General features: G+C 44.7%; 2 protein-coding genes across 2 annotated transcripts in view; both read right to left on the bottom strand.

The window, feature by feature from the left end:
- Window positions 1–748: 748 nt before the first annotated feature.
- On the bottom strand, window positions 749–74069 carry rbm20 (RNA binding motif protein 20). The gene is given in 15 exon segments (XM_065001357.1): window positions 749–2738; window positions 4847–4968; window positions 6037–6147; window positions 6317–7178; window positions 7281–7986; window positions 8159–8238; window positions 8367–8498; window positions 9532–9678; window positions 22013–22104; window positions 23002–23114; window positions 24844–24905; window positions 29246–29805; window positions 29808–30171; window positions 30428–30665; window positions 73537–74069. Coding segments are annotated over 15 exon segments (3792 nt in total). The 5' UTR covers window positions 73671–74069; the 3' UTR covers window positions 749–2669.
- Window positions 74070–119934: 45865 nt separating this feature from the next.
- Window positions 119935–121896, bottom strand: part of smc3 (structural maintenance of chromosomes 3) — a 26852-nt gene continuing 24890 nt past the window's right edge. The window contains exons 29-30 of the mRNA XM_065001356.1: window positions 121033–121139; window positions 119935–120835 (exon numbers count right to left, since the gene is read on the bottom strand). Coding sequence (XP_064857428.1) covers window positions 120764–120835; window positions 121033–121139 — 179 coding nt within the window. The 3' untranslated portion in view covers window positions 119935–120763. The remainder of the gene's footprint in view (window positions 120836–121032; window positions 121140–121896) is intronic.

Below are 121896 nucleotides of genomic sequence, written 5' to 3'. Positions count from 1 at the left end.
TTTACCAAATAGGGCTATCTTCTGTATACCACCCCTACCTTGTCACAACACAACTGATTGGCTCAAACGCATTAAGAAGGAAAGAAATTCCACAAATTAACTTTGAACAAGGCACACCTATTAATTGAAATGCATTCCAGGTGACTACCTCATGAAGCTGGTTGAGAGAATGCCAAGAGTGTGCAAGGCTGTCATCGAGGCAAAGGGTGGCTACCTAGAAGAATCTCAAATATAAAATATATTTTGATTTAACACTTTTTTGGTTACATGATTCCATATGTGTTATTTTATAGTTGTGATGAATTCACTATTATTCTACAATGTAGAAAATAGTAAAAATAAAGAAAAACCTTTTAATGAGTAGGTGTGTCCAAACTTTTGACTGTTACTGTAGATATTTAAGTAATACACAATTTCCCTAATCTCTACTACACTACTTTTCCCCATTTCAAAACGTATAGCATTGTGTTCTGTAAATGAGAAAAGTCCAATCGATTATACATAACAAGTTGTTACTAGGAAACTGTCCAAAGATAGATAGTTTATTGTATATTTTTTTCCCATTTGACTGTAATGTGTAATGTCAATGATCATGTCCAAGAGTGCAATTGACTTGACCAAGTCTGTGCTATCAAAAGGAATAATCCTTATACAATTAGTTTTGTCTGACAAGTGTAATATCCTACCTTAACATCTGGGGGCGCTCCCCTCAAACAGTAGAACGTCCCATGCACATGAAAGTAGCAGGTTTTCTCATCCTCAAAGATTTTATTTATGCACGTAGTCTTTTACTGTGTTTTGCTTTCCAAATTGTCTAATAAACTAAACTCATTATTTTGCATCCCATTATTCAATGGGAGAAAATAGAGAAAATTGCTGAATTGGCAACACACACACCACAGGAGGTTGGTGGCACCTTCATTGGGGAGGACGGGCTCGTGGTGATGGCTGGAGTGGAATAGGTGGAATGGCATGAAATACATCAAACGCATGTTTTCCATGTCATTCCATCTGTGCCGTTCCAGCCATTATTATGAGCCGTCCTCCCCTCAGCCTCCGCCACTGATACACAAACAGCTTTCTCTCTTAACATTTTTATTCAAATGATTTCATCAGAAAATAACCATAAGAAAAGTTCAACACAATCTTAAAGCTTGGAGCAACATTCACAGTGTAGAAAACAGAGAGAGAGAGAGCAAGTTTCAAACCCTGCCTCGACAATATATTATACTGACTTAAAATCACACTTCATTTAACTCTTAACACTTCATTTAACTCTTAAATAACACACATGGTCCAGTTGAAGTGTCTCTACAGTTTAAAGGCACTGTATAAATTATTTAGACATTTGCAAAATATTGAACCTGATTGTGACAAACTTTACAATTCACAAAGTTGTCAAAGTATTTTTTAAATGAAATCAAATACGGGACAAAACACAATAGAAGAAAACCTGAAGAAAACGTATGGCGATACTTTGGCAAAACTGTATCTCAATTTAAAGGAAAATTCCACACATAAAATATTTGTAGGTATTTGTTTCATTAGTCGATTGTTGATATCGTCCCAAAATGTTCTGCTTGTCAGAATTTCGGGACTAAAGCATTTACAGCACTTAACCTTTCAAGATATGTAACTTTCAAAATGGATGCAAAATGCATCATCACAGGGATGATTTCTGTATTTTGAAAGTTCCATATCTTTCAGACTGATATGACTGACATTTTGTCTCAATGAACAGACACAGTAGGTATAACAAGCCTTCATGTCCTCCAGTTATACACAGAAACACTGTGAAAAATACATTCAAAGTTCAAATATCCAAATTAAACCAACCTGAGGATTACTTCTAAACTGCTACATCTAACAATGGCAGACATGTTCCAAGGCACTTTGCATCTAAAAATGTCATATCCCTAACACTCTACAGACTCAAATGAAATGTTAAACCAAATGATTATATTACTATTTGGAGTACAGCTACATGGAACATCATGGAACCAGAACCAGGGCAAATACTAATATGGATGACTTTCAGTTCACTATATCACAGAGTCTGACTTTTACAATAATGACTAGAAAGAAGGCTGTGTTTATTCCCGCGATGAAAAACAAACACATTTATTCTCTACTGCAAATAAATCAAAGGGTGAAAGATAGATAAATATCTTTTTAACACAAATCTTTGGTGACCGGTTTTCATTTTCACAAACGTAGTACATTAACACTGGAACCTTTTTAAACTACAGTATTGTTTATACTATGTACAAAATCAAACATAGATTGTATATAGCCTCGTTATTGTTATTTTGTTGCGTTACTATTTTCTTTAGCAAATATTTGTCTTTGTTTTTAACTCTGCATGGTTGGGAATGGGCTCGTAAGTCAGCATTTCACGGTAATATGTATTACTGTATATGGTGCATGTGACCAATAACATTTCATTTGATTTGTAGCAATGAGTTTTAGTCCAAGCAATCCTCAGAGAATCGCTCTTCTCTCCGGGTCCAGTGCATTTCACCGTGTGACTTCCATCCGATATGTCATTTATTCATGTCTCTTTCGTTGAGTAGTCCTTGGCAAGCTCAGATCACTCAGTCTGTAGCACACACGTAACGCTGTCCACCATCTCAACTTGACAGTACCGAATGATGAGTATAGGTCAGAGGTCACTCTGTAGCTGAGGGGTCAGTTAGTGCACCAAGTAGACTCTCCTCTGCCAGCTGAGACAGGTACTTCTGTGAAGGGCACAAATATAAAAGTTAGCTTTGTGTACGTAGTTGTAGAGTTCCCCTTTAAGTGGGATATTCAACTGCCTTCAAATACTTAGACGATAACACGGCTATCTGCGTTTCACCCTTATTTCGCTTCCCACTATGATACACTATAACTCCATCCGATTTCCTGTGAATTTTAAAACAAGGAGACCCGATTTATCTGTATTGAGTTTCTTATGCATATTCCACTATAGAAACTCCTCAGCCAGAGCGACTGCTGTTTGACACAATAGTGAAGGAGGGAGACCTCAGAGAGTGGAATGTTCTGAGAGAGAGGCAGGTGCTTCCTGAACAGACACAATAGTGAAGGAGGGAGACCTCAGAGAGTGGAATGTTCTGAGAGAGAGGCAGGTGCTTCCTGAACAGACACAATAGTGAAGGAGGGAGACCTCAGAGAGTGGAATGTTCTGAGAGAGGCAGGTGCTTCCTGAACAGACACAATAGTGAAGGAGGAGACCTCAGAGAGTGGAATGTTCTGAGAGAGAGGCAGGTGCTTCCTGAACAGACACAATAGTGAAGGAGGAGACCTCAGAGAGTGGAATGTTCTGAGAGAGAGGCAGGTGCTTCCTGAACAGACACAATAGTGAAGGAGGGAGACCTCAGAGAGTGGAATGTTCTGAGAGAGAGGCAGGTGCTTCCTGAACAGACACAATAGTGAAGGAGGGAGACCTCAGAGAGTGGAATGTTCTGAGAGAGAGGCAGGTGCTTCCTGAACAGACACAATAGTGAAGGAGGGAGACCTCAGAGAGTGGAATGTTCTGAGAGAGAGGCAGGTGCTTCCTGAACAGACACAATAGTGAAGGAGGGAGACCTCAGAGAGAGGAATGTTCTGAGAGAGAGGCAGGTGCTTCCTGAACAGACATTAACCTGTCTAGTTTCTACATTTACTGTATTTCCCCTGTCCTGTTAAAGGCCAAAACCATTAGCAGCAGCCAGCTCTCGGCTAAGCGGGTAGCAGCAGGGAGCCCCCACACACACAATCACACACACAAAACCCCTCGGCTTTTGACGGACAGCGCAACTGTTCTTGAGGTTTTTTACCCTCGCAATGTAATCCATCAAATGTGAAGGAATCTTTTCCCCTTCTGGCTGCTTTCAGCTGTGCAGCTTTGCATGTGTGTGGGGTGTTAGCGTGCGAGTGTGTGTGTGTGTGTGTGTGTGTGTGGATGGGCATTGGGCACTAATAGGTAACCTAATACAACTCCCAGTACTCAACACTGTGAGGGGGCCTTCCTGTAGTCAATGGGCTGCCCCTTCCACTGCCTGTTCACAGCCACACAGAAATACCCTGGTCTGCTGAACCAACCAGCCTATTGGGAAGGAACCTTCAGAATGTTATTACTTTACTTGAAGAGCACAATGGGTCTAACAAATGTAGGACTTTCTATCCGCTAGTTAGTCTACACGTTGCCTGTGCACAAAGGAGGTCCCCAGGAAGGACTAGAGCAGCTGGGCCCATTGGAAGGGAGCCTTTAGGAAGTAAAGTCATGGATAGACTCCCATGGGTGCCACACTAACACCCTCTACTCTACTCACTCATCGAAACCACCACCCGCGGTGGAGAGGGGAAAAAGCTTTGGATTGAAGCTGCCAGTTTTGACGTGTGTGTGTGTGTAATAGAGATAGTGAGTGACTGATCTCTGTATCTTGTGTTCTGTCCCATGGCTGGGTAACATGTGCCACACTGTAACTCAACTCTAAAGACATTTTTCTGAACTTTGGTCTCACAATGATGTCACTGAGTTTCCAAGCTTTCCCTGTAATAACTAATACATGTCACACATGTGTTCATGACTCTTCTGCAAGGGGTAGTGTAAGTTAACGATGGAAAGGGTTAGTGTTTCCTGCTATCAAAATCATCATCATCATGATCATCATCGTTCATCCCCTTCCTTCTTTCTCTTCCTCCTCTTTCTTCTCCTCCTCCTCTTCTTCCTAACCCGGGCGACGCTAGGCCAATTGTGCATCGCCCCACGGACCTCCCGGTCGCGGCCGGTTACGAGAGAGCTGGCGCTGCGCCACCCGGGAGGCCTGAATGACCTATGTTAATAGTAAATGTGTTGCTGTACCTGAAGGTTCCTGTAGTGGACAGTACTACGACAGTGAGAGGTCTTGGCTGTCTCCTCGCTGGTGTAGAACAGGCTACACAGCTTACAGTAGAACCCCGTACTGGGCACGATGAACTCCACCCCTAGAACAACAACACACCAATCAGAAAACTGCTAATACACCTCTAGAACAGCGCAAACCAATCAGAGAACAGAACATGTACCCCTACAGCAGCCGCAGACCAATTAGAGAAGAGAATCCCCCGACCATACAACAGCCTCAGACCAATCAGAACACAGCCCATGTACCTCTAAAACTCATATTAAAAGTTGTTACAAATCTGATTAGATTGTTACTGCACAAGGACTAGAGTAACATAATGTAGTGTTACCAATGTAACTGATTGGCTAGAGAGGTTACCCAGGGCCAACTCCCAGGTCTGAAACAGACACGTTTTCAAAGGCAGCTAGGAGGATAGTCAGCGGGGCAGCATGGCCCCTCTCCCCCTCATAAGTAGCCTCGTTGTCAGTGTGACAGAGTGAAGTTGTTAACTCTTCAAGCTGATCTAGATCAGCTGCACTGTCACTGTCTCTCTCATTGGAGAACACAACACAACACTGCAGCCAGACACTACTCAATTGTGAATCTATCTGAGCCATGCTATCAATGACCATAGCATTTGGCTGTGAAACACACACACACACACACACATGGTGCACATACACTGACACACACACACACACACACACACACACACACACACACACACACACACACACACACACACACACACACACACACACACACACACACACACACACACACACACACACACACACAGTGCACATACACACACACACTCGAAGGCCATCATAGTCCACTCATGTGTAGTGTTCACCAACGAGGCACTGTAGGTCATGTGTTGTGTGTGCCTATGTCATGCAAGGCCTAAATAAACACATCTCAGGGGTGCGTTTAAAACCTTGCTCTCAACAAGTGGCCAGCTGAAGCTACCACATGCGCTCTTTCACTCCAGGCACAGATAGCATTGGTATAACAGGTTGTTGATTAATAATCATATTATATTCAATAAGCTTTATTTGGCCAAGGGGCAATTTTTACTGGGCTTAAAATGACATTGCAGATCGCATACATACAACAAAAAAACAACAACAATACTTCATGTAAATAAAAGTCATTTGGTCCTTACCCAGAGGGATGCTGTGTTCACTGATAATCTTCTCCTGCCCTCTAGAAGGTGAGGGAGCCCCTATGTCTATCAGGTTTATAGGACGTGGGACATGTGTTGAATTCTGGATGACTGTAAATGAGAAGTGAACATAAGTTACCTAGAAAATCTAGAAGAATAACATCTGTACAATAATAAACAGGAAACATGGATGACGATTCAGAATCCCGATACTGGTTTATTTGATCAGGAAGTCAAATTCTGGACATATTATTTCATAGTGAGAGCAAATGTTCTGTACCTCTAGGAGTCTCAGCCTTGTGCTGCTGTATGTCTGGCTTCATGACCGTCACTTCCCTCCCCACGTCCTCCATTTTGTGTATTACATCCTGGGTCTTGCTACTTTCACACGCGCCAGCGTGATTGGTTAGCGCCAGCTCCTGCGTCGGCGCTCCACTCTTCAGTATTTCAGCTTCCAAACACGTCTCTTCCAGGGCTGCCTTGAACTCCGGGTTGGGGAAATCATCCAGATCTGAACTGAGCTGTTCTGAGGCTACTGGGATGGGTGGCTGTGGCTGTGGCTGTGACTGTGGCTGTGGCTGTGACTGTGGCTGTGGCTGTGACTGTGGCAGTGGCTGTGGCAGTGACTGTGACTGTGACTGTGGCTGTGGCTGTGGCTGTGGCTGTGACTGTGGCTGTGGCTGTGACTGTGGCAGTGACTGGTCTGTGGGGCTGGGGTTTGTGCTAATCTCCCCATTTTTCTGCTCTGTAGGTATAGGATCCAACACCCCACCTCCTCTACCCAACTCGGTATCCTCTCTCTGGGCTAACTCCTTCTCAGAGCAGGGCCTGGGACTGGGGGTGGAGGTTGATCGTGGAGCCTCTCCCTCCTCCTCCTCCGTAGGATCCTTTTGGAGGTCTGAGGCTGACACATCCTCGTCATCCTGCAGCTCAGGGAGGTCCGGTTCGATGATGGAGTCGTCCTCTCCTACCTCGTCTACTGTGACCAGCTCCTCCATGTTCTTGGGGTACCAGCACTCACCCTCTGTGTCGTCCCCACTCTCCCACTCCTCCGCCTCGCTGTCTTTTTCTCTCTCATGCTTGCCACTTCGTTGAGGAGAAACAGACTTCTCTTTGGATCGCTGATCCTCAGCGGTTTCTCCCTGTAATGATACGGCATTTGTTTGTAGATAAGATATACTGTCAATGTCCAACTTCTGATTTACGTATTAATCTTACTTACTTTTAAAAATCCTATCACTTACGTTATTTTCAGTCATCTCTATTTCCGGTTTCTCCTGGTGTCTCATGGTGGGTTTCTTGCTCCTTCCCCACGTCGGGGAGCCTCCTCTCTGTCTTCTGTCTTCTCCTGTCCTGGTGGGTAGAGACTCCTCTCCCAGCTCTGACTCTGAGTGTCTGGATCTGTGGTAGTCCCCTCCATCCCTCCTCTTTGACTTGACTCTCCCCTCCTCATGTCTCTGGTACTGTGGCCTCAGGGGCTTCTCTGGCTTATACAGGTGCTGTGTTTTGTAGGAGTCCTCATCCATGTTCCTGTATGAAGGGAAGGGGGGCATCCCCTGAGGGCTACACCGCGGGTGGGGGTACCAGTCTCCCCCCCTCATCCCCTCCCCTCTTCCTCCTCCTCTTTGGTCCGCTGATCTGGGACTGATCCGCTCGGAGGGTTTCAGGTACGGCTTGTTCCGTCGATCCTGATTCCTCCCGTTCAGCCTGTCGTCATCCACTGTACCTCCGTTCCTCCATGGCACCTCGTCCCTTTCCCTCTCTCGTTCTCTGTCCTCGTCCCCCTTTCTCATGTGTTTGGCGGTCCAGGAGCCCCGTTCCGGGCCTCTTCGGCAGGGTGCCCCCTGCGGGCTGTGGGCTGAACTACAGGAGGTAAAGCTGGGGCTGTGGGAGCGAGGGCTCAGAGAGCGGCTGATGGGACTACGGGACCGCGCTCTCTCTGGCATGTAGCTGGGAGGAAATAATATCATTAACATGCAGTTTGTAGTCAGGAAGTAGTGTTGGATCATTTCATCCATTATTTGTCGTTTTGTAGATCGATCGTACATAGACAATCGCATATTACAACAAAAGATTGCCGCTAAGAAAATGTACAAGGAAAGAATGAAACAAGTGGCCTTACTGATCAGTCTCCTGCATCTCGTCCCTTTCCCTCAGAGAGTTGATATCCTGGATGATTGAATCAACGTCTTTCCCTGGTTTCTGTATGAACAGAGCGTTTCACACCACAACGTGATACTGTACTGTAGATTCAGTACACAGTTGGTGTGAGCTAAATAAAAACTGTAATAACCATTTCAACACCACATTGTCAACCCAATACAACTCACCTTGAGCTGAAGCTCCTTGTATCTCTTGGACATCCTGATCAGTAGTTTCTGATCGTTGATCGTGGCTGGAGTCAGCTGGTAGTATTGAACCATAGCCTGGGCCGCCTCAATGTACGCCATCTCCACAAACGCCTGTGGGGTGAAGAGGAAGAGGAGGAGGAGGAGGAAGAACTTTATTGATCCATTTTCCCTTAGAGTCCAAGATAATGTGTCTTACATTTGACCCCAAGCCCTTCTAAAGGCATGCAAACACAGGGTATTCACAGTGCAGGCTGACACACCCCATGCAGATTTTAGGGCTTAAGTGCCTTGCTCAAGGGCACAACGGCAGTTGAGTGGAGTGAGAGAAAGACACCAATGTTAGACATCTGTTTGTGACAGTTTAATGTCCTTTTTTTCAAATAACATTTTTGCAATAACATATGTCAAACAAGGTGCGAGCAAATCTTCTATATCCCAGCTAGGTGTCATATTTCATTGGCATCATAAATCAAAAAGACAGTTACAATCTGCTCAGATACATTTCTGGGTAACCAACACCCATGATTTTAGTGTAGTCGAGCCCCTTGACTGTGATGTGGGTGACATTAACGAGTCATTTTAATACAGTGTCTGATAAATGAAATTCTAGAGACTGAGTGAGACATCATGTTCTGTGATAAAATGGTTGGATGGACCGTAGGGGAAAAAAGACATCATTATCACATTACAATAGAAAATGGTCCATGAAACTGAAGGAAAAGGCATCTTATCATATTACAAGATAATATGAAGTGGAAACAATTCATCTGGTCTATAGCAACACAGGGGTATTGGTCATAGCAACACAGGGGTACTGGTCCATAGCAACACAGGGGTACTGGTCCATAGCAACACAGGGGTATTGGTCCATAGCAACACAGGGGTATTGTGTACTTGTGTTTGGAGTTGTGTGGTTGTGTTTGGAGTTGTGTGGTTGTGTTTGGAGTTGTGTGGTTGTGTTTGGAGTTGTGTACTTGTGTTTGGAGTTGTGTGGTTGTGTTTGGAGTTGTGTGGTTGTGTTTGGAGTTGTGTACTTGTGTTTGGAGTTGTGTACTTGTGTTTGGAGTTGTGTGGTTGTGTTTGGAGTTGTGTGGTTGTGTTTGGAGTTACACTCATGTTTTAAGAGAATAACATTGTACTGTACCTGGTGGGTAGAGCGCATGAGGATGTAGTTGGTGACTTTCCCGAAGGGCAGTCCCAGGTTGATGACATCATTCTCTGTGCAGCTGCCCTCGGGGAGGTTGCAGATGTGGACCACCCGTCCTGTGATTGATTTCCTGGGTGGAAATACCTAAAATAAAGAGAAATAAGAAAAATGCATCAGTATGTTTATTACTGTTAAAACATCATACGATTTGTGTAATATTTCACTATACTTCATGTATTATTTACACTAGTAAAAGTCTGATTAAAATAATCAATTACAGGTATGCTCTTATCTAAAATTACAAATATGAAAAAACATGTCCGCTTTTAAGAAAACAGCACAATGATCTGAGAAATGATCAAACAGAAATGCAGTCCATTCTAGGCTGCTGCTGTCTTCTTCCCTCTTTTTGGAAGACTTTTAAGGTCAATGAAAATATTTGACCCTACTTCAGCCACAGACTGTAGACCTGGACTAGACTGTGGGGAACTATTTCCTCTCTAATGTCAAAGCACTTCAACATTATCACTCACACTCAGCGACAGAATGTGATGTATCCCTCCACTCTTAGAGCGTATCCCTCCACCTCAGTGGCTCTGCTATAAATAGATCCCTGGTGAAGCGACACAGTCGCCGTGACAGCGTGACAATGATAATGAGAGCTTTCTCGCTTGGATTTGGGAACATGTCAGCTGACCAGGTACAGACATACATAGCACACACACACACAAAGACCCAGACATCCCAGTCATCTTTGTCACTAATCCCTCTGGATTGCCAAGTATAGCAACCCCCGGTGCTCCTCTCCCCCCACCTCCTCCCTGCCCCCCCTCTCCCTCTCAGAGTGGTGTGACTTACACCCAGGGGCAGCACTCAGCTCTGAGGTAAAAACCATTGGCCTCTCGGCTGACTGACAAATGGCCAACAAAGTAAGTGAATGAAGAGGGCGTCAACACTGTTCCCTAATAGCTACGACACCAGATGTAATGGAAATCAGCATCATGGGTCAACCTATGGAATATATCAACCACTGTGTTGTTCAGTTGATACAGCACTGGATATACAGTAGCATATGGTACTGTACACTACTCAGACATTTAATGTTCACTTATGGGAAGACATTCAACATATCTTTCTTTTTTATGGATCTGTAAACTTTAATTCTGCATTGTTGGAAGAGGACCCGTAACTAAGTATTTCGCTGTTAGACTACACCTGTTGTTTACAAAGAATGTGACAAATACGATTTGATTGGATTTGTATTTGGAAATTCCAGGCCAAACCGGGATCGTTCCTAACCCTAACTTTCACCTTCAGATCACTTCAAAGCAAAATGTGTTTATGTGTCACATAAAACAGTACTGACAGACAGTCCCTGACAGCCGGGGGTTTGGGTGACCATGACATTACCCAGGACGGTCATAAGTCCCTCCATGTTCTCCCCTAACCTCTGTCCTCTCGACTGTACAATATGTCAGTTAGTGCTGGATTTCTTCAGATCAGACTTATAAGAAGAACAACACTGCAGCCTATCAGACCTGATCTGTCCTTAACCATGACGTTACCCCAGAGACGGGCTGCCCAGCTAGCCTGACAGACCTGATCTGTCCTTAACCATGACGTTACCCCAGAGACGGGCTGCCCAGCAAGCCTGACAGACCTGATCTGTCCTTAACCATGACGTTACCCCAGAGACGGGCTGCCCAGCTAGCCTGACAGACCTGATCTGTCCTTAACCATGACGTTACCCCAGAGACGGGTTGCCCAGCTAGCCTGACAGACCTGATCTGTCCTTAACCATGACGTTACCCCAGAGACGGGCTGCCCAGCTAGCCTGACAGACCTGATCTGTCCTTAACCATGACGTTACCCCAGAGACGGGCTGCCCAGCTAGCCTGACAGACCTGATCTGTCCTTAACCATGACGTTACCCCAGAGACGGGCTGCCCAGCTAGCCTGACAGACCTGATCTGTCCTTAACCATGACGTTACCCCAGAGACGGGCTGCCCAGCTAGCCTGACAGACCTGATCTGTCCTTAACCATGACGTTACCCCAGAGACGGGCTGCCCAGCTAGCCTGACAGACCTGATCTGTCCTTAACCATGACGTTACCCCAGAGACGGGCTGCCCAGCTAGCCTGACAGACCTGATCTGTCCTTAACCATGACGTTACCCCAGAGACGGGCTGCCCAGCTAGCCTGACAGACAGTCCCCCTCTTACCTCTACCCTTTGTCCTCTCTGCCTTCTGTAAAATGTCCGGTAGTGATGGATTTCTTGCGAAAAGATTCCCTTTACAGGTAAGAACAACACTGTAGCCTGACTAGGGTTGCAAAGGGAGGGTATATTAGTGGTAACTTTCTAAGTTTACCAGTACACTACAACATGCTAAATATAAATCATTAACTTAGTGAACACCATTGGTGTTACATATGAGCGTTTCAGCATGAAGTATCCTTTATTTATACACACAGTTGTTTATTTTACGAAGCCAATATGTCTTTGTTGTAAATGTTTTAGCGCCAAACTAGTGGCAGTTGTGAAAAAAGTCAATAGTTGGAAGAGTTGTAGAGTTAATTGAAAATAATGCCATTGTTGATTAGAAGCTTTTTTCATTAATTAGGCTATTTTCTCTTGAAACTGGACAATATGGATACATATATGAAAAATGACTACTTTAAGAAATAGTTATTAAAGTATAAATTGCCAAAGTTACCATAGATTGCCACAGATTACCTGTTAATTACCAAGATTACTGAAAGTTCTGTTTGCAACCCAAGCCTGACGGGCCTAAACTGTCCTTAATCATGATACTACCCAGAGAACCATGATTCTACCCCAGGGACGGGCCGCCCAGCCTGCTTGACAGACAGGCACACATGTGGGACAGTCTGGGATCTGATTCTCCTGGGTCTGGGCCTGAGTCAGTAACAGTAGCCAGGGCCAGCGATGGTGTTGTTGTTATAAGGAACTTGTACAGAGGAAATCTAGCACCAACAGATGTTTTACAAGTGGTAGAGAGGACAGGGGGACGGGGATATTGAAGTACTGATGTTGCTCTGTTTTTAAAGTTTCCTTTCGCTGCCACCCCCCGTAACGTCCCTGATGCGAGTTTGAGTAATGCCCATCGACCTTCTGTAAACTAACTTGATTGTCTTTTTAAAAAATCAAACGTGCATTGTGCTTGATGGTCCCTATACACCCCAGGTCACAGGCTAAAATGGGGGAACAGTTACCAGCGTATCTGTATAGCTACCTATTTCCAATAAGGAACACTGCTACATTTGATAGTAGACAGAAAACTATACTATACTAGTAGATGTGATGAGTTGGGAAAGTTGTGCCAAAAGAACATTGCTACTATGCTGCTACCCTATAATCCTCCCCTCAACCCAAGATTAGAACCAAGATGTTACACCCCAAGATTAGAACCAAAATGGTGCACCCCAAGATTAGAACCAAGATGTTTACACCCCAAGATTAGAACCAAGATGTTACACCACAAAATTACAAACAAGATGGTACACCCCAACATTAGAACCAAGATGTTACACACCAAGATTAGAACCAAGATGTTACACCACAAAATTACAACCAAAATGGTACACCCCAACATTAGAACCAAGATGTTACACACCAAGATTAGAACCAAGATGTTACACCCCAAGATTAGAAGCAAAATGTTACACCCCAAGATTAGTAGGTAGTTTATGTGAAGAACATTGCTACTGTGCTGCTATACCCTAGACTAATCCGCTATCCCCAATGTTAATCTATTCAAAGCCCTGATTGCCTACAGGGTTAAATAACTGTCGTTTAACTGCCCCTGGCCTGCCACCTGATTTTAACGGTTTCAGATGCGAGAGTGATAATTCTATTAGCGGCTCTGTGCCAACTACCACTAAGCTAAGCTAGCTATCTAGCTAGCGCACACATACACACACACACACACACACACACACACACACGAAAGGTCACCGCAGCCCAGTCAGTAAACAGCTACAAAAATAGACAGCAACAGGCTGTTAATGTCCTTGAGGTGAACGAGGGAAGAAGAGTCTTGCCACCGGCCCGGCCGGTCGTCGGGGTTGTATCAGTCAGAGTGTTTGCCTTGTAAATATGTGGTCCAGCGATCTGGACACTTGTTCATGCTTTTACATCCTTTGGATCCATAAATTGAGGGTCAAACAGTGTCTGTTTCTGGGCTTGGGGAAGATGTTGACGCTTCTAAATCACAGATCTTGGATCAGATTACCCTAGTCATAAACCATTAGGAGGATGAATGTCTGACCTTGTATCACTGGTTAAGGGCTAGACCTCTTCATACAGCCTGAGCCTTACCCCTGACTTGAGGGTCATACAGTGTAAATGTTCTTGGGCTGTGGAAAGATGTCAGCGCTTCTTAAACACAGCTCTAGGATTTTTTTTATTTAATGAGGCAAGTCAGTTAAGAACAAATTCTTATTTTCAATGATGGCCTAGGAACAGTGGGTTAACTGTCTTGTTCAGGTTGCAGAAAGACAGATTTTTGTCCTTGTCAGCTCGGGGATTCGATCTAGCAACCTTTCGGTTACTGGCCCAGCGCTCTAACCACTAGGCTACCTACAGCAGCAGTGACATTACCCCTTGCTTCAATTTGAACTATTTAGAATGGTGTAACAAAAAATAAGCTAAAGACAATTTCTTTACTATAAATCTATGTATTGTAGTGTATTGCAGACCAAAAGGAACCACTGGTCCTTACGTTGACATGGGACATTGTTAGTGTGTATATGACTAATTTAGCTGATCTACAACAGCTGTGGATGGACTGGAGTGTTGCTGTTGATTAGTGTGTGGAGGCTGACAACGGCAGATGATTTATACATCTCGTAAACGTGATTGGGTTTACTGGGGTACAGAGAGCTGCATTTCTGTTGGGAGATTGTATTACAAATCACACACTATCTGACCTTCAGATCTGGGTTCAAATACTGTTTCTAATACTTTATCTGGGCTTACTTGAGCTTCACCGAGCGCGATGGAACCAATAGAATAGTTGTAAAAGTGCAATCCCCGAACATCTGGCGCTCAAGGTAGACTAGAGCAAACTGTTAGTATTTGAAAGATTTCAAATAGTATTTGAACTGTGGTCTGGTGACCTATTCATCAGGAAATGAAGTGAAGTTACAATTGAAATACATGAGGCAGTTAGTTAAGTTACCGGAACGGCCTGGCAAATGTCATTGCGGCTAGTAAACCACATTTGAAAAGTGTGACTGGAATGATATGACATTGTGATGGTCTTTGATGTCACTGTTCAATTGATATTGACTTTGCAATCAATTACAAGAAAGACAGATGAAAAAAAAGAGAGATCAAGAGAGAGAGAGATGTTTTCGTGCACCAGTGAATGTTTTGATACTGCTACCAAGAGTCAATCAAACATGCTTGCAAATTCCCACTTTCACTCTCAGCAGTCTCAGCAGTAGTTCCGCCCCATAGACAAAACACAAAACCCACAGCCCTTTACACCCATACCCATATACGGGTTAAAAGTGGCAGATTTGGACACTAATAAGCTCTTAAATTGGAGAGCAGTGGCTGTACAGTAACATGCTATACATGACGTCAGAGCTCAGGCTTTGCGCTTCACAGCTATGAATGGGTTTTGACTGACAACCATTCTGAACATGAGCACCACGAGTGACAAGAAGTTGCTTCCCCCCCTCACGCTAATTGGGCAACTTTTAGCAAATGTTTGGTTGTCTGAGTGAGGTCAATTCTGTAAATTACAAGGACTCTATGTATTTTGAAAGATGAGACGATGAGGATTATTATAAATATCGCTTCAATGTCATTCATACAAGCCAAACACCTGTCAGTCCAGATGTGCACTTCACATGTCCATATCATGTTTGATGTCCAGTTACAAGATGACATGGTGTTATAACCTGGGTTGTCCTGATCAGAATGAGTCTGTTTGTTGTATTGTGAAGACAATGTGAGGACCACACATCTGAATGCTCGGATGACTCTATTCCATGCGCACCAAATGTACGATCTGCTTCTCTGAATTGCCTTGTGAAAGCCTTACACTGTAAGATCCTATTTTATAACTCATGTTTGCAATAGACCAAGCATTTAAATGATGCTTACCAGACCCTGACTGCGATTTAATGGACCACTTTACACTCTCAACCAAACGTTTAATTTTGAACTATACACTTTACACTCTCAACCAAACGTTTAATTTTGAACTATGCACTTTACACTCTCAACCAAACGTTTAATTTTGAACTATGCACTTTACACTCTCAACCAAACGTTTAATTTTGAACTATGCACTTTACACTCTCAACCAAATGTTTAATTTTGAACTATACACTTTACATTCTCAACGTTTAATTTTGAACTATACACTTTACATTCTCAACCAAACGTTTAATTTTGAACTATACACTTTACATTCTCAACGTTTAATTTTGAACTCTACACTTTACACTCTCAACCAAACGTTTAATTTTGAACTATACACTTTACACTCTCAATGTTTAATTTTGAACTATACACTTTAAACTCTCAACGTTTAATTTTGAACTATACACTTTACACTCAACCAAACGTTTAATTTTGAACTATACACTTTACACTCTCAACGTTTAATTTTGAACTATACACTTTACACTCTCAACGTTTAATTTTGAACTATACACTTCACAGTCTCAACGTTTATTTTTGAACTATACACTTTACACTCTCAACGTTTATTTTTGAACTATACACTTTACACTCTCAACGTTTAATTTTGAACTATACACTTTACACTCTCAACGTTTAATTTTGAACTATACACTTTACACTCTCAACGTTTAATTTTGAACTATACACTTTACACTCTCAACGTTTAATTTTGAACTATACACTTCACACTCTCAACGTTTAATTTTGAACTATACACTTTACACTCTCAACGTTTAATTTTGAACTATACACTTCACAGTCTCAATGTTTATTTTTGAACTGTGTAAAGTGTATACTTTACACTCTCAACCAAACGTTATGACTAACAGCGTGCTGTTCCCCTCGAGAGACATTCCTGTTTGTTTATCCAACGTTGGATGAACGTTAGATCCTTGTCGTTGTACGACCAGGATGCTGACCACAGTTTCTCCCGGCGTTCCTAAAACAGAGGGCCCGGCCACGCCTTGGATCGCCGTGGAGTCCCCTTGGTTTAAAACTCAACCTCTCTGCACCGCCAAGCCCTCCTGTGGATCTGTGTGTGGGCTTGAGGTCTCGATTCTGTTTCAGTTATTTCATTTGGCCGTTAAATGAAAGACACTTTTGCATATTGTTTTCATGTATAATGCATTGTAGTTAAGCCCTATATTTAATTGGACTCTGCATATCAATACTACTACTAAAGATAAATGAAGATATCCGCAGTGCTTGTATCAGGTACTTTGAGTTTGAGAAAAACTAATGGCAAAGACCTAGGCTATGAATACAAATCATTATGTTATAATAATTTGGAACTTGATATTCAAGTGTGCTACGACAAAATCACAAAAGTCTCAAACCATACCATAGACTAGTTGACAGTTTAGCTGATAGAGTGTCTGTTGACTATTATATATTTTTTAACAGACCACCAAAGTCATTTTTCTATAGGCTACCCTGCAAGGCTTGTATTTTGCTGGGAACAACACCACCTCCATCTGTTGGGTTGTTGGTAGGGACAGGTGTAGTGTTTACAGGGCTAACATTAGCACACCACTGACATGAATAAAGGCCTCGTAAATCAAAGGGGGTCAAACAGATACATAGGTTTCTGTGGAAGCCTTTCTAGCCTGGTCCCACATCTGTTTGTGCTTGCCAACTTGGTAAGACCGAACAGACAGGTTGGGAACCAGGCTAGTTTTTTGTAGGAGTTCCACAATTCACATCAAATGTTTTTAAATCTCCAATTAAAGGTGTTGCCTAACAACAGTTGACAATGTTAAAAGGTGTTGCCTAACAACAGTTGACAATGATAAAAGGTGTTGCCTAACAACAGTTAACAATGATAAAAGGTGTTGCCTAACAACAATTGACAATGATAAAATGTGTTGCCTAACAACAGTTGACAATGATAAAAGGTGTTGCCTAACAACAGTTGACAATGTTAAAAGGTGTTTCCTAACAACAGCTGATGATGTTGAAAGGTGTTGCCTAACAACAGTTGACAATGATAAAAGGTGTTGCCTAACAACAGTTGACAATGATAAAAGGTGTTGCCTAACAACAATTGACAATGATAAAAGGTGTTGCCTAACAACAGTTGACAATGTTAAAAGGTGTTTCCTAACAACAATTGACAATGATAAAAGGTGTTGCCTAACAACAATTGACAATGTTAAAAGGTGTTGCCTAACAACAATTGACAATGATAAAATGTGTTGCCTAACAACAGTTGACAATGATAAAAGGTGTTGCCTAACAACAGTTGACAATGTTAAAAGGTGTTTCCTAACAACAATTGACAATGTTAAAAGGTGTTGCCTAACAACAATTGACAATGATAAAAGGTGTTGCCTAACAACAATTGACAATGTTAAAAGGTGTTGCCTAACAACAATTGACAATGATAAAAGGTGTTGCCTAACAACAGTTGACAAGGAAGAAATGTGAACATGTTCATAGTGGAAAGGGACGGAGGCCTATTCCAAGTCAAAATAGGGATAAAGCAGCCACACAACACAAAAACATGATGGGATTTGAGCCCCATATTTTCTCGCTATAGATGACTATCACTCAGTCAAATCCTCAATTCAACGACTTAAAAATACTTAACCTCGGACAAGAAATAGCTCCAAAAGTTTCCTCAATTAATTACACAGATAAAATGGCCACCTATAAATGCCACGCTGAAATAGCCCGACAAGCCGTCATGGGGATACTCTACACCTCAAGTAAACCCAAGTAAGACCTCACATCAAAAAGTATGCTGCCAGACACACACACACACAGATGCGCACAGACACACACACATACGGATGCAGGCACACACGTCACCCCTCTCCTCACCACCTCTCCTGATGGAGAGGGTGTCATGGCCACGTGGCACCTCCAAGCCAAGCTGACCTGTCATATGGTTTAAACGGGGTGTAACAACTGTTTCTTACATATACCACATGGCACAAATACTATAATATAACATAATAAAATAGAATGGATCATTGGTGAAAAAGGATGAATCTATCATTTAAAAAAAGCTATAGTGAAAATGTCACGACTTCCACTGAAGTCGGTTCCTCTCCTTGTTCGGCCGTCGACGTCACCGGTCTTCTAGCCATCGCCCATCCACCTTTCATTTTCCATTTGTTTTGTCTTGTTTTCCCACACACCTTGTTTACATTTCCCTCATTACTTGTCGTGTATTTAACCCTCTGTTCCCCCCCATGTCTGTGTGTGAAATTGTTTATTGTCAAGGCTGGCACGCTTCCGGCTGTTTTGCACCGGGTTTTGTTTTGTGACGCGGTTGCGTTCTGTGCAAATGGTTGCCTAAGTAAAGTGCTTTGTCCACTCATCTCTGCTCTCCTGCGCCTGACTTCCATGCACCAGCTACACTCACCGCTTGACAGAAAATGAAATAACACACGTAAAAAGATCTATTCATACTCCAAGTAAATGAATACCAACAATTCAACAGTTACATGTATAAACCGTTATTATCTGGCCAAAGCCTACGGGGGTTTTGTAGCTGTGTAACTACATCTTCGCATACGGTTGCGATTGAATCAGTTAGACCCCTTTCATCACTAAAGAGAAAGCTGAAATCTGTGTTTACAAGCCAGGCATTTAATTACATAGTTTGTAGTCGGATATATCAGTTAGAAATCAAATCAACACACAACATCAACAAATAGTATAAAAAGCAACAAAAATGAACCGTGATTATGAAAATCCATCTCGCCACAGCCAATGTCTTTTTTTGCCACTTTGCACTGTAGAGTCCTCGCATATGGTTGTGATAAAGTCCATTAGACCCATTTTATCACTAAAGAGAGAGCTTAAATCTGTTCATTTCACACACGCGTTTTCAAGCCAGGCATTTAATTACATAGTTTGCCGGAGATATCAGTTTAAATGGAGTTAAGTTGTCTAGCAAAGACAAAAGCTTCTCTCTGGATCCACAGCTGTCAACAAGGCCTTTCGCTGGTCCGTTATTTTCCACTGACACAACACACAACCCCATCCGCCACCACAGCTTAGATATCCTAATAGCTGAAACACAGTTGAAGTGCGTACGCTCAAAACCAGAGAGATGTGGAGGGAAGCCAGTGGTCAAACTAAAACAAGAGTGCACATCTCAGTCAAAATGGCTCTTTAGTTCTTGAAATAAAAAAATATACTGTATTTAAAAATACATCAAATAAGTAGAACTGACTGGAGAAACTGCCATACAACATGAAAAATACACCTTGGCACAAATACATAGCCTACTATGTGCCCCCATGTTGGGCCCCCGTGTTGAGCCCTTCCTCTGCCATGCTCTCTCTAGGCACAGAGGCAAGCCGGGATAGACACATTCAATTATATTAATAACTTTAAGAGCAGAGACTGTGCGCCAAAGATGGTGGTTAAAGTAAAATACTTCACTCAGGCCATTTACTATTGAAAAAAAATAGTTGGTTCCTGTCTACTTAAGCTGTGATAGCATGGGTCTGGTCTACTTAGTTCATTGACTTCCATTGAAACAGAAGAAACGAGGGAGTGGGATGTCTCTCTTCCTCTTCCAGTCTCTGCTGTGCGCAAAGTAGAGAATCCCACACATGTGAAGAAGCTTCAGACCTTTAGCTGTCGGGAAGAGGGTTCCAGAAAACATGGATCTGCAGCCACTCCGTAACTTGAATTAAAAAGCCATACTAAATTCTTTTTAGTGTTTTATAAATGATTGTAATGCATATAATGCTTAGAATTTGCAATGCTTATACATGTTTATAAATGCACTATTACTACTCATTTATTGGGAGTGTATTTACTACGTATAAATAGTTGATGCATGTTGACTAGTTAAATTAAAGTAATATTTTATATTATAAAGTCATTATAAAGTGTTACCATAAAATCAATCTGTCCTTCAGCCCAAATGTACTATATGTATTTCACAAAAGCATGTATTCACTAATCTGGATATACAAGATCCAAAACATTGACCTTTAAATGGTTTAATCATGCTTATTAATGAAAGTTATTGTAAAGCGTTACCCCAAACTACAGTCCTTATATCTCATTCAGTAGGGCATTTACAGTTTATGTTTCACAGCAGCATTGTATCGGATCTGGATAAGAGAAAGCCAAACGTTTATCTGACCTTTTACCAGTTTAAGTAACCCAACCTGTACAATCTGTCGTATTTAGCCTGCACGAATTTACATCCACACACAGCAGGAGCACATATCCCCTAATCTGGATAAGAGAAAGCCAAACGTTTATCTGACCTTTTACCAGTTTAAGTAGCCCAACCTGTACAATCTGTCGTATTTAGCCTGCACGAATTTACATCCACACACAGCAGGAGCACATATCCCCTAATCTGGATAAGAGAAAGCCAAACGTTTATCTGACCTTTTACCAGTTTAAGTAACCCAACCTGTACAATCTGTCGTATTTAGCCTGCACGAATTTACATCCACACACAGCAGGAGCACATATCCCCTAATCTGGATAAGAGAAAGCCAAACGTTTATCTGACCTTTTACCAGTTTAAGTAACCCAACCTGTACAATCTGTCGTATTTAGCCTGCACGAATTTACATCCACACACAGCAGGAGCACATATCCCCTAATCTGGATAAGAGAAAGCCAAACGTTTATCTGACCTTTTACCAGTTTAAGTAACCCAACCTGTACAATCTGTCGTATTTAGCCTGCACGAATTTACATCCACACACAGCAGGAGCACATATCCCCTAATCTGGATAAGAGAAAGCCAAACGTTTATCTGACCTTTTACCAGTTTAAGTAACCCAACCTGTACAATCTGTCGTATTTAGCCTGCACGAATTTACATCCACACACAGCAGGAGCACATATCCCCTAATCTGGATAAGAGAAAGCCAAACGTTTATCTGACCTTTTACCAGTTTAAGTAACCCAACCTGTACAATCTGTCGTATTTAGCCTGCACGAATTTACATCCACACACAGCAGGAGCACATATCCCTAATCTGGATAAGAGAAAGCCAAACGTTTATCTGACCTTTGACCAGTTTAAGTAACCCAACCTGTACAATCTGTCGTATTTAGCCTGCACGAATTTACATCCACACACAGCAGGAGCACATATCCCCTAATCTGGATAAGAGAAAGCCAAACGTTTATCTGACCTTTTACCAGTTTAAGTAACCCAACCTGTACAATCTGTCGTATTTAGCCTGCACGAATTTACATCCACACACAGCAGGAGCACATATCCCCTAATCTGGATAAGCGAAAGCCAAAACATTTGTCTGACCTTTGACCCAGGTGGGAGTTGGGTAAATCCAGCCCCTGACATGGGATAGGTTCTCATTACTCCAGCTGGTAGGTTAGCTCCGGATGATACATCTGGAGAAATGTGGAGGAAACAGGAACGACAGGACCATGAAACACATGGGATCGAGGGAAGTTTATGTTGTGTTAATTCTTGACTGTGAAGAAACCGGAAAATCACAATGACCGATGTTAAAATGTTGTCATGCTATCCTAGTTTTGCTTGTTATGTTTGTATCATGGCTGTTCTTGAAATTAAAGGACCAGTCTACTTCACAAGCTCACCTTAAAAATGTTAAATATTGGCTCCGATAAGAAAATACCACATTTCTATTATTTTATTATTATTATTATTTTATTTCATCTTTATTTAACTAGGCAAGCCAGTTAAGAACAAATTCTTATTTACAATGACGGCCTACCCCGGCCAAACCCGGACGACGCTGGGCCAATTGTGCACCGTCCTATGGGACTCCCAATCACGGCCGGATGTGATACAGCCTGGAATCGAACCAGGGACTGTAGGGACGCCTCTTGCACTGAGATGCAGTGCCTTAGACCGCTGCGACACTCGGGAGCCCAAAAATAAGTTGTACTCTCAAAATACTGTAATCTTTACTGAAAAAAAACGATAAACCCCAGACAAATAGTGTAAAAATACAAGTTGCACAATTAGTAATAGTAATTTACATCGATATTACAAGTTTTATTTGTGTTTTATAAGTACTATATTGAGATAATATCAACACATGCACGATCAAGTTAGCCCGATCTGCTCCCTACTCCCTAGATCGAAAAATCCAAAATGAGACCCATGCCATGCACCCTGCAGTCTAAAAATAGCAGCAGTTCCACCCCCATCTACCGCATATCTACCACATATCACATATTTCCCCTCTTAAAAACACCACAACACTGACCTTCAACCTCCAACCCGAAGTCTTTGAGACACAGACACACACTCCAACCTACCTTGATTGGCGGTGGAAGAGTAAGCCATGGAGTTATTCACTCCGCCGTTGTTCAGGCATCCTTCAGACGACCCGGCGGGACCGTAGTAGACGGCTCCGGCTGTGATTGTAGCACTGCGGACAGAACCGGACGCCACGAGAGGCTTGTTTTAGTTTCCTGACTAACTGATTGAGTGATCTGACTACCTGCAGTGCTCTGTCCTCCCTGGCTAGTCTATCTGGCTGACTAACTGATTGAGTGATCTGACTACCTGCACTGCTCTGTCCTCCCTGGCTAGTCTATCTGGCTGACTAACTGATTGAGTGATCTGACTACCTGCAGTGCTCTGTCCTCCCTGGCTAGTCTATCTGGCTGACTAACTGATTGAGTGATCTGACTACCTGCAGTGCTCTGTCCTCCCTGGCTAGTCTATCTGGCTGACTAACTGATTGAGTGATCTGACTACCTGCACTGCTCTGTCCTCCCTGGCTAGTCTATCTGGCTGACTAACTGATTGAGTGATCTGACTACCTGCAGTGCTCTGTCCTCCCTGGCTAGTCTATCTGGCTGACTAACTGATTGAGTGATCTGACTACCTGCACTGCTCTGTCCTCCCTGGCTAGTCTATCTGGCTGACTAACTGATTGAGTGATCTGTCTACCTGCACTGCTCTGTCCTCCCTGGCTAGTCTATCTGGCTGACTAACTGATTGAGTGATCTGTCTACCTGCACTGCTCTGTCCTCCCTGGCTAGTCTATCTGGCTGACTAACTGATTGAGTGATCTGTCTACCTGCACTGCTCTGTCCTCCCTGGCTAGTCTATCTGTCTGACTAACGGAAAAGTAAACGAATGAAAGAAAATTAAATAAAGAATGTTGCACACTCTATATACAGTATATCCCAATGATTTAATGGGTATTAATTACACCAATGTTTTGGGCATTATGCCCCTTCTGCAGGGACGCTACCGGAGACTAGTTTTAGATTTCTGACAGACTGACTACCCTCCCCTCGACTGTCCATGCCTGGCTGTTGCTATATCTTGTGACTGGGGTCCTCAAGTCTCATATTCAAAAGCCATTAAGGCTGTATATGGAACACAAGTGTAAAAATCTAATGCCTCGGCTGTCCGGGAATATTTACTTTGGGAATAACGGAGGAGATCAGAATAAGGTGAAGACATGACTTAATGGTCACAAGAGTATGACGATTAAACGTACAACATAAGGACACAAACTAATACATGAAGTAACTTATAAAGCATGTATAAACAGGTATAATGGCTTAATCATTAAAGTTATTACAATTTTGTAGCCTATATCTGACTGAAAAGTACCCTAAGAACAAACTTTCAGTGAAGCACATGCAACTCAACTGCTACGCAACACAAAAATGTACTACATTTAGGAAACGTTTTTGATAATACTTTGCAATAAGGTACACTTTCTAAAGCGTTTCTAATTATGTTATTCATGATTTATAATGCATTTACAAATGATTAAATAACCATTAATGTAGTTATAAACCCTTTAAACTCTATATGAATGGTACCCTATTGTAAAGGGTTTTTTCCTTATATCTGACTGAAAATACTTCTCAAACCCACAAAATGTCAAAACAAGATCAAAACAGAACACATTTAAGAAATAGTTTTAGCCTATACTGTATCTATCTGAAAGGCACCCTCAATACTGTACTTCACAACCCACGGTATGAGTGGAGCACGTCACACATGAGTCATTTGTTGTCAGTCACTCCCTATTCCTAGACAGGAAGAAGAAAGCCGTTTCTAGATCACACAGAAGCATATCAACGTGCTGTCTAATCTATTTGACCTCCATATAACTCATCCCTATAACTCACCCTTCAGAGTACAGCAAGCGGTTCTGCAGGTGTAGTTTACCTTTCACGTGCTGGTCCCAGTCCTGAAAACACACATCCAACCAAACCCAGTCAGATAGATAGACCCTGACTCGCTGAACGCTATCCCCTACCTCAGTGCAACCCCTTTGAGCACAGTGACACTCCCCCCTGTGTGTCTGGCCCTGATCATGGGTGGCTGGACTATAATTAAAGGGGCAACGACTTGGAGCGGAGAGCAACTGCTTCTGGAGCAGCTACAGTTAGCCTGGTCTCAGATCTGTTTGTGCTGTAGAGCCAACTTGTCATGCCAATGGGATATATGAGACCCAAAGGAGTTGGCTAGACCACACAAACAGATCTGGGACCAGGCTAACTGTAGTTGGCTCTGTTGGGTAATGATGTTACAACCTGCACACCACAGTAAAACTAAACTGTTCCTCACACCCCTGTTCAAGGAACAGGCCATTTACAGTTCAGTTCACACACACACTAATGAACTTGTAGTTGTTGAGCAAAGGATCTATTACAGAGCTTAACATTAGAAAGAGCAAGATGCTAAAGGGATTGAGTTCAATATTTACACCATAGAATCTACATGAACCTTCTTATGATGGGATAAAGGTCAGCCATTTTGGTCAGGAAGCAAACCATGGTTTGACAGTGTTGTGATATTGTGTAAAATAATGAATTTGAAGAATTTATCTGCGCTGTGTTTGTCAGCTAGCTAGCCAGACAGTTTTAGAGGAATGATTCCAATAATTATTCAAATAAACTGCCAATATGCCAACATTCCATTCAAACAATGCAGTCAACCCACAGCCAGGCACTGGCTGTAATCAGTTGATGATAGGACTTAGACAAGTTGTAAATGCAACAAGTACTGATTGTATCATATAATAGCACTCACATCATTCAAAGAAAACTAAAATAGAGACATTAATGGTCTGTTTACATGTATTTTTGTCACGCCCTGATCTGTTTCACCTGTCCTCATGCCTGTCTCCACCCCCTCCAGGTGTCGCCCCACTTCCCAATTATGTGCTTTATATTTATATATATATGTTCTCTGTCTGTTTGTTGCCAGTTCGTCTTGTTCGTTCAAGCTAACCAGCGTTTTCCTGTCAGCTCCTATCATTTCCCAGCCTCTCTTTCCTCGTCCTCCTGGTTTTTGATCTCTGCTTGTCCTGACCCTGTACCCGCCTGCCTGACCTCTCTGCCTGTCCCTGACCCTGAGTCCGCCTGCCATCCTGTACCTTGGCCTTACCCTGTTTCTTCGACCCCTGCCTGCCTTGACCTGTCTTTGCCTGCCATTGTTGCGGCAATAAACATTGTTACCTCGACAGTCTGCGCCTGGGTCTTACCTTGATCCGGGATAGTACGAACTGGCCATGACTGACCCAGCAGACCTGGACCATCTCCGCCACGCCATCTCCTCCCAAGGATCCGCCATTGGTGGGCACGAGGAGTTGCTTTGCGGTATGGTGGAGGGGTTCCAGGTTACAGCCGAATGTCACGACCAACCATTGGACATTTTGCTGGAGCAAGTCCGTGGGTTGCCTACTAGGCAGCCAATCATGATGGTAACCTCCCAGCCCCTCTGTAACCCGGCTGGCAGCAGCACCGTCACCCCAGTTTCCCGGGAACCCCACTTACCTCCACCAGAGCGCTATGATGGAGATTCCGGAACCTGCCGGGCCTTTCTCTCCCAGTGCTCCCTCGTTTTCGAGCTGCAGCCTTCTTCGTTCCCCTCGAAGAGTGCTGATGTTCGGGAGGGCACTCGTCTGGGCCACAGCGGTGTTGGAGCAATAATCTGCTATCTGCCTCAGTCTGGAGGTATTTGTGGCGGAGGTGAAAAAAGGTGTTCGTTGCTCCGATGTCCGGGAGAAAGGCTGCCCAGAAGTTACTCCAGCTTTGGCAGGACACCCTCAGTGTGGCAGACTATGCGGTGGAGTTCCGCACGCTATCAGCGGAGGGTACCTGGAACCCGGAAGCGCTGTTCGACACATTCCTGCATGGATTATTGAAGGTAATAAAGGATGAGCTGGCAGCCGGAGAACTACCAACGGATCTCGACTCACTCATCGCTTTAACCATCCAGATCGATGGTTGGCTACGGGAACGTAGGAGGCAGAAGAGTTTCGATTGCAGTCCCAATCGCTCACTCAGGGATCCCACCTTGCAGCTGATAAACTCCGGAAGTCCCCGAAAGGATCCGTGCTTACCCGAGTCTCTCCAACAGCCCCCGGAGACTGCCGATTCACCTCTTCCCGAGCCGACGCAGCTCGATAGGACTAGGCTGTCTCCAGCCGAGCGTGTACGCAGACTTGCGACCCAGAGGTGTCTGTATTGCGGTACTGCTAGTAATTTTGTGTCTACTTGTCCCTTCAGGAGACCTAGTTCATTCGTTGGAGTGAGCCACTGGTGGGTCTGAGAGATAATTGTTCTTCTCCCGTTACTCGCCTCCCTCTCTATGCCACCCTGCTGTGGGGCGATCAGTCCATGTCTCTCCAGGTGCTCATCGACTCGGGGGCCGATTTGAGTCTCATGGACAATACCCTGGCGTCCGAGCTGGGCATCCTCACACAACCCCTCTCCATTCCCATGGGTGTTAGAGTGCTGAATGGGCACTCTATAGGCTGGGTCACCCACCAGACCACCCCGTCAACCTACGAGTGTCGGGAACCACAGCGAGGCTATCCAATTCCTGCTGGTTGAGTCTCTGCAGGTTCCCATGGTATTGGGATTCTATTGGCTTCAGCGACACAATCCCTCCATTGACTGGGCTACTGGTGCCATTGTGGGATGGAGCCTGTCCTGCCACACTCGTTGCCTCAAGTCAGCTCTGCCTGCATCTTCCTGGGGGCTTGGAAATATCCCCGGACCTCTCCGCAAGCTCCACAGAGTACCAGGACCTCCGGAAGGGGTTCTGTAAGGCCCGGGCCACTGCGCTTCTGCAGCATCGACCAGTATCCAAGGAAGTCAAGTCTGAGGCACGGGCACGTCGCTTTAGGGCAGCAGCTACACCCCCGGAAGCCGAGACCTGTCTCCCCCGCTCCAAGATCACTAGCCCCTCTGCTGTTTGTCCTCTGTTACCCTGTACCCTCCGTATTTTTCCTACCTTTTCGGTGTCTAGAGTCAAAACCATGTCTGACTGCCCCTTGGCTTCTGTTTCTAAGCCCATCCCTCCCCTGTGTCATCGATGGCCAGCCAGCGTACACGGTGAGAGGCCTCCTGAGGGTTCAACCACGGGGCAGGGGTTTCCAGTACCTGGTTGACTGGGAGGGTTATGGCCCGGAGGAGAGGTGCTGGGTTCCCGCTAAAGACATCTTGGACCCGGCCCTCATCACCAACTTTCACCGCCGGCACCCCGGTCAACGAGGTATACACCCAGGTGGAACGCCAGGTGGCGTCCCTAGAAGTGGGGTGGTACTGTCACGCCCTGATCTGTTTCACCTGTCCTCGTACTTGTCTCCACCCACCTCCAGGTGTCACCCCTCTTCCCAATTATGTCCTGTGTATTTATACCTGTGTTCTCTGTCTGTTTGTTGCCAGTTCGTCTTGTTCGTTCAAGCTAACCAGCGTTTTCCTGTCAGCTCCTATCGTTTCCCAGCCTCTCTTTCCTCGTCCTCCTGGTTTTTGATCTCTGCTTGTCCTGACCCTGTACCCGCCTGCCTGACCTCTCTGCCTGTCCCTGACCCTGAGTCCGCCTGCCATCCTGTACCTTGGCCTTACCCTGTTTCTTCGACTCCTGCCTGCCTTGACCTGTCTTTGTCTGCCACTGTTGCGACAATAAACATTGTTACCTCGACAGCCTGCGCCTGGGTCTTACCTTGATTCCTGATCATTTTAGAGGCTATTTATACAGACAATTGGTATAAAACCTGTATAAACTGTATATATAATTATATGATAATATTTTAAGTTGACAATAATTATATTACACAATTTCCGATATATCACACCCCTTACTTTTATTTTCCTGCATAATTAAAATCAGGATTATGCCTCTGCTGCCATTCATTCCAATCAGACTGGTTTGGATTTCTCCCTGACCAATATGGCTGCAATTTTCACTCCATTCTGGAACTTTGAGGGTTTATGTCATAGCCCCTCTAGTAATTTAATAGGATCTCTATGGTTCACACACTACACAGTACATGAAAATTGAAACGGATTGATGATATATGTTCACTAGAATAAAACCATATGTTATCCCACATCGTCTATGCCTGCATCTCAGTTTCAAAGAGCAATACATTCTAATAGGAGTGTCACCAAGCTTGTTCAATGTAATTAAGTATTTCTCTAGTCTAGACTTTACAGGAAGTACATATTTCTCCACAGGAAGTGACATACTGTCCAAGGGAAATGATATAATCCCCGTCCAGTGAGCTCCACCCACCTTGAGGTTATAGACCTTCTTCTCACAGATGGTGCACTGGTGGGGCAGGTGGGATGGCGTCACGGCGTGGAAGTCATTCAGCTGGTGAGGTTGGAGTTCTATGGAACCACCTGTAGACAGGATCTCCTCTCCCCCCTGCAGGGGCTGCTTGTGGTATCCCACAAACCCCTTGGTGCCACCCATGCCTTCTCCGAACGAGGAAGTAATTTCCCCACCGCCGGAATTTAACTTGGGGTCAGAGGTTGGCTCCTCTGGATTGTACAGATCCTCTCTGGCACGGACTGGCTGCCCAGTCCCCATCCATACTGTGGCAGTATTGGAAACCATGTCCAACCCTTTTCCCGCGTGGCTCATGTTACCTGGGCTTTTCCACTGCTGCTCATTAAAAGCGTTCTTGTTCTGATAGTTTTGATTCCCAACACCGAACCCAGCCGGTTGTTGTTGACTCTGACCATAGAAGTCAATCTGAAAGCCTTGGTTTGTACTCTTTGCCTGAGTCATGATTGGCACGTACTGTCCTTGTCCCTCTCCGGGTTCACTCAACGCCACCGACGTCCCCCTGTGAAGCCATACTGGAGACGCCTATCCATATCTGAAGGGTATGTTGAGCCAGCTTTCTTGCCGTAGTCTGATCCACCATGCTGGTTGGCCTGTTGCTGTTGCTGTTGGTTCCCAGAAACACCCCCACCTCCGTAATGGTTCAGCCTCAGATTACCATGATTCTGGTTGAATCTGGCCCCTACCAAAGTCCCCAGGGCAGAGTTGGGGGGTGGCGGGGGTGGCGGGGGTGGCGGCGGTGGTGGAGGCAGTTGGAAGGCTAGGGCACTGGAGTGGAAACCACCACCAACTGCTTGGGGATTACTGACCATGGCCGAGGCGCGGAGCTGGTTGAAGAGGGGCTGGGACATGGCCACATTGGCAAGGACCTGATTGAGGGAGAAGATTAAAAAACATTAGTCTCGAAAACAGACAAAAAGTGTGAACACTTGAAACACTTGAAAAGTGTGTGAAAACAAGAGTTTGCATCTCAGAATAAAATTCCAAGATATGTAAATATAAGAAAACCAACCAGCCCTGTTACAGACCTGATTGAGGAAATAAAAGTAATATTGAGAAAATAAAAGCTTGCATTCCAAAGTACCAAAAGAAAATACAGGCAAACCAATAAATACTGTAACAGACCTGATTGAGGATGCTGGCTGCGTTTGCAGAGTTTGCGTTGCCCCCCAAAGCACTCTGGGCCAGTTTAAGGCGGTGGAAGGTGAGCTGGGCCTGGAGCTGGGCTAGCTGGATACTGGCGGGTGTCAAGAGGAGCTGTGTGTTCTGGTGGTTCTGGTGGGTCCCACCCCCACCACTCAGCTGGCCCTGGACACCACCCACTGGCTGGGGCTTGTTATCATTGCCGTCGGACACGCTGGTGCTAGAAACAAACAGGGAAAAGATGGATGAGAAAATGTAAACAACCGTAGCTATAAAACACAGCTTTTAATCAGAGATGTGGGTCCCACTGTTTAAAACGAATAAATAAATACATTATGTAGCCTTAACATTTAGCTTATTGCATTATAGAGGAACCGGTAGCAGTAACAGCTTGTTTCACACCAACCATGGTTAAACGAGACAACAAAGTTTTGCAACCAGCTGTAGACATGAACACTTATCCACATACCCACATACCCACATACCCACCACACAACCCCAGACCCTTCCCGGATGCAAACGCTTTTGACTGGGCCCTGTCCTTTCGTGTTCTGATGAATGTGCTCACATGCTGGCTAAATTTAGTATCTTGCACTATCAATCAAATCATATATAGAACCCCATGACTTGACACAGCCCAACCCGACCAACCATCAGCCCCGATCCAACACTCTAGAACTAGAAGGCGAGAGACCAATTGGATTAGGGGTGGGCAAGGTCCCAAGAGAAAGTTGTTTTAGACATTGATGGACACAGCAGCCATGTTGTTTTCTCACACACATGAAGGTCTATAGCGCCACATAAGGGGCATTTTGTTTGTGAAACGTAACAAAACAGCTTCTTCACAGGGTTAGCGTCTGCTGGGTTCAAATTGTGAAATATGGACAAGAGACTAATGTAGATATTTAGATCCTTGTGGTTTCGTTCGGAACATTGAGAAGCAACTGAATCTTTGTGAGGATTAGCACCTCTTGGTTTGTGGTGCTACTGGCTTGTAGAGTTGTCATATGGTCTTACGAAGAGGTACGTTTCCACACCATAAAGTCATCACGTCAGTGCTGTCGCTAAATTAGACATCAGTTATATTATAGACCACGGAGTGGATTTTGTTATTGACAATTCACCATTTTCACAACCGATCACATTTGAACGATCGTATGCCATCACCATTCCATAGATTATTCAAATAATATTTATTCCATAGTATTAGGCTACTCTTTATTTCACAAAATTGATATTAGCATACTGTATTACACACTTCTGATAGTACACATGTCCCCCTGTGACTTAATTCAAACTTGGACAATTAACCGCTTTGACTTAACGGTCACAAGATGACCTCATATTGACATCCTCATACAGTATTACTGTGTATATCATATCACTATGACTTTGGTCTTACATGGTACATGCTACTGTATAACATCATCATACTTTGTTTGCACCGTGGCACCAGAGCTTCGTGTTAAATGACATACTAGCTTGTACTGAGGCTAAGACTTTAGGACCCCACAGCAGCTGCCCTTTTAATTGCCTGTCTGTCTTTTCATCCTGGCAACACCACCACACGCTGTAGTAGTATACGTAGCCATCTTTAACAGTCCTGCTCTACGGCCTGCACGCTGTAGTAGTATACGTAGCCATCTTTAACAGTCCTGCTTTACGGCCTGCACGCTGTAGTAGTATACGTAGCCATCTTTAACAGTCCTGCTCTACGGCCTGCACGCTGTAGTAGTATACGTAGCCATCTTTAACAGTCCTGCTTTACGGCCTGCACGCTGTAGTAGTATACGTAGCCATCTTTAACAGTCCTGCTCTACGGCCTGCACGCTGTAGTAGTATACGTAGCCATCTTTAACAGTCCTGCTTTACGGCCTGCACGCTGTAGTAGTATACGTAGCCATCTTTAACAGTCCTGCTTTACGGCCTGCACGCTGTAGTAGTATACGTAGCCATCTTTAACAGTCCTGCTTTACGGCCTGCGCGCTGTAGTAGTATACGTAGCCATTTTTAACAATCCTGCTTTACGGCCTGCGCGCTGTAGTAGTATACGTAGCCATCTTTAACAGTCCTGCTTTACGGCCTGCGCGCTGTAGTAGTATACGTAGCCATCTTTAACAGTCCTGCTCTACGGCCTGCACGCTGTAGTAGTATACGTAGCCATCTTTAACAGTCCTGCTCTACGGCCTGCACGCTGTAGTAGTATACGTAGCCATCTTTAACAGTCCTGCTTTACGGCCTGCACGCTGTAGTAGTATACGTAGCCATCTTTAACAGTCCTGCTTTACGGCCTGCACGCTGTAGTAGTATACGTAGCCATCTTTAACAGTCCTGCCATCTTTACAGGCCTGCACGCTGTAGTAGTATACGTAGCCATCTTTAACAGTCCTGCTTTACGGCCTGCACGCTGTAGTAGTATACGTAGCCATCTTTAACAGTCCTGCTTTACGGCCTGCACGCTGTAGTAGTATACGTAGCCATCTTTAACAGTCCTGCTTTACGGCCTGCACGCTGTAGTAGTATACGTAGCCATCTTTAACAGTCCTGCTTTACGGCCTGCACGCTGTAGTAGTATACGTAGCCATCTTTAACAGTCCTGCTATACGGCCTGCACGCTGTAGTAGTATACGTAGCCATCTTTAACAGTCCTGCTATACGGCCTGCACGCTGTTAAACCACACAAACAACAACTGCCCCGGTTGCCCCTCGTTGTCCTTCTGTTAGCTGAGATTGAAGTGCCAGTAATGTCACAATGATACCCTCTGTCTCAGTCAGAACAGACCAGACTATAGGCCTAGCTGCCCAGATCAGATGAAGCTGTTTATGTCATGTCACCCAGTAAACGGATAAAGACTGTGATTGTCACGGTATAGGTGGATAAGCAGGGTGACTTGTGCTAGAGCATAAGACAATATGAGAGGTGATTTATAAATACAGGTTTATAAAGGAAGCAAGGAAGCAAAAAGATTGAATAACTTAAAATACTTTCCACAAGATGCTTTGAGCACCAATACCAATATGTACTTTATTTAAAAGCTACGTAAGTAAGTGTTGAACTAGATCTCTTGGACACTTGACAGGGTGGTCAGCCCCCTGTGCTGCATGTTGTACACACTCTTATCAGTACAAGCACGCTGATGGATCATATAAACACTGCCGCAGCCGATGACTCGCTGCTAAAAATACTAGTCTCTCATCTGTTCTGACACACAGCCCTTAATAGACAAATATGGCCTCGGCTCTTTACTGAGGCATCTGGCTCTGAGTAGAGCAGACCTGGGTCCAAATTGTATTTGGTTCTTTCAAATAGTTTAGCTGCTCTTGATTGAGCTGGCGTAATGGGACCAATGCAATAGTCCCAAAAGTTCAAACCCTGCCCACCTGGCATTCAGGGCCAAGCTCAATCAAACAGCCAAAGTATTTTAAAGACAGAAAGTACTATTTGAACTGAGGTCTGGCTCGCTGAGTGCTGCTGGCCAGGCCACTTCAGACCTGTCCAGATCTTGTAATACGAAACCGATTTAGTAGTAGAGGTACAGATCCATGGATGCATCTCAAATTGCACTTTATTTTCTATATACTACTACTTTTTACAATGGGCCCTCTTAAAAGTAGCTTTCTACATTTATTTTATTTTATTTAACCTTTATTTAACTAGGCAAGTCAGTTAAGAACAAATTCTTATTTACAATGAGGGCCTACCCATAGGGAATAGGGTGCCATTTAAGACTCAGGTTTCAAGTCGTCCCGGACAATAATTTATTCATTCAAATCAGGTGGTGGGATATTGGAGCGTAATATGATAAGCCATCATTAGATGCCCCCTGAAGAATGTGTGTGTGTGTCTGCCTGTCATACAATCGTTAATAAATTCAAACCAGGTGGTAGGGTTATTGGAGTGTGATCTGATAATAGATCATTAGATGTGCTCTAAAGGATCGGGGGCCTTTACACCAATCAGAGATGGATACAGTGTATATTACACTGACTGATGACAATATGAATGTCACACTGAATTTCTCTGGAGCGATCCTCAGCTGAAGATGACTCTACATATGGTAAGTTGCTCTTATACCTGTGTATTAACTAAAGCAACAACGCTGTATTAAATAGTACCTAAGTAATTGCATTATAATTGAGTTAAACATGTTTTTTTATTACAGAGGAATAAACTGTTGCTTTAAAAAAAACACGGAGTCCCCTGTTGTTTTGCTAATGACCTTGTAACTGACTAGACTATTAGGCCCAAATGCTTGTCTGAGGTCCTATTGTGTGTCTGCTGTCTGCTGGGAATCTCTTACCATGTCATAAATGCCGGGCCCAGTCTCCTATACGCCAGAAAAAGACTCTCGCACACACAGGGTGACGTCATTGCTGCCTTAGCTTATGTCGCCACGGTTCAACAAGCTCAACCTTGAGTGCATAGTTGAAGGTGTTCGGTTTTAGAAACACAATTACGATGTAGGAGGTGAGCTATTATAGAATGAATATCTCATAAATCACTATATCAGAGACAACATGAACGTGAATAAATATAATACAGAAATACATCCCAAATACAAATGATTAGTCAGCCATAACAATATTAGCAATATTCTTCTCCTATACATATAATTCAATCAAATCAGACTAGTTTTAACTGTGATATTTGTCATGTTCTCGTGTGAAACTATTTCATGCTCCTGTTTTTAATGGTGTAACAATGTGGACGGGACGGTGTTGTGCTGTGGGTATGGTCACATGCTTCATCATTAACTAGTAGTAGTTATTATAAGCAGGGAAGGGCGGAGAGCTCCCTGGCATTGTTATGCTGCATACAGGTGTTGGATCTTAATTTCACCAGTATTGTTAAAGCAAAATAATCCTGCAGCAAAACAATTTGAACATTTAGTCCATAATGTTGCTTGATCGTTGGTTAGCTGGCCAAAATTAGGCTACATGAAAACTGCAATACTGTTAGTGAAACCAACCATGTGTTAGTGCGGGTTTTCAGTGAATTCATGAAGCTCATCTGCATTTCCCGAGGTGCATGAAAATTCTCATCAACAAAAGAGTGATCAAATGAATATCCTACATCTGTACGTATATGGTAACATGTGATCATATGTTAAACGTTGGAAATGTAGTTCATATAACAGTCATTTAAAGAAACAGCACACTAATAATGTTAATGATGTCAAATTGCCATAAAGTGTATGTGTTCAAAAACAACAATATAGTCACTATTTTGTTATTCATTTGAATTGGGTTGTTTCTCTCAACATGCTGAGAGACCATATTGCCGTCTAACTTTTACTAACAGAAAACAATTAAGCTAATAATAATTTATTAGATAATTTTCCGTTTACAATTTTATTCATAGAAAATGTGCAGTAATTTAAATAAATTAAAAATAGACATATTTGTATTTGTGCTGCTGCGAGGACACAAATATTATACATTTTATAAAGTTTATATAAAAGTATATTTTTTTATTATGTATTTTATTTAAGTATATGTCCACATTTGTTAACATATACTTAAGTTATATGTATTTAACTTATACTTACTGTATACACTGTGTGTTTCAAAACATTAGGAACATCTGCTTTTTCCATGTTCCCTGTGGAACGTTTTGGACACCTTGTAGAGTCCATGCTCGGACAAATTGAGGCTGGTCTGAGCGCAAAATGAATGGGGTGCAACTTAATATTAGGAATGTGTTCTTAATGTTTTCTACACAGTGTATGTTATAAGTATAATTATAATAGTATATGTTTTGGATAAAAACATGCTAGGAACATTCAAATTGGTTGATTATTATTGTTTCCCAACATACTGTTGGGTTCTACTTCATTCAAAAACTTACATTTACACAAGGAACAGTTTATGTATTATGAAACATTAATTATTTTAATGTATTTATTTATTATGAAACACTAATTATTTGAATGTATTTATTTATTATGAAACACTAATTATTTGTTCGAACAACGCTTCAAGCAAATGTGTTACTAGCCAAATTGCATATTGTTGTGTAAAAGATACTGTATACAAAAATGCTACTCACAAATTCAAACAAATTCTTAATGAATCATTCTAAATGAACAAAAACAAACACAATCCAGCAAAAGTAAGTCCCTCTATCTAGGCTCCCGACTTTCCTTCTCTCTCTCCCTTGTTCCCTCTTTCCTCTCATGCAACACAAGACACTATTTGGAGCAGCTGGTTCCCTCTCCTCTGTGTGTATAACCAATTTGTCATGATCAGACTTCTCACCAACATTCAAACACACAGTCCCCCTCTCCGCTGCAGCCTGATAGATGACTGTACTAACCATTACCACCCTTTTCTGTTATGTGACTGTCTCAAAGCCCAATGAGTGTTGACTCCATAACAAATGAAGACAGAGTAGCTTCGCCGTGTAGCATGTCTCCATAATGGACTCTGTAACTTACACTACGTGCATATATGGTACATTGCTAGTAAATACAGTATATGTGTAAGGCTATATGTATGGAGTGTGTGCATGTATGGCGCATTACAAGAACGTACTATACGTAGCCTGCATGTTGGGGATTGCTTTTCTAGGAACATAGTATGGATATAGCACATATATATTTTAAATGAATAGAAACAGTATATATTAATTAGCTCAATATATTATTGACACTATATTTTAGTCTCACGCTGAAAGATTTTGTCTTTAAGCCAAGTGTTCCTGCTGAAAATATTAACACGCACTTGAACTTGAATGAATATGTAAGAACTGAAATAGTCAATTGAACAGACTTAGGGAGAAGGAGATATGATATGAATTAATCATGTGTCCAAACAAATAAAATAATTGTCTTATATTAGTAGTGCAATAAAAAATGCCAGGGATACAGCTTCATGTTGATTCATTGAATAATTAAAAAGGACACCAATTACATAATTTGATAAATAAATCTGAACTAAATCATTTGAACACATTATTTGTGGACAAAAGTCAAACTAGCAAAATAAAGTCGAAACCTATCTGAAACATACTCAAAATCACTCCCACTTTCCAACAAATCCCAAAACCCCCAGTGTCTACCAGTAAGTCTTCAGACATAGTAAACCAAGTCCAATATTCGGATATAAGTCCATATTGTTTGGACATAAGCAGGGTTACTCAACCAGTCCCATTCAAGTAGAGATCCATTGTTCCTTCCACACAACACTTAGAACCTAGAAGACTTCTGAAGACATCAAAGAGAACCCTTCATCATTAAGTTCTACACACCAAATAGGCCAAGTCCCGCTAGCTTTATGAGAGGAAATATACTACTTAACTGGACCCTAAGGTGCCGAGTGAGTGAAGCAATTTAGGGAGCACAGTTCAAAAGTGAAAAGTGTGTGGAACAAGACGGCCCATGCTTTCTCCAACCAATTCAAATCAAATGTATTTATAAAGCCCTTTTTACAACAGCAGATGTGTCAAAATGCTTATACAGAAACCCAGCCTAAAACCCCAAAGACCAAGCAATGCAGAGCAGATGTAGAACCACTGCCCAAACACAACAAGCCTACAGAGAGATATCAATTCAATTTTTGGATTTGATGTTTTAAGATCCTCATTAGCTGACGCCAATGGCTCTATAGGTGGCTGGGCGCTACAACCCACCACTACACACCCCTGCACAACACAGAGCGCTATCAATCTGTGCAACACAACGAGCCTACAGAGAGCTATCAATCTGTACAACACAGAGCGCTATCAATCTGTACAACACAGCGAGCCTACAGAGAGCTATCAATCTGTACAACACAGAGCGCTATCAATCTGTACAACACAGCGAGACTACAGAGAGCTATCAATCTGTACAACACAGCGAGCCTACAGAGAGCTATCAATCTGTACAACACAGAGCGCTATCAATCTGTACAACACAGCGAGCCTACAGAGAGCTATCAATCTGTACAACGCAACAAGCCTACAGAGAGCTATCAATCTGTACAACACAGCAAGCCTACAGAGAACTATCAATCTGTACAACACAGCAAGCCTACAGAGAGCTATCAATCTGTACAACACAGCCTTGACCCTATACTCCTATACTCATATACTCCTATACTCAACAGAGCCATCTCCAGTCTCAGAAACACCCCCGGAGGAACAGAAAAGTCACACCAACCTGGAGCAGCGGTTGCACTGTAGGAGTCCCCTCTATGTTATACACCCCACTAGCAGCTACTGTAGTTACGTTGTGACCTACGTCTAGTGGCTGAGGAGGCATGAGACTTGCTTACTGCCCGTCTCTCTACTAGCACTATGACTAACTGTACACCAACTCCACCACCCCAACCCTTTCCTATGTAGTTAAAGTTAACTCCACCACTACACCCCTGCCCTTGAGAGTGCACTAACTCTATTGTCCAACACACTGCCCTGTGAGTCCCTGTATGAGAGTGCACTGACTCTATAGTCTAACACACTGCCCTGTGAGTCCCTGTATGAGAGTGCACTGACTCTATAGTCTAACACACTGCCCTGTGAGTCCCTGTATGAGAGTGCAATGACACTATAGTCTAACACACTGCCCTGTGAGTCCCTGTATGTGAGTGCCCCTTTCCCTACGTAAGTCCAATGTTGTTAACGCTAAGTTGACCACTATACCACTACCCTCAGCCCTTCCCTGAGCTGGTCCCCCAGTCCACCTGGTTTTTATTTACCACCAGATGTATTGGGAGAGATGGGGGCCATTTTGAGGGTCAACTCTACTAGGATTCCACTATGACAAAAAAATACAGTATTTAGAAAATATGTATATTTTATAGGTTTAAAATAAATTATATTTAAATTACTTGGCTGTTGCAAGGTAATATAATGTGAATGATAAGACATCTAAATAGATAAAACAAAAACAAAAATGTCTTCTAAAACACAACAGATATTTTAGATAGAAGCTGGAATATGGGGTCGGTTAAATATAGTATTTTTAAAGGTGCATTATCTTTATAACATATATGAAAATAATTATTAGGTGATATGTTCAACTCGGCTTTCTCATACTGCCCGTAACACGGCTTAAATCACATTTCATCCACATCTATTCGCCTAGGTAGGCGCGCGCACACACACACACGCACACTGACAATTATATTGAGAATTATATTAATATTTTACCCTAAGGTACATTTATAATAGGAAACATTTAGCAACAGGTTTAACAACACAAAGCCTATCCTAAATGGATATATCAACACACGCCAATGACCGTAATGAGAGATTTCTTTCCCATAACGTTTTCTTTGCACACACATTAAAAACAGCTGCAGGTATGCCCATAATTTGCTTGAATAAATCGTTTCTTTCTATTCTTCTACCTATTATTGTTATTATTATTTTTTACAAAGAACCCATTTCATTAACAAAATATTTCGAACGGCTTTATGAATTATTAGGTGTTAAAACTATATGTTTACTGACAATGTACTAATGATTTTGTAACAACTACATAGGCCTACTTCATCTATCTATTTTTGCACCCAAAAAAGAATGTTCACAACATCGTATAGATAGTGTTTTTGAATTTGACATCGAAGGAATACTATGGCATCTTCAAATGTGTTTAATGAAGATATTTTGTTTAATCAATTTTCCTAGGCTTATCAGAATCAGATAAATGTCCACAAGCAAATTAATGAAAGTAAATGAATAGGCCAACATTAACTTTAATTACGTTGTAAAGTTTCATAGCATGTTTGGATAATGTTTGATATAGTCTGTTGTGTAAAATGCATAGCCTATGCTATTATAACAAAGAAGAAGACTAAACATAATTAATAAGAAGCCTACGACACAGACTTAACAACGTTAGCAAATGCGGACAATATAGGCTATTTAAATCAATTAACTTTTCTCCAACTTTTTCATCTATTTGAAGAAAAAATGTACAATTTGTTTTCTGCCTTTTAGTCACCAGATAGCATCATTCTACCTCATGTTTGTCAACACTGTAATTCTCAAAACTCAACATAAAGATCTAAATCAAATTGGACCGATATTTGAAACACTTCGGACGACTAGGTCTAATATCCTGTAAATATATCCTTATTATGCATTAATATCAATTATGGTTGGGCCAAACCTCGAATCAATCAACTGTAGGCCTACTTTATTTACATGCGGATAGTTCATTTGGTGACGTCTCGCCACTTTTGCGCATTGGTTTCCAGCTCTCATAAAGATAAGCATTTTACCTAAACTCCCAGGCATCCTATTCCCTGTGAGGTGCCAATGCAACATATTTACATCCCCTCCATCTGTTGCAGTTTAGCTCGGGGCGGCCCATCCGGGGGAGAGAGAGAACAAACTGCTTTTAGTGAGCCTATCTCCAATTTATTTTAAAAGTCCGGAACAGGACATGACTGGGCCAAAATGTTCGGCCCTAAATTCAGTGCACCGTGCAACACGGTTCTTTCCACCGAGTTTCTCTCAGGACAGCAGCCTACAAGGTGACTCCTGTGACCTACAGGTCAACTCCCCACCTCGCTCACCGTAAATATCATTCAGGGAGCATCCATTTGATTGCGCAATATAAAACTTTTATATTGAGTTACCAAGAAATGTGCCTGCAGAGGATGAACGTTTGCCTAAAAAGTACAACATTAATATCACAATAATCATCATTAATATATCATCATTAATATAAAAAAGTGACAAGCAATATTGACAAGCATAATTAATGCATTATGACCTACAAACCTGTTCACTTTAAAATAAATGAAATTGACAGATGATCAATTAAGCCCCTTAATCAAAGCAACCCCCCCATACCATCACCTCTGTATGAATACAATCTTTAATTAACCTAGTCTAATTTAATCCCACTAGATGGCACTAAATGGCTCCAGGAGTCCCTGTGGAGATAGGATTTAACCATATGAGGGCACCATTCTCTTTCTGATGAATCTATAAACCTGGGGTCTCCAAGCCTTTTCCCAGAAAGTTACCCTCCTGCAGGTTTTCACTACAACCCCAGTTGTAACTAACCTGATTCAGTTTATCAACCAGCTAATAATTAGAATCAGGTGTGCTATATTAGGGCTGGATCGAAAACCTACAGGAAGGTAAGCTCTCCAGGAACAGGGTTGGAGATCTCTGATCTAAACTGTCATGTCTGTCTATCATGTCTCTGTCATGTCTCTGTCGTGTCTGTCTATCATGTCTCTGTCGTGTCTGTCTATCATGTCTCTGTCTATCATGTCTCTGTCATGTCTCTGTCATGTCTGTCTATCATGTCTCTGTCGTGTCTCTGTCATGTCTGTCTATCATGTCTCTGTCATGTCTGTCTATCATGTCTCTGTCGTGTCTCTGTCATGTCTGTCTATCATGTCTCTGTCATGTCTCTGTCATGTCTGTCTATCATGTCTCTGTCATGTCTGTCTATCATGTCTCTGTCATGTCTGTCTATCATGTCTCTGTCGTGTCTCTGTCATGTCTGTCTATCATGTCTCTGTCATGTCTGTCTATCATGTCTCTGTCGTGTCTCTGTCATGTCTGTCTATCATGTCTCTGTCACGTCTCTGTCATGTCTGTCTATCATGTCTCTGTCGTGTCTCTGTCATGTCTGTCTATCATGTCTCTGTCGTGTCTCTGTCATGTCTGTCTATCATGTCTCTGTCTATCATGTCTCTGTCTTGTGGTGTGCTATATTAGGGCTGGATCGAAAACCTACAGGAAGGTAGCTCTCCAGGAACTGTCATGTCTGTCTATCATGTCTCTGTCCTAAATAAAGGTCAAATGAACGTAGCATTAGAATGCAAGAAAAAGCAAAGAGTACGTGATAAAATGGTCCCTTGTGGCTCAGTTAGTAGAGCATGGTGCTTGCAATGTCAGGGTTGTGGGTTTGATTCCCACAGGGGACCAGGATGAAAATGTATCCACTCACTACTGTAAGTCGCTCTGGATAAGAATGTCTGCTAAATGACTAACATGTAAATAAAATCACCTGCCTTTTGATAATTAATATAATAAAGAATAACGCATTTAGGATGATGACCATCTCTCTGACACGGCTGTACGCCGCTACGCTGTCTTTGTCTCACCCCAACGCACAGGAGGCTGCTGAGGGGAGGACGGCTTATAATAATGTCTGGAAATTAGCGAATGGAAACCATGTATTTCATACCAATCCACCTATTCCACTCCAGCCATTACCACGAGCCTGTCCTCCCCAATGAAGGTGCCGACAACCTCCTGCGACGCACCCACCCAAACCCCCAATCTCACGAAGAAGACACAGATCAGGTTGTCAAGTCCATCAACCCTAACCGTGCCCCTTGACTTTTCCCAATACGGAACAACCAGTCAATCACATTCCACAACCCTAATGAAAGTTTTCAACAGATCCATCACATAACGCTCGACTGCTTACTCATCACGTGGTTGTCATGTTCACTGAGGTGAGGGAGGGTGAGTTATGGATGGATGGGTCAGCTAGATTACTCATCATGTGGTCTACATGTTTGTTAGGGTGGGGGGGGGGTAAAGTATGTATGGACGAGTCCGGGGGGTCTGGGTCAGCTAGATTGAGCCTGAGTTTGCAGCTCCAGGGGATGAAATACATGGTATATGGCACAGCTGAGGGAGCCTCTGATTTATAGCTGCCCAGGAACGGGTGAGGAATACTGGCCACAGACACATGGGGATGAGGACTGGAGCTCCATGAGGCTGATGGGTGGTAGCTGTGGTAGTGTGTGTGTGTGGTCTAAGTATAATGGCAGTGATTGGCACATTCCACCTGACGTTTTTAAAAGGTGGAAAGGTATGTTACAGGTTAAATGTGGGTTTTTATTAAGGAATACAGTTACTTTAGGGTAACACACACTACAAGCATCACGTCCCCTCTGTCCTCTGTCAAATACATGTTGAGTCACATGGTAGCAAACACAAATTCTCTCTCTCTCTCTCTCTCTCTCTCTCTCTCTCACTCTCTCTCACTCTCTCACTCACACTCACACTCACACACGCACCATAGCTCTTATTTCAGCCACCAGCTATTAGGAAGGTGTAACATAGGATATCAGGGTCACAGAGAAACACACAGGTCAAATGGAATCTTCTGGTCGAAGACAGCTGGACCATAACTGTGTTTCAGCACTAAGAGCATTCCTGCTAAAATGATCATACGTGTGTGTGTGTGCGTGTGTGTGTGTGTTCATTCCTGCTGTTCGGTGTGTGTGTGTGTGTGTTCATTCCTGCTGTTCGGTGTGTGTGTGTGTTCATTCCTGCTGTTCGGTGTGTGTGTGTGTGTGTTCATTCCTGCTGTTCGTGTGTGTGTGTGTGTGTGTGCCTTCCTTGCTGTTCGGTGTGTGTGTGTGCCTTCCTTGCTGTTCGGTGTGTGTGTGTGTGCCTTCCTTGCTGTTCGGTGTGTGTGTGCCTTCCTGCTGTTCGGCGTGTGTGTGTGTGTACCTTCCTGCTGTTCGGTGTGTGTGTGTGTGTGTGTGTGTGCCTCCCTGCTGTTCGGTGTGTGTGTGTGTGTGTGTGCCTTCCTGCTGTTCGGTGTGTGTGTGTGCCTTCCTGCTGTTCGGTGTGTGTGTGTGTGCCTTCCTGCTAAAACACACAGTGGAATAACCTAAATGAGTGTTTGACACTGACTACCAGTGGAATAACCTAAATGAGTGTTTGACACTGAATACCAGTGGAAGTGAGGAATTGTTCCCAAGAGTACTATGGAAATACACTGACACCTGTTGCAATAATGAAGTAAAACATTGATTTAAACAGGAAGTTAAGGTTATAAACAATGGATTTACCTTCATCTATACCCATCATTGCCTTCATTAGAACTATCAATCATTGTAACCACACAGTAGTAAGTAGCAAGCTCACTTTAACGGCAATTTAAGAGAAAAATAGTCTGATTTCAACCAGACAAAATATCAACCAAAACAGAAAAACGACTAATTGATTGATTCTCAATGGACCAACACTTACAACTGTAATGCATGAATACAACACTTACAACTGTAATGCATGAATACAACACTTACAACTGTAATGCATGAATACAACACATTCCTACGGCTAATGTTTTTCAGTTTCTAGATAATGTCTCTGAGTAGAGCGTTGTTTCTTCAGCTGGTGTTTCCGAGCACGAAGCTAGCTCATAATACAGCTAATCTTTTTCAGTTTCTAGATAATGTCTCTGAGTAGAGCGTTATTTCTTCAGCTGGTGTTTCCGAGCACGAAGCTAGCTCATAATACAGCTAATGTTTTTGAAACGGTTCGTCAGTACTTATCCACTGTATCGAATGCTCCTCTGCGGTTTGCATTGTGAGGTGTGCATTGAGCTCTGCCTGTGTGTGTCTAAGGTGGTTGGACCTTCTGCAGGCTGACACAGGAGCCCCCTAGGAACTAGATGGGAGACGAGAGACAGAGAATGTCTCAAACTAACTAACAGACGTTACTTATAGTGGGTGGCCTTAGGGATCGCTTCCAGGTCAATAGGTCAATTCTTCGCTCCACTATCAGGTCGACGACACTACAGCCCTGCCCAAAAACAAAACCTAACCCCTTCCTCCTGGATTTAGCACTAGATCAGAAAGCATTGTGTAGATCAGAAAGCATTGGACAGGTATAAGCAGTATTATTGCAGATCCAACTTGGCTTCTGTTAGGATAGTTCTGATTTAGGTATTTGCTCATACCTCTCCAATGCTTTCAGATCTACACCCGGAGAATCTTTGGCAGACAGTGAATTGTTTTGGCTATAATATAAAGGGAGAATTGCTATAACAGCTGTCTGACAAGCAATTTTCCTGTTCTGTTGTAAAATATATTTATAGCTTTACTAGTGTACCCTTGTGGAGAATCAATTCTCCATTTTCATTGGCTGAGCTGTTCCTGTGACAGATTAAAAAGCCATCTTTTTTTTCTGATGAAATTCCACAGTCAAAACAACAGTGAAATCCAATGTTCCACTGACATTTTGGACAAATTGAAGAATGAAGTGCCGCTCCGTGCCACTCAGGAGTCTTCCCTCTCTGCAGACAGCAACACAGGAGCTTTTTTTGGAGTACAGGGTGACGTATTCGTATCTCCCCCTCTGTCCCTCTCTCTCCTTCTCTCCCTCATCCCTCTTTCTCCCTCTCTTTCCCTCGCTCTCCTTCTCCCTCTCCCTCCCTCGTCCCTCTATCCAAAGCAAGCGTAGCATTTAACCATCTGTCAGCGCCATCAGCCAGCGACTGCCAATCACACCCTGTCACACCCTGGCAACGTGTGCCTCATCAGCCAATCGGAACGCAGTTTCCCCTCCACCTGCTCACCCCCCCCCCTCCCAACCCTGACCCCTACCACCCCTGCTGTCCACACATGAAAAACTATGGCCACTCACAACAGGAGGTGCGAGGTAAGGCCTCTCCAGCCTCTCTCCCTGGCCTGCCTGCCTGCCTGCAAACCTCTCTGTGCTCTCATTGCTAAAGACGAGATGCCCTCCTTGAAAGCGATAGTGCCCTGTGCACAGATGAGTAGGATCCCTTTGCCATGGCAGTCCGTGTATATCAGTTCAGAGCAGAGGAAGAGAGAGAAAGGAGAGGGGGAAGAAAAAGTAGAGTATGGGAGAGGATGAAGTAAAAGAGAGAGAGAGAGAGAGAGAGAGAGAGAGAGAGAGGGAGAGAGAAGAGAGAGAGAGAGAGAGAGAGAGAGAGAGAGGGAGAGAGAAGGAGAGAGAGAGAGAGAGAGAGAGAGAGAGAGAGAGAAGGAGAGGGGGAAGAAAAAGTAGAGTATGGAGAGGATGAAGTAAAGAGAGAGAGGGAAAAGGCTTGTCTGTCTACCCAGACTCTTTGCTCCGGCCAAACGCCACGCCCACTGATAAAGGTTTTTTCTCCGCAATGAGTCTGGATCTGAATACCTCCCAGACGATTTATAGAATGGAAATCCATTCCAGACAGTCTGATTGGTCCCAGAAACCAATGGGTTGGGCCAGAGCAGAGTCAGAACACACGTGGGTACAGAGGCGTTTGAAAATGTGTCATTGTCTTGTACAACACCCCTCATTTTGACATCACCACAAATGACTTCAACGATGGCAGTCTCAGACTGAAGGAACATAGATCAGTGGAAGAATTCAGTTTGAGGAGAGAGAGAGAGAGAGAGAGAGAGAGAGAGAGAGAGAGAGAGAGAGAGAGAGAGAGAGAGAGAGCCTAAACATCTTTAGATCTCTCACTCGACCCTGTGGGACATTTCTTTCCACATCTCATTCGTATCCACCCTGACAGGGAGTGTTGAGCCTACTTGAGTTAAGTTACGTTGTAAGATAAGCTCTCTCCTTCCATCTCTGTCAGATGGATTAGACACAGCCGTTCTCCACAGGAGTGGTTCAATTCATGACTCATATTTCTAAGATGGATTTGACTCCAACTCTATTGGATTCCTTCTGCTGTGAGGTAGCCTGGTACCAGATGTCTTTGTGATGTCTTTCTGTCTTGCCAACACACTATGATCACAGGAGTTGGCCAAACAGACAGACCAAACTACCCCTGCCTTGCTGTAAGGTAAACAAGTCTACTCAATGTAAGGGCTTTATTGGCATGGGAAACACGTTTACATTTCCAAAACAAGTGAAGTAGATAATAAACCAAAGTGAAATCAACAATGCAAATTGACAGTACACATTACACTTACAAAAGTTCTAAAGGAATAAAGACTGTCTTCTCTTGAGAGCCAGGTCTGCCTACGGCGGCCTTTCTCAATAGCAAGACTATGCTCACTGAGTCTGTACATAGTCAAAGCTTTGGGTCAGTCACAGTGGTCTTCTCAAGTACTCTTTCTCTCTCACCAGTAAGAGTGGATTGATGGGGTGTCTAATGTGTGAAAGACAAAGCTATTGAAATATGTCCAGTACAGGAGAAATACAGGGGAAATGGAGATCGATTAAGCTTTCTAGTTAAGACAGAGGAAACAGTTTAGGGAAAACCTTGCATAACACACACACACACACACACAACACACACACACACACACACACACACACACACACACACACACACACACACACACACACACACACACGTGATTCTGACAGCCAAGCCATGTGGTCCCATATGTCTCCTTCCCAGAAGCCATTGGGATCATTTTCAGGCCACATAAATAGCCAAATAGCCATTAGCACAAATGAACGTAAACAATGAGAAGAAGGAAGCGATCTCGCTAACAGCTGCCATGGATCTTCAACAGAAGAGAAAGCCAGCTCAGTGAAAGCCAGCTCAGTGAAAGCCAGTGGACAGAACACGTTGTATTTGCCCTGACATAATCACCATCTAGCGCTGGATATCAAGACCTGGGTTTAAATAGTATTTGCATTCTTTCAAATAATTTAGCTGCTGCTTCATTGAGCTTGCCTGGCGCAATGGAAACAAATGAAATAGTCCCAATAGTCCAAACTCCGTTCCTCTCACACTCCAGGCAGTCTCAATTAAACGCTGAAACGATTTAAAAGAAAACAAAATACTATTTGAACCCAGTTGGATATCAAAGCCATGCAGGTCCAAAGGTAGTGTGATGATCCGTCATTCACTACACTGCACGGACGTTTGAGGAAATCAGAGCGCTTTGTGGATGAAGACATGCAAACTTGTCAAAGTCCAAAGAAAAATGGCAACCAAGGCCAAGTCTCAGAGTAGTGCTGATCTAGGAACAGTTCCCCCCTTGTCCATATAATCTTATTCATTGTGATCCAAAAGGCAAAACTGGATCCCAAATCAGAACGGGCCCAGCTATATTGACAGGAGGGCATGCCACTGTCACTGTGGTAGCTGGTGCTTCGCCCTCTCTCCCTCCCCCCTTCTCCCTCCCCCTCCTACTCTCCTGTCACTGTGGTTGCTGGTGCTTCGACCTCTCTCCCTCTCTCTCTCTCTTTCTCCCCCCTCTCCCTCCTCTCTCCCTCCCCCCTTCTCCCTCCCCTCCTACTCTCCTGTCACTGTGGTAGCTGGTGCTTCGCCCCTCTCCCTCTCCCTCTCTCTCTCTTTCTCCCCCTCCCTCCTACTCTCATGTCACTGTGGTAGCTGGTGCTTCACTCTCTCTCTCTCTTTCTCTCTCTCCTACTCTCCTATCACTGTGGTAGCTGGTGCTTCGCCCCTCTCCCTCTCTCTCTCTTTCTCCCCCCTCCCTCCTACTCTCATGTCACTGTGGTAGCTGGTGCTTCGCCCCTCTCCCTCTCTCTCTCTTTCTCCCCCCTCCCTCCTACTCTCATGTCACTGTGGTAGCTGGTGCTTCACTCTCTCTCTCTCTCTCTTTCTCTCTCTCTCTCTCTCTCTCTCTCTCTCTCTCTCTCTCCTACTCTCCTGTCACTGTGGTAGCTGGTGCTATGCTTATTGATGGTGCTACCAGAATGGATCTTGGCTGCTGTTTTGAAGGGATGATGAGTGAGGAATTGTCACGTTCCATGTAAGACAATATACTGTCAGAAATGATCAGATATATTTCACAGGTACTTGATCCTCATGCCAGAGGGGATCCTGTGTACGATTTTTTTTTAACTGTCACTGATGTTTTTCACCAAAGGTTGCCAAGACATTGTTATCGGAAAAGATTCCAAAGTTGCCAAGATATAACCAGAAATATTTCCCAGGTGTGTGCAGGCCAGGCCTACAGTCTGTGTGGCTTAAAGCCATAGGTGATGAGAGGGCAACAAGACAGGCCAAGAGCTTGATATCTATTCAGTAACCTACAGATCACCTATGCAGGTATGCTGGTCTGGATAGTAAAGAATAAAGAACTGACCCACCTTGGATGTAGTTGAACATCTCAAACTAAAGCAACGTGGGTTTACTATCTTCAGTTAACAACCTGGAATGAGGGGCTGGCTAGCCTGGAAGCCGCAGGAGGGGACAAAACATTACGGCCACCTCTCTCTCTCTCTCCTCACACACACACAATCAAACTTGTCAAGTTGGCATCTCTGTCTTGCAGAGCGAGAATACATTCACAACTAGGGTCCAATTACTTAATAGCAGCTATCATCAGGTCTCCATCAGCTATCATCGGGTCTCCATCAGCTATCATCAGGTCTCCATCAGCTATCATCAGGTCTCCATCAGCTACCTCCCCCAGTCCCTTCACTGGACTCCTCTCCCTTTGGGCCCAATGATTAGCTAAGAGTTAATAAGCAGGAGACTCTTTAGCTGGAGTCACGACCTTGTACTGACAGACCAACATTTTCCAGGCCCTCACTGTTGTCCTATATGGGTGTTGTGGGGTAGGCCATTAACATGCCTGATGTTAAATGAGTGCAGCCAACAATGCACTCTCTCTGTCACGCTCTGTCGTTCTGTCTCTGTCTCTGTGTATATCTGTCGCTCTTTCTCTCTCTCTTTCTCTCTCTCTTTCTCTCTCTCTCTCGCTCTCTCTCGCTCTCTCTCTCTCTCGCTCTCTTTCGCTCTCTCTCGCTCTCTCTCGCTCTCCCCCTCTCTCTCCCTCTCTCTCCCTCTCTCCCCATCCTCCCTCTCTCTCTATCGTTCTGTCTCTCCCTCTCACCACGTATGTCCCTGACACTCATCTGTCTATGTTAGCAGATAGCTGTAGAGGAAGGGGTGATAGCAGTGGTCCGGAATAGCGTTCTGAGGTCCGGGGAGTTTTTTCCAGAGCCAGGTGCCGTGATTAGAGCCAAGGGGAGGAGGACACTTCATAAAAGGATACCTCATTAAGCCCTTGCTTAAGGGACGCACAGTGACACCACCGGTTGCAGAGCAGTTGGTCTAAGCTGAGAATGATTCATGATGTCATACTGTATGTTCTGTAATGAAGGTATCCTATGGTTTGTGTGTGTGTGTGCCTGCGTGTGTGTGCGAGAGCGTGTGGTGTGTGCATGTGTGTTGTGTGGTGTGTGTGTGTGTGCGTGCGTGTGTGGTGTGTGTGTGTTATGCAAAGTGTAGGAGTATAGACGGTCAGTGAGTTAACATTGTAGTACCTAAGTGTGTGTGTGTGTGTGTGTGTGTGTGTGTGTGTTGTGTGGAGTGTGTGTGTGTGTTATGCAAAGTGTAGGAGTATAGACGGTCAGTCAGTAGTACCAAAATGTGTGTGCGGTTTGTGTGTGTGTGTGCCTGCGTGCGTATCCGAGCGTGGTGTGTGTGTGTGTGTGTTATGCAAGGTGTAGGAGTATAGACGGTCAGTCGTGACTCACTCAGACCCACCAACCAACCTGTCATATGAGTCACTAGAGACTCAGGTCTCTAACACTGTTCCACACCAGCTATCTGCCGTTTCCAGACCCACGCATGCTATTTCAAACGGTACACATTAAATAAATAAATGAAATTAAGACATATTTAAAGACATTAATGAAGCCACAAAAATATCAAGTGTTATTTGCACTTGACTTTGCACCTGCCGTGATCAAACTCTCGCCAACGGGAGGAAAAATCAGGAACAATCGTCAACGTCTGACTTAATGAATAGTTTGAAGGTAGTGTAGGCACATCCAGGGACTTGCAGGGGCTCAGTTATTAATAACCTCCCGTGAAGAGGAAGAAAGCAACATTTGATTAGAAATGTCTCCATGTCAGGGGAAATAATAATGTATGTAATTAACTGTATGAGCAATCATATTATATTTATCGTCTTCACGTGTTCCGGTCATGACTAATGATGATTCATGTGTTAAAAAGTTGTGGGATTTAAACACCCAAAGTGTAATGGGGTGGTGAATAGAACTAACCAGAGAGCTGGGCCAACTTTTAGAATGGACGCCATGTTAGCGCCTTTGAGCATTCTATTTATCCATTCATGACGAGAATTTGAACTATTGTACATAGCATTGTTTAAAATGTAGAAAATTCTGTGAACTGCTATTGGTCAATATTGCCCATGTGGAGCTAACATGGCTGCCATGGAATGTAGCGTCAGGTAAATCCACCATAATGCAGAAACCTCAATGTCTTAACTCTCTATATTCACTACATGACCAAAAGTATGTGGACACCTGCCTGTCAAACATCTTATTCCAAAATCATGGGCATTAATAAGGAGTTGGTCCCCCTTTGCTGCTATAACAGCCTCCACTCTTCTGTGAAGGCTTTCCACTAGATGTTGGAACATTGCTGCGGGGACTTGCTTCCATTCAGCCACAAGAGCACTAGTGAGTTTTGGCACTGATGTAAGGCGATTAGGCCTGGCTCGCAGTCTGCGTTCCAATTCATCCCAAAAGTGTTCGATGGGGTTGAGGTCAGGGCTCTGGATAGACCAGTCTAGTTCTTCCACACGGATTTCTACAAACCATTTCTACATGGACCTCGTTTTGTGCAAGGGGGCATTGTTATGCTGAAACAGGAAAGGGCCTTCTCCAAACTGTTGCCAAAACATTGGAAGCACATAATAGTCTAGAATGTTATTGTATGCTGAAGCGTTAAGATTTCCCTTCACTGGAACTAAGGGGCCCAGCCCGACTCGTCCGTCCGACTATCAGATGGTGAAGCGTGATTCATCACACCAGAGAATGCATTTCCACTGATTCAAAGGCCAATGGCGGCGACCATTACATCACTCTAGCCAACGCTTGTTATTGCGCATAATGATGTTAGACTTGTGTGCAGATGGTCGGCCATGGAAACCCATTTCATGAAGCTCCCAACAAACAGATCTTGTGCTGACGTTGCTTCCAGAGGCAGTTTGGAACTCAGTAGGGAGTGTTGCAACCAAGGACAACGCTTCAGCACTCGGCGGTCCCCTTCTGTGAGCTTGTGTGGCCTACCACTTCACAGCTGAGCCGTTGTTGCTCCTGGATGTTTCCTATAACAGCACTTACAGTTGACCGTAGCAGCTCTAGCAGGGTAGAAATTTGACAAAAGGACTTGTTGGAAAGGTGGCGGTGCCATGATGAAAGTCACTGAGCTCTTCAGTAAGGCCATTCTACTACCAATGTTTTCCTATGGAGATTGCATGGCTGTGTGCTCAATTTTATACAACTGTCAGCAACGGTGTGGCTGAAATAGCTGAATCCACTAATTTGTATATAGAGTGTTTATGGCTCTGGGTCTAACAGTATGTCACATCTGCACCCACTTAGATAGACTGAAAAATCACAAATGCAACTGTTCCACAGTGAAATGACTTCCGTTTATGGTTTCTGTGAAAACAAAATCCATGTGTGGGCCATTAATTAAATAGCTAATATGGTGTAGAGCAGGGGAGGAGAGTTTGGCCAAGCCTCTGATTACATGGAAAGATAATACGGCTAGGGCCTGGCCGGTGCCGGTGACAGGCTGACCAGCCGGAGTCAGATTTCCGGAGCTGGGCCAGAGTCAATTTTCCCGACCCTCAGTATCCATTGGACAGCGTGAATGTTTCTGTTACCACTCGGGCTTGTCCCATTTCCTTTCCATCTTTCATCCCAGCTCCTTTGGGAGAAATCCCATGTTGGTTCCCATTTGTGTTGAATCAGGTGTCAAAAAGGGACTGAAGCCAGAGAGGGGGGAGACTGAGAGGACATGGGATGATTATTCTCTCTCTCTCTCTCTCTCGCTCTCAATTCAATTTCAAATCAATTTAAGGGGCTTTATTGGCATGGGAAACATATGTTTACATTGCCAAAGAAAGTGAAATCGATAATAAACAAAAGAGAACTCTCTCTCTCTCACGCCCTCTCTCTCTCTCTCCCCCTCTCTCTCCCCCCCCCCTCTCTCTCCCTCTCTCTCTCTCACCCTCTCTCTCACCCCTCTCTCTCTCTCTCTTGATATACGGTAGCAGCTTTATCTTTAGCAGCTAGTTCCTCCCATGTGATCCTAATTGTTCTAATTCTACTCCTGTGGTTTCCTCTGTGTGAGAATACGGACTCCAGTATAACTGGTTCACGTAGACCTCCATGCAAGGCCTCCTCTTCTCATGAACTCATCTAATGCTCTGTGTGAGAATACGGACTCCAGTATAACTGGTTCACGTAGACCTCCATGCAAGGCCTCCTCTTCTCATGAACTCATCTAATGCTCTGTGTGAGAATGCCAGTATAACTGGTTCACGTAGACCTCCATGCAAGGCCTCCTCTTCTCATGAACTCATCTAATGCTCTGTGTGAGAATACGGACTCCAGTATAACTCTCCAGTATCTAATGCTCTGGTATAACTGGTTCACGTAGACCTCCATGCAAGGCCTCCTCTTCTCATGAACTCATCTAATGCTCTGTGTGAGAATACGGACTCCAGTATAACTGGTTCACGTAGACCTCCATGCAAGGCCTCCTCTTCTCATGAACTCATCTAATGCTCTGTGTGAGAATACGGACTACAGTATAACTGGTTCACGTAGACCTCCATGCAAGGCCTCCTCTTCTCATGAACTCATCTAATGCTCCATGAATATGCTGTAACATTCACTGAAATCCACGAGCTTTGATTCTACATGGATTTAACATCTGCTGGCAATAAGAAACAGAAAGGTATCATAAATCAAATTAAAAATAGATTTTTCTGTTTGTTACGTTTATCTAACCCTGTTTTGTGAGGCTCTAAGATGTCCTGTCAAAGCAGCCAAGCCAAACTAAATGTACTGTATTTCTTCTTGATAGTAAGAGTTATTTTTCAAAAGATGAATTATATCGCCTATCAGCAGTAGAATTAGAGTCCCCCGAGTGCCGAAATGAGCGGATTACAGAATATTAGTATTGCCATGCTAAACCCTTCTTATTTATTTAACATAATGCACAGTAGGTGTTGGCCGTTAGACACCTTGGCACAAGACGAATGGTGACCTGTTTTCAACTGTCAACAAGTCCCACAAAACGTCACCGGGGCCTTGATCCTCGCTCAACCCCCATTGGCTGAGCACCACCCGCACGTACCTCATTGGCCGAGACGGGTCTTATGACACTCCGGGGAGAGTTCTGTGGCGAATAGCACACATTGTTCATTTATGATGCGGTGGTGGGTATCATATCTAAAATAACCAAATGGTGAGGTGTAACATTTTCTATTACCCCCCCCCTTCTAACACACCTGCTGGCCAATCTGATCAGGCGCACAGTGGAGGGGACAGGGGGTGAGGGGGGAGGATTCGGGGGGTGAGGGGGAGGATTCGGGGGGTGTTGGTGTGACAGATCATTTATACACATCCCATCTGGTGTTATACTCAGACAGGCCGGACCTGGGTTCAAATACTATTCGAAACCATTTCAAATACTTCAGCTGTTCTCGATTGAGCTTGCCTGCCACAATGGACCCAATAGCAGAAAAAGTACAAAAGTGAAGAAAAGTGGAAACCCAGCATCCAGGCAAGCTAAAGCAAACACTGAACGTATTTGAACCCGGGTCTGGGTCTGGGACAGGCTGTCTATAGGCCCAGACATTAGACATTATTCAGGCCCCAACCGATCTCCTTGTAGTGTGTCGTTGGTGTAGCTTAATACGTCACAAATCACTGTCACTGGTGTCATTGGTGTCAGGTAAAAACATGCAGTAAATGTGCTTAGGTATGCATCAGCACCTCCCTGGGAGACATAGGTCTGGGTAGATGGGATACATGTAGGCTACAGGGACTACTTTCAAACATTATGCATCAGCACCTCCCTGGGAGACATAGGTCTGGGTAGATGGGATACATGTAGGCTACAGGGACTACTTTCAAACATTATGCATCAGCACCTCCCTGGGAGACATAGGTCTGGGTAGATGGGATACATGTAGGCTACAGGGACTACTTTCAAACATTAAGCATCAGCACCTCCCTGGGAGACATAGGTCTGGGTAGATGGGATACATGTAGGCTACAGGGACTACTTTCAAACATTATGCATCAGCACCTCCCTGGGAGACATAGGTCTGGGTAGATGGGATACATGTAGGCTCAGCAGGGACTAGGTCTAGATTCAAACATTATGCATCAGCACCTCCCTGGGAGACATAGGTCTGGGTAGATGGACTACTTTCAAACATTATGCATCAGCACCTCCCTGGGAGACATAGGTCTGGGTAGATGGGATACATGTAGGCTACAGGGACATGTAGGCTACAGGGACTACTTTCAAACATTAAGCATCAGCACCTCCCTGGGAGACATAGGTCTGGGTAGATGGGATACATGTAGGCTACAGGGACTACTTTCAAACATTAAGCATCTGGACCCATCGCCAGAGACACTTACCCACCTACGATCCAAAATACAAAACACAAACTGACATGGCTCAGAAATGACACCTCCCTGTCCAATGAACACAATGATGATCAACTTCATTCCATGGTTACCAACGTGATTACATGATCACCAAGTTGTCAAACACACTTACTGCATGTGGTTCTTCAGAGAGACACACAGCACTTGCTATACAGACCCTTCCCCTCCTCCCCTATCTCCTGCCATTGTCCTCCCCCTCTCATTCTCTCTCCATTGACACTGAGCGACAGGCATATTGGTCTGCTGACAGGGCGATGGTCGTGTCATACAGGGCTCTCTGATTTCACTAGTTTTCAAAGGCTAGGCCATAGGAATGCTCTACACACTCCTCCGTTTTACCCCTCCCCCATTCCACCCTCCCTCCCTTCCTCCCTCCCTCCCTCCCTCCCTCCCTTCCACCCACTTTCCCCTCGTGATCAGGCTCCACATGTGAATTTTCGATATCGCTTACACACCACCAGGTGTTTTGTGGGTCTCTATCTCTCTCTCTCTCCGAAGCTGTGCCGGAGCCGGTTTTCCCAACCCTCAGCGTCCATTGGACAGCAGGAATGTTTCTGTTGCCACCTGGCTTTCCCCACTTAATTCCCATCCTCCATACCAACTCCTTTGGGAGAAATCCCATGTTGGTTCCCAGTTGTGGGACTGAAGCCAGAGAAGAGTAGACTGAGAGAACATGGGATGATTTTCTCTCTCTCTCTCTCTCTCTCACTCTCACTCACTCACTCACTCACTCACTCACTCACTCACTCACTCACTCACTCACTTATAACCCTAATGTTACCCCAATGTCATCTATAACCCTAATGTTACCTGTTACCATAATGTTACCTATAACCCTAATGTTACCATAATGTTACCTATAACCCTAATGTTACCATAATGTTACCCATAACCCTAGTGTTACCATAATGTTACCTCTAACCCTAATGTTACCATAATGTTACATATAACCCTAATGTTACCTGTTACTATAATGTTACCTATAACCCTAATGTTACCATAATGTTACCTATAACCCTAATGTTACCATAATGTTACCTATAACCCTAATGTTACCTGTTACTATAATGTTACCTATAACCCTAATGTTACCATAATGTTACCTATAACTCTAATGTTACCATAATGTTACCTATAACCCTAATGTTACCATAATGTTACCTATAACCCTAATGTTACCATAATGTTACCTATAACCCTAATGTTACCATAATGTTACCTATAACCCTAATGTTACCATAATGTTACCTATAACCCTAATGTTACCATAATGTTACCTATAACCCTAATGTTACCATAATGTTACCTATAACTCTAATGTTACCATAATGTTACCTATAACCCTAATGTTACCATAATGTTACCTATAACCCTAATGTTACTATAATGTTACCTATAACCCTAATGTTACCATAATGTTACCTATAACCCTAGTGTTACCATAATGTTACCGATAACCCTAATGTTACCATAATGTTACCATAATGTTACCTATAACCCTAATGTTACCATAATGTTACCTCTAACCCTAATGTTACCATAATGTTACCTCTAACCCTAATGTTACCATAATGTTACCTATAACCCTAATGTTACCATAATGTTACCTATAACCCTAATGTTACCATAATGTTACCTATAACCCTAATGTTACCATAATGTTACCTATAACCCTAATGTTACCATAATGTTACCTATAACCCTAATGTTACCATAATGTTACCTATAACCCTAATGTTACTATAATGTTACCTATAACCCTAATGTTACTATAATGTTACCTAAAACCCTAATGTTACCATAATGTTACCTATAACCCTAATGTTACCATAATGTTACCTAAAACCCTAATGTTACCATAATGTTACCTAAAACCCTAATGTTACCATAATGTTACCTAAACCCTAATGTTACCATAATGTTACCTATAACCCTAACACGGAACCCAAACCGGCTGCGAGCGTGCGTCATCGGGCATACATTTATTTTGTCCCCCTACAGCAAACCCGTCGCACACCAATCCATAAAACATGAACATAATAAACAACCTCTGACAGGACATGATGGGAAACAGAGGGTTAAATACACAATTCATGAATGGGATTGGAACCAGGTGTGTAAGAAAACCAGACAAAACCAATGGAAAATTAAACATAGATCAATGATCGCTAGAAGACCGGTGACGTCGATGGCCGAGAACCGCCCGAACAAGGAGAGGCATCGACTTCGGTAGAAGAGGTCGAAAAGCATTAAACATTTATGGCAATTTAGCTAGTTAGCTTTGAGTTGAGTTGTTATTTTACCTGAAATGCCTAATGTTACCTATAACCCTAATGTTACCATCATGTTACCTATAACCCTAATGTTACCTATAACTATATCCTATTCTTATCTTTTATTATTTATTACTGTTGTTGCATTGTCGAGAAGGAACCTGCATGTAAGGATTTCTTTGGACGATTTCGTTGGACGATTTATACAAAGTGTATCCTGTACATACGACTAATACAACTTGAATCTTGAATCTTCAGGGTAGAACTGTAACGTTCATCTTCAGGGTAGAACTGTAACTTTCATCTTCAGGTTAGAACTGTAACTTTCATCTTCAGGGTAGAACTGTAACGTTCATCTTCAGGTTAGAACTGTAACGTTCATCTTCAGGGTAGAACTGTAACTTTCATCTTCAGGGTAGAACTGTAACGTTCATCTTCAGGTTAGAACTGTAACGTTCATCTTCAGGGTAGAACTGTAACGTTCATCTTCAGGGTAGAACTGTAACGTTCATCTTCAGGGTAGAACTGTAACGTTCATCTTCAGGGTAGAACTGTAACTTTAATATTTACGGTAGAACTGTAACGTTCATCTTCAGGGTAGAACTGTAACTTTCATCTTCAGGTTAGAACTGTAACGTTCATCTTCAGGGTAGAACTGTAACTTTCATCTTCAGGGTAGAACTGTAACGTTCATCTTCAGGGTAGAACTGTAACGTTCATCTTCAGGGTAGAACTGTAACGTTCATCTTCAGGGTAGAACTGTAACGTTCATCTTCAGGGTAGAACTGTAATGTTCATCTTCAGGGTAGAACTGTAACGTTCATCTTCAGGGTAGAACTGTAACGTTCATCTTCAGGGTAGAACTGTAACTTGAATATTCAGGGTAGAACTGTAACGTTCATCTTCAGGGTAGAACTGTAACGTTCATCTTCAGGGTAGAACTGTAACTTGAATATTCAAGGTATAACTGTAAACCTTTCAGCCCTTTGGGTTCTACACTTACATCTGAACTGTTGTTATAGCCGTTAACCTTGTAGTTTGACCATCACACGTTGCCCTGTTAGCCTCTGGTCAAATACCAGTATTGTATCAGCCTTCATCTTTCCTCAAACATAACGTGGCATGTATTTGTATATGTATATGTGTATTAAAAGAGAAGAAAGTCATGTAATTGTACTGAAACATGATGAAATATGAACAAGATAATCAAAGGACAGGAAGGACTTTATTTAAACATGTCTGTCTGCTTTGTTGAGGTAGCCTAATCTGTCAAAAATCTCAAGGGGTCAAAACTGCTTTTCGGCCACAGGAAGGTACATTTAAGGGCTGGGTCATCTTACAGCTTGCATTTATTGGGTTGGGGCATTCCAGAACCTTCAGAGGAGGAAGGAACCCCAACTCAAAACACATAACGCCATCACTGAAAGCATCCCAGATCTTAATAACACTGCTTCATACAGTTATGAGGTTGCGTATAGTTTAAACATTCAATAAAGCTATACCTGATCCACAGGACATTTTATCTACCATATCAAGGCACGAGGGTAGCTTATAGAAGCCATACTTGCTCACACACGCCCGCCCGCCCACACACACACACACACACACACACACACACACACACGACAGGCTAATATCAAATTATGACATTACGTCCATCTAGAATCTAGAGACGTACATCTCGAATCTAGAGACATACATCTAGAATCTAGAGACGTAAATCTAGACATCTATTGACGTCAGGAGTATGAGTCTGTCATTTTTCTGGTGGATTACTAATAATTAACCAGCTCATTAACACGCCGTCTTTAGCTCCCCATGGAGTCTAAACATCCACGCACCCTCCTCAGTAATCTTCTACACGGCCAAGAAGTCTGAACCCAGTGTCGCTGCCAGCAGGGGTGGCTTTAGATAGCAGAGAGGATGAGGGCACCACACCACGGCTCTGACCGTGATACAATTGAATCCTTAATTCTGTCATCTTCAAAACACAAAACCTCTTTTGTTACGTAATCTACTAACAGCACAACTTTGAAACACTAAAACACTGTAACGTTGACTCAAAGGTGTTATGTCTGCATTGTCAAGTGTGAGATATCCAGTTTCATCTGCCTCCCCATTGGCTTCTCTAACGCGGCTGTTTTTGAAAATAGAATGTGGTATTAACAGGGGGTTAGCGCTAGACAATAACACACAGTCATTATAAGTAATAGCGTGTGCCAGATGAGCGCGGGGCCAGGCTATATTCTGCTCTGGGCTCTCACACTGTGAGAAACACTACCCCCACCAATGGAAGCTCTCAGGGGGTAGGTCCATCTAAAGGAGGTAGCCTAAACACGGTAAGGACATCTAAGATGATGTAACTAAATTAGAATGGGCTGCTATTAATATTCGTATGTAGAGGGGGACTGCATTTACATTAACATGATATGATGTTTTGCACATTATTTTGACCAGCTTCCTGAAGTCAGCTATGGCTGTTTATTCCAGCTATAGACCTACATGTTCACTATACAGTCCAAACTGTTGCCACGAATGGGAATTTGACCCATTTGAGCAGACCAATCAAATACGTGTAGAAGAAAGAAGTGTGTAGGACTTGTGTCTGCACCCCACTTCCAGTCCTGCAGTTCACATTCGTCAATGAACAACTAGTTGAAGTATTAGCCTGCTAGCATTAGCCTGCTGCCATTGTGAAATGTGTGAGGGTTTATATTTGATTTCCTGTATTCTGTTCCCATGTAGATGAAAGCAGAGGGATGCCTTTGGGGTGAGCACACGTGCTGCACACTCTACCAGTCCCTCAGCTGTTCACACACAAACAGACGCATGCGCACACACTCACACACAGACGTGCATGCACGCGCACACAAACACACACGCGTACACACACACGCACAGCATGGCTCTGGACTTCATACAGGGTGGTTATTATCTTCTTTTAAACAGGCTATCCTGTTAGGCTAACCCCTGCTAGTAGGACCCCCATTGGGTAGACCTGGGCAGCAACATGCATACAGTACATTCTCTACATTGGAACACACAGGGATGTCCTCAGCATTTCACACACGTGGTTGGGTGCAGACCTGGGTTCAAATACTATTTTGAAATCCTTTCAAATACATTGTCTGTGCTTGATTGATCTTGCCTGTTGCAATCAATAGAGTAGTCACAAAAGTGTTAACCCTGCCCATCTGGCACTCCAGGAAGGCTAATGTTTGAACCCAGGTCTGGTGGTTGGTACGTATTTGAGGAAGAGAAGGCAGCGAGAGACGGAGAGAGAGAGGAAGACAGAGAGAGAGACGGAGAGAGAGAGAGACGGAGAGAGAGAGAGAGAGACGGAGAGAGAGACACGGAGAGAGAGACACTGAGAGAGACAGAGAGAGAGAGAGAGAGAGACGGAGAGAGAGCAAGTCAATAGGCATTACTTCGTTGAAGCCCTGATCTCGTTGTCACTAATAATAACCAAATGAATTTTGGTGACATGCTCAGTCGATAGAAACCCTTTCTTTTTTGATGTGCCTACGCAACCTGACGACCTCTGATATAAACCATGGATTAATGGATTGTCCACACACGCACGCACGCACGCACGCACGCACGCACGCACGCACGCACGCACGCACGCACGCACGCACACACACACACACACACACACACACACACACACACACACACACACACACACGCACACGTACACTCTGAATGTAAAACTCTTATATAAAGAGTCCACGTGTTTTCCGTGTTACCACGTGTTATATGTTACCCATGGTACACTGCGTCTTTTCACAGTCAAATAAAGGCTATGTATGATTTTCTATAAAGTTGACAGCCTGTCCCACATTCACCATGACCATTCCTAGTGTGATCTACATGAACAGCTCTTTAATTTTAGATACTGTTTCACACTGACTGGGACGTTTACATGTTGCCAGATTGGCCTTCTAAATTACAGTACAAGACAAAGACCTACCAGTAAATGGGCCCATTATGGTGACATATGATCTAATACCTTAAATGAGTACTTTAAAGGAGATAGGCTATTTAGTTAGATTTCCAGCTGCAAATTGCACTAAATGTCCACTGTATATCTGTAGTAGTAAAGGAATAGAATTCCCAGAGAGGAGCCTTCCACAACAAAGGCTGAAAATGTGATGATCTGTGGAAATGAATACAGTATATCTCTCTGATTCCCACCTCTGTGTGTGAAAAGCTCTTGGCTGTGTAAGAAACAACAAGCCGAGGGACAATCTTTCATTGAGCGCTTATCTAAAGTCGGCTAAACTCTCGCCTGTCAAACTTGAGTTATCAAACAGGCGTTTAAACCCCTTAAAATCCTCTCGTTCTGAACAAAGTTCCAGATGCTTAGTACTGTTAAATCGACACACTCCACACCTCTACTCTGATTTCGTTTTACCATTGGGTCATTATTCAGCCCTCCTGTTCATAAGATGCTTTCGATAAAAATGCTCTGGATTTCCTAGCCTGGTCGCAGATCATTTTGTGGTGTCTTTTGTCAACTCCTCTGATCATTGGCAACAGCACAAACAGTTTTGGGACCAGGCCACAAATTCTCTTGAAGCCGTAAAGGGGAAAAAAACTCTTTCATATCCAACAAAAATCTCTCTTAATCTCTGATGTCTACGGATGTAGGAGGCCGTTTGCTACAGCAGGGAAATAATCCTGCAATAACAGGAAATGTGAATTATTATGTGGATTATAATTCATGGACATTTTTTGTAGACTTTTCATAAGAGGAAAATCAAGTCTGAAATTAAAAACTTTAGAAGCCTTTTTAAACCTCAAATACACTACAGGTTTGCATTTACTGCTGTGCAGTAGAATTCTCAGCAACAGAAGGGTGATCAAATTACGATCCTACATCTGTGCCTTGTAGGGTAGCTCTGGTGTCATAGGGGTCACAAACAGTATCCATAGGAGAATATATGATCAATGGTGTAATTAATGGTTATGTTTAATCTGGCTGCTTTAAGGCTCTTTCAGTCCTATAGTACAGCTAGAAGGATTTTGATAGGGAAACTGAGTAAGGCATCAATAATTGGGCACAAGCACCTGTGAGAGAGATCCCTGCTAGATTGGGATCACCAGCCTTAATTCTTCTGAACACTGATATTTTGTGACTTTGCAACGTTTCTATGACATCACATACCTTGTACTTAACCAATCAAATCATACAGTTTTGTAACTTAAGTTACAATGATTTATCTGATGTGACAAAGATTCCTGAGAAGCACAGATGTTCTTTTACAGACGCAGGCACACTTGCTAGATTTGAGGGTTTCGTTTGAACAAAAGAGAGAAGCTGACTTTGGTCTTCCACATGTATCAACTATCAACCAAAATATCTGAGTACCTTCCTTTTCAATATCAGTTTCTTATTTCTCTAAAGGAAGAAAGACTTTGTGAAACAACACAGTAGATCGTCAGACAGGTGTCAAAGACCTCAGAAACCTCAACCTCACAGCCGGGCACCTTCTCCTAATTCCACTGGGTGACACTATGCAAACATTAGAAAGGTTGACCTGGGTAAGCCTACCTTTCCGATATCAACATATTTTCGCTTGACATTACTTTTCTAAAAAAGCTGTTGAAGCAACATCAATCTGTAAATATGACCATGTGGTATTCGAGTCAGGAGTTAGGAGCACTGACTCACCTGTCTGCCACCTAACCTTCTAGCTTTCCAATATCTGTTCATTTCCCCTTGATAAAAGTTTCCTAATGCCTGGTGCCCACAACACTATTCAAACACAACCTGCTCTAAACACATTTTTGTGAAATCACATGGTAGTGAGTCAGGTCAAGAGCACTAACTGAAGCATCCTGGTCAAAGAGCTCTGTGCTGCTTTCTTAGTGCCACGGACCTGTCAGACATTTATCATACAGATTAGCCCAGTTGCTGCCAGGTGTCAACACAGCAATGAACACATGCTCAGGGTCCAGGGTTAAATGGGAGGTGGAGAGGAAGAAGGAGGAAGGTGAGGGAAGAGGGGGAAGAGGAGGAGGTGTTGCTCCAAATACACAACTTCTGTAGCAAGGGAGGAATTAAATGATCCCTATCCAGATCAGTTTGTGCCTGCCAGCTGACCATAGGAATGGGCAAGACTGGACAAACAGATCTGGGACCATGATAGAATAAAATCACCTATCTACAAATAGGCCTTAGTCGGTGGTCTCTGTGTGTTGCAGCTGTGGCCTACTGTGGCCTACTGTGGTTGGGCAGAGCAAATAAGATCTGTCCCCTGGCACCAAGGCAGTTAGCGTGTCATGCTAATGTTGCTAACGTCCTTCTAATGGTATTTTCTAAATCCATTTTATAAGAAGCAACAGCCACACGGAGTATTGTTTTTATATCGCTCTCCTTACTGCCATGCCCCGGCTTGACTCGGTAAACTGTTTATTTTCACAGAGGCACGAGGATTAGGACAAGCCACCTGTCGTCCGGGTTTAGCCGGGGTTAGCCGTCATTGTAAATAAGAATTTGTTCTTAACTGACTTGCCTAGTTAAATAAAGGTTATGTAAATAAAAATACAAATAAACCTGCCTTTCCCTGAATAAACAAATACAAAGTGGGGTAATGCTATTTCAACTTGATGTCCCCCTACTGTTAGTCTACTATCCCAGAGCTGTTCATCTAGCCACTACTCAATCATCTAGCCACTAATTAATGTCAAGGCTGACATTATTATTGCCTGGCAGGGGGTACTATGCCGTGCCGGACCTGGGAAAACACATTAGAGAGCTTTGGTTAATGTCCCCCTATCTGTCTGGTCAGTGTGACAGAACTACTGACACCTTCTTTCTCATCAACTCTAGCACTTTACTTCACTTTATAGCACTTTACTGCAGCATTTAACATTCATGGTCCTTATGGTGTTTATGATTATTGTATTATTTTGTTCAAATACTTGTGTAATAACAATATAACTACTATGGTAACAATGTTGTAATAACATGCTGTAATAGCATATTAATGTAGTCGAGTGCTTTTTGCAAGAGAACATGAATGTCGCACCTTCAACCATTTGTCTTCCTGAGACCTTCAGCGGGATCACCAGCATCAATGGTGAGCTATTGTCCTCTACACCATCGTGGCTTTCAGAACATGTTCTCCATGTTTTCCACAGGTCTTTACCTGTCATCAGCCACACCCCAGGACCATATCCTGCATGCTACACTCTGGTTCCAAAAGGGTTCTTCGGCTGTCCCCATAACAGAACCATTTCTGGTTCTTGGTACAACCCTTTTTCTTTCTTTTTTTTAAACTCTGTTTATTAAGTTTTACACACACACACACACACACACACACACACACACACACACACACACACACACACACACACACACACACACACACACACACACACACACACACACACACACACACACACAGACAAGACAACATACACACACACACACATATAAATAATACACATAGACAAGACTAGAATATAAATAAAATCAACTAGAAATAAAAATACAAATAAAAAACAAATAAAAAATATCTTTAAAGATCCCATACTTTAGACAAGTTAAACACACCAGGCAGAAGGCTACAGAGGTTAAAGGGCAATCTATAGTAACAGGGACAGAGCAAACACCTCACCATTGTTCCTGTAAACAGTCAAGGGATAAGGGTGGAGAAATGCAACCACTCACAGAGAGTCATGGCCACAGACCGACCATCCACTGGACAGGTTTTTTTTTTACAATGCTTTAAAATAAAAAAATAAAATGATTATTCATGTAGGCGTGAACCAAGTGTCAAAATAACTGGGAAAAACAAGCTCACACTTCAGTCTCTGCCCGAGCAAGATGAACAAGGCATCTGCGGATCACAATCAATAAGCACATGGACCTTAATGCCCCCTCCAGCAAAAACACAGAGAGAGGCTCCTCCAACCCTTAAGTCAGACTTATTTTAGTATTAATTGGAATGCCATCAGAGGATGGACTGTTTAAAGTAAGACCGGAATGGAGCCCAAGCCTCATTAAACAGTTTGGGGTTCCCACGTGAATTGAAATAGATTTTTTCTAGTTTCAGAGAGCACAACACATCCCTCACCCAATATTTATAAGATGGGGGAGCTGCCATCTTCCAGTTCTGTAGTATTAGCCGTCTAGCTAAAAGAGTTGTATAAGCAACAGTGTCCGACTGGATTCTTGATAGGGGGGTACCTATGGGCAGTACTCCAAAAAGGGCTGTAAGGGGAGACGGATCTATAACAGTGTCATATATATCAGAGAAACATTTAAATATTAATTCCCAGAAACCTGACAGTTTATGACAGCCCCAAAACATATGCAACAGTGTGGCTGGTTCCACTCTACATCTCACACAGGTAGGATCAAAATCAGAGAATATTCTTCCAAGTTTGGCCCCCGACCAGTGGATACGGTGAACCACCTTGAATTGAATGAGGATGTGTCTAGTGCTAAAAGAGGACGAGTGCACCCTGTGCAGCACAGATTCCCAGGCGTCCTCCCCAAGTTCCTCCCCCAAATCCTTTTCCCATCGAGTCTTTAAAGGTACCAAAGAAGGGTTCTGTAAGTCATGAATGATTGCATATACATCTGAAATTGCGCCCCTAGGAAGCTTGTTCAGCCCCAAGATGCTCTCTATAGCTGTATTCGCAGGCCTATTGGGAAATCCAGGTGTGTTAGCCCTGACAACGTTTCTAGTCTGGAGATAGCGGAAAAAGTGGGATTGGGGGAGATTGAACTTTTCCTGCAGCTGAGAAAAAGAGGCAAATGTATCATCAAAGAATAATTGGGCTAGCGAGGAGAGGCCTAGTGAGTGCCAAATGCCAAAAGCCCCATCATTCAAAGATGGAGGAAATCAAATGTTCTGATTGATTGGACCTGATAGAGAAAAGCCTCAGAGGTTAAAGGCTAAACGGAACTGATTCCAAATTTTAAGAGACTGCTTTACGGTACAACCCTTTTTAGTTCCAGGTACAACCCTTTTGGGTTGTACACAAAAGTGTTCTACTTGGAACCAAAAGGGTTTTACCTGGAACCAAAAACGGTTCTTCAAAAGGTTCTCCTACGAGGACAGTCGAAATACCCTTTAAGGTTCTAGAAAGCACCGTTTCTTCTAAGAGTGCATTAACAGCACTATGAACCTTTAACAGAGAAATAAAAATGTTTACAGTTATTCTTTGGAGACAGATATCCCCTCGTTAGGCTAAACCATAAGTCCTACTACAGTATGAACAGCTATCCCCTCGTTAGGCTAAACCATAAGTCCTACTACAGTATGAACAACTATCCCCTCGCTAGGCTAAACCATAAGTCCTACTACAGTATGGACAGCTATCCCCTCGTTAGGCTAAACCATAAGTCCTACTACAGTATGGACAGCTATCCCCTCGTTAGGCTAAACCATAAGTCCTACTACAGTATGAACAGCTATCCCCTCGCTAGGCTAAACCATAAGTCCTACTACAGTATGGACAGCTATCCCCTCGCTAGGCTAAACCATAAGTCCTACTACAGTATGGACAGCTATCCCCCCTAAACCGCTATGGGCTAAACCATAAGTCCTACTACAGTATGGACAGATATCCCCTCGCTAGGCTAAACCATAAGTCCTACTACAGTATGGACAGCTATCCCCTCGCTAGGCTAAACCATAAGTCCTACTACAGTATGGACAGCTATCCCCTCGCTAGGCTAAACCATAAGTCATACTACAGTATGGACAGATATCCCCTAAACCATAAGTTATGGACAGCTAAACCATAAGTCCTACTACAGTATGGACAGCTATCCCCTCGCTAGGCTAAACCATAAGTCCTACTACAGTATGGACAGCTATCCCCTCGCTAGGCTAAACCATAAGTCCTACTACAGTATGGACAGCTATCCCCTCGCTAGGCTAAACCATAAGTCATACTACAGTAGGGACAGATATCCCCTCGCTAGGCTAAACCATAAGTCCTACTACAGTATGGACAGCTATCCCCTCGCTAGGCTAAACCATAAGTCCTACTACAGTATGGACAGATATCCCCTTGTTAGGTTAAACCATAAGTCCTACTACAGTACGGACAGCTATCCCCTCGCTAGGCTAAACCATAAGTCCTACTACAGTATGGACAGCTATCCCCTCGCTAGGCTAAACCATTAGTCCTGAAGTCCTACTACAGTACGGACAGCTATCCCCTCGCTAGGCTAAACCATAAGTCCTACTACAGTATGGACAGCTATCCCCTCGCTAGGCTAAACCATTAGTCCTGAAGTCCTACTACAGTACGGACAGCTATCCCCTCGCTAGGCTAAACCATAAGTCCTACTACAGTATGGACAGCTATCCCCTCGCTAGGCTTAACCATAAGTCCTACTACAGTATGGACAGATATCCCCTCGTTAGGCTAAACCATAAGTCCTACTACAGTATGGACAGATATCCCTCTCGCTAGGCTAAACCATTAGTCCTGAAGTCCTACTACAGTATGGACAGATATCCCCTCGCTAGGCTAAACCATAAGTCCTACTACAGTATGGACATACTGTGTCTGCAATAGGAGTCATCACAACAAGAGAAGAATGGAAAACAACAACATCCATAAAAATAACAACAGCTAGAGAAGAATAGATAAACAACAACAACATCCATAACAACAACAGCTAGAGAAGAATAGAAAGAAAACAACAACAACAACATCCATAACAATAACAACAGCTAGAGAAGAATAGAAAGAAAACAACAACATCCATAACAACAATAACAACAGCTAGAGAAGAATAGCTAAACAACAACAACATTCATAACAACAATAACAACAGCTAGAGAAGAATAGAAAGAAAACAACAACGTCCACAACAATAAAATGTTCTACAGCCTCAGAGGAACATTCACTGAGGAGGCAGGCTTTCTGTAGGGGCTGCAGATGAGAGAGAGGGGGGGAAGTGAGAGTGAAAGAGATATAGAGATTACTAAATGGCAGAAAAAAACAGCCCTGCACTTCAGGCTGCAGATGAGTTGTGGGCCTTGAATGGTGTCTGGGGCGCTAATCAGTGCTGCCTAAGAAGAGGGGTTAGAGGCAACTTCCCCTTCTCTGACAAACTGGGCAGGGTGATATAAAGCACACAGCTGGGGAAAGAGAGGGATGAGAGAAAGAGAGAGAGTGAGAAAGGGGAGAGAGAGAGAAAGGGGGAGAGAGAGAGAAAGGGGAGAGTGTGTAAGACAGAGGTATAAATGAAGCACTGTGTAAGGCGATAGATAAACTTCCCTACTGTACTATGTTATGGCTAGTTGGGTGTAAAACCTTAACATGTGGTTCCTGGTTCCTGGTTCAGGAACAGCTAAGAGAGGAACTGCCTGGTATTGCCGTAATGTATAGAACCTGCGGTAGTAGTAATGTATAGAACCTGCGGTAGTAGTAATGTATAGAACCTGCGGTAGTAGTAATGTATAGTACATAAACTACAGTACTGGGCTATGTTATGATATGGTTACTTGTGTGAAGCCTTAACATATGTTAAGATGCCTCAGGAACTGGTATTCCCACTACGCTAAGATAGAAAACCTGTGTCCTGTAAAAGTATAACTCACACAGGCGTGACAGGTGCTCTAAAGCTGGGCTGAGACTAGGTTACATCAAAACTTAACTGACTCAACAAAGAGTAGTGAGAGAGAGAGAGCACATAAGGGTCTACTGCTTAACTTTATACAAACAAGTAGCGTATATTGATGTGTAAAAGTAATTCCATCAGTGTCTATACCTAGACACATTTCTCCAGATAAATCCAACAAATTAATGGAGTATTTTTTGGGGGACAAAGACCGCGACTGAAGACTTCTCCTTTTAACAAAAGACATTTGATCTATAATCCGAATAATCAGTTATCTCCACATCTGTCCACAGTTAAAGCAGGTTCTCTACATGAAACAATGATTTATTTACAATTCACTGGTTGAGGTCATGTTTTTATTGAATTAGCTACTAAAGTGGTTCCTATGTAGTTACATGTAATTACACACATTTCAAGAAATGGATAGTTCAACCAAATTTCAAATGTACATTTTTGTTTTCTCATCTTTAAAGCAGTTTATGGTCAAGGAGAGACTACAAATGTCTACATTTGTAACAGCCTGAACTTTCCCTTTAAGTGTACTGTGACCCAAAATGAATGTGTATTATTAGTTAGGACTGGTGAGTAGGCTATAAATCATGTGTAGAGAGGTTAATCATTCTATGTTCTTCTAATTGATGGACGGCTATAAACCATGTTGTGTGTCAGGTGAGGGGTCTGCATATATAGAAATTGTTGCTGTTTTAAAATAGAATGAGTGGGCAGGCAAGCCATATAAGGACTGCTCTAACATTTCACTTTCTAGCTCAGCAACACACAAACATGGCCGCTTGAACCTACGCCTCTCTGCACACACACGCGTGCATACACGTGCGCAAATGCACACACAAACACACACGGGTGTGCACACACACTAACACACACATTTAACTCTTTTCCGTTCCATCCCCAGTCAAATCCTTACTCGTTTCCTTATCGTTACTCAGAGGGCTTGTAAAACAGGGGTGTAAATTGCACATATTTACTCTACTATTTACTGTCTCAATCTCAAACACATAAGGCCTAGTTCATAGACTCATATTATATTCTGTGACGACGATCAAACATCGAAGCGTCAAGAAAAATCGCCTACCTGTGCTGTTTCACTGGGCTATAATTCTAAAAAATATAGATTTTGGTTGCAGTAACGGTAATAAATGTACATTTGTTAGTAAAAGGACATTTAAAAAGTGATTTAGAAACAGACATCAAGAACCCGTGCCGTGCCGTGCCGTGCAGTGCCGTGCCGTGCTGCATTCGCTTGTCTTGATCGAGCAGATCGTTTCTCTCACGACTTTTATACCGAATGACTTCTTATATATTTTAAGCCGCGAGACATGTAATCTGACATGTTCCTTATGATCTCTCCCCTTTTCTAGTTACTTCATCATGATAAGTCCCCATAAAGTCCCTTTAAACTGTGACATTTTCCTCCTTCAAACAGCATACTTTACAATGGCTCACTGGTTTACATGGTCAAATGTGGGGTTTTCTATGGTCAAATTGTACATATTAGTGCACTAAAATACTGCTTGTACACTTTTTCATGTACACTAGGTGTACAAAGACATGGACAGTACAGCGGCTTCACGCCAGTAAACAGTTGGGCCAACTTTATTATTACAAGTAGTAGCAAAAACAAAGGCTGACTTTATTATTGTAAAAGTTAACACTGAAAGTCAATGTTATATAAGAGTCAACATTGAGAAGTTAACATTGATAATCTATTATAAACCAGACTAAATCCAGTATAAACTACCCTTGCATAAGTATTTACACCTATGTTGAATTAAATTTGAATACAGTCAATAATTACAGCTTTCTTAATATACATTCACAAAATTATATTTAATCAGTGGAAAATATGTCAATGATTAGCAAATAAGATAATACCTGTTTCTTTTCAACATGTAAGGTTGCATAATACAAGATAGATAATCAGTTATATTACACTGGTAAACGTTACACACCTGAAAATAATCATGGTTTAGGAAATTCGCGCTGGTAAACTTTACACACCTGAAAATAATCATGGTTTAGGAAATTCACGCTGGTAAACTTTACACACCTGAAAATAATCATGGTTTAGGAAATTCACGCTGGTAAATTTTACACACCTGAAAATAATCATGGTTTAGGAAATTCACGCTGGTAAATTTTACACACCTGAAAATAATCATGGTTTAGGAAATTCACGCTGGTAAATTTTACACACCTGAAAATAATCATGGTTTAGGAAATTCACGCTGGTAAACTTTACACACCTGAAAATAATCATGGTTTGGGAAATTCCGTATGTGTCGTTACTGTAATATTGTATCAAATGTACTTTTTGAAGAAGACACCAAAGGCAATTGATTGCATTGTACATATAAGATTATTTATTACATATTATTATTTTACATAAGATTACAAAGTTAAATGTTGAACCTGATATCAAATAATGATTTATTGTTGCTATGGCATTTGTTCTACTGACAATGTAAGCATAAGATGGGACATTATAATAAAATGAAGTGGATATCTAACTTCACTGTAGGGGGATTAGATTAAATTGTCAGTTTACTTTTCATAGAATGAGATAGTCTTCAATAAACCCAATTCATCTCTTCATTATCGATAATACATATTGTAGTATTTTAAACTAGTGAAATAAATCAAATATGTATTTACTACAACTTGTGTAATGTGTTTGAATGGCAAGTTCATTTGGCCTAGGAGAAGCTAAAGGCTATAAGAAAAGTGGTAAACATTGTATTTGTGATTTCTCTTAAAAACAAATATATTTGATTTATTCTACACTATATTGAGAACAGAATATTCCATAACGTTATAGTTATATAAATAACAATAAAGTTGTTGTCACAAGGTCTCCATCCAACTTCTCATATATTAGGGTTGATACAAGTTGTTAATGAAAGGTCTCGTATTTAGCTCACGTTCATTTAGAAAGTCAGGGTTTTCACTGGCGTCTGTAGAATCTCTTGGGCTGTTTATTGCTTATTTATTGCTTATTTATTTAACTAAAACAATGATGTATTCATTATTTAAGAGGAAGATTTAACACTCATTTACTTCTAAAGTTCCTCAACTCATATAAGCACGGGTTTCAGTCTAACCCAATGGAATTTTGTGCTAATATTCTCTAAAGAAGAAATACTAAAAAACTAACAAATAAAAGTATAATAACATCAAAACAAAGGGAATGTTTTAGGAAACACAAATATAAGGAGAAACGACTAATACATTATTCAACATACTAAAGTTCTATATAACTATGACGAGCAAATGTATTTTAATTTCAACAAAATTAAAACGTCAATCTACTATTTTCAGTTTTGCCTTTAGTACGTCCTGCCTACTTTACTTTGAGCACAGTACAGCTTGTGTTTCAATATAAGACCTTACTGTCTGTTATAAACATATATGGTGCGTGTGTTTGAGGCGGAGTGAGACAGATCTTTGTTCTAATATTCTCGGTTTTCTCTCTTCCTGACTGTTTCCATGGTAGGACTGCCTGTAAAACTCTGTTTGAGACCGTGCTACTCCGCCGGGAGAATGAACACTAGTGAGCCACAGTGAAATAAATGACTGTTTATTGTAGGCCATTGAGCCCACCCCTTCCACCTCATCCATCTTACTCACAGGGATGACATTGAGGAGTTTTGGGAAGTGTTTTTTTCCTCTTTCCACAGCCTTTCTGAAACGTATATACCCTACCACTCATCTTCCACCATCCGACTACAGTATTCCTTGGAACTGTTGTTCAGAAGTTTGAATTCCATCATCCATAGCTAGTTAGAGAAAGATATATTCATGAATACCAGCCTGCCAAATCTTCCGTCAACATCCCTATTCCTCGGAAGTTGGAATTCCCTCAATGCCGCTAAGGAGACATTTATTAATTGATATATTCCTCCTAAATCCCCCTTGGAACTAATTCATTTTCATACATACCTTTGGGATAACAGTCATGGCATGTATTTAATATGACATATATATATATATATATATATATATATATATATATATGTCTTCCCATAGCCTGTCTATGGCACATAGCATACGTGCGTATATGTGCGTATATTTGCAGCAATATTTCCCTTACCTCTGGAAGTGTTCGTTGGACGTCTTGGTTCCCATATATCCTCCTTGGCTTTTCCCCGACATTTCACCAGTTTGGCCGTTCTTGACACCTTCGATGTGAGCCTCAAAGAGAGCCTTATCCCAGGCCTGTTGCATGGCCAAACAAAATCACTAACTAGTCCTTTATCTCCACTAACCAACCACACACACTCCTCAGAAAAGTTGTTACTGACTGTTGCCGTTGGAGGGGCTATAAATAAAAAAATCCTTTGGTGTAACTCTCTCCCTCTCTCTCTCCCTCTCTCTCTCTCTCCCTCTCTCTCTCTCCCTCTCCCTCTCCCTCTCTCTCGCCCTTGCGATGGCCGACTGATAGCCTAGGGAAGCTGTTGAATACTGTACACGCGGTCCTGTGGACTACTTTAACTCAGCAGGAACTTTTCCTCTCTCTTCCCTCTCTCTCGCTTTCTCCCCAGTGCTTCTCCTGACAGACAGCGACAATGGCAGCCAGCAAAGCCCCTGGCCTTAGCTCCCTCTCTCCCTCTCTCTCTCTCTCTCTCTCTCTCTCTCTCCTCTCTCTCTCTCTCTCTCTCTCCCTCTCTCTCTCCCTCTCCCTCTGTCTCTCTGTCTCTCTGTCTCTCTCTCTCTCTCTCTCTCTCTCTCTCTCTCTCTCTCTCTCTCCCTCTCTCCGCTCTCTCTCTTCTCCCCAGTGACAGAAAGTAAAACCCCAGGGGAGGTGGCTGTTCAAAGGTAAACGACGACAGTTGAATGAAGAGTTTGAGGAAATGACAGAGGTGGGGAGGTTTGGAGGGATAGGGAGGGAGGGAGGGGGTGGTAAGTTAAAAGGCTCTTGACCAAATTGGGAGTCCCTGCCTGCTGGCCCTGTGGCGGTAGTGTGTGCATCATATTCGGACGGTGTGTGTAACAACAGGGGATGAGTCCTCCTTACGCCACGCTGTTGATTATCACCTCATGCTCACATACACACACACAGACACACACACGCATGCAAGCAGGCACACACGTGTGTGTATGTGTGACTGTGTGTTTGTGTGCAGGCGTGTGTGCGTGTGCATGCGTGTGTGTAGGGGCTGCTCCCAGTCCCTAATTCCCTAGGACACAGTGTCAGAATATTCACATTTTGTGGTTGCCTGTCTGTCTGGGGTTAGACTTCTGTGCCTGAGCCAAAAGTCCTAGGACCCCTTTCAATCATAAATCACTACTGGAGAAGAAAAGTACTGAGTGGAAGATTTAGCAACTACCCTCTCTACCAGTTCACTTTACAGAGTCAGCTACCACCCTCTCTACCAGTTCACTTTACAGAGTCAGCTACCACCCTCTCTACCAGTTCACTTTACAGAGTCAGCTACTACCCTCTCTACCGGTTCAAAGAGTCAGCTACTACCCTCTCTACCAGTTCACTTTACAGAGTCAGCTACTACCCTCTCTACCGGTTCAAAGAGTCAGCTACCACCCTCTCTACCGGTTCACTTTACAGAGTCAGCTACTACCCTCTCTACCAGTTCACTTTACAGAGTCAGCTACTACCCTCTCTACCGGTTCACTTTACAGAGTCAGCTACTACCCTCTCTACCGGTTCACTTTACAGAGTCAGCTACTACCCTCTCTACCAGTTCACTTTACAGAGTCAGCTACTACCCTCTCTACCAGTTCAAAGAGTCAGCTACTACCCTCTCTACCAGTTCACTTTACAGAGTCAGCTACCACCCTCTCTACCGGTTCACTTTACAGAGTCAGCTACTACCCTCTCTACCAGTTCACTTTACAGAGTCAGCTACCACCCTCTCTACCAGTTCACTTTACAGAGTCAGCTACTACCCTCTCTACCAGTTCACTTTACAGAGTCAGCTACTACCCCTCTACCAGTTCACTTTACAGAGTCAGCTCACCCTCTTACCAGTTACAGAGTCAGCTACTACCCTCTCTACCAGTTCACTTTACAGAGTCAGCTACTACCCTCTCTACCGGTTCACTTTACAGAGTCAGCTACTACCCTCTCTACCAGTTCACTTTACAGAGTCAGCTACTACCCTCTCTACCAGTTCACTTTACAGAGTCAGCTACTACCCTCTCTACCGGTTCACTTTACAGAGTCAGCTACTACCCTCTCTACCAGTTCACTTTACAGAGTCAGCTACTACCCTCTCTACCAGTTCACTTTACAGAGTCAGCTACTACCCTCTCTACCAGTTCACTTTACAGAGTCAGCTACTACCCTCTCTACCGGTTCAAAGAGTCAGCTACTACCCTCTCTACCGGTTCACTTTACAGAGTCAGCTACTACCCTCTCTACCAGTTCACTTTACAAAGTCAGCTACTACCCTCTCTACCAGTTCACTTTACAGAGTCAGCTACTACCCTCTCTACCAGTTCACTTTACAGAGTCAGCTACTACCCTCTCTACCGGTTCAAAGAGTCAGCTACTACCCTCTCTACCAGTTCACTTTACAGAGTCAGCTACTACCCTCTCTACCAGTTCACTTTACAGAGTCAGCTACTACCCTCTCTACCAGTTCACTTTACAGAGTCAGCTACTACCCTCTCTACCGGTTCAAAGAGTCAGCTACTACCCTCTACCAGTTCTACAGAGTCAGCCAGTTCACTTTACAGAGTCAGCTACTACCCTCTCTACCAGTTCACTTTACAGAGTCAGCTACTACCCTCTCTACCGGTTCAAAGAGTCAGCTACTACCCTCTCTACCAGTTCACTTTACAGAGTCAGCTACTACCCTCTCTACCAGTTCACTTTACAGAGTCAGCTACTACCCTCTCTACCGGTTCAAAGAGTCAGCTACTACCCTCTCTACCAGTTCACTTTACAGAGTCAGCTACTACCCTCTCTACCGGTTTCACTACCCTTTACAGAGTCAGCTACTACCCTCTCTACCAGTTCACTTTACAGAGTCAGCTACTCACCGGTTCAAAGAGTCAGCTACTACCCTCTCTACCGGTTCACTTTACAGAGTCAGCTACTACCCTCTCTACCAGTTCACTTTACAGAGTCAGCTACTACCCTCTCTACCGGTTCACTTTACAGAGTCAGCTACTACCCTCTCTACCAGTTCACTTTACAGAGTCAGCTACTACCCTCTCTACCAGTTCACTTTACAGAGTCAGCTACTACCCTCTCTACCAGTTCAAAGAGTCAGCTACTACCCTCTCTACCAGTTCACTTTACAGAGTCAGCTACCACCCTCTCTACCGGTTCACTTTACAGAGTCAGCTACTACCCTCTCTACCAGTTCACTTTACAGAGTCAGCTACCACCCTCTCTACCAGTTCACTTTACAGAGTCAGCTACTACCCTCTCTACCAGTTCACTTTACAGAGTCAGCTACTACCCTCTCTACCAGTTCACTTTACAGAGTCAGCTACCACCCTCTCTACCAGTTCACTTTACAGAGTCAGCTACTACCCTCTCTACCGGTTCACTTTACAGAGTCAGCTACTACCCTCTCTACCAGTTCACTTTACAGAGTCAGCTACTACCCTCTCTACCGGTTCACTTTACAGAGTCAGCTACTACCCTCTCTACCAGTTCACTTTACAGAGTCAGCTACCACCCTCTCTACCAGTTCACTTTACAGAGTCAGCTACTACCCTCTCTACCGGTTCACTTTACAGAGTCACCGGTCTCACCAGTTCACTTTACAGAGTCAGCTACTACCCTCTCTACCAGTTCACTTTACAGAGTCAGCTACTACCCTCTCTACCAGTTCACTTTACAGAGTCAGCTACTACCCTCTCTACCGGTTCACTTTACAGAGTCAGCTACTACCCTCTCTACCAGTTCACTTTACAGAGTCAGCTACTACCCTCTCTACCAGTTCACTTTACAGAGTCAGCTACTACCCTCTCTACCAGTTCACTTTACAGAGTCAGCTACTACCCTCTCTACCAGTTCACTTTACAGAGTCAGCTACTACCCTCTCTACCGGTTCACTTTACAGAGTCAGCTACTACCCTCTCTACCAGTTCACTTTACAGAGTCAGCTACTACCCTCTCTACCAGTTCACTTTACAGAGTCAGCTACTACCCTCTCTACCAGTTCAAAGAGTCAGCTACTACCCTCTCTACCGGTTCAAAGAGTCAGCTACTACCCTCTCTACCGGTTCAAAGAGTCAGCTACTACCCTCTCTACCGGTTCACTTTACAGAGTCAGCTACTACCCTCTCTACCAGTTCACTTTACAGAGTCAGCTACTACCCTCTCTACCAGTTCACTTTACAGAGTCAGCTACTACCCTCTCTACCAGTTCACTTTACAGAGTCAGCTACTACCCTCTCTACCGTTCAGTTCACTTTACAGAGTCAGCTACTACCCTCTCTACCAGTTCACTTTACAGAGTCAGCTACTACCAGTTCCCTACTCTCTACCAGTTCACTTTACAGAGTCAGCTACTACCCTCTCTACCAGTTCTCAGCTACTACCCTCTCTACCGGTTCACTTTACAGAGTCAGCTACTACCCTCTCTACCAGTTCACTTTACAGAGTCAGCTACTACCCTCTCTACCGGTTCAAAGAGTCAGCTACTACCCTCTCTACCAGTTCACTTTACAGAGTCAGCTACTACCCTCTCTACCGGTTCACTTTACAGAGTCAGCTACTACCCTCTCTACCAGTTCACTTTACAGAGTCAGCTACTACCCTCTCTACCAGTTCACTTTACAGTGGGGGTGGGGGCAGACTGTGGTATCACTGCCTGAAGGGACAGGGTGGTTCACTTTACAGATCAGCTACTACCCTCTCTACCAGTTCACTTTACAGAGTCAGCTACCACCCTCTCTACCGGTGAGTCACTGTGGTTCAGAGTCAGGGACAGGGTGGTGGGGGACTTTCAGAGTCAGCTATCCCTGCCTGAAGGTTCACACAGAGTGGTACCAGTTGAGTCAGCTACTCAGACCAGTTCACTTTACAGAGTCAGTATCCCTGCCTGTTCAAGGGACAGGGTGGTGGTGGGACCAGACTGTGGTATCACTGCCTGACCAGGGACAGGGTCAGGTGGTATCCCTGCCACAGGGTGGTGGACTGTGGTATCACTGCCTGAAGGGACAGGTGGTGGTGGTGATCAGACTGGTATCACTGCCTGAAGGACTCAGAGTGCCTGAAGGGACTGGTGGGATCAGTGGTATCACTGCCTGGTCAATCACTGCCTGAAGGGACAGGGGGTGGTGGTGGGATCAGTTCACTGTGAAGGGACAGAGTCATCACTGCCTGAAGGGACAGGGTGGTGGTGAGTGCAGACTGTGGTATCACTGCCTGGGATCAGAGTGGAATCACTGCCCAGACTGTGGTATCACTGCCTGAAGGGACAGCTATCACTGCCCTGGTGGTGGGACAGATCAGTTCACTGCAGTATCACTGCCTGAAGGGACAGGGTGGTGCAGACTGGAACTGCCTGGGACAGGGTGGTGGTGGATCAGACTGTGGTATCACTGCCTGAAGGGACAGGGTGGTGGTGGTGATCAGACTGTGGTATCACTGCCTCACTGTATCACCTGAAGGGACAGGGTGGTGGTGGGATCAGACTGTGGTATCACTGCCTGAAGGGACAGGGTGGTGGTGGTGGTATCACTGCCTGGACAGGGTGGTGGTGGATCAGACTGTGGTATCACTGCCTGAAGGGACAGGGTGGTGGTGGGTGGAATCAAGGGACAGGGTGGTGGTGGGATCAGACTGTATCACCTGAAGGCACAGGGTGGTGGTGAGTGCAGTATCACTGCCTGAAGGGACAGGGTGGTGGTGGGATCAGACTGTGGTATCACTGCCTGAAGGGGTATCACTGCCTGAAGGGACAGGGTGGTGGTGAGTGCACAGGGTGGACTGCCTGAAGTATCACTGCCTGAAGGGACAGGGTGGTGGTGAGTGCAGACTGTGGTATCACTGCCTGAAGGGACAGTATCACTGCCTGAAGGGGACAGGGTGGTGGGGTGGTGGTTGGATCAGTATCACTGTGGTATCACTGCCTGAAGGGACAGGGTGGTGGTGGGGATCAGACTGTGGAATCACTGCCTGAAGGGACAGGGTGGTGGTGGTATCACTGCCTGAAGGGATGGGATCAGACTGTGGTATCACTGCCAAGGGACAGGGTGGTGGTGGATGCAGACTGTGGTATCACTGCCTGAAGGGACAGGGTGGTGGTGGGATCAGACTGTGGTATCTGCCTGTGGTATCACTGCCTGAAGGGACAGGGTGGTGGTGGGAGTGCAGACTGTGGTATCACTGCCTGAAGGGACAGGGTGGTGGTGGTGGATCAGACTGTGGAATCACTGACTGTGGTATCACTGCCTGAAGGGACAGGTCAGTGGTGGTGAGTGCAGACTGTGGTATCACTGCCTGAAGGGACAGGGTGGTGGTGGGATCAGACTGTGGTATCACTGCCTGAAGGGACAGGGTGGTGGTGAGTGCAGACTGTGGTATCACTGCCTGAAGGGACAGGGTGGTGGTGGGATCAGACTGTGGTATCACTGCCTGAAGGGACAGGGTGGTGGTGAGTGCAGACTGTGGTATCACTGCCTGAAGGGACAGGGTGGTGGTGAGTGCAGACTGTGGTATCACTGCCTGAAGGGACAGGGTGGTGGTGGGATCAGACTGTGGAATCACTGCCTGAAGGGACAGGGTGGTGGTGGGATCAGACTGTGGTATCACTGCCTGAAGGGACAGGGTGGTGGTGGGATCAGACTGTGGTATCACTGCCTGAAGGGACAGGGTGGTGGTGAGTGCAGACTGTGGTATCACTGCCTGAAGGGACAGGGTGGTGGTGGGATCAGACTGTGGTATCACTGCCTGAAGGGACAGGGTGGTGGTGGGATCAGACTGTGGTATCACTGCCTGAAGGGACAGGGTGGTGGTGGGATCAGACTGTGGTATCACTGCCTGAAGGGACAGGGTGGTGGTGGGATCAGACTGTGGTATCACTGCCTGAAGGGACAGGGTGGTGGTGAGTGCAGACTGTGGTATCACTGCCTGAAGGGACAGGGTGGTGGTGGGTTCAGACTGTGGAATCACTGCCTGAAGGGACAGGGTGGTGGTGAGGGCAGACTGTGGAATCACTGCCTGAAGGGACAGGGTGGTGGTGAGAGCAAACTGTGGAATAATGCACGTTAAACAGAGGAGTTGATTCAAGAAACGGTTACTCGGGGGCATAATATTATGTCTGGCAACCAACCCTAGGCTTATTTCCACAGGACAAGAGTAGAGGATTGTCTAAGCTGGGATTTCCTCTCTCTTCTCGTTGTCAGATATAGTATAAAAGCACAACAGTTTTCTTTGATAGTCCTGAATGGCTGGCTTGATGATATAACCACATCATTCAGACAGAATAAAAACACACCTTATGTAATAGTGGCCTACCAATGGAACATAACGGACAATTTCACGTATGACTCCGCATGACCCGTCTAATGTATCCCCTGTCTCAAACTAGTTGTGGCCACTGTTTCATCAATGGATGTTTTTCTCCCTGAAAAGCTGGTTTCTATCATTCAGTTGTAACCTAACCCTACTGATGGAACATAATGGACTTCACAATTTCACATGTATAACACTTCGTTAAATGTGTCATCTCCCACTGGGCACAGACGTCAATTGAACGTCTATTCAACGTTGGATCCACGTCATTTCATTGAAAAGACGTGGAGACAACGTTGATTCAACCAGTGTGTACTCAGCGGCGTCACGTTCATAACAACATCTGTATCCCTGAAAACATGTACGTCTCTTAATCAAACCATAATGCTTTTGACTGTGTGAAGACAGGTCAGCCTCCCCAATGTGCTAGAACCACGGACAGGGAGATAAATGTCTTCTGACTAGATAGACAAATAAATCATGATAATGCAGAGAGAACAGGCCGCTCAGGGCCCAGTGTCCTGGACAGGAGACATCAACTCTACATCTACACTTCATCTGTTTTGATGATTGATGGCAAAGCTGATAGATTTCTTGTTGACAACCCCCGGTGACTCTGGGGGAGCATGCAGGCATGTACATACTCAACCGTGTGAGCACACACACACGCGTGTATTTTTGGCCCGCGAGAGGGATACTACCACTGTACTGAGCCTGTGACAGAAGGAAGAAAGGTGCTTTTTGTCCCCTGCGATGAAATCGGGGAGGGGACTGTGGATCTGTCTCTGTGTGTTCGTACATCCCACGCGGTATCTCAGACACCATTGGTCCAATTTTTACGAAACTTGAGTGAATGGTGCATCTTGCCATAGAAATCTGGCATTTACGAAATTACACTGATTGTCGAGATGGTGGCGCTATAACAAGAGATTGAACATGAAAACGTTGAAAAGTCATGGCCCTCACCCCGTTCAACCGAGACTCGTGACATTCGTTACATAGGTCCCTCATCATTCGTGGGGGACGACATGTTTACTGTTGACTTGTTCCTTGATGAATAGAGTAATGAAACTTTCAAAAAGAATGTTCAGTGTTTGAAAGTTTAATTTCGGAATGTTCAGTGGTTGAGAGTTCAATTCCAGGTGAAGCTGGTTGAGAGAATGCCAAAAGTGTGCAAAGCTGTCATCAAGGCAAAGAGTGGCTACTTTGAAGAATCTAAATATATGTTGATTTGTTTAACACTTTTTTACTACAGTATTCCATATGTGTTATTTCATTGTTTTGATATCTTCACTATTATTCTACAATGAGCTCTTTGGTCTTGGCCATGGTGGAGAGTTTGGAATCTGATTGATTGATTGCTTCTGTGGACAGGTGTCTTTTATACAGGTAACAAACTGAGATTAGGAGCACTCCCTTTAAGAGTGTGCTCCTAATCTTAGCTCGTTAACTGTATAAAAGACACCTGGAAGGCAGAAGTCTTTCTGATTGAGAGGGGGTCAAATACTTATTTCCCTCATTAAAATGCCAATCAATTTATAAAATTTTTGACATGCATTTTTCTGGATTTCTTTGGTGTTATTCTGTCTCTCACTGTTCAAATAAACCTACCATTAAAATTATAGACTAATCATGTCTTTGTCAGTGGGCAAACGTACAAAATCAGCAGGGGATCAAATACTTTTCCCCCTCACTGTACATCTTCCACCTGTATTGTAATCGTGTATTGTATTTTACTGTACTTGTGTTTTGTAGTGGTCCTGTACGTGGCTCAGTTCATAAGAGCATGGCACTAGAGTTGTGGGTTCAATTCCCACTGGGGTCACATACCAAAATGTGTGGACTGTTGGCACTTTACATCAGTGTCTGCTACGTAAATGGTATATATTACAGTATTACAGTACTGTATTGGCCAATGTAATTTTAGTAAAGCAGTGTGACCCCACCACCACCAATCAAAAAGACCCCAGAAACTTCCTTTTGGATTCATGTTTACTGTATAAGGGATGCATTTCGTTCTTGTTTTGGACTTTCTGGATTATTTGCATATTGAATTGATATTGTATTACTGCACCGTAGAGCTAGAAACACAATTATTTTGCTGCACCTGCTGTAACATGTTAAAACCTTATTGGCCGCGCATTTTATTTTATTTGTTGCATAAAGTACATCTCTGACCTTGTCAATATCAGATTTGTAAAAAACTGACTGTGAAGTAAAACCATAATAGTTATCATCATAGTGGTACGTTTGAGTTACAGTTGCCTTCGGAATGTATTCAGACTTTTTCCACATTTTGTTACGTTGCAACCTTATTCTAAAATGTATTAAATTGTTTTTTCCCCTCATCAATCTACACACAATAGTCCATAATGACAAAGCAAAAAAATATTTTTCGAAATGTTTGCTAATTTATTTAAAAAAATAAAACACTGAAATATCACACTTACATAAGTATTGAGACCCTTTACTCAGTACTTTGTTGAAGCACCTTTGGCAGCGATTACAGCATTGAGTCTTCTTGGGTATGATGCTATACGCTTGACACACCTGTATTTCTCCCATTCTTCTCTGCAGATCCTCTCAATCTCTGTCAGGTTGGATGGGGAGCATTGCTGCACAGCTATTTTCAGATCTGTCCAGAGAAGTTCAATCGGGTTCAACTCCGAGCTCTGGCTGGGCCACTCAAGAACATTCAGAGACTTGTCCCAAAGCCTTCAGTCTGGCAACTACAATAAAGGCCTGATTGGTGGAGTGCTGCAGAGATGGTTGTCCTTCTGGAAGATTCTCCCATCTCCACAGAGGAACTCTAGAGCTCTGTGAGAGTGAGCATCGGGTTCTTGGTCACCTCCCTGACCAAGGCCCTTCTCCCTCTATGGATCAGTTTGCCATGTCCAATCAATTTAATTTACCACAGGTGGACTCCAATGAAGTTGTAGAAACATCTCAAGGATGGTTAATGGAAACAGGATGCACCTGAGCTCAATTTCGAGTTTCATAGAAAAGGGTCTGAATACTTATGTAAATAACTTATTTCTGTTTTTTACTTGTTATAAATTTGCTAACATTTATAAAAACCTGTTCTCGTTTTGTCATTATTGTGTATTGTGTGTAGATTGATGAGGATTTTATTTATTTCATCCATTTTAGAATAAGGCTGTAACGTAACAAAATGTGGAAAAGGTCAAGAGGTCTGAATACTTTCCGAATGCCCTGTATATCATAAGCTTTATGTTTCTACTTTACAGACATACATAATCATTATGTAGTTCTCAGAATCCGTAGTAGACAAACCAATTGACATGTAAAATGTACAGGTTTACCAAACATTTAAGTGATCATCATTTAAGAGCAATTCGATTAAGTAAGAGTCAAATGTCTTCCAGCAAAAGAGAAGAGAATCATATTAAAAGTAACGTGCGCGTTGCAAAGGCAATTACTTTATATGAACATATATTGCAATGCGAAACGTGTATTTTAGATGAAACACTGATTAGGTTTGGTGAAAAAGTGACTGATTTTGTGTGTTGTACTTAGTCGATTGAAAATGTGTTTAGAGTTATTAAACAACTGGCTTATTGATTGTGTTTTGAGTTTTGTACTAAAGAGTTGTGAAAATGTACCACAAAATTGCACCAAAGCGATAAGAAATGGCATTGAAATATGCCGTAGCACTGACAGATGCCAATCATTTTTAATAAACTGAGAGTTGCCCATCTTTATTAAATAAACACATTTTCCAGTTTTTTTTCAACACGTGTGTTTTTGGTTTTAACAGTAGATTTTAATCCTGTGGATTAGAACCATTTTTGACAAACAATAAATGAAAGTGAAACAAAAAGCTCTGTGTGTCCGTGTCGGACTATGGTTTAGTCTCATCACTTCGTCACAATAATTCACCAAAACACAGACAACCATAACAATCCACCCGGGCCTGCCTGGTTAAGAGCAGCTCCCTTCCCTTTCCATACGATCAGTTTTCCAGAACAGAAACGGAACAGCAGGGCATTCCAGAACACGGCAGCAGGGCATTCCCATGAAGGCGTTGGGGATGTTTATTTTGCGGGGGATTTAACCAGATGTGAGAAGTCATTATCTAGGCTTAGCTTTATAATGAAAACCATTTGAATATGCTACCTTTATGACTCATTACCAAATCAAATCAAATGTTATTTATCACATGCACCGAATAGACCTTACAGGGAAATGCTTACTTACGAGCCCCTAACCAACAACGCTTTAAGAAGTACAAAAAAAAGTGTTAAGTAAAAAATAGATAAGTAGAATTTAAAAGTAACAAATAATTAAACAGCAGCAGTAAAATAACAAGCGAGGCCATGTACAGGGGGTACCAGTACAAAGTCAATGTGGAGGCTACATACAGAGGGTACCAGTACAGAGTCTATGTGGAGGCTACATACAGAGGGTACCAGTACAGAGTCAATGTGGAGGCTATATACAGGGGGTACCAGTACAGAGTCTATGTGGAGGCTATATACAGGGGGTACCAGTACAGAGTCAATGTGGAGGCTATATACAGGGGGTACCAGTACAGAGTCTATGTGGAGGCTACATACAGAGGGTACCAGTACAGAGTCAATGTGGAGGCTATATACAGGGGGTACCAGTACAGAGTCTATGTGGAGGCTACATACAGAGGGTACCAGTACAGAGTCAATGTGGAGGCTATATACAGGGGGTACCAGTACAGAGTCTATGTGGAGGCTACATACAGAGGGTACCAGTACAGAGTCAATGTGGAGGCTATATACAGGGGGTACCGGTACAGAGTCAATGTGGAGGCTATATACAGGGGGTACCGGTACAGAGTCAATGTGGAGGCTATATACAGAGGGTACCAGTACAGAGTCAATGTGGAGGCTATATACAGGGGGTACCGGTACAGAGTCAATGTGGAGGCTATATACAGGGGGTACCGGTACAGAGTCAATGTGGAGGCTATATACAGAGGGTACCAGTACAGAGTCAATGTGGAGGCTATATACAGGGGTTACCAGTACAGAGTCAATGTGGAGGCTACATACAGGGGGTACCGGTACAGAGTCAATGTGGAGGCTATATACAGGGGGTACCGGTACAGAGTCAATGTGGAGGTTATATACAGGGGGTACCGGTACAGAGTCAATGTGGAGGCTATATACAGGGGTACCGGTACAGAGTCAATGTGGAGGCTATATACAGGGGGTACCGGTACAGAGTCAATGTGGAGGCTATATACAGGGGTTACCAGTACAGAGTCAATGTGGAGGCTACATACAGGGGGTACCGGTACAGAGTCAATGTGGAGGCTATATACAGGGGTACCGGTACAGAGTCAATGTGGAGGTTATATACAGGGGGTACCGGTACAGAGTCAATGTGGAGGCTATATACAGGGGGTACCGGTACAGAGTCAATGTGGAGGTTATATACAGGGGGTACCGGTACAGAGTCAATGTGGAGGCTATATACAGGGGGTACCGGTACAGAGTCAATGTGGAGGCTATATACAGGGGGTACCGGTACAGAGTCAATGTGGAGGTTATATACAGGGGGTACCGGTACAGAGTCAATGTGGAGGCTATATACAGGGGGTACCGGTACAGAGTCAATGTGGAGGCTATATACAGGGGGTACGGTACAGAGTCAATGTGGAGGTTATATACAGGGGTACCGGTACAGAGTCAATGTGGAGGCTATATACAGGGGGTACCGGTACAGAGTCAATGTGGAGGCTATATACAGGGGGTACCGGTACAGAGTCAATGTGGAGGCTATATACAGGGGGTACCGGTACAGAGTCAATGTGGAGGTTATATACAGGGGGTACCGGTACAGAGTCAATGTGGAGGCTATATACAGGGGGTACCGGTACAGAGTCAATGTGGAGGCTATATACAGGGGTACCGGTACAGAGTCAATGTGGAGGTTATATACAGGGGTACCGGTACAGAGTCAATGTGGAGGCTATATACAGGGGTACCGGTACAGAGTCAATGTGGAGGCTATATACAGGGGGTACCGGTACAGAGTCAATGTGGAGGCTATATACAGGGTTACCAGTACAGAGTCAATGTGGAGGCTACATACAGGGGTACCGGTACAGAGTCAATGTGGAGGCTATATACAGGGGGTACCGGTACAGAGTCAATGTGGAGGTTATATACAGGGGGTACCGGTACAGAGTCAATGTGGAGGCTATATACAGGGGGTACCGGTACAGAGTCAATGTGGAGGTTATATACAGGGGGTACCGTACAGAGTCAATGTGGAGGCTATATACAGGGGTACCGGTACAGAGTCAATGTGGAGGCTATATACAGGGGGTACCGGTACAGAGTCAATGTGGAGGTTATATACAGGGGTACCGTACAGAGTCAATGTGGAGGCTATATACAGGGGGTACCGGTACAGAGTCAATGTGGAGGCTATATACAGGGGGTACCGGTACAGAGTCAATGTGGAGGCTATATACAGGGGTACCGGTACAGAGTCAATGTGGAGGCTATATACAGGGGGTACCGGTACAGAGTCAATGTGGAGGTTATATACAGGGGTACCGGTACAGAGTCAATGTGGAGGCTATATACAGGGGGTACCGGTACAGAGTCAATGTGGAGGTTATATACAGGGGGTACCGGTACAGAGTCAATGTGGAGGTTATATACAGGGGGTACCGGTACAGAGTCAATGTGGAGGCTATATACAGGGGGTACCGGTATAGAGTCAATGTGGAGGTTATATACAGGGGGTACCGGTACAGAGTCAATGTGGAGGTTATATACAGGGGGTACCGGTACAGAGTCAATGTGGAGGTTATATACAGGGGGTACCGGTACAGAGTCAATGTGGAGGTTATATACAGGGGTACCGGTACAGAGTCAATGTGGAGGCTATATACAGGGGGTACCGGTACAGAGTCAATGTGGAGGTTATATACAGGGGTACCGGTACAGAGTCAATGTGGAGGTTATATACAGGGGTACCGGTACAGAGTCAATGTGGAGGCTATATACAGGGGGTACCGGTACAGAGTCAATGTGGAGACTATATACAGGGGGTACCAGTACAGAGTCAATGTGGAGGCTACATACAGGGGGTACCGGTACAGAGTCTATGTGGAGGCTATATACAGGGGTACCGGTACAGAGTCAATGTGGAGGTTATATACAGGGGGTACCGGTACAGAGTCAATGTGGAGGTTATATACAGGGGGTACCGGTACAGAGTCAATGTGGAGGCTATATACAGGGGGTACCGGTACAGAGTCAATGTGGAGGTTATATACAGGGGGTACCGGTACAGAGTCAATGTGGAGGTTATATACAGGGGGTACTGGTACAGAGTCAATGTGGAGGCTATATACAGGGGGTACCGGTACAGAGTCAATGTGGAGGTTATATACAGGGGGTACCGGTACAGAGTCAATGTGGAGGTTATATACAGGGGGTACCAGTACAGAGTCTATGTGGAGGTTATATACAGGGGGTACTGGTACAGAGTCAATGTGGAGGCTATATACAGGGGGTACCAGTACAGAGTCAATGTGGAGGCTATATACAGGGGGTACCAGTACAGAGTCTATGTGGAGGCTACATACAGAGGGTACCAGTACAGAGTCAATGTGGAGGCTATATACAGGGGGTACCAGTACAGAGTCTATGTGGAGGCTACATACAGAGGGTACCAGTACAGAGTCAATGTGGAGGCTATATACAGGGGGTACCAGTACAGAGTCTATGTGGAGGCTACATACAGAGGGTACCAGTACAGAGTCAATGTGGAGGCTATATACAGGGGGTACCGGTACAGAGTCAATGTGGAGGCTATATACAGGGGGTACCGGTACAGAGTCAATGTGGAGGCTATATACAGAGGGTACCAGTACAGAGTCAATGTGGAGGCTATATACAGGGGTACCGGTACAGAGTCAATGTGGAGGCTATATACAGGGGGTACCGGTACAGAGTCAATGTGGAGGCTATATACAGGGGTACCGGTACAGAGTCAATGTGGAGGCTATATACAGAGGGTACCAGTACAGAGTCAATGTGGAGGCTATATACAGGGGTTACCAGTACAGAGTCAATGTGGAGGCTACATACAGGGGGTACCGGTACAGAGTCAATGTGGAGGCTATATACAGGGGGTACCGGTACAGAGTCAATGTGGAGGTTATATACAGGGGGTACCGGTACAGAGTCAATGTGGAGGCTATATACAGGGGTACCGGTACAGAGTCAATGTGGAGGCTATATACAGGGGGTACCGGTACAGAGTCAATGTGGAGGCTATATACAGGGGTTACCAGTACAGAGTCAATGTGGAGGCTACATACAGGGGGTACCGGTACAGAGTCAATGTGGAGGCTATATACAGGGGGTACCGGTACAGAGTCAATGTGGAGGTTATATACAGGGGGTACCGGTACAGAGTCAATGTGGAGGCTATATACAGGGGGTACCGGTACAGAGTCAATGTGGAGGTTATATACAGGGGTACCGGTACAGAGTCAATGTGGAGGCTATATACAGGGGGTACCGGTACAGAGTCAATGTGGAGGCTATATACAGGGGGTACCGGTACAGAGTCAATGTGGAGGTTATATACAGGGGGTACCGGTACAGAGTCAATGTGGAGGCTATATACAGGGGGTACCGGTACAGAGTCAATGTGGAGGCTATATACAGGGGGTACCGGTACAGAGTCAATGTGGAGGTTATATACAGGGGGTACCGGTACAGAGTCAATGTGGAGGCTATATACAGGGGGTACCGGTACAGAGTCAATGTGGAGGCTATATACAGGGGGTACCGGTACAGAGTCAATGTGGAGGCTATATACAGGGGTTACCAGTACAGAGTCAATGTGGAGGCTACATACAGGGGGTACCGGTACAGAGTCAATGTGGAGGCTATATACAGGGGTACCGGTACAGAGTCAATGTGGAGGTTATATACAGGGGTACCGGTACAGAGTCAATGTGGAGGCTATATACAGGGGGTACCGGTACAGAGTCAATGTGGAGGTTATATACAGGGGGTACCGGTACAGAGTCAATGTGGAGGCTATATACAGGGGGTACCGGTACAGAGTCAATGTGGAGGCTATATACAGGGGTACCGGTACAGAGTCAATGTGGAGGTTATATACAGGGGGTACCGGTACAGAGTCAATGTGGAGGCTATATACAGGGGGTACCGGTACAGAGTCAATGTGGAGGCTATATACAGGGGGTACCGGTACAGAGTCAATGTGGAGGCTATATACAGGGGTTACCAGTACAGAGTCAATGTGGAGGCTACATACAGGGGGTACCGGTACAGAGTCAATGTGGAGGCTATATACAGGGGGTACCGGTACAGAGTCAATGTGGAGGTTATATACAGGGGGTACCGGTACAGAGTCAATGTGGAGGCTATATACAGGGGGTACCGGTACAGAGTCAATGTGGAGGTTATATACAGGGGGTACCGGTACAGAGTCAATGTGGAGGCTATATACAGGGGTACCGGTACAGAGTCAATGTGGAGGCTATATACAGGGGTACCGGTACAGAGTCAATGTGGAGGTTATATACAGGGGGTACCGGTACAGAGTCAATGTGGAGGCTATATACAGGGGGTACCGGTACAGAGTCAATGTGGAGGCTATATACAGGGGGTACCGGTACAGAGTCAATGTGGAGGCTATATACAGGGGGTACCGGTACAGAGTCAATGTGGAGGCTATATACAGGGGTACCGGTACAGAGTCAATGTGGAGGTTATATACAGGGGGTACCGGTACAGAGTCAATGTGGAGGCTATATACAGGGGGTACCGGTACAGAGTCAATGTGGAGGTTATATACAGGGGTACCGGTACAGAGTCAATGTGGAGGTTATATACAGGGGGTACCGGTACAGAGTCAATGTGGAGGCTATATACAGGGGGTACCGGTATAGAGTCAATGTGGAGGTTATATACAGGGGGTACCGGTACAGAGTCAATGTGGAGGTTATATACAGGGGGTACCGGTACAGAGTCAATGTGGAGGTTATATACAGGGGGTACCGGTACAGAGTCAATGTGGAGGTTATATACAGGGGGTACCGGTACAGAGTCAATGTGGAGGCTATATACAGGGGGTACCGGTACAGAGTCAATGTGGAGGTTATATACAGGGGGTACCGGTACAGAGTCAATGTGGAGGTTATATACAGGGGGTACCGGTACAGAGTCAATGTGGAGGCTATATACAGGGGGTACCGGTACAGAGTCAATGTGGAGACTATATACAGGGGGTACCAGTACAGAGTCAATGTGGAGGCTACATACAGGGGGTACCGGTACAGAGTCTATGTGGAGGCTATATACAGGGGGTACCGGTACAGAGTCAATGTGGAGGTTATATACAGGGGGTACCGGTACAGAGTCAATGTGGAGGTTATATACAGGGGGTACCGGTACAGAGTCAATGTGGAGGCTATATACAGGGGGTACCGGTACAGAGTCAATGTGGAGGTTATATACAGGGGTACCGGTACAGAGTCAATGTGGAGGTTATATACAGGGGTACTGGTACAGAGTCAATGTGGAGGCTATATACAGGGGGTACCGGTACAGAGTCAATGTGGAGGTTATATACAGGGGGTACCGGTACAGAGTCAATGTGGAGGTTATATACAGGGGGTACCAGTACAGAGTCTATGTGGAGGTTATATACAGGGGGTACTGGTACAGAGTCAATGTGGAGGCTATATACAGGGGGTACCGGTACAGAGTCAATGTGGAGGCTATATACAGGGGTACCGGTACAGAGTCAATGTGGAGGCTATATACAGGGGTACCAGTACAGAGTCAATGTGGAGGCTATATACAGGGGGTACCAGTACAGAGTCAATGTGGAGGCTATATACAGGGGGTACCAGTACAGAGTCAATGTGGAGGCTATATACAGAGGGTACTGGTACAGAGTCAATGTGGAGGCTATATACAGGGGGTACCAGTACAGAGTCAATGTGGAGGCTATATACAGGGGGTACCAGTACAGAGTCAATGTGGAGGCTATATACAGGGGTACCGGTACAGAGTCAATGTGGAGGCTATATACAGGGGGTACCGGTACAGAGTCAATGTGGAGGCTATATACAGGGGTACCGGTACAGAGTCAATGTGGAGGCTATATACAGGGTGTACCAGTACAGAGTCTATGTGGAGGCTATATACAGGGGGTACCGGTACAGAGTCAATGTGGAGGCTATATACAGGGGGTACCAGTACAGAGTCAATGTGGAGGCTATATACAGGGGGTACCAGTACAGAGTCAATGTGGAGGCTATATACAGGGGGTACCAGTACAGAGTCAATGTGGAGGCTATATACAGGGGGTACCAGTACAGAGTCAATGTGGAGGCTATATACAGAGGGTACTGGTACAGAGTCAATGTGGAGGCTATATACAGGGGGTACCAGTACAGAGTCAATGTGGAGGCTATATACAGGGGGTACCAGTACAGAGTCAATGTGGAGGCTATATACAGGGGGTACCGGTACAGAGTCAATGTGGAGGCTATATACAGGGGGTACCGGTACAGAGTCAATGTGGAGGCTATATACAGGGGGTACCGGTACAGAGTCAATGTGGAGGCTATATACAGGGTGTACCAGTACAGAGTCTATGTGGAGGCTATATACAGGGGGTACCGGTACAGAGTCAATGTGGAGGCTATATACAGGGGGTACCAGTACAGAGTCAATGTGGAGGCTATATACAGGGGGTACCAGTACAGAGTCAATGTGGAGGCTATATACAGGGGGTACCAGTACAGAGTCAATGTGGAGGTTATATACAGGGGGTACCAGTACAGAGTCAATGTGGAGGCTATATACAGGGGTTACCGGTACAGAGTCAATGTGGAGGCTATATACAGGGGGTACCAGTACAGAGTCAATGTGGAGGTTATATACAGGGGGTACCAGTACAGAGTCAATGTGGAGGCTATATACAGGGGGTACCAGTACAGAGTCAATGTGGAGGTTATATACAGGGGGTACCAGTACAGAGTCAATGTGGAGGCTACATACAGAGGGTACCAGTACAGAGTCAATGTGGAGGCTATATACAGGGGGTACCAGTACAGAGTCAATGTGGAGGTTATATACAGGGGGTACCAGTACAGAGTCAATGTGGAGGCTACATACAGAGGGTACCAGTACAGAGTCAATGTGGAGGCTATATACAGGGGGTACCAGTACAGAGTCAATGTGGAGGCTATATACAGGGGGTACCGGTACAGAGTCAATGTGGAGGTTATATACAGGGGGTACCAGTACAGAGTCAATGTGGAGACTATATACAGGGGGTACCAGTACAGAGTCAATGTGGAGGCTATATACAGGGGGTACCAGTACAGAGTCAATGTGGAGACTATGTACAGGGGGTACCGGTACAGAGTCAATGTGGAGGCTATATACAGAGGGTACCGGTACAGAGTCAATGTGGAGGCTATATACAGGGGTTACCGGTACAGAGTCTATGTGGAGGCTATATACAGGGGGTACCAGTACAGAGTCAATGTGGAGGTTATATACAGGGGGTACCAGTACAGAGTCAATGTGGAGGCTACATACAGAGGGTACCAGTACAGAGTCAATGTGGAGGCTATATACAGGGGGTACCAGTACAGAGTCAATGTGGAGGTTATATACAGGGGGTACCAGTACAGAGTCAATGTGGAGGCTACATACAGAGGGTACCAGTACAGAGTCAATGTGGAGGCTATATACAGGGGGTACCAGTACAGAGTCAATGTGGAGGCTATATACAGGGGGTACCGGTACAGAGTCAATGTGGAGGTTATATACAGGGGGTACCAGTACAGAGTCAATGTGGAGACTATATACAGGGGGTACCAGTACAGAGTCAATGTGGAGGCTATATACAGGGGGTACCAGTACAGAGTCAATGTGGAGACTATGTACAGGGGGTATTGTACAGAGTCAATGTGGAGGCTATATACAGAGGGTACCGGTACAGAGTCAATGTGGAGGCTATATACAGGGGTTACCGGTACAGAGTCTATGTGGAGGCTATATACAGGGGGTACCAGTACAGAGTCAATGTGGAGGCTATATACAGGGGTTACCGGTACAGAGTCTATGTGGAGGCTATATACAGGGGGTACCGGGACAGAGTCAATGTGGAGGCTATATACAGGGGTTACCGGTACAGAGTCAATGTGGAGGCTATATACAGGGGGTACCGGTACAGAGTCAATGTGGAGGCTATATACAGGGGGTACCGGTACAGAGTCAATGTGGAGGTTATATACAGGGGGTACCGGTACAGAGTCAATGTGGAGGCTATATACAGGGGTTACCGGTACAGAGTCTATGTGGAGGCTATATACAGGGGTACCGGTACAGAGTCAATGTGGAGGTTATATACAGGGGGTACCGGTACAGAGTCAATGTGGAGGTTATATACAGGGGTACCGGTACAGAGTCAATGTGGAGGCTATATACAGGGTGTACTGGTACAGAGTCAATGTGGAGGCTATATACAGGGGGTACCGGTACAGAGTCAATGTGGAGGCTATATACAGGGGGTACCGGTACAGAGTCAATGTGGAGGTTATATACAGGGTGTACTGGTACAGAGTCAATGTGGAGGCTATATACAGGGGTACCGGTACAGAGTCAATGTGGAGGCTATATACAGGGGGTACGGTACAGAGTCAATGTGGAGGCTATATACAGGGGTACTGGTACAGAGTCAATGTGGAGGCTATATACAGGGGGTACTGGTACAGAGTCAATGTGGAGGCTATATACAGGGGGTACTGGTACAGAGTCAATGTGGAGGCTATATACAGGGGGTACCGGTACAGAGTCAATGTGGAGGCTATATACAGGGGGTACTGGTACAGAGTCAATGTGGAGGCTATATACAGGGGGTACCGGTACAGAGTCAATGTGGAGGTTATATACAGGGGGTACCGGTACAGAGTCAATGTGGAGGTTATATACAGGGGGTACCGGTACAGAGTCAATGTGGAGGCTATATACAGGGTGTACTGGTACAGAGTCAATGTGGAGGCTATATACAGGGGGTACCGGTACAGAGTCAATGTGGAGGCTATATACAGGGGGTACCGGTACAGAGTCAATGTGGAGGTTATATACAGGGGGGGGTACCGGTACAGAGTCAATGTGGAGGCTATATACAGGGTGTACTGGTACAGAGTCAATGTGGAGGCTATATACAGGGGTACCGGTACAGAGTCAATGTGGAGGCTATATACAGGGGGTACCGGTACAGAGTCAATGTGGAGGTTATATACAGGGGGTACCGGTACAGAGTCAATGTGGAGGCTATATACAGGGGTTACCGGTACAGAGTCAATGTGGAGGCTATATACAGGGGGTACCGGTACAGAGTCAATGTGGAGGCTATATACAGGGGGTACCGGTACAGAGTCAATGTGGAGGTTATATACAGGGGGTACCGGTACAGAGTCAATGTGGAGGCTATATACAGGGTGTACCAGTACAGAGTCAATGTGGAGGCTATATACAGGGGTTACCAGTACAGAGTCAATGTGGAGGCTATATACAGGGGTTACCAGTACAGAGTCAATGTGGAGGCTATATACAGGGGGTACCGGTACAGAGTCAATGTGGAGGCTATATACAGGGGGTACCGGTACAGAGTCAATGTGGAGGTTATATACAGGGGGTACCGGTACAGAGTCAATGTGGAGGTTATATACAGGGGGTACCGGTACAGAGTCAATGTGGAGGCTATATACAGGGTGTACTGGTACAGAGTCAATGTGGAGGCTATATACAGGGGGTACCGGTACAGAGTCAATGTGGAGGCTATATACAGGGGGTACCGGTACAGAGTCAATGTGGAGGTTATATACAGGGGGTACCGGTACAGAGTCAATGTGGAGGCTATATACAGGGTGTACTGGTACAGAGTCAATGTGGAGGCTATATACAGGGGGTACCGGTACAGAGTCAATGTGGAGGCTATATACAGGGGGTACCGGTACAGAGTCAATGTGGAGGTTATATACAGGGGGTACCGGTACAGAGTCAATGTGGAGGCTATATACAGGGGTTACCGGTACAGAGTCAATGTGGAGGCTATATACAGGGGGTACCGGTACAGAGTCAATGTGGAGGCTATATACAGGGGGTACCGGTACAGAGTCAATGTGGAGGTTATATACAGGGGTACCGGTACAGAGTCAATGTGGAGGCTATATACAGGGGGTACCGGTACAGAGTCAATGTGGAGGTTATATACAGGGGGTACCGGTACAGAGTCAATGTGGAGGCTATATACAGGGGGTACCGGTACAGAGTCAATGTGGAGGCTATATACAGGGGTTACCGGTACAGAGTCAATGTGGAGGCTATATACAGGGGGTACCGGTACAGAGTCAATGTGGAGGCTATATACAGGGGTTACCGGTACAGAGTCAATGTGGAGGCTATATACAGGGGGTACCGGTACAGAGTCAATGTGGAGGCTATATACAGGGGGTACCAGTACAGAGTCAATGTGGAGGCTACATACAGAGGGTACCAGTACAGAGTCAATGTGGAGGCTATATACAGGGGGTACCAGTACAGAGTCAATGTGGAGGTTATATACAGGGGGTACCAGTACAGAGTCAATGTGGAGGCTACATACAGAGGGTACCAGTACAGAGTCAATGTGGAGGCTATATACAGGGGGTACCAGTACAGAGTCAATGTGGAGGCTATATACAGGGGTACCGGTACAGAGTCAATGTGGAGGTTATATACAGGGGGTACCAGTACAGAGTCAATGTGGAGACTATATAAAGGGGTACCAGTACAGAGTCAATGTGGAGGCTATATACAGGGGGTACCAGTACAGAGTCAATGTGGAGACTATGTACAGGGGGTACCGGTACAGAGTCAATGTGGAGGCTATATACAGAGGGTACCGGTACAGAGTCAATGTGGAGGCTATATACAGGGGTTACCGGTACAGAGTCTATGTGGAGGCTATATACAGGGGGTACCAGTACAGAGTCAATGTGGAGGTTATATACAGGGGGTACCAGTACAGAGTCAATGTGGAGGCTACATACAGAGGGTACCAGTACAGAGTCAATGTGGAGGCTATATACAGGGGGTACCAGTACAGAGTCAATGTGGAGGTTATATACAGGGGTACCAGTACAGAGTCAATGTGGAGGCTATATACAGAGGGTACCAGTACAGAGTCAATGTGGAGGCTATATACAGGGGGTACCAGTACAGAGTCAATGTGGAGGCTATATACAGGGGGTACCGGTACAGAGTCAATGTGGAGGTTATATACAGGGGGTACCAGTACAGAGTCAATGTGGAGACTATATACAGGGGGTACCAGTACAGAGTCAATGTGGAGGCTATATACAGGGGTACCAGTACAGAGTCAATGTGGAGACTATGTACAGGGGGTACCGTACAGAGTCAATGTGGAGGCTATATACAGAGGGTACCGGTACAGAGTCAATGTGGAGGCTATATACAGGGGTTACCGGTACAGAGTCTATGTGGAGGCTATATACAGGGGGTACCAGTACAGAGTCAATGTGGAGGCTATATACAGGGGTTACCGGTACAGAGTCTATGTGGAGGCTATATACAGGGGGTACCGGGACAGAGTCAATGTGGAGGCTATATACAGGGGTTACCAGTACAGAGTCAATGTGGAGGCTATATACAGGGGGTACCGGGTACAGAGTCAATGTGGAGGCTATATACAGGGGTACCGGTACAGAGTCAATGTGGAGGCTATATACAGGGGGTACCAGTACAGAGTCAATGTGGAGGCTATATACAGGGGGTACCAGTACAGAGTCAATGTGGAGGCTATATACAGGGGGTACCAGTACAGAGTCAATGTGGAGGTTATATACAGGGGTACCAGTACAGAGTCAATGTGGAGGCTATATACAGGGGTTACCGGTACAGAGTCAATGTGGAGGCTATATACAGGGGGTACCAGTACAGAGTCAATGTGGAGGTTATATACAGGGGGTACCAGTACAGAGTCAATGTGGAGGCTATATACAGGGGGTACCAGTACAGAGTCAATGTGGAGGTTATATACAGGGGTACCAGTACAGAGTCAATGTGGAGGCTACATACAGAGGGTACCAGTACAGAGTCAATGTGGAGGCTATATACAGGGGGTACCAGTACAGAGTCAATGTGGAGGTTATATACAGGGGGTACCAGTACAGAGTCAATGTGGAGGCTACATACAGAGGGTACCAGTACAGAGTCAATGTGGAGGCTATATACAGGGGGTACCTGTACAGAGTCAATGTGGAGGCTATATACAGGGGGTACCGGTACAGAGTCAATGTGGAGGTTATATACAGGGGGTACCAGTACAGAGTCAATGTGGAGACTATATACAGGGGGTACCAGTACAGAGTCAATGTGGAGGCTATATACAGGGGGTACCAGTACAGAGTCAATGTGGAGACTATGTACAGGGGGTACGGTACAGAGTCAATGTGGAGGCTATATACAGAGGGTACCGGTACAGAGTCAATGTGGAGGCTATATACAGGGGTTACCGGTACAGAGTCTATGTGGAGGCTATATACAGGGGGTACCAGTACAGAGTCAATGTGGAGGTTATATACAGGGGGTACCAGTACAGAGTCAATGTGGAGGCTACATACAGAGGGTACCAGTACAGAGTCAATGTGGAGGCTATATACAGGGGGTACCAGTACAGAGTCAATGTGGAGGTTATATACAGGGGTACCAGTACAGAGTCAATGTGGAGGCTACATACAGAGGGTACCAGTACAGAGTCAATGTGGAGGCTATATACAGGGGGTACCAGTACAGAGTCAATGTGGAGGCTATATACAGGGGGTACCGGTACAGAGTCAATGTGGAGGTTATATACAGGGGGTACCAGTACAGAGTCAATGTGGAGACTATATACAGGGGTACCAGTACAGAGTCAATGTGGAGGCTATATACAGGGGTACCAGTACAGAGTCAATGTGGAGACTATGTACAGGGGTACCGGTACAGAGTCAATGTGAGGCTATATACAGAGGGTACCGGTACAGAGTCAATGTGGAGGCTATATACAGGGGTTACCGGTACAGAGTCTATGTGGAGGCTATATACAGGGGGTACCAGTACAGAGTCAATGTGGAGGCTATATACAGGGGTTACCGGTACAGAGTCTATGTGGAGGCTATATACAGGGGGTACCGGGACAGAGTCAATGTGGAGGCTATATACAGGGGTTACCGGTACAGAGTCAATGTGGAGGCTATATACAGGGGGTACCGGTACAGAGTCAATGTGGAGGCTATATACAGGGGGTACCGGTACAGAGTCAATGTGGAGGTTATATACAGGGGGTACCGGTACAGAGTCAATGTGGAGGCTATATACAGGGGTTACCGGTACAGAGTCTATGTGGAGGCTATATACAGGGGGTACCGGTACAGAGTCAATGTGGAGGTTATATACAGGGGGTACCGGTACAGAGTCAATGTGGAGGTTATATACAGGGGGTACCGGTACAGAGTCAATGTGGAGGCTATATACAGGGTGTACTGGTACAGAGTCAATGTGGAGGCTATATACAGGGGGTACCGGTACAGAGTCAATGTGGAGGCTATATACAGGGGGTACCGGTACAGAGTCAATGTGGAGGTTATACAGGGGTACTGGTACAGAGTCAATGTGGAGGCTATATACAGGGGGTACCGGTACAGAGTCAATGTGGAGGCTATATACAGGGGGTACCGGTACAGAGTCAATGTGGAGGCTATATACAGGGGGTACTGGTACAGAGTCAATGTGGAGGCTATATACAGGGGGTACTGGTACAGAGTCAATGTGGAGGCTATATACAGGGGGTACTGGTACAGAGTCAATGTGGAGGCTATATACAGGGGGTACCAGTACAGAGTCAATGTGGAGGCTATATACAGGGGGTACTGGTACAGAGTCAATGTGGAGGCTATATACAGGGGGTACCGGTACAGAGTCAATGTGGAGGTTATATACAGGGGGTACCGGTACAGAGTCAATGTGGAGGTTATATACAGGGGGTACCGGTACAGAGTCAATGTGGAGGCTATATACAGGGTGTACTGGTACAGAGTCAATGTGGAGGCTATATACAGGGGGTACCGGTACAGAGTCAATGTGGAGGCTATATACAGGGGGTACCGGTACAGAGTCAATGTGGAGGTTATATACAGGGGGTACCGGTACAGAGTCAATGTGGAGGCTATATACAGGGTGTACTGGTACAGAGTCAATGTGGAGGCTATATACAGGGGGTACCGGTACAGAGTCAATGTGGAGGCTATATACAGGGGGTACCGGTACAGAGTCAATGTGGAGGTTATATACAGGGGGTACCGGTACAGAGTCAATGTGGAGGCTATATACAGGGGTTACCGGTACAGAGTCAATGTGGAGGCTATATACAGGGGGTACCGGTACAGAGTCAATGTGGAGGCTATATACAGGGGGTACCGGTACAGAGTCAATGTGGAGGTTATATACAGGGGGTACCGGTACAGAGTCAATGTGGAGGCTATATACAGGGTGTACCAGTACAGAGTCAATGTGGAGGCTATATACAGGGGTTACCAGTACAGAGTCAATGTGGAGGCTATATACAGGGGTTACCAGTACAGAGTCAATGTGGAGGCTATATACAGGGGGTACCGGTACAGAGTCAATGTGGAGGCTATATACAGGGGGTACCGGTACAGAGTCAATGTGGAGGTTATATACAGGGGGTACCGGTACAGAGTCAATGTGGAGGTTATATACAGGGGTACCGGTACAGAGTCAATGTGGAGGCTATATACAGGGTGTACTGGTACAGAGTCAATGTGGAGGCTATATACAGGGGGTACCGGTACAGAGTCAATGTGGAGGCTATATACAGGGGGTACCGGTACAGAGTCAATGTGGAGGTTATATACAGGGGGTACCGGTACAGAGTCAATGTGGAGGCTATATACAGGGTGTACTGGTACAGAGTCAATGTGGAGGCTATATACAGGGGGTACCGGTACAGAGTCAATGTGGAGGCTATATACAGGGGGTACCGGTACAGAGTCAATGTGGAGGTTATATACAGGGGGTACCGGTACAGAGTCAATGTGGAGGCTATATACAGGGGTTACCGGTACAGAGTCAATGTGGAGGCTATATACAGGGGGTACCGGTACAGAGTCAATGTGGAGGCTATATACAGGGGGTACCGGTACAGAGTCAATGTGGAGGTTATATACAGGGGGTACCGGTACAGAGTCAATGTGGAGGCTATATACAGGGGGTACCGGTACAGAGTCAATGTGGAGGTTATATACAGGGGGGTACCGGTACAGAGTCAATGTGGAGGCTATATACAGGGGGTACCGGTACAGAGTCAATGTGGAGGCTATATACAGGGGTTACCGGTACAGAGTCAATGTGGAGGCTATATACAGGGGGTACCGGTACAGAGTCAATGTGGAGGCTATATACAGGGGTTACCGGTACAGAGTCAATGTGGAGGCTATATACAGGGGGTACCGGTACAGAGTCAATGTGGAGGCTATATACAGGGGGTACCAGTACAGAGTCAATGTGGAGGCTACATACAGGGGTACCAGTACAGAGTCAATGTGGAGGCTATATACAGGGGGTACCAGTACAGAGTCAATGTGGAGGTTATATACAGGGGTACCAGTACAGAGTCAATGTGGAGGCTACATACAGAGGGTACCAGTACAGAGTCAATGTGGAGGCTATATACAGGGGTACCAGTACAGAGTCAATGTGGAGGCTATATACAGGGGTACCGGTACAGAGTCAATGTGGAGGTTATATACAGGGGGGTACCAGTACAGAGTCAATGTGGAGACTATATACAGGGGTACCAGTACAGAGTCAATGTGGAGGCTATATACAGGGGGTACCAGTACAGAGTCAATGTGGAGACTATGTACAGGGGGTACGGGCACAGAGTCAATGTGGAGGCTATATACAGAGGGTACCGGTACAGAGTCAATGTGGAGGCTATATACAGGGGTTACCGGTACAGAGTCTATGTGGAGGCTATATACAGGGGGTACCAGTACAGAGTCAATGTGGAGGTTATATACAGGGGGTACCAGTACAGAGTCAATGTGGAGGCTACATACAGAGGGTACCAGTACAGAGTCAATGTGGAGGCTATATACAGAGGGTACCAGTACAGAGTCAATGTGGAGGCTATATACAGGGGGTACCAGTACAGAGTCAATGTGGAGGTTATATACAGGGGGTACCAGTACAGAGTCAATGTGGAGGCTACATACAGAGGGTACCAGTACAGAGTCAATGTGGAGGCTATATACAGGGGGTACCAGTACAGAGTCAATGTGGAGGCTATATACAGGGGGTACCGGTACAGAGTCAATGTGGAGGTTATATACAGGGGGTACCAGTACAGAGTCAATGTGGAGACTATATACAGGGGGTACCAGTACAGAGTCAATGTGGAGGCTATATACAGGGGGTACCAGTACAGAGTCAATGTGGAGACTATGTACAGGGGTACCGGTACAGAGTCAATGTGGAGGCTATATACAGAGGGTACCGGTACAGAGTCAATGTGGAGGCTATATACAGGGGTTACCGGTACAGAGTCTATGTGGAGGCTATATACAGGGGTACCAGTACAGAGTCAATGTGGAGGCTATATACAGGGGTTACCGGTACAGAGTCTATGTGGAGGCTATATACAGGGGGTACCGGGACAGAGTCAATGTGGAGGCTATATACAGGGGTTACCGGTACAGAGTCAATGTGGAGGCTATATACAGGGGTACCGGTACAGAGTCAATGTGGAGGCTATATACAGGGGGTACCGGTACAGAGTCAATGTGGAGGTTATATACAGGGGGTACCGGTACAGAGTCAATGTGGAGGCTATATACAGGGGTTACCGGTACAGAGTCTATGTGGAGGCTATATACAGGGGGTACCGGTACAGAGTCAATGTGGAGGTTATATACAGGGGTACCGGTACAGAGTCAATGTGGAGGTTATATACAGGGGGTACCGGTACAGAGTCAATGTGGAGGCTATATACAGGGTGTACTGGTACAGAGTCAATGTGGAGGCTATATACAGGGGGTACCGGTACAGAGTCAATGTGGAGGTTATATACAGGGTGTACTGGTACAGAGTCAATGTGGAGGCTATATACAGGGGGTACCGGTACAGAGTCAATGTGGAGGCTATATACAAGGGGTACCGGTACAGAGTCAATGTGGAGGCTATATACAGGGGGTACTGGTACAGAGTCAATGTGGAGGCTATATACAGAGGGTACCAGTACAGAGTCAATGTGGAGGCTATATACAGGGGGTACCAGTACAGAGTCAATGTGGAGGTTATATACAGGGGGTACCAGTACAGAGTCAATGTGGAGGCTACATACAGAGGGTACCAGTACAGAGTCAATGTGGAGGCTATATACAGGGGGTACCAGTACAGAGTCAATGTGGAGGCTATATACAGGGGGTACCGGTACAGAGTCAATGTGGAGGTTATATACAGGGGGTACCAGTACAGAGTCAATGTGGAGACTATATACAGGGGGTACCAGTACAGAGTCAATGTGGAGGCTATATACAGGGGGTACCAGTACAGAGTCAATGTGGAGACTATGTACAGGGGGTACCGGTACAGAGTCAATGTGGAGGCTATATACAGAGGGTACCGGTACAGAGTCAATGTGGAGGCTATATACAGGGGTTACCGGTACAGAGTCTATGTGGAGGCTATATACAGGGGGTACCAGTACAGAGTCAATGTGGAGGCTATATACAGGGGTTACCGGTACAGAGTCTATGTGGAGGCTATATACAGGGGGTACCGGGACAGAGTCAATGTGGAGGCTATATACAGGGGTTACCGGTACAGAGTCAATGTGGAGGCTATATACAGGGGGTACCGGTACAGAGTCAATGTGGAGGCTATATACAGGGGGTACCGGTACAGAGTCAATGTGGAGGTTATATACAGGGGGTACCGGTACAGAGTCAATGTGGAGGCTATATACAGGGGTTACCGGTACAGAGTCTATGTGGAGGCTATATACAGGGGGTACCGGTACAGAGTCAATGTGGAGGTTATATACAGGGGGTACCGGTACAGAGTCAATGTGGAGGTTATATACAGGGGGTACCGGTACAGAGTCAATGTGGAGGCTATATACAGGGTGTACTGGTACAGAGTCAATGTGGAGGCTATATACAGGGGGTACCGGTACAGAGTCAATGTGGAGGTTATATACAGGGTGTACTGGTACAGAGTCAATGTGGAGGCTATATACAGGGGGTACCGGTACAGAGTCAATGTGGAGGCTATATACAAGGGGTACCGGTACAGAGTCAATGTGGAGGCTATATACAGGGGGTACTGGTACAGAGTCAATGTGGAGGCTATATACAGGGGGTACTGGTACAGAGTCAATGTGGAGGCTATATACAGGGGGTACTGGTACAGAGTCAATGTGGAGGCTATATACAGGGGGTACCGGTACAGAGTCAATGTGGAGGCTATATACAGGGGTACTGGTACAGAGTCAATGTGGAGGCTATATACAGGGGTACCGGTACAGAGTCAATGTGGAGGTTATATACAGGGGTACCGGTACAGAGTCAATGTGGAGGTTATATACAGGGGTACCGGTACAGAGTCAATGTGGAGGCTATATACAGGGTGTACTGGTACAGAGTCAATGTGGAGGCTATATACAGGGGGGTACCGGTACAGAGTCAATGTGGAGGCTATATACAGGGGTACCGGTACAGAGTCAATGTGGAGGTTATATACAGGGGGTACCGGTACAGAGTCAATGTGGAGGCTATATACAGGGTGTACTGGTACAGAGTCAATGTGGAGGCTATATACAGGGGGTACCGGTACAGAGTCAATGTGGAGGCTATATACAGGGGGTACCGGTACAGAGTCAATGTGGAGGTTATATACAGGGGGTACCGGTACAGAGTCAATGTGGAGGCTATATACAGGGGTTACCGGTACAGAGTCAATGTGGAGGCTATATACAGGGGGTACCGGTACAGAGTCAATGTGGAGGCTATATACAGGGGGTACCGGTACAGAGTCAATGTGGAGGTTATATACAGGGGGTACCGGTACAGAGTCAATGTGGAGGCTATATACAGGGTGTACCAGTACAGAGTCAATGTGGAGGCTATATACAGGGGTTACCAGTACAGAGTCAATGTGGAGGCTATATACAGGGGTTACCAGTACAGAGTCAATGTGGAGGCTATATACAGGGGTACCGGTACAGAGTCAATGTGGAGGCTATATACAGGGGGTACCGGTACAGAGTCAATGTGGAGGTTATATACAGGGGTACCGGTACAGAGTCAATGTGGAGGTTATATACAGGGGGTACCGGTACAGAGTCAATGTGGAGGCTATATACAGGGTGTACTGGTACAGAGTCAATGTGGAGGCTATATACAGGGGGTACCGGTACAGAGTCAATGTGGAGGCTATATACAGGGGGTACCGGTACAGAGTCAATGTGGAGGTTATATACAGGGGTACCGGTACAGAGTCAATGTGGAGGCTATATACAGGGTGTACTGGTACAGAGTCAATGTGGAGGCTATATACAGGGGTACCGGTACAGAGTCAATGTGGAGGCTATATACAGGGGGTACCGGTACAGAGTCAATGTGGAGGTTATATACAGGGGGTACCGGTACAGAGTCAATGTGGAGGCTATATACAGGGGTTACCGGTACAGAGTCAATGTGGAGGCTATATACAGGGGTACCGGTACAGAGTCAATGTGGAGGCTATATACAGGGGGTACCGGTACAGAGTCAATGTGGAGGTTATATACAGGGGGTACCGGTACAGAGTCAATGTGGAGGCTATATACAGGGGGTACCGGTACAGAGTCAATGTGGAGGTTATATACAGGGGGTACCGGTACAGAGTCAATGTGGAGGCTATATACAGGGGGTACCGGTACAGAGTCAATGTGGAGGCTATATACAGGGGTTACCGGTACAGAGTCAATGTGGAGGCTATATACAGGGGTACCGGTACAGAGTCAATGTGGAGGCTATATACAGGGGTTACCGGTACAGAGTCAATGTGGAGGCTATATACAGGGGGTACCGGTACAGAGTCAATGTGGAGGCTATATACAGGGGGTACCAGTACAGAGTCAATGTGGAGGCTATATACAGGGGGTACCAGTACAGAGTCAATGTGGAGGTTATATACAGGGGGTACTGGTACAGAGTCAATGTGGAGGCTATATACAGGGTGTACCGGTACAGAGTCAATGTGGAGGCTATATACAGGGGTACCGGTACAGAGTCAATGTGGAGGCTATATACAGGGTGTACCGGTACAGAGTCAATGTGGAGGCTATATACAGGGGTTACCGGTACAGAGTCAATGTGGAGGCTATATACAGGGGGTACCGGTACAGAGTCAATGTGGAGGCTATATACAGGGGGTACCGGTACAGAGTCAATGTGGAGGTTATATACAGGGGTACCGGTACAGAGTCAATGTGGAGGCTATATACAGGGGTACCGGTACAGAGTCAATGTGGAGGTTATATACAGGGGGTACCGGTACAGAGTCAATGTGGAGGCTATATACAGGGGGTACCGGTACAGAGTCAATGTGGAGGCTATATACAGGGGTTACCGGTACAGAGTCAATGTGGAGGCTATATACAGGGGTTACCGGTACAGAGTCAATGTGGAGGCTATATACAGGGGGTACCGGTACAGAGTCAATGTGGAGGCTATATACAGGGGTACCGGTACAGAGTCAATGTGGAGGCTATATACAGGGGGTACCGGTACAGAGTCAATGTGGAGGCTATATACAGGGGGTACCGGTACAGAGTCAATGTGGAGGCTATATACAGGGGTACCGGTACAGAGTCAATGTGGAGGCTATATACAGGGGGTACCAGTACAGAGTCAATGTGGAGGCTATATACAGGGGTACCGGTACAGAGTCAATGTGGAGGCTATATACAGGGGGGTACTGGTACAGAGTCAATGTGGAGGCTATATACAGGGGGTACTGGTACAGAGTCAATGTGGAGGCTATATACAGGGGGTACTGGTACAGAGTCAATGTGGAGGCTATATACAGGGGGTACCGGTACAGAGTCAATGTGGAGGCTATATACAGGGGGTACTGGTACAGAGTCAATGTGGAGGCTATATACAGGGGGTACCGGTACAGAGTCAATGTGGAGGCTATATACAGGGGGTACCGGTACAGAGTCAATGTGGAGGTTATATACAGGGGGTACCGGTACAGAGTCAATGTGGAGGCTATATACAGGGTGTACTGGTACAGAGTCAATGTGGAGGCTATATACAGGGGTACCGGTACAGAGTCAATGTGGAGGCTATATACAGGGGGTACCGGTACAGAGTCAATGTGGAGGTTATATACAGGGTGTACTGGTACAGAGTCAATGTGGAGGCTATATACAGGGGGTACTGGTACAGAGTCAATGTGGAGACTATATACAGGGGTACCGGTACAGAGTCAATGTGGAGGCTATATACAGGGGGTACTGGTACAGAGTCAATGTGGAGACTATATACAGGGGTACTGGTACAGAGTCAATGTGGAGGCTATATACAGGGGTACTGGTACAGAGTCAATGTGGAGGCTATATACAGGGGGTACCGGTACAGAGTCAATGTGGAGGCTATATACAGGGGGTACTGGTACAGAGTCAATGTGGAGGCTATATACAGGGGGTACCGGTACAGAGTCAATGTGGAGGTTATATACAGGGGGTACCGGTACAGAGTCAATGTGGAGGTTATATACAGGGGGTACCGGTACAGAGTCAATGTGGAGGCTATATACAGGGTGTACTGGTACAGAGTCAATGTGGAGGCTATATACAGGGGGTACCGGTACAGAGTCAATGTGGAGGCTATATACAGGGGGTACCGGTACAGAGTCAATGTGGAGGTTATATACAGGGGGTACCGGTACAGAGTCAATGTGGAGGCTATATACAGGGTGTACTGGTACAGAGTCAATGTGGAGGCTATATACAGGGGGTACCGGTACAGAGTCAATGTGGAGGCTATATACAGGGGTACCGGTACAGAGTCAATGTGGAGGTTATATACAGGGGTACCGGTACAGAGTCAATGTGGAGGCTATATACAGGGGGTACCGGTACAGAGTCAATGTGGAGGCTATATACAGGGGGTACCGGTACAGAGTCAATGTGGAGGTTATATACAGGGGTACCGGTACAGAGTCAATGTGGAGGCTATATACAGGGGTACCGGTACAGAGTCAATGTGGAGGTTATATACAGGGGGTACCGGTACAGAGTCAATGTGGAGGCTATATACAGGGGGTACCGGTACAGAGTCAATGTGGAGGCTATATACAGGGGTTACCGGTACAGAGTCAATGTGGAGGCTATATACAGGGGGTACCGGTACAGAGTCAATGTGGAGGCTATATACAGGGGTTACCAGTACAGAGTCAATGTGGAGGCTATATACAGGGGGTACCGGTACAGAGTCAATGTGGAGGCTATATACAGGGGGTACCAGTACAGAGTCAATGTGGAGGCTATATACAGGGGGTACCAGTACAGAGTCAATGTGGAGGTTATATACAGGGGGTACTGGTACAGAGTCAATGTGGAGGCTATATACAGGGTGTACCGGTACAGAGTCAATGTGGAGGCTATATACAGGGGGTACCGGTACAGAGTCAATGTGGAGGCTATATACAGGGTGTACCGGTACAGAGTCAATGTGGAGGCTATATACAGGGGTTACCGGTACAGAGTCAATGTGGAGGCTATATACAGGGGGTACCGGTACAGAGTCAATGTGGAGGCTATATACAGGGGGTACCGGTACAGAGTCAATGTGGAGGCTATATACAGGGGGTACCGGTACAGAGTCAATGTGGAGGCTATATACAGGGGGTACCGGTACAGAGTCAATGTGGAGGTTATATACAGGGGGTACCGGTACAGAGTCAATGTGGAGGCTATATACAGGGGGTACCAGTACAGAGTCAATGTGGAGGCTATATACAGGGGTTACCGGTACAGAGTCAATGTGGAGGCTATATACAGGGGGTACCGGTACAGAGTCAATGTGGAGGCTATATACAGGGGTTACCGGTACAGAGTCAATGTGGAGGCTATATACAGGGGTACCGGTACAGAGTCAATGTGGAGGCTATATACAGGGGGTACCAGTACAGAGTCAATGTGGAGGCTATATACAGGGGGTACCAGTACAGAGTCAATGTGGAGGTTATATACAGGGGGTACTGGTACAGAGTCAATGTGGAGGCTATATACAGGGTGTACCGGTACAGAGTCAATGTGGAGGCTATATACAGGGGGTACCAGTACAGAGTCAATGTGGAGGCTATATACAGGGTGTACCAGAGTCAATGGAGGTTATATACAGAGTCAATGTGGAGGCTATATACAGGGGGTACCGGTACAGAGTCAATGTGGAGGCTATATACAGGGGGTACCGGTACAGAGTCAATGTGGAGGTTATATACAGGGGGTACCGGTACAGAGTCAATGTGGAGGTTATATACAGGGGGTACCGGTACAGAGTCAATGTGGAGGCTATATACAGGGGGTACCGGTACAGAGTCAATGTGGAGGTTATATACAGGGGGTACCGGTACAGAGTCAATGTGGAGGCTATATACAGGGGGTACCGGTACAGAGTCAATGTGGAGGCTATATACAGGGGGTACCGGTACAGAGTCAATGTGGAGGCTATATACAGGGGGTACCGGTACAGAGTCAATGTGGAGGCTATATACAGGGGTTACCGGTACAGAGTCAATGTGGAGGCTATATACAGGGGGTACCGGTACAGAGTCAATGTGGAGGCTATATACAGGGGGTACCGGTACAGAGTCAATGTGGAGGCTATATACAGGGGTACCGGTACAGAGTCAATGTGGAGGCTATATACAGGGGGTACCGGTACAGAGTCAATGTGGAGGCTATATACAGGGGGTACCGGTACAGAGTCAATGTGGAGGCTATATACAGGGGGTACCGGTACAGAGTCAATGTGGAGGCTATATACAGGGGGTACCGGTACAGAGTCAATGTGGAGGCTATATACAGGGTGTACCGGTACAGAGTCAATGTGGAGGCTATATACAGGGGGTACCGGTACAGAGTCAATGTGGAGGCTATATACAGGGGGTACCGGTACAGAGTCAATGTGGAGGCTATATACAGGGGTACCGGTACAGAGTCAATGTGGAGGTTATATACAGGGGGTACCGGTACAGAGTCAATGTGGAGGCTATATACAGGGTGTACTGGTACAGAGTCAATGTGGAGGCTATATACAGGGGGTACCGGTACAGAGTCAATGTGGAGGCTATATACAGGGGGTACCGGTACAGAGTCAATGTGGAGGTTATATACAGGGGGTACCGGTACAGAGTCAATGTGGAGGCTATATACAGGGGGTACCGGTACAGAGTCAATGTGGAGGCTATATACAGGGGGTACCGGTACAGAGTCAATGTGGAGGCTATATACAGGGGGTACCGGTACAGAGTCAATGTGGAGGCTATATACAGGGGGTACCGGTACAGAGTCAATGTGGAGGCTATATACAGGGGGTACCGGTACAGAGTCAATGTGGAGGCTATATACAGGGGGTACCGGTACAGAGTCAATGTGGAGGCTATATACAGGGGTTACCGGTACAGAGTCAATGTGGAGGCTATATACAGGGGTACCGGTACAGAGTCAATGTGGAGGCTATATACAGGGGTTACCGGTACAGAGTCAATGTGGAGGCTATATACAGGGGGTACAGAGTCAATGTGGAGGCTATATACAGGGGGTACCAGTACAGAGTCAATGTGGAGGCTATATACAGGGGGTACCAGTACAGAGTCAATGTGGAGGCTATATACAGGGGGTACTGGTACAGAGTCAATGTGGAGGCTATATACAGGGTGTACCGGTACAGAGTCAATGTGGAGGCTATATACAGGGGTACCGGTACAGAGTCAATGTGGAGGCTATATACAGGGTGTACCGGTACAGAGTCAATGTGGAGGCTATATACAGGGGTTACCGGTACAGAGTCAATGTGGAGGCTATATACAGGGGTACCGGTACAGAGTCAATGTGGAGGCTATATACAGGGGGTACCGGTACAGAGTCAATGTGGAGGTTATATACAGGGGTACCGGTACAGAGTCAATGTGGAGGCTATATACAGGGGTACCGGTACAGAGTCAATGTGGAGGTTATATACAGGGGGTACCGGTACAGAGTCAATGTGGAGGCTATATACAGGGGGTACCGGTACAGAGTCAATGTGGAGGCTATATACAGGGGTTACCGGTACAGAGTCAATGTGGAGGCTATATACAGGGGGTACCGGTACAGAGTCAATGTGGAGGCTATATACAGGGGTTACCGGTACAGAGTCAATGTGGAGGCTATATACAGGGGTACCGGTACAGAGTCAATGTGGAGGCTATATACAGGGGTACCAGTACAGAGTCAATGTGGAGGCTATATACAGGGGGTACCGGTACAGAGTCAATGTGGAGGTTATATACAGGGGGTACTGGTACAGAGTCAATGTGGAGGCTATATACAGGGTGGTACCGGTACAGAGTCAATGTGGAGGCTATATACAGGGGGTACCGGTACAGAGTCAATGTGGAGGCTATATACAGGGTGTACCGGTACAGAGTCAATGTGGAGGCTATATACAGGGGGTACCGGTACAGAGTCAATGTGGAGGTTATATACAGGGGGTACCGGTACAGAGTCAATGTGGAGGTTATATACAGGGGGTACCGGTACAGAGTCAATGTGGAGGCTATATACAGGGGTACCGGTACAGAGTCAATGTGGAGGCTATATACAGGGGGTACTGGTACAGAGTCAATGTGGAGGTTATATACAGGGGGTACCGGTACAGAGTCAATGTGGAGGCTATATACAGGGGGTACCGGTACAGAGTCAATGTGGAGGCTATATACAGGGGGTACCAGTACAGAGTCAATGTGGAGGCTATATACAGGGGGTACCGGTACAGAGTCAATGTGGAGGCTATATACAGGGGTTACCAGTACAGAGTCAATGTGGAGGCTATATACAGGGGGTACCAGTACAGAGTCAATGTGGAGGCTATATACAGGGGGTACCGGTACAGAGTCAATGTGGAGGCTATATACAGGGGGTACCGGTACAGAGTCAATGTGGAGGCTATATACAGGGGGTACCGGTACAGAGTCAATGTGGAGGCTATATACAGGGGGTACCGGTACAGAGTCAATGTGGAGGCTATATACAGGGGGTACCGGTACAGAGTCAATGTGGAGGCTATATACAGGGGGTACCGGTACAGAGTCAATGTGGAGGCTATATACAGGGTGTACCGGTACAGAGTCAATGTGGAGGCTATATACAGGGGTACCGGTACAGAGTCAATGTGGAGGCTATATACAGGGGGTACCGGTACAGAGTCAATGTGGAGGCTATATACAGGGGGTACCGGTACAGAGTCAATGTGGAGGTTATATACAGGGGTACCGGTACAGAGTCAATGTGGAGGCTATATACAGGGGGTACCGGTACAGAGTCAATGTGGAGGCTATATACAGGGGTACCGGTACAGAGTCAATGTGGAGGCTATATACAGGGGGTACCGGTACAGAGTCAATGTGGAGGCTATATACAGGGGCTACCGGTACAGAGTCAATGTGGAGGCTATATACAGGGGTACCGGTACAGAGTCAATGTGGAGGCTATATACAGGGGTACCGGTACAGAGTCAATGTGGAGGCTATATACAGGGGCTACCGGTACAGAGTCAATGTGGAGGCTATATACAGGGGGTACCGGTACAGAGTCAATGTGGAGGCTATATACAGGGGCTACCGGTACAGAGTCAATGTGGAGGCTATATACAGGGGGTACCGGTACAGAGTCAATGTGGAGGCTATATACAGGGGGTACCGGTACAGAGTCAATGTGGAGGCTATATACAGGGGGTACCGGTACAGAGTCAATGTGGAGGCTATATACAGGGGGTACCGGTACAGAGTCAATGTGGAGGCTATATACAGGGGGTACCGGTACAGAGTCAATGTGGAGGCTATATACAGGGGGTACCGGTACAGAGTCAATGTGGAGGTTATATACAGGGGGTACCGGTACAGAGTCAATGTGGAGGCTATATACAGGGGGTACCGGTACAGAGTCAATGTGGAGGCTATATACAGGGGGTACCGGTACAGAGTCAATGTGGAGGCTATATACAGGGTGTACTGGTACAGAGTCAATGTGGAGGCTATATACAGGGGGTACCGGTACAGAGTCAATGTGGAGGCTATATACAGGGGGTACCGGTACAGAGTCAATGTGGAGGCTATATACAGTGCCTTGCGAAAGTATTCGGCCCCCTTGAACTTTGCGACCTTTTGCCACATTTCAGGCTTCAAACATAAAGATATAAAACTGTATTTTTTTGTGAAGAATCAACAACAAGTGGGACACAATCATGAAGTGGAACGACATTTATTGGATATTTCAAACTTTTTTAACAAATCAAAAACTGAAAAATTGGGCGTGCAAAATTATTCAGCCCCCTTAAGTTAATACTTTGTAGCGCCACCTTTTGCTGCGATTACAGCTGTAAGTTGCTTGGGGTATGTCTCTATCAGTTTTGCACATCGAGAGACTGAAATTTTTTCCCATTCCTCCTTGCAAAACAGCTCGAGCTCAGTGAGGTTGGATGGAGAGCATTTGTGAACAGCAGTTTTCAGTTCTTTCCACAGATTCTCGATTGGATTCAGGTCTGGACTTTGACTTTGCCATTCTAACACCTGGATATGTTTATTTTTGAACCATTCCATTGTAGATTTTGCTTTATGTTTTGGATCATTGTCTTGTTGGAAGACAAATCTCCGTCCCAGTCTCAGGTCTTTTGCAGACTCCATCAGGTTTTCTTCCAGAATGGTCCTGTATTTGGCTCCATCCATCTTCCCATCCATTTTAACCATCTTCCCTGTCCCTGCTGAAGAAAAGCAGGCCCAATCCATGATGCTGCCACCACCATGTTTGACAGTGGGGATGGTGTGTTCAGGGTGATGAGCTGTGTTGCTTTTACGCCAAACATACCGTTTTGCATTGTTGCCAAAAAGTTCAATTTTGGTTTCATCTGACCAGAGAACCTTCTTCCACATGTTTGGTGTGTCTCCCAGGTGGCTTGTGGCAAACTTTAAACAACACTTTTTATGGATATCTTTAAGAAATGGCTTTCTTCTTGCCACTCTTCCATAAAGGCCAGATTTGTGCAATATACAACTGATTGTTGTCCTATGGACAGAGTCTCCCACCTCAGCTGTAGATCTCTGCAGTTCATCCAGAGTGATCATGGGCCTCTTGGCTGCATCTCTGATCAGTCTTCTCCTTGTATGAGCTGAAAGTTTAGAGGGACGGCCAGGTCTTGGTAGATTTGCAGTGGTCTGATACTCCTTCCATTTCAATATTATCGCTTGCACAGTGCTCCTTGGGATGTTTAAAGCTTGGGAAATATTTTTGTATCCAAATCCGGCTTTAAACTTCTTCACAACAGTATCTCGGACCTGCCTGGTGTGTTCCTTGTTCTTCATGATGCTCTCTGCGCTTTTAACGGACCTCTGAGACTATCACAGTGCAGGTGCATTTATACGGAGACTTGATTACACACAGGTGGATTGTATTTATCATCATTAGTCATTTAGGTCAACATTGGATCATTCAGAGATCCTCACTGAACTTCTGGAGAGAGTTTGCTGCACTGAAAGTAAAGGGGCTGAATAATTTTGCACGCCCAATTTTTGAGTTTTTGATTTGTTAAAAAAGTTTGAAATATCCAATAAATGTCGTTCCACTTCATGATTGTGTCCCACTTGTTGTTGATTCTTCACAAAAAAATACAGTTTTATATCTTTATGTTTGAAGCCTGAAATGTGGCAAAAGGTCGCAAAGTTCAAGGGGGCCGAATACTTTCGCAAGGCACTGTACAGGGGGTACCGGTACAGAGTCAATGTGGAGGCTATATACAGGGTGTACTGGTACAGAGTCAATGTGGAGGCTATATACAGGGGGTACCGGTACAGAGTCAATGTGGAGGCTATATACAGGGTGTACTAGTACAGAGTCAATGTGGAGGCTATATAAAGGGTGTACTGGTACAGAGTCAATGTGGAGGCTATATACAGGGGGTACCGGTACAGAGTCAATGTGGAGGCTATATACAGGGGGTACCGGTACAGAGTCAATGTGGAGGCTATATACAGGGTGTACTGGTACAGAGTCAATGTGGAGGCTATATACAGGGGGTACTGGTACAGAGTCAATGTGGAGGCCATATACAGGGTGTACTAGTACAGAGTCAATGTGGAGGCTATATACAGGGGGTACCGGTACAGAGTCAATGTGGAGGCTATATACAGGGTGTACTGGTACAGAGTCAATGTGGAGGCTATATACAGGGGGTACTGGTACAGAGTCAATGTGGAGGCCATATACAGGGTGTACTAGTACAGAGTCAATGTGGAGGCTATATACAGGGGGTACCGGTACAGAGTCAATGTGGAGGCTATATACAGGGTGTACTAGTACAGAGTCAATGTGGAGGCTATATACAGGGTGTACTAGTACAGAGTCAATGTGGAGGCTATATACAGGGGGTACCGGTACAGAGTCAATGTGCAGGGGAGTCGAGGATTATGCTAAACCCTCTGTATTTGGACTCGAGGGCGGTTATTTGACGTATGCATACACACACACACACACACACACACACACACACACACACACACACACACACACACACAGGTCAGCTGTGGCTAAGGCCATGGCGTGAGAAGAAGGTATCTATTTCGCCATGTCTGTTCTCTCATTATCTTGCTCTTTCATTCTCTCTCCCTCTCATGCTCACTCTAACCCTACTGGGGCCTGGGGCTCTAAGTCGTTTATGCCTGGAGCCGGCCCCCCAATCCACAGAGGACGTTGGTCCCTGTTGCTACCTCCATATCTATGTGGAGAACGCCTGACCTCATAAAATAGGCTTAAAAAAGGAATGAAGGCACCGGCCGTCGCCGATGACAACAGCTCGTAAATTCCATTGTTCACACGGGTATGGCAGATGCAGTTTTTCTATGGAGAACTAAAATGACATAGTGACAGAGCATGGCGCTGACCATGGCACTGGGTTCAGGTACGCTGTGTCTCCTGTGTTATATTAGTGGGGGTTTAGGTTTGAGGAAGAGGTACAAAGACGACTGTTTTAAATGGTTGTGAAAAAAGACTTTGTAAACACTTCGGAACCTTTTATGGAATTGAACAGCACTCACACACCAACACTTAGTTAACACTAGGTGTTAGGATTGTAAAAGCACAGGATGAAACAAGCCTAGTGTCGCTAACCAAAAGATTGAAGCAAAACAAATGTCATGTACATTCTAATGACTTTCGATGCTGAGTAAAGAGATAAGGTTGAGGCTAAAGTTTGGGTCGAACCGGGATGTGGACATGAAGCTAGGGTTAGGTTGTGGTTGAGGGTTAGGGTGTACAGGCTAGGATTGGTTTGTGGTTGAGGGTTAGGGTGTACAGGCTAGGGTTAGGTTGTGGTTGAGGGTTAGGGTGTACAGGCTAGGGTTAGGTTGTGGTTGAGGGTTAGGGTGTACAGGCTAGGGTTAGGTTGTGGTTGAGGGTTAGGGTGTACAGGCTAGGGTTAGGTTGTGGTTGAGGGTTAGGGTGTACAGGCTAGGGTTGGGTTGTGGTTGAGGGGGGTGTACAGGCTAGGGTTAGGTTGTGGTTGAGGGTTAGGGTGTACAGGCTAGGGTTAGGTTGTGGTTGAGGGTTAGGGTGTACAGGCTAGGGTTGGGTTGTGGTTGAGGGTTAGGGTGTACAGGCTGTAGGGTAACAGCTGTTAACAACTACGAACTGTGGATGTTGTGTATTCCCATATACATACTGTAGGTCATTGGCTATGATTTAAAATTATATTACCACATTTCCAACTACGGCCAAACTGAATCCAACAACATTCACTCAACGCATTTATTAAAGATCCATTATTAAACTGAATTTAATCCAACAACATTCACTCAACACATGTATTAAAGATCCATTATTAAACTGAATTTAATCCAACAACATTCACTCAACACATGTATTAAAGAACCATTATTAAACTGAATTTAATCCAACAACATTCACTCAACACATGTATTAAAGAACCATTATTAAACTGTAGTTTGATTTATTGTATCTTTATTTTATGTCTCACTCTCTAAGGGCTACAATGAAACCAACACCATTTAGTTCTGGGTAGTTAGTTACCAAACAAACACTAGTTTAATACTAGTCCCATCAAATAAAGTGCTACTGATATAATATTACAGTAATTGAATTAGAGGGTAAATCCATCTCATCTCCATTGGGACCCCGGCGCCATGGTGTCTGAACCACTAAACTGGCCTCCTGCGAGGGTAAACGGGGGGAGGGAGGGCAGCCCCAGTCCTCCAGCCCCACACAGACAACCATAGCCCTGGGTTCATTAGGCACCAAACGGAACTAAACTGACTTAACAGGGAGGGATCGCTATCTGCTCATTTGCATTTTCTGTTGCAATTACAAAACGTAAAAAGCATTTTCTGTTGCCTGCCCTAATGAACATGACCCTGGTGTTGCACATGAGGTGCCCTTGTGAACATGACTCTCATCTAGTAGCCTGCCTAACAACTGTTGTCTCATCTCCCTGACGTCTCCTCTCCCCCATGACATGTTTATTGGATGTGTGACACTGTACAGATCCTGTCAGACCAGACCACCGCAGTGCAAGGACAGGGCATCCAGTGTTAATAACTGGTCCCTCACCACCACAGTCAGACCTGGATTCAAACAGTATTAGGAACATTTCAAATCCTTTTTGCGATTGCTTTAACCTGCCTGGAGTGCCAGATGGATGGGATTTGCTATTTTGTAGCTATTCTATGGGTTCAATTGTGCCTGACAAGCCCAGATCGGGCATTTGAAATATTCCAAATAGTATTTGAACCCAGCTCTGATTCGTACAGTACCAGCAGTATAACGGCACCTGTCGGACAACAAATTAACTTGTTGGTGTGAATGGCTGTACATCCCGGACAGATTTATGTTGTGGTTTATTGAAGTTTGTCTCTCGCTTTATGTCTCTGGCCTGATTATGGGCTTGGGATCATCTGTTGATTACTGTGTGTGCATCCCAAATGGCACTTTATTCCCTATTTAGTGCACTACTTTTGACCCGAGCCCTATGGACCCTGGTCAAAAGTAGTGCACGATAAAGGGAATAGGGGGCGGAACCTGTAGCTCTGATTCCACAGGATATGAGGGCTAGATGAGTGGGAGGGTATGGAGGGGAGGAGCAGGTTGACATTTATAGTCTTCCCCTTAGATAGGCCAGCTGCAAAGTCAAATTGTCTTTTGTAAAAAAAAAAGAAAATTAAAAAAGTCTTAATTTAAGGTTAGGTTTAGGCATTAGTGTTAACAATGTGGTTAAGGTTAGGTTTAAAATCCGATGTTATGACTTTGTGGCTGTGCCAGCTAGTGACCACCGTGCAGAGCTGCCTCCAGAACAAGATTCATGAAGAAAAAAACACTAACCTGCAGGGGAGGAAGAGAGGATGTGGGGGAGGTTGGAAACATGATTTTATATGTTCTGTAGAGGTGAGGGTGGAGGGAAGGAAAAGAGTACTGTATTTAAATATGATAGATATATCTTTTAGTAGAATGGGAGTAGGCAGAAGGAATGGATGGTAGGAAGAGGAGGGGGTGTGAGTTGATTTCAGCTGACGAGAGAGGTAGTCTTGGATAGATAGATGGATAGATGTCAGATCATCTGACAGCAATTACTTGACACTTGGATAAAATACAGAGTTCAGATCAGCTGACTAAGGACAGTGAGAGAGTATGGAGTATTGCCTGCTCCCTGGCTAATGGCTTGGGCCTGGCAGGGCACAGGGGTATGAGGTGTTCTGTTGGCAGGGTGTGAGACGAGTCTGGTGGTCAGTAATCAGTGTACTGTAGTCACGGTCAGTAGGGACATTAAGCATATGACTATCTATCCCAGATGTCTGGCTGACTCTGGGTACACGGTCTGGGGGGGGGGGGGGTCTCACCCTTTCACATTCATGAACAGGGCACTGGGTTACCCTGGTCCCAGAGAGACTAACTGGCAAGACAGCACAAACAGACGTTGGGCCAGGCTAGGTCATGGGGATTTCATCAGACAGAAAATAAGAAGTGTGAGGAGACGAGAGGATCACAATTAACTTCTGGGTGTCCCACTTGGCAGAGTGAAATCCATTCAATGGTTCAATTAGGGCCATTGATCAGATGTTAATCTGGGTTTCATTACCTTCCTGACTAGTCATACCACTATACTGTTTCAGATTGACATCTTATCAACCAAATTCAGAAATACTGTCAGGCTCATTGGTAGAAATATATTTTCTTTGCATATTTAGGTGCCCCGCATGGCAGAATGAAATTCATTCAATGGTGGCCATTGAATGTTCAACTGGGTTTCTGGTAACTAACCTCTTCACTGATATGATCCCCATGTCTGATATTACATCCTACAGTATGAAACACCAGTAAGCTCATTTGGTGATATCAAGTGTCATGATCACAAATCAATCTCTGTGCCACTCCTCTAGACATTCACTATGTATATTATAGGTCCCTCGTTACACCTCGTGGTGTAACTTCATCTTATTCGTGGTCCATGTAGTTACCAGACAGATGTATGGTTCAGGAGGTGAAGAGTTTGTGACCTAGCGCCACCCAGTGGTATAATGCTACACAGATCACATGTCACACTACAACTTACTTCACTACAAATGCACACAACTTCTCTTCAGGAAATGTCCTTATACGATTTTTATTGTTTTCTAATAGAGTAACATGGAGAGAACAACTAGTTAAAATGCTGCAGTCAGTGTAGAACTAACTGGTTAGAAGATAATGACCTACAACAGGGAATGCCAAGACACCGTTAACAAAAAGAAAGAATAAAAAAAATTCAGATTGTTTCAAACCATTTTTCTGGTAACGACATTACAACAAGTTAATAATATGTCATATCTTAAAAAAGATTATTCTGACAAACGGGTTATTATTTCTCTGTCTTTCACTATACCTCACAGTTTGAGATTCAAAGTGACCAACCAATGTATGATGAAAAATCCTCAGCACAACATCAGCACAGACCAACAGTTTCAAATGAAAAAAGAACATGCATTTAAATCTGAAAAGTTCTCAATTTTCAATATACAATGAGGTCAAAGGCTGCGCCAGCACTGAAATTCAACCCTCATCTCAAACATCAACATGACCACCAGAAAACATTGTAAAAATCAAATAAAAACGGTCCAGAAAAAAACAAAATGAACTTTTATTTCCCCTCCTCGGCCGCTAAGACGATGGACGTCGTCATAACGATGTCATAGAGGTAGGGAACAGTGGTGGAGCTACTGAGCGCTAGATGATGGACCTGGGAGTTCTGACGCTAGATGATGGACCTGGGAGTTCTGACGCTAGATGATGGACCTGGGAGTTCTGACGCTAGAATGGGAATAGATTCCAATAATGGCTGACCATAGAGTCCTGGTTGAGTTCTGTCGGAGTGGAGAGGACTGAAGGCTCAGAGTTAGGCAGTGCACTACGGAGGTGGATGAGGAAGAGTTGATTATTCTTAACCATGGGTAGTGTCGTCCTCCACAAAGTCTTTCGCCTGCTCTGCCGAGATCACGTCAATGTGACTCACCTGGAAACACACACACAGTGAGTAACCAATGCCTGTGTCTGAGTTCCACTGAGACAACCATCTTATGAAACATACTTTTCACGTCTCTGAATGCCAGAGGTTGTTAAACTAGTCTAAAACTAGCCAGTGAGTGAGTAACCAGTACCCACACATTCATACCGATGTGGACCAACGTATAAACGTTTAAGTAACTTCACCTTGTTTCTGAACTTGACTCCGTAGAACTTGTCAGCTGACTCCAGAAGCTCAGGTCTGAACGTAGTGGTGATAAACTGGGCATGGCCCGCCAGCTCTACAATCATATCTGGAACACACATTACACACTGGTAAGGATAAGAGATTTATAGATATGTTATAATGCTTACATTTCTTCATGCTTGTTTGAAGGATTGTGGTTGCCTGACGACTCAAACTGAATTCTTCCACTGCTCTATATACTTCAGTTTGTGACTGCCATCATAGAAGCCGTTTTTGGGGACGTCAAAATGATGGGTGTTGTACAAAACAAAGTCAACAGTTATTGGATCATTTCTAACCAATCAAGAGTATCAAAGCCAATGACGAATTTTCAAATTGCTGCTTTGCTTAAGTGTGTTCGGGCTCTGGCCCAAACCATCCGTTTCTGGGACCAATCACAACATGTTAGAGTTCTAGAAATCGTTGGGGAGGTACTCAGATCCAGACTCATTGTGGAGAAGAAACTAACGTCTATGGGCGTAGTGTTTGGCTAGAGCAAGGAGTTTGGGCAGCCAGGCAAGGGTTGTAGATGGCCGAACATTGAAAATCAAGACAGAAAGGCTAGCTGTAAATTCAACAGACTTATTAAAGTCAGAACATTTATTTTACAGATACATTTTTCATTCATCAGACACTCCAGAGTGACTTACAGGAGCAATTAGGGTTAAGTGCTTTGCTCAAGGGCTCATCAACCGACTTGGCTCGGGGATTTGAAACAGCGACCTTTCAGTTACTGGCCCAATGCTCTTAACTGCTAAGCTACCTACCACCCATTGAAAATCAAGACAGAAAGGCTAGCTGTAAATTCAACACACTTATTCCAT

This window comes from Oncorhynchus nerka, linkage group LG15 (genome assembly GCF_034236695.1).
Source record: "Oncorhynchus nerka isolate Pitt River linkage group LG15, Oner_Uvic_2.0, whole genome shotgun sequence".
Lineage (NCBI taxonomy): Eukaryota > Metazoa > Chordata > Actinopteri > Salmoniformes > Salmonidae > Oncorhynchus > Oncorhynchus nerka.
This window is presented reverse-complemented; position numbering and strand designations above follow the sequence as displayed.